The sequence below is a fragment of the Melitaea cinxia genome, chromosome Z, assembly GCF_905220565.1.
Source record: "Melitaea cinxia chromosome Z, ilMelCinx1.1, whole genome shotgun sequence".
Taxonomy (NCBI): Eukaryota; Metazoa; Arthropoda; class Insecta; order Lepidoptera; family Nymphalidae; genus Melitaea; species Melitaea cinxia.
This window is the reverse complement of record NC_059424.1, coordinates 10,259,411-10,386,342: the sequence shown is the minus strand read 5'-3', so window position 1 is coordinate 10,386,342 and position 126,932 is coordinate 10,259,411. Positions and strand designations below refer to the sequence as shown.

At 32.8% G+C, this 126,932-nt stretch overlaps 5 protein-coding genes across 8 annotated transcripts; 2 read left to right on the top strand and 3 right to left on the bottom strand.

Moving 5' to 3' along the window:
- The first annotated feature begins 16,799 nt into the window (after nt 1-16,799).
- LOC123668730 (protein scabrous) lies at nt 16,800-29,857 on the top strand. The gene is made up of 6 exons (XM_045602426.1): nt 16,800-16,966; nt 22,197-22,362; nt 22,779-22,946; nt 27,887-28,348; nt 28,425-28,625; nt 28,988-29,857. The coding sequence occupies exons 1-6, from the start codon at nt 16,800-16,802 to the stop codon at nt 29,708-29,710; spliced, it is 1,887 nt and encodes a 628-aa protein (XP_045458382.1). The 3' UTR covers nt 29,711-29,857.
- Nucleotides 29,858-31,457: 1,600 nt separating this feature from the next.
- On the bottom strand, nt 31,458-38,000 carry LOC123668780 (trypsin epsilon-like). Its single transcript, XM_045602473.1, has 8 exons — nt 37,961-38,000; nt 37,709-37,827; nt 36,272-36,405; nt 34,070-34,231; nt 33,801-33,894; nt 32,645-32,767; nt 32,037-32,233; nt 31,458-31,893 (listed from the first exon to the last, which is right to left on the bottom strand). The coding sequence occupies exons 1-8, from the start codon at nt 37,998-38,000 to the stop codon at nt 31,458-31,460; spliced, it is 1,305 nt and encodes a 434-aa protein (XP_045458429.1).
- Nucleotides 38,001-39,608: 1,608 nt separating this feature from the next.
- Nucleotides 39,609-88,725, bottom strand: LOC123668778. Its single transcript, XM_045602472.1, has 30 exons — nt 88,528-88,725; nt 85,277-85,403; nt 82,789-82,941; nt 79,705-79,898; nt 73,776-73,781; nt 68,080-68,156; nt 67,508-67,619; nt 65,923-65,983; nt 65,725-65,835; nt 65,163-65,478; nt 64,623-64,785; nt 64,260-64,401; nt 64,019-64,132; nt 63,428-63,609; nt 60,737-61,066; nt 57,506-57,576; nt 56,795-56,936; nt 56,209-56,295; nt 49,981-50,065; nt 49,205-49,394; nt 48,789-48,871; nt 47,198-47,377; nt 46,571-46,807; nt 46,206-46,451; nt 45,884-45,987; nt 45,662-45,808; nt 42,933-43,176; nt 41,714-41,821; nt 41,182-41,328; nt 39,609-39,788 (listed from the first exon to the last, which is right to left on the bottom strand). The coding sequence occupies exons 2-30, from the start codon at nt 85,397-85,399 to the stop codon at nt 39,609-39,611; spliced, it is 4,335 nt and encodes a 1,444-aa protein (XP_045458428.1). The 5' UTR covers nt 85,400-85,403; nt 88,528-88,725.
- Nucleotides 88,726-89,845: 1,120 nt separating this feature from the next.
- LOC123668615 (sulfhydryl oxidase 1-like) lies at nt 89,846-96,388 on the top strand. Of its 2 annotated transcripts, XM_045602333.1 has the most exons (3): nt 89,846-91,800; nt 95,168-95,219; nt 96,122-96,388. In XM_045602333.1, the coding sequence occupies exons 1-2, from the start codon at nt 90,122-90,124 to the stop codon at nt 95,208-95,210; spliced, it is 1,722 nt and encodes a 573-aa protein (XP_045458289.1). In that variant the 5' UTR covers nt 89,846-90,121; the 3' UTR covers nt 95,211-95,219; nt 96,122-96,388. The 2 variants fall into 2 exon arrangements, with proteins under 2 accessions (XP_045458289.1, XP_045458290.1); XM_045602334.1 differs by lacking the exon at nt 95,168-95,219.
- A 9,933-nt stretch (nt 96,389-106,321) lies between these two features.
- On the bottom strand, nt 106,322-123,743 carry LOC123668490 (flotillin-1). Of its 3 annotated transcripts, none has more exons than XM_045602224.1 (10): nt 123,692-123,743; nt 119,374-119,540; nt 119,074-119,253; nt 118,554-118,637; nt 117,894-118,112; nt 117,442-117,602; nt 115,928-116,036; nt 114,934-115,059; nt 110,254-110,424; nt 106,322-106,941 (listed from the first exon to the last, which is right to left on the bottom strand). In XM_045602224.1, the coding sequence occupies exons 1-10, from the start codon at nt 123,741-123,743 to the stop codon at nt 106,924-106,926; spliced, it is 1,287 nt and encodes a 428-aa protein (XP_045458180.1). In that variant the 3' UTR covers nt 106,322-106,923. The 3 variants fall into 3 exon arrangements, with proteins under 3 accessions (XP_045458180.1, XP_045458179.1, XP_045458178.1); XM_045602223.1 differs by lacking the exon at nt 106,322-106,941 and adding an exon at nt 107,744-108,010 and having other exon boundaries at nt 110,250-110,424; XM_045602222.1 differs by lacking the exon at nt 106,322-106,941 and adding an exon at nt 107,744-108,020.
- Nucleotides 123,744-126,932: the final 3,189 nt, after the last annotated feature.

Genomic DNA, 126,932 nt, shown 5'->3' with positions numbered 1-126,932 from the left:
ATAGCTCTGTAAAAGCAACCTGTCATCATTTTTGAAGAACAAAACCACCACGCTTCTGCTCCATGTCTCCGGGCTAGTTCCGTTACTGATGACGATTTCGAACAGCTTTTGTAGCGCTACTAGAAGGGTTTTGTCTATAGCTTTAACAAATACCGAAAGATTTGCGATATAGTGTTGGCTCAATTTAGTTCTCTTGTCGTTCACCACAGGAAAGGGAGCTTTTGAGGAGGTATATAACCGTCCATAGTACTTTTCAATTTCTCTGTGATCTTCAGGTTTAGACGAAACTATAATGCCAGACTCCGTCCTCAACTTAGTCAATTGGCTTTGACCAATACTCAGATCCCTTGTGAACGTTTTTGAGCCTTGGTTCCGCTCAAATGTGTTCTTGATGCGTTTCACTTTGTGAGCACACAGATCGCGTCGTCGTCTGCATGAGATCTATTTATTGAGCCGTCTGTATTTTGACATTGAAGCCGGAGATCGGACACAGAGTTCACGCCTTTCCTTCATGAGACCGAGGGTACGTTCAGAGAGAAATTGAGGTTTACCACTGAAGGAGGTCTTTAACTTGGACCATACCTCGTGGACTCGCATTCTTCTAGACCCGCGAAACGATTTCGCAACTGTAGCTGAAAGTCCGCGGAGCCCTGGATTTGGATAGTGTTGGTCAGCGCGTGGACCTCATTAGGTGTGACCGTTCCAGCTTAATATTAATATTACAACACTACACTTAGTGTTAATATTGCACTACTACACTTATTGTGTAATTCAAACATTCTTTGAAAGTATTCGGCATTCAAAATGAAATAGACTAAAATGTATTATGTATTTATCCATTTAATTATTTTTTTCTTAGAGCCTCAAATAAATGACATTCTGCTTGCCTTAAAAATGCGAACAATTAACATTTTTTTTTTGTTTTTAAATGTTTACAGCTGTAAATAAAATTGTAATTTAAGAAAAATCTCATCTCTTGATTAGTTTAAGTTTATAATGTATACTGATGACCAACTTAAATATTTGTGATAAAACCACCGTCCATTCTATAGTTTAAATAAAGTTATTGTGTTAAAATATACTTTGTTTTATTTAAAGCCACGCTTATAAAACCTAAAAAGAGACATTATAAATTGATGTTCGTTTATAAGTCAAACCACTGTTTATACTACTAGTAGTATAAAATTAAAAAGTTTGATATTTTGGGAGTGTCGTCGTAACTCAAAAATACTAATCTGGTTTTAAAAATACTTCAACCAAGAGTGCACGTTATCACATAATGACATAGGCTAAATTTTAATAGAAGAAAACGGAATAGCCGATATTATGTAATCCATGCGAGCGGAGCCGCCAGCGAAAAGCTCTATCCAGTCCTTTATGTTAAACAAGTTATTATTTTTGGCTGAAAAAACAACAAAACCCTATACCAGGAAATGAAAGCGTAAAGCATTAAATACCACAATTTGCATTCAGCTTGTGACCCGCAACTAATATCTTCGATGCTAATTATATTGTATCGACATCAAGTAGGGAGGTGACCGGACAGGAACAGAGCGTTGTCCTTGAGCTTTATCATTTTATAAACTTTTTACCTACTTAAGAAAAAGATAGTCATGTTTGCGAATATCCTTGAGATTTTCTAGAGATTTATGCTATTACCTAATTGGTAAAATAGGAAAAAATATTTTATATAAGTAGTCCACTATACGTAAACAATCATTCTTTCTAAATTTTTTATAAAAATTAAAATCGATTGATAGAAAATAGGTAATATTTGACCAGATTTATTTGAAAATAAAATATAAAAAAATAAAAGACAAAATAATGAATACCTATACAAATAGATTATTACATATAAAATACGTAGGTACGTGGGTAATAGGTACAGATCATTTAACATGTATATTAATTATCCCTGACATTAATTTGTAATACACTTTTTTAACTTTTAATGCTTTTTAATTAAATACAATAGATTATTTTAATAGTATTTACTTTACTGATTTAAATTATTGTCAATTACACTATACTAGATAGCAAAAATGTCATAATTTTGACTTTTAGGGTAAAATTTGTTACTAAACATCGATACATAGTCGATATTCAACAACCAGATTATCGATAAACAGCAGGTGATGAGTCTGGCTGTTTGTTTTTGGCGAATCAGAGGAGGGCAGGTGCGCGCGCGCAGGTGTCGCCGCGATCTCGGCCGATATCGATATACCTACAGGTTGGTGCCGATCAATAAACTGGTTATATCTAGTAGATTTAAAAATCATAATTTCAGATTCTATACAAAGTAATATTAAAACAATATTTAATGATGTTTATTGATTATTTATTTACTATATTCTACAAAAATACTTACCGATCTCTTATTTCGATTCAGATTTAAATAATATACCGCCCAATCAAATTATTTTAATTTACGATTTCCGAACCTACCTACAAATAAAATACTTAATTTACTACGAGTAGGTATTGTAAATATAAAATCCTGTTAAAGGAATAAAATAAAAATGACTCGTGCGCTACTTTGTTACCGTGCACGAGATAGGACGGGACAGATGTGCTCCGACATATGCTCCCGCGCCTCCGGCGGGACTGCTTTATTGATCGTCAATGCATCGGGAAACATCCCTAAGATACTATTTTCGGTAATTATATCCGATACTTGAATAACAGTGTACACGACACACTATTGTTTCTACCTTTTTAATACAAGCGATACTTCACCATTGAAATGTAACTAATTATTCTTCTTTAAATTTCTCATCAAACTATCATAAAAGTAAAAATAAAACTTAAAAATGCATTAAATAAAAATACAGTAGTGAAACCAAAACCTATGCACGGTTTGTGTAAAAAAGGCATGTCAATGTAAATAAAACTTAATTTAAAAATTCTCATTTAGGTCACGTAAAATCTTCTGAATAAGCTTTGATTGCATTGAGCGCGGGGTTGATTGTAAAAAAAAATGTGTTAAATAAAGTGCTTTAAATTATTCTCATTTGGCCAAATATTTAAATAGTTTAATGTGTAAATTTTGTCGTTAATTTTAAATCCTAAGTTAAAGGAAAACAGGAATAAAAATTTGTTATAATTATTTTACTACAAATATGTATAGTAATGAATAGATATATATTAAATACGTATGTATGCAAGATGGTGACTATCGGAATTTAAGACAGTAAGTAAATTATGATGAGATAATTGTAGATAAAAACTTAATATAAAAAAATAATTATGCATTTCACTAACAAATAGTGAAATATATCTATAATAAATATATAATAAAAATTATCGTTTTAAACAATAATATTACGATTGTGACATGCCTACATAATATTCGTAGATTAACTTTTAACGACATTATTGCCGCTCTGAAGAAACCAAAAAACTGTGGCTCAGGTAGGCGCATTGCTTGTGCTCATTTTTTAATAGGAACGTGTCTTGCAGCTGTTCATAATAACAATGTGTTTCGGCCTAAAAGTATCGGCGCACGCGGCACGCACTAATCTTATTGCTTTTCAAATTTTGGACAGCTGCTCCTCTATCGAAAGTCAAATAAATAATTTGAGGCACTTCTGGGCCCTTAAATTGATTTCAATTTTTTTCGTATTGTTGTAGTATTAAGTACACATTGTCTTTAAGTTAATAATTTTTTTCCAAACTATAAATTATGTATTTTATTAAGCAGTACCTACGTTTTATGTTTACTACAGACAATGTCCACGTCTATCGTCGTGTTTTACGCATTTTTATTTTTAAAACTAACTACGTTTTTAGTATCTTTTCTAAAGTTCATTATAATACTCAATTTATTCTAATTATATTTGATATTATAATTAAATATTTTCAGTTTGAAAAATATCACGTAATAATTGTGTTTGCAGGCAAACGAAGAAAAACCGCCTTCAATTATATCGACAAGTAATACAACATAGGTAGATAAAAAATTGTCGAGTAAATACGCATTATCAAAGATTACTCCAAAAGTTGTAATCAGATCTCGATGAAATTTGAATGTGACCACATGATAAACATCGGCTTTTGATTAAATTAAAAACCATTAAAATCAGTACGCGGCTTTTCGAGAGTTTCCCTCGATTTCTCTGGGATTCAGATCCTGGTTTCCTTATCATGGTACCAAACTAGGGATATCCACTTTTCAACGAAACAAGAATTATCAAAATCGGTCCATAAACGATGGAGTTATTCCCGAACATACATAAATATATATATATATATATATATATATATATATATATATATATATATATATATATATACGGTCGAATTGAATAACATCCTCCTTTTTTTGAAGTCGGTTAAAAAATAAAATAAAAATTTTAATAAGTATATTTAAATTACGCGTCACGTTGTTTGTTCACGATGGACTAAACTACTTAACCAATTGTAATCAAATTTGTACACCGTGTGCAGCTTAATCCAACTTGAAAGATAGGCTATATTTTATTTTGATGATGATGAATTCTTATATTTAAGAATAAAATAAGGCTGTACAAAGTTCGCCAGGCCAGCTAGTAATCTATAAAGATTTAATATTAAAAACCAATATATATATAAACAATATATACCTATAATTATAAACAATTCTGCTAGTCGTGTTCGTTTTTGAAATTGAGTCATATTCTGCATCGTTAATCCTCAAGGTTTCCTGAAACCGTTAGATAAATCATAAAAAAACAACTCTTTTTTTTTTTTAAAGAGCGAATTATAAGATTTGTTTGTTGTTTACATCGCGCGAGCTGGCGCGTGCTGTTTGTCGCGTTTACGATTGTTCTTGTTCACATTTATTTAAACTAAAGATTTTAACTACAAATTTTACATTGATATAATTGATATAAAATATTGTTAAAATGGATAATATTATGTACTATTTATAAAAACGTAATTACCTAGTTACACATACGACCAAACCTCCAAAAAATAATGAATACTCACAAATAGTAGCTACCACATGAAAAGATTCACCTGGCGCCTGGCGAGTAGGTGACCCATCTGCTACGTGCGTGGATTTAAGTGCGTGCGTCTGCCATCATGAAGGCTTCGTGTAGTGTATGTGTATTGCGAACTAGCTTGATACCCGAGATTTCATCTGCGTTGCTTATTATCTGTTTATAAACGACATTTTTGCGATTTCACTGCAATTGCTTACTAAATAATTAGTTCATTTCTAGATGATGTATTAAAATTTAAATAAATTAAGTTACTTCCTAGATTTAGCACGATACCGAAACAAACATACGGAAAGACAAACTAACAAAAATTCTAAAAATAACGGTATAGTAGGTTAATATAGTGCTTTTATTATAACCCCTATGATTAGTATTTCCTAAATAGGAATGTACTAGTACCTAAGTATATAGGTTCAGTGTTATTTAATATAAAGAGGTAGCTATCAAAACATATGTCATCATGAAGCTTTATAATTTCATTTAAGTGCCATATGTGACAGCTTAACACAATCGACAACATGTAAGAAATTAAAGGTATACACACAATCCTGTTAATAAGGGCGTTTTGAATTAAGTATTGATAAATATTCCTATGAAACCTATGCATACTTAATCTTCATTTTATATTCTTATTATAGTAGACTCAATGAAAATCTTAAAACTCCCTATTTCAAAAACTCGCTTCGTTTATTATATAAAATAAATATTAGCAATGTAAGCGCAAAAAATGTGTTTATTTACGACATCACATTAAAAACCTTTAAAACTATCAGTGTTTGTCTACTGTATTAGGCGTGTGTTGTACATCGCATCAAAATGCGTTGCGCAATCACTTTATTTACTAAAGAAAATCGCATCAAAATTTAGATCTAAGTATCCAGATAGTAGGAAGCGACTTTGTTTTATACTATGTCATGATGATACAAATAATAACTACAATAGGGTTCTTATGTAATTTTTTTATTTAAATTTATATTGACATCAGCTGTGCCCGCGAATTCGTCTGCGTGGAATTTAACAAAAAAATTATTGTTTAGATCGAGAATCATAAAATAAATAAATTTTTAGAATAAAAGTAGCCTTAGTTACTCCTTATTACATCAGCTATCTGCCAGTGATAGTCCGGTCAAAATCGGTCCAGCTGTTTCAGAGATTAGCCGGTACAAACAGATAGACAGACAGACAAAAATTTAGAAAAATGTCATTTTGATGTATGTACTGTGTATATCCATATACATTTAGTAAAAACCGTTTATTTTAATATTACAAACAGCCACTTCAATTTTATTTATTTGTATAGATTAATTTCCTTAAAAATACAACCAGAACAAACAGGTGCAAAGTCCTTAAGGAAACTTCTATATTAAATATAAAATATAATGTTATTTTATTTATCTGTTGGTTAAATATATCACACGATTATGATAAAGTTTTAATTGTTTTATGTATATATAAAAATAGATATAATATAAGATATAAAATATTGTCGTCGTAAATTCTTCGCCAATACAAAGTTCAGTAGAGCTTTCGTTTAGAGACCAATAGACTTGCTTCGCAGTTCCACACGCCTTGACTTTTGTGACTATGTTTCGTAAGTATTTTTTCATGCTACATTGTCAAATTTTTTTGTTTATGTTAAATAATTTTGCTTTTTTAAATATTCATAAAAAAAGGTAACAGTGAACATATCGACAAAATGAAAAGCAAAAACAACATAGTACTTACTTAAACAAATTAGTACCGAAATTGTATATTAATAACATACGAAGTACAACGTCATACCGATATACCTTCTTATAACTACTATCAAAAAAGCTTAAACTGTTAATCTCTTCCTACTAAATTAGATATTAGCAGATCTAAATAACACAATTATTTTATAAGGGCACCTGTATATCAATAAAGATTGTTAATTAGATGGTTGGTACAGCTGTTTTTGCAACAAAATTATTGAGATGTGTTATTTTGTAGGTATTTTCTTTTTGAAATTCGAAGGATGTTTAAGTTACGAACTAATTCTAATTAACCGCGAAATAACTAACTATATATTACACAGCTTTATTATGTTAGTATATACATAGATGTATTTATTTAGATCGTGCGTTTGAAGTAAATCCTTCTCCGTTAGTATCCTGTGATTGCTCATAAATATCGATTGAGTCAAATATATCTATGAAATACGCATTTAATATGAGAGATAATAGAATTTAATAGAACAGGTCGGTGTGTGTATTTATATCAGCTAACATGTAAATGCTAAAACGTGCGTACCTACTACAGAAAGAAATTTTTCATTTTCCTATTTTTAATAATACTCCGTTATATACCGACCTATGGGAAATAGGTAAACAAATCACCTTAAAAATTTCATCGTCAATACAGTTGCTACGCTATTTAAGTACCTATAGCTAGTGGACTTGTACATTTATGTGTATTATCATAAGAACATACAATGTGTGATTATGTAGGAATGTGTGGAAAATATACTTAGCGAAATGTGTTTACCGTGTATACAGTCTTTTCTGTCTTGCGACCTTTGTGATCACTGCGAAACTCATCTCGTGAGTAGCAGCATTTCGATGCATTGAAATCTGCCCTTACGGAGACTCGAAAATAACTTCGGTCTACATAGGAATATTCTTTGACATAGGGATGTATTAATGTTGTATGTATGATAACGAATCCAAAAAGTTAAAAGAAGTGATGGTGAATTTTAATCAAATAAATCATTCCCGTTTAATCTTATTTTAACTTTTCCATAATCAATAACAAACATAGTATGCTGTTGCAGTATGCACTAACATATTTATCTATAAAGATAAATAATATCAGCAATAGAAAAAGAAATACCAGGTCCGATGGAATACGTTTTTGTAGCGGAGTACTTCTGAAACTTGAATAGAAATCCCTCGAAAGTAATTGCAAAAAAGAAACGAGGAAATATTTGTGAAAAATACTGTTCGTATATTTATTATGTCTTACTACGTATTAGAATTGAATTATGTAAGTTTTATATAGTGTGTTAACAATTTTGATAATATTATATTAACTTACACATTTCCATCTCCTACATGGAGGAAGAGGCTTATGCCCAACAGTGGGATGTTACAGGCTAAATGCTTTTAACACATTTACGTTCACTTTAAGAATTCTTCTCTAATCAGGTTTAAAACATCCTCTTAATATTAATGCGAAAGTTTTAGATTTGTTGTGTATGTATGTTTGTTTATTACTTTTTCACGCAAAAGCTACTGAACTGATTATAATGAAATTTGGTACGTAATAAAACATATGTTAATTTTGTAACGATATTTCCACGGGATCATATATCACGGTAGCAACCCGTGATACGCAGCTAGTTTAAAAAATATTTGGAAGATGATCAAATAATAATAATACTTATTATGTAGCGCTGCTGTAATATAATTATAAATTATGTTTTCAACTTTTCAAAATATAGGCCAATGATTCTTGCAATATTTACAAATAAATAAAAATTGGAGTGTCTGTTTGTAATATTAAACCCACATATTGGCCCAAATATTGGCACCGACTTCTAAATTATAAAATATTTATTTAATCATTTCTGATTAACTAAATCAAAATACGAATTACTTTGTACTAAGTAAATTTATTTTTCACTTTTTAGTTTCCTTTTTGAAGTCGGTTTTTTTTTGTTAAAAATTATACTAAATTCATATGTATAATACTTGGTACATATACCAAAATATCGAATCGGAGTATTATATTGGGGGGAATATGATACAAAAGACAGATATTATTAAGGACTTGGGTGTTTTCTTTGACAGGAAGTTAACCTTCACGGATCACATTGAGTATATCTCCAAAAGCGCTAATCGCATATTAGGTTTTTTGATTCGTAATGTAAGAGTATTTAAAAATAATAGTACAAGAATTATTCTTTACAATAGTTTAGTTCGAAGTTTAACTGAGTACTGTAGTGTGGTTTGGAGGCCTCATTTTGCAGTTCATACTTTGAAATTGGAGCGCATACAAAAGCGATTTGTCTCATACTTGGCATTTTGGAACAAAGTTTCAAGGGAAACGCTGTCCTATAAAAAACGATTATTTATTAAATGATCTCATTGGAAAACCGCAGAATTTTGCTTATTCTTCATTGTTCTCTTTTCATTGTTCTTTTCTTTTCAAAATTTTACAAAATGCCATAAATTGTCCACAGTTGCTTGAGAGGTTCCAATTCCGTGTGCCGAGAACTTATCCTCGTACTCCTATTACTCCGCTGTGTCCGCCCTTTCTCAAACAACTCTGGGTGCCAACTCATTGGTACATACATAGGTTGTCCAGACTCCTCAACGAAACTAAAATCGACGTCTTTTCTGACTCATTTACCAAACTCAGACGGGAATTGTGCGAGACATGGACGAATTGTTGTTAAGATCGCTACTTCTTATGTATAATTGGTGACTGTTGATTTTTATACATTTTAAATATGTTTTTTTTTTTTTTAAATATTGTAATGTAACGCTTCTGTTTGCATGTGGTGTTCACCTTAATAAATTGTAATACTTAGCTCTAAGGTATTTATTAATATTAGGTTTACGTTATTGTGTAATTAGTGTTAACAATTACTGGTGATCCTAAATAAATAAATAAATAACAGTTTTTACAAATTTTGTCTGTCTGTTTGTTCCAGCTAATCTCTGAAAGGACCTATTTTGACAGATAGCTGATATTAGAAGGAATAACTTAGGCTATTTTTATTTAAGAAATTTATTTATTTTATAACTGCGAACTGAACAATAACTTTATTGTTAAACTCCGCGCGGACGAAGTCGCGGGCACAGCTAGTAAATAAATAAAAGAAAAACTTGCCTCATTAACAGAATATACTTTAACTTGTATAGAGCATAGTAACAACGATTGTATATGTGGTAATGTTAAGTTCTCAGCTTCATGTAATCTATACCTACCTACATCTATTAGTCAGTTCAGCCTATTGCAGTCCACTGCTGGACATAGGCCTCCCCAAGTTCGCGCCAGACATCCCGGTTTTCCGCAATCATCATCCAGCCTACACCGGGAATCTTACGTAGATCGTCCTCCGGCCCGTTGGACCGACGATCTACATCTATACATCAATACAAATAAATAAAATGGGAGTGTCTGTGTGTAATATTAAAATATTTTTTACTAAATGCATATGGATGTTTACACGGTACATATACCAAAATAACATTTTTTACAATTTTTGTCTGTCCGTCTATGTGTCTGTTTGTTTCAGCTAATTTCTGAAACGGCTGGACCGATTTTGACAGGACTTTCACTGGTAGATAGCTGATATAATAAGGAGAAACTTAGGCTACTTTTATTTTAGAAATTTCTTTATTTTATAACTCTGCGAACTGAACAATAATTTTTTTTTTTTGTTAAATTCCACATGGACGAAGTCGCGGGCACAGTTAATTAGTAATAATGTTATTCTCATTAAAAGAAAAATAAGAAAAATGTTAGTCATATTGTACTGTGTAGTAGAGAAAATCAGCTTAAGTTATCAACTCGACTTAATGAAACTGCAATATTATAAATAACCCTGAATTTATAATTTTATTAGTTCGTGAGTGGGCCTTTTGTAAAATTATTTTTTCTAGTATACTTAACGCCCCTAATAGGATATGAATCCTGTGGGGTCTAGAAACACAAATGCAAGACCTAGACTACGAAAAAAAAATCTGTACCTATGGCGTATACGAACTTTTACCAAGGTTCGAACCTGGGAGCACTAACGCAACAACCAATTGCTTTGATTATTGTACCACGCCGTCGAAATAGTTATAGACAATTAAATTGATTTAGTACATATTTTTACTTGTGCCTAATTATGAACTGTCTTTCAAGCCATGGAAATAAAATCTTATAATGAAGATTTCCGAATGACTGCATCAGTTTTTTTTTTGAATGCGTTATTGTCACGAGAAGGTTTATTCGAAAGAAAATTTAGGAAAAATCAATATTCACGAAAAAAAAATATGGCGGTACAAAGTTCGCCTGATCTGCTATTTTTAATCGACTTCCAAAAAAGGAAGAGGTTTTCAATTCGATTTTGTTCTTTTACTGAGTGGACTAATTTCAATGATTCTAGTTCTAATCGAAAGCTGAGGCTTGTCATGTGATTTCATTTAAATTTGATCGAGATCTGATGATTACTTTTTAAGTAAACTTGGATAACACGTATTTACTTGACTATTTTTTCGTGTCCAAAAGCAATTATTTTATATCTTTTTTCGGTGATAGTTTTTATAGTGATCTCGTCAACATGCTTCTAAATATATGCAGCAGTGAAATTCTTATATCAATATCCATTGGTTAAGAAGATAGGTAAATAGTTAAATAGCCTTACTATTTTTCATCATATATCACTAATTAGACTGACAATTTTGTTGACTTTGAAACCGAAGTCAGGTGGTCTAAATGTAAGGCGATTCTATTTCAATTATTACGATAAAATTCTTATATTATATTACCTTGCCTTATCTTAGATGTACAAAATTACAAAGCTTCAAAATTTACATTTCAGCTTTTTTTCATCCTTTGGAGCAAAACTTTAATATATAAACATCTTTGTTATTGAAAACGGTTAGGTACTAATAATGATAAAAAATATATTTGCATATTTATAACGCATCTTAAAAATATCCGTCATATTTAAAGTTATAAGCAAGAAACATTATCTACATCTTATAATGTAATCATCAAAATCGAATTGGTACTAGTTCGTATTACTGAGGTAACCTAAAAATAATTGGAGACCTAACGGAAGACTGTATTTCTCACCTACAGTTCTATGTACTATGTAGTCTATGTAGTCTGTTTGAGAGCGAGCTCTGCAGGCAGTCTGGTAGTTTTAGCGCACGAAATTTGAAACATAAATATGATACGTATATATACAAATTTTTTTCGAAAATAACGGTATATTTCAAAAAAGGCACTATTTCAGGACATCCCTTTAAATATAATGAAGTTTCTTTATAAGCTGATGGATTGAAAATTTATAGAACTGTCTTCACTTGATTTTTTTACTTACTTATTTGCGTAGTATGTTTACATAGTCAGCTCTTTGTGTTAAAATATTAAAGACTAATATTCTTCTAGATTAAATTGATAAAGATAAAAGAATATTATGCAGTTTTATCTCTAATTCGCAAATACACAATCCCGCTAAATTTAATTATCATCTCATTGGACTAAATAGAGATAACTGAAATAGCCGAAATGGGAGATCTGGTTGAGAAAGCTGACTTTTTTGTTTTAAAAAGATGGTAACTAGAGCAATTTGCATGCTTTGCTTTGTATCTAGAACGTCTTAGGATTTTAAGGAAATCTAGCAACTTGACATTTCCAGATAATTATTTTGTTCCACCTACACTATACGGTTCTAGTCTTTTGAATCCTCAATAAAAGGAATAATTAACACATAAGAAGGCTTTCAGAATAAATGTAATTATTATTATTATTACAGCCTATACAGTCCACTGCTGGACATAGGCCTCCACAAGTTTACGCCAAAAATAACGTGAACTCATGTGTTTTGCCCATAGTCACCACGCTGGGCAGGCGGGTTGGTGATCGCAGTACTGGCTTTGTCGCACCGAAGACGCTGCTGCCGTCTTCGACCTGTGTATTTCAAAGCCAGCAGTTGGATGGTTATCCCGCCACCGGTCGTCTTTTTAAGTTCCAAGGTGGTAGCGGAACTGTGTTATCCCTTAGTCGCCTCTTACGACACCCACGGGAAGAGAGGGGGTGGCTATAGTACCGTAGCCACACAGTACTAAAAAAATCAATGTAATTAACACGTTTTAAAAGAATGTGTATCGCAGAGTCATAGTATGAGCTGTCTTCATATATGGCTAATGGCTGATAGAAAAATGCTTAAAAGCATGAAGTAGTGTTCACGAACAATCGCGCATAAGTGTTTAATTTCTAATCACCAATTAAACTAGAAAGCACAAAATATTTTGGCAATTGTGACTGGTTTTAATTCGGTTGCTACTTACATAATAACAAGGAATCAAAAAATATTACTAACCTTTATATCATCTAATACTTGAAATTCAAGAGTACTCGTAAATCGTTTGCAACAGATGGGTATTTACATTACAGCATTTGAATTTTAAAATCAAAGTTTATAAACGCATGTTGCTCATAAACATGAATGAAACAATAAAAACGGACACATAAAGTGAAATTTAATACACCATGCCAAACTTCTAGACAAATTTACCAAAGGAAAACAGGAAATGAATTAGAACGAACTATTCTTTTATTTATTATATGAAACCTTGAACACGTATGTCTTTTCGAATATTCACGTAAAGGTCACACAAATATGTACTTACCTATGTTACAACAAATTAAGTGTTTAGTTACAAACGTTTAATGAATAAAATAATACGTAAAACTCTAAAATATAATGCTGAAGACTTGATTTTAGGGACTCACAGACTTACACTTAATTACATGATACAATGCAAAATCGTCAATATTATGACGATGGAGACAAGCCACTATAATAACATAAATCACACAAATAAAACTTGGGTAAGTGTATGCATTTTTTGTTAGACGTAATATGACATCCGCGAACTCTTAGTTGCCCTTGCTTTTTTATACATCCATTTTTTTTACATTACTTTCTTCTGTAACAAATAATATATTATGTATTCTGATTTTTTATTGTATTCACTGATTAATGTATTTATTTTAGCCATTGATTTAAATAAAAAATAAATAAGTTGCGTCTAATTTAGCTATTGAGTGAAATTAAAAAATACTATCAAAAGGTATTGTAATATTGACTTTCTACGTATGATATGTATATCTATATGTACAATATTATGAAGCTGAAAAGTTTGTTTGTTTGTTTAAAAGCACTAAGCTCGGGAACTACTGCTTCGAATTGAAAAATGTTTTGTGTTGGATTGTCCATTTTCCGAGAATGGCTTATAGGCTGCATAATATTTGAGTACCTCTTTTATCTCAAATTAACGCAGGTGAAACCGTAGGGCACAGCTAGTTTTTAGTAAAGTTTACACTATCATTAACCGACTTCCAAAAAAGGAGGAGGTTCTCAATTCGACTGTTTTTTTTTTTTTTTTTTTATGTATGTTACATCAGAACTTTTGACCGGGTAGACCGATTTTGAGAAACTTTGTTTTAATCGAAAGGTGGTGTGTGCTAATTGGTCCCATTTAAATTTATTTGAGATCTAACAACTACTTTTCGAGTTATATGTAATAATGCGTTTTTACTTGACACTTTTTTCGTCGACCTACGTTGTATTGTACCGCATAACTTTCTACTGGATGTACCGATTTTGATAATTCTTTTTTTGTTAGAAAGGAGATATCCCTAGTTTAGTACCATGATAAGGAAACCAGAATTTGATGATGGAATCCCAGAGAAATCGAGGGAAACTCTTGAAAATCCGCAATAACTTTTTACTGGGTGTACCGATTTTGATAATTCTTTTTTTGTTGGAAAGAAGATATCCCTAGTTTAGTATCATGATAAGGAAACCAGGATCGGATGATGGGATCCTAGAGAAATGGAGGGAAACTCTTGAAAATCCGCAATAACTTTTTACTGGGTGTACCGATTTTAATAATTTTTAATTTAATCGAAAGCTGATGTTTGTCATGTGGTCACATATAAATTTTATTGAGATCTGATAACTACTTTTTGAGTAATCTTTGATAACGCGTAGTTACTTGACTATTTTTTCGTCTATCTACGTTGTATTACTCGTCGATGTAATTGAAGTCGGTTTTTTTCGTTTGTCTGCAAACACAATTATTTTTACAAATATACGTGAAAGTTACAATCCAAAATATACCAGATTGCAACCGATAACCACAACATTGTAACAATGTGGCAAAACATTAAAACCCAATAAATACAATGTATGGACTCGTTATACCTACATATGTTACTGTATTATTTAACATAATTTTGTACTTTTAACATTTTATTTTTATGAAATGTGGATGAAATTTTAAAATATAATTTCATTTTTATGAATGTAAATAAAATGTAATTATTAAATTATTCCTTTCCCATATGTACCTTGCTAAATCTTGTTTTTCATAGTACAGTATTTCCAATGACGACGCATTGCCGCAAGTATCATAGCACTGGTTTGTGGGATGTTGGGCTGGCGGTAGCGGGTTCGATCGCCGCACATGACAAACATTTGTATTGGCCATACATATGTTTGCCGTGGTCTGCAACGTTAAGCCGTCGGTCCGGGTTGTTATCATGTACACCTGATAGCGATTGTTATTCATAGTAGGGAATATATCCGCTAACCCTCATTGGAGCAGTTTGATAGATTAAGCTTTGATACATCTGCTACATGGGGAAAGAGGCGTATGCCTATGAGACGTAAATATATATTTGTGTGGAACAAAGTAAATAATAGCCCATTCATATAAATTAGACATTAATGTAGATTCTATAATACACTTTTTCCATATATTACATCAAGCATTTTTTATTGCTACATCATTCAAGTGGAAAATATTAACAACTAGTCAATATACTTTAAAGGCTTCGTATCAAATTGCTTTTTAAAGAATTCAAATAATGTGTCGTTACAGCAAATATAATAAATATATGTATTGATTATATGATATAACGAAATCCAAGCTACGTATATGGAACTACTAGCTGTACCCGCGAATTCGTCCGCGTGGAAATTAACAAAAAAGTTTTAGTTCAGTTTGCAGAGTTATAAAATAAATAAATTTGTAAAATAAAAGTAGCCTAAGCTACTCCTTACTACATCAGCTATCTGACAGTTAAAGTCGCGTCAAAATCGGTCCAGCCATTTTAAAGATTGGCTTTCTGAGCTTTAAATGTTTCGCTGCTAATTACTTCTAATGACGATATCTCAAAAACTATTCATCTTATTGATATAGTGTAAAGGTCAATCTTAATCTGCATTAAATGCCTAAGCTAACAACATATTCATTTGGATAATACTGAACTAAGAAAATAGCTTTGAAAATAACCGTATAAAAATCGGTTAGGCAGTTTTCGAGTTTATCACGTTCAGACAGACAGGAGGACAGAAAGACGCGACCGGGGGACTTTTTTTATAATATGTAAGGATTATTTATTGCTTTTGAGTAATAAACTAGATTCAACCACTTTGGCACTTACTCAACGGCCCAGCAGGTTGTGTCGGGGATTGGAAGACACACACAACAAATAAACAAACGTTCAAACCACAACAAACCAGAATTTCTCACGTGCGAGGAGCGAACTCGTAACCGTTTACGCATCAGCCAATTACTGTGAACACTGCGCCAACGGGTCCTTAACCTTAATTACTAGGGCAAATCAATCAATCAGCATTTTGTCTTAATTTTTATTGTTTATATGTGGTTTGAATTACGGTTTTTAATTATGGTTAATAAAGTTATAATTATAATATATAAGTATATAGTTTTCAGCATGTAAGCTACAAATACTAATTATCCGTTGATTTAATTAAGTCGATGATACTTGTAACCAAATATATGATACCTATCGATAGATTATGTATATTAGCGTAGCCGCTACTATTCGGTACATAGGTTTCGCTTGGAACAAGATCTCTGTGGGTTTTGGAGCTTCGAACAACTGTTGAACGCATCTGCGCCTAACGCACCCTGCATTCTGTATAATAAGAGTGTGGGCTCTCGGCGGGCCATTCTTGTCTCAGGCTCCGGGCGCATCGCACGCTCGCTACACGCCACTCGCCCGCGCACGAGTTACGGTCGAACATAAACCGCGAACATGAAGTGCATCAGCTTTTGTGCTCTTTTATTTTGTTTTTGGACTGTGAATGCCCGCGAAATTGACTACAAACAAGAGTTGCAGGCGTTGAGCGACCAAATCAAATTGCTAAAAACTCTTCATATAGCTGATGTGTCCCGTCTGAAGAAAGAAATCGACGAACTCAAGTAAGTAACTTTAAATCGTTTTAGAAAAACTTTCGTTATTTTTATTTGTTAATGTATGTACTATATGTGTAAAGTTTTCATTTGCGAATGATTTTATAAGCAAATGCGATTGATTGGTTCAAATATCATAATGTTATAACTATTTCTAAAGTACTCTACACAAATAACGAAATTTAGTTTTAACAAAAAAATTAGACTTTTTTAATATAAAGACAGCCAGTAGGACATTTCTATTAAATTATAATATTTAGAAAATTGCATCGGAAATGTGCTTACTTTTTTATATATGTTTAAAGTAAACATTTTGTCTAATTTTGCTTCCGAGCGTACATTAAAATCCGTTCATATTTTACTTATCAACTTATCACTATTTTTAAAAGCTATGCGATTGCTATTTATTGCTTGAATATTTTACCCTTTTATTTACTAACTGGTATAACTTATATATAACTGAAATAATTGTATTTATGAAGACACATGTCACTGTGGGTTTTCTGATCATGCCTAGGCCCACCAATTGTTTAACTCGTTCTAATTTTTCTTTTGAAGTATGTATATCACTAAATAGCCAGTTTAACATGAACCAATCTTCGAGTTATCTCGTAAACGTGTCGTAACATAAAAGTTGAGACAAGTGGTGTTTGAAGACAACGGAGAGTCTCTTACTAAATCAGGTCATCTGCTCTACATAATCTGTGCATGAGGTGCCATATCTTACCATTAAACGTCCATATAAACATTATAAACTACTGTACTGCCTGAAATCTAAATTAGCATTAAAAGGCTCGGATCATTACAAAAATAATGTTTATTTTACTAATTTATTCGTATTACTAACAAATATAGCATTTTAGTTGCATTTTAAATACGATCTTACTATTATATTTTAATATTTCTGTTTATGTGTCTTTTTTCTTAATATGCTTACACATGCGTAATAAAAAATACATAAATTGTGTGAGGTAAATTTTATTATAGTCGTTTTGAAAAAAGAAGTTAGAGGCAATTTATGTTAACGACCAAACATTCGCAGTACACATTCTCGTATAGTTACACAAATTGTTGCGGTAGTTAAAGGAAACGGATCTTTATAGATTTGCGTCTTCATCCGCGAGCTTCGTCTGCAATTGCTCCGGATATTACTATCAAGCTATAGTTATTTCCCCAGATACTAAGTATTATTCCGTAATAATATAGGGATCTGGAACACTGATTTTCGTTCGACAAAAATATGCGATTGTCAAATATTTCGAATAATTTATTCAAAAATGCCGTTAAGTGTTTTAGATGCATGAAGCTTGATAATTTAATCGTAATCTATATTTTTAATTGCTTAAATCTGTATAGCTATTTTTTTTATAATTTAACTAGCTTAATTCTATGCAGCTTTAAAGGGTCTAAATATTTTTTTCTAATGGATTTTTTTTAATAATATGATCATTTTAACAAAACAATTATTAGCTATTAAGTTGAGTCGAGCTTTATAATTAAAGTTTTTTAATACGAACGTTAGTAAAATATACTTATTATGATTACGATTTTGTGTCATGAAGCTAGAAAGCAACTGTATTATTTACTGTTGAATCTTTAATTTTTAGAATGCAAGTTCGTAAATTCGATTTAAACTTAAGCGACAAATCCATTTACTCATCTACGTTTTTAATTGGTCGAAACATAATCGTAAACCATGCGTTATCGGCACTTTGAAAACACCTGCTCCTGGAGACGACCAACTTAAAAACAGGCTTTAGCGGACCGCGCGAGTATTAATCGTCGTGCGACCGCGCGTATGTATTAATACTTGACTGAGATACAGAGTGCTCCGTTCTTAGCGAAACAAATTTCCGAGTTTTAATCCTCCACACAAGATCTTCACTTACGACGCTCCGCGGCTGGCATAACGAGTTTTACTAAACAGAAAACGTGAACCTCCGAGTATACTCAGAGAATGGGTTTGCATACCTGGAATGCAATGATGCCAGCTGTTCACCTACGTTTTGTTGATCGATTTTTAACAATTTATTTTTATAAAGATGCCACAACGATCTTGTGAACCTTATTGCATTAGCACTTTGAATCTAAGATGATTCGGTAGAGTTTAACATACTCTGTGTATTAATTTCTAAACACCTGCTAGGCTTTACCGAGTGCTAGCTGTACAGCACTGGTATTAAAAGATGCCTTGTCGAAATATTCGAATTTTTCAGAAGTACACGTTGAAACTATGATTTGAGAATTGCTACACATATTCAAAATTACGAATAACATTGAATATTCGATTAGTATCTACATTACGAAACAAACTTCCTAACTACACACATAAGAGAAAATATTAAGTAGCAGGTTTTGCTGTCTCATGTCAATCAGTTGAAAATAACCATGATAAATTATAAATTCGTTATTGTATATACTTTTAAAGGCCCGTTTTAATATAATACTGTTTTATATCTTGATGAGGGTGAACATCTGGCTGGTTATAAGTTATTTATATTCCAACCGGAATAATAGGTATACTGCCAGCCCTCATCCGGAAGTCGCAAATGAATGGGGGGACAAAATTTATTTGAAAAAATATATATATTTATTCTATCTGACCTGGGTAACTACGTACCACATTATTTTTTTCATTAATATAATATTTTAATATAATTATTTATATCGAATAAAAAAATAATGAATATTTTTTAAGTAGGATAAAGTTACATATCTATGAAAAATATCTTTAAAATCGATTCAATAGTTGCGGAGACCCGTCAAATATTGTGATACGATATTTTTTCGTTTATACATTTACAAACCTAAATGAATATACAATAATACTAATAAATTTAAATAAAATAATATAATAATACTAGTAAAGAATGCCTCAATGAAAATAAAAAACAAAATGTAATTATAAAATATGTGTTACGAAACATATCAATTGGTTATGAAACTGATATTTCTACATCATTATTATAAAGATTTATAATATTAATTTATTTGTAATTTATAAGAGATATTTAAAGCAACCGGAGCAGATTTGTGTTCCACGTGTTTCTAATGCGTAACTTAAAGGCAGGTGTTACTCTCCTCCAATAACATGCGGACACTTTAATTAATTAGAAATAAAAGTAAAGCAATGGAGTTATAGATTTTTCGATAATGCTATTCAAAAGAAAGTTTGTTTATATATAAATGAACCAACATTTCTGTTCATTGAATAGTATTCGAAATAAAATTTAATTAAAAAAGAAATATTAAATTTAAAAACAGAACTGTCAATGTTTTGAGTTTGAATTGAAATTGTTGAAGCTCATACGAACCTAAAAGCTTAACTAAAAGTAGTTGCATTTTGAGTAAATAAGAAGTGGGTAGAGTAATCATGCAGCTTTATTGCTTTGAATGACAAATTGTCCCAGTGAAAAAGTACCCAGAACATGTCAAATATTAATTTCATACAAAATTTAATAATTCGTTAACAGCTAGCTATACCCGTACGAATAATTCGCATTAAATAAGTATAATAATTTATTTATTTATAATAATTATCACTTTACAAAATTACATTATACGTGATTTGCTTGCTTCGTACATGCTCTTCGGTTTAGGATACTCTTGACCTGGCCTTTTTTCAAGTAGTCCCTTATTTGGTCTCGGAACGTCCGCCTAGGTCTACCCCTTCCAACCCTTCCATCCACACTCTAATACCTTTTTTTCTTCAATCGTTCTTCACTCATTCTTTCGACACGACCAAACCATCTCAGCATACCTTTCTCAATTTTTGTCACTACATCTTCTTTCAGACCACAACGTTTCCTTATCTCGCTATTTCTTATCCTGTTACTCAGTTTAACTTCTATCACACTTCTTAACGCTCTCATCTCAACTGCATTTATTCTGCTTTCATGTTTCTTCTGCCATACCCAAGTTTTACTTCCGTACATGAGCGTCGGAACCAACACACCCTCATGCACAGCCAAACGAGCCTTGTTAGACACCTCCCGAGGAGAGCAAAGCTCCATTCACCCTGTTTCCTGCATTCACTCTTCTTTCAATATCACTCTCACACTTTCCATCTTTTGTAAACTTTGAACCTGATTGATTTGACCTTGATATGTATATGATTTTATAATTAATTTACAAAAAAAAGCAATAAAATTTTTTTTTGTTGTTGTCGCCGGAGAAAGCTATAGAAAATTTTACTCGAAATAGGAGCACGTTCTGTTTTTTTTATGTAATATTATCTTTTACCGATATTAAAGCCGAGGCTATCAGTCATACAGAGCCTCACAGAGAAATTGCAGAAATCCAAAACCCTGTTTAATTATTTTTTCTATTGTAGACATTTAAATGAAAACATTGATGGCTTGACTAATTTTATAGTCCAATTAAGTGACAATATGATAAAATTAATTTCAACTTGAGTATAGAAGAGAACAGCATTAAAAATTATTCAGTTTATAATCATTATTCAGTATCAATAGGATAGATAAAGGGCGCACGAGGGAGACACGGTTCGCGCGCTCGTGCGTACCATCACATCCTGTTTGCACGTACATACTTCCTCACACAACTTTACTCATACAGTTATTAATCGAAAAGTTCCGTTTTTAAGTTGACAGAAATAAGTTACGTTTGCATCAGAAATAACACTTATAATTGTATTTTTATCTAACACTAGCTGTACCCTGCGCGCGTTCCTATGCTTTTTATATATATTTTTTTGGTCGTACCAACTCAGAAAACTTTGTAGGCACAACACTTTCCTGAAGATCATGACATGATATAATGCATAGTTTACGATTCTATAAAGGACATACAGACACACATAGATAATGGTTGAATATTAAAACTGCGACCATATGTATGTATATTGGTAATGTGCAACATTCTGACTTATTATTATAGTAGATATTACAACTGTCTTACTCCTATCATATCATATTATTCTGTTAGAGCGTTAAAAGAAAGAAACTCATCATCTTTAATATACATATGTATAAGCGAAACCGGCAGACGTCTTTCGATAGCAGCGTTACCTAACGAGTCAGGGTCCTATTAACTAATATAAACAATTCAGAAATCTGTAATATTTCATTTTATCATTCCAGTAGCTTTGGAAGACGCACAGTGATATGAACACTATATTTACTATACATGCGTAGGATTATTATTGCCTTCTAGAACATTATCTATTTTATAAAATGTATTTACAACGAATAAAAATAAAAACAACCAGTAATTTTAGGCAGAAACCGGAGACAGCCTGCACGGATAACCATCAACGCAATGAGCAGGCAACCCTGGAATGGGCTAAGAGCTCTATGAAAGAGCTGCGCACAGAAATGAAGGAGTTGAGCCGCAACGTGAACAGCTCTTTGCTCCTCCACCAGCTGCATACTATTCGTAATGAGGTCAGTTGGTTTTTATGCGGTAACTGTAACATCATTTTATACATCATATTCATATCATATAGATAATACAAATAAATTGAACATAAATTAATAATAACTAGACGACATATGAACCACCTGGAAGTGCTCTACTGCTTGGCAAAGGTCTCCTTAGAAGAAGACTTCTAGCAAGTGATGACAAGTATCGGAGCTTAATCTGCCAGTGTTACTATATGTATTCGAGAATGCATATATACCGAGTTTGGGTGGGACTGAATGTTAAAAATATTTATTTATATTTAATTTATTTATCATTCGTTGTCTGCATCACGTTCGTTTATCATACGTGGTTCGTTTTGTCAAACTGCGTATCGCATTATTTGTCTTAATAGTTAAGTAAACAAAAAAACATATTTTCACACATCATATCCTTTTAGTTGAAACGAGCTCTTTTGGAGACTATGGATCTGACTAAGCTCGCTAGGACCCAGGAGGCGAGAGTTGACAACATGGACAGAGAAATCGGTCGCCTCAAGCTAGAAGGTCAACAGATGAGAAGCGTTACTGCACATCTGCGATCTCACTTTGGGAAGCTAGCCAAGGAGGTAAGATAAAAAATCATGTTATTTTTTTAAACGACTGATTACTACTCGAAGGAAAATTTTCAATTAAAAAAAAATAAAAATAAACTTGAATAAATATAAAATGAACAGGAATATATAACCTTTAGTGTACTTATACGTAAAATGCATTTATGCTTGAATATTTCATACTCGTGTTCTTCGTAACGTTGCGGAAGTATCATACGTAATAAATAGGTATTTCATGAAAGGAAATTGAGTTAAATGCTTCCCTTATTCGATTTATGCACGGGAACTACGTTGAATGCAATTTGAAATGTTCTTCAAAAGGACGTACTTTAAGCAAGTTATGTATCGAACTCATAAAGTGTTGTCAATTGCATTTAACATTAATTTTACGTATAAATTATGAACGTATAGGAGATATTAAATTCGTTCTAACCGCAACGAATTTCATCTAATATTATTAAACGAGCAATTCTTGTATATGTTGCAGTCAAAACTCTTAACCAGTCAAAAGCACTATTGACTAGCAAAATCAGTCAGAAGTACTTTTGACCGTTTGCTTTAGTCAATAATACTTTTGACTAAAATAACAGTTAAAAGTACTTTTGCCCAATGGAGCTGGTTAAAAGTACTTTTGACTAAATGATTCCGTCAAAAGTGGTTTTGACTGGTTGTATCAGTCAAAATTCTTAAAAAGTTAAGGTGGTCGATAAAAATAACGACAAACGCACATATAAACTTTTATATTACTCATTATTAGTGGAGAACGTGCTGATATTAGAACAAAAATGAGTGACTACGAAAAGAAAGAAGGCTTTTTGCAATGAATTTTAGCGATGGAAGATATGAAAGATAGTCATTTCAATGTGATGACAAAAGAAAAATTTAAAAAGTTTGGAATGGATGTGGAAGACGCGAAATTTAATGAAAAGGAAACACCATTACAGTACAGTAGACTACAACGCTTTAACACATTGAAGTTTGTGGTATAAAAAAATAGTTACAAACACAGAACCTGTCAAATATTTTTGCCAGCTGAGGAAATCTACGACATTATTGATGCTGCTCATATTTCTATAGGGCATGGTGGTCGCGATAGACTTAAGAATGAAACGGCAAAAAAGTACGCTATGTTACAAAATCATTTGACTAAATCATTTGACTAAATTTATTCACATTTAACGAGTTAATAGTGCTTTTGACGCTTTTTTGCAGTTTAAAATACTTTTGACGGAGAGCGTCAGTCAAAAGTATTTTTAACCGCGAATTTGCAGTCAAAAGTACTAATAACCAATAATTTTCAGTCAAAACCACTTTTGACTAACTTGTCCAGTCAAAAGTACTTTTGACTGATTTCGCTAGTCAATAGTACTTTTGACTGGTTAAGAGTTCTGACTGTAACATATATACATAATTATACAAGAATAAACGGCTTCAATGATTTTCATGAAATTTAGTACGCAGAGGATTTCAGGAGCAACAAATCGATATAGCTCGGATTCATTTTTCGGGCGACTAGCCCGTTGGCGCAGTTTGTAGTAGCCCTGCTTTTTGTTCTATGGGTTGCGGGTTCGATTCCCGTCTGAGTATGGGTGTAATATAATATTTGTATTTATATATGTATTATTTTTATGTATGTTAATAAAAAAAATAGTTATAATAGGCTGGCGGCTGTTACCTGTAACACAAACATTAAGTTTTACTATGGGAACAGACGACCGTGTGTGTATGTTAAGGGAGCGATAGACGTGCGAGTAAGTCCGCGAACTTGTTGTGTTCCATGATTTTTATTTTAATCGAAAAGTAGTGTGTGTCGTGTAGTCAAATTACTCAAAATGAATTATTTCCGAACTTCGCTTTTTTTGGTTTTTAAAATGTAATACGATACAATTCCTAAATAACACAAAGCTTCTTCTGTCGACGACATTGCAATACAGAATAAGTAAGCTTCACGTGTGTCACCGACGTCGAGCAGAGTAAGTTTGCGATCATAAAAACCGCGTTCTTTAAGTTCGTACGTCTATCACCCCCCGGCAATGAAAAATGACTACAATATCGTTAGAATACGAAGATAAATTTCGCAATTGTTAACAAAGTTGTAATAGCTCAGGCGGGAACTCGGCCGGTCGGGATCGACCGAGAAGACCATGGTTCAAATCCCCATGTCTATCGATTATTTTTATTCCTTTTTTTTCTAATTGCACTCATGATTTTTTATTTAAATAACCAGATCATATTTTTATTATTATTATCTAATTCGTATTTAAATATGATTACAAAAAACACGGTTTACTAAAAATACCGAGCTCAGCTCGGTCACATTTCAAAATATTAAATATGGCTTTCGTTTAGTGAATGGTAATGGTAAAGATCAAACGTGACTTCTAATAACAGGTGCTGACCCTCTTCACGCTCGATGAGTATAACCGTCGCTAACCGTTGCGCCTGCGACTTTTTACCGGTCGATATGATTGTGAGGGAATATGATTTAAATAATTAGATAGTAACCCTTTGGTAATTATTTACTAAGGCTCCTTATAAAAAAACCATTACTTCAAACTAACGATCTGTTATCACTTCTTTACTTTATGTTAACCTGAGTAGTACTCTCGCGACTTTGTCTTCGTGGAATTTTAAATGTCCGTATATCCTGTACACAACTGACATAGTGAACTGTATCGTAATATAAAAAACTCTTACTCTACAATAGACTTGGCGGATTGAACGCAAAAGATCTTTGAATATACGGGTTAGACAAATAACGTCTCGAAATATGTATAGCACCCACCTGCCTCAATTGCAACGCAATTTTCATTAATATGTCGCGCAATAACGCTCTGTGAACAAACGACACAATGAGGGAGAGGATGGATCTTGTCATTTGTTTTATAGTTTTAGAAATATTTTATATTTTGTACATTGGTTTCATGAGATATATTTTCAATTATTTACTAATCTTCAATATCTTTGATAGCCGTAGTTATCATAACTTTTTGGTTTTAATTTTACTGATTAAGATGGTCAATATTCATATTGGTTAAATTGTTATTTTAAATTATTTTATATTAAAGGAAGTACCGTGAGAATATACTCGTATAACCCTTATGGGTAGCTTACAATAACCCGCTTACTCATAAAATGATGTTAAGTCGACCAATTTAATAACGGCAAAAAATCTGAAGACCTCACACCGACTCGTACGAAATATTTTCTACGTAAATTGATCCCCGGCAGTGATTAATTAGCGCAACGTTTTGTCCCACGGTGTAAATATGCATTCCATGATTTTATTATAATTTTAAGAAACTGTACTTCACTTCACTGTACTGTAATTATTTCATTAGGTTATTATCGATTAGAAAACTTATAGTTTTATATTTCATTTTATAATTATATCCAAACAAAATGGTCAGCGAATAAAAGTTTAATTTATTTATAAAAATTGCTATTAAATAATCTATATATTAATACGTGAAGCAAAAACTTTGCACCCCTTTTTACGAAAATTGCGCGGACAGTGGAATATGAAATTTCGGACACTTAGTTTAGATAGAGAAGGCTTATAGGCTGCATAATGCTAATGTTTTTTAAATTATGCATAAAAAATACATTAAATCAATAATAAAAACAAATCTATACAAATAAATAAAATTGGATTGTCTGTTTGTAATATCAAAATAACCGCTTTTTACTAAATTCATATGTATGAATGTATACATATACCAAAATAACTTTTTTTATAATTTTTATCTGTCTGTCTGTCAGTCTGTCTGTTTGTTACGGCTAATCTCTGAAATGGCTGGACCGATTTTGACGGGACTTTCACTGGCAGATAGCTGATGTAATATGGAGTAACTTAAGCTAGTACTTTTATTTTAGACTTTTTTAATAACTAACTAACTGATAAATAATTGATTATGGTCGAATTTCGACCATAATCAATTTAAATTAAAATTTTCGTTTTTCGACCACACGGCACCTCGGCACTAGTTAATTATAAATTTATCAAAAAGCTGTTGTCAATACCTATATTTTTAAACTAAATAAAGATTCGTTATTATAAGAATAATAATAATAATAATAATAATCCGGTGTAGGCTGGATGAGGATTGCGGAAGACCGGAATGTGTGGCGCGAACTTGGGGAGGCCTATGTCCAGCAGTGGACTGCGATAGGCTGAAGTGATAAGTGATTATAAGAATGCTTTTAGTAATTTTAATTTAAATCTTTTTAGCATTTAACAAAGTGCAGTTTTGCAAGTCGATAAAACAACGGACCTAGTGTTTGAGATACGGATCTATTACAAACTGGTTCCACTTCCGTGATCTTGTGGAGCATAAATAGAATTGTTGAACCAGAACACTTTTATTTTCGATAATGATGATAATATGAACGGATACGGTCTCGCCAAATACTTTATAATATATTTTTTATTATACTCTGGCAGTTAGTTAAAACCGGTTTGCTATACCAATTCTCTTTTTTTTTACTTTTTAAAGTAAAACATCTGTACGTAAACTTTATTTGGTGTGCTCGTGAATTCGTGACGAGAGCGTTACGAAAAGTATGATCGGGCTAGGTGAATGGAAGTTGAAAGGGAGATATAAGTTAGTGAAAATAACAGATAGATTTAAATTCAGTCGTGTGATATAAAGCACACTCGTTTTTTAAAAATCTATTATTTGTACGATATAAAATTTTTACCAATTATCTACTGTTTTTGTACGTCATTAATACAGACTCACTTAAGGTTTAATTTTACATTATTTCGAATTTTTTATAGGAAATTCATAGTAAGATTACTTAGTTAATAATATAGTTACAATAAAAGATATGCAATAGGTATATATTATACAGATATAGAGGTAATCATCACAATATTGTATATAACTGTAATTTATAAATAGTTTGAAAGAATATTATATGAACAAAAATTACTAAAGGTTTATTTGTTTCAGCTTAAAACTAAACAACTCGAAGAGCTTAACATGGTAAGCTACAACGACGTCCTGGAACCGCACGAAATCAGAGCAGGCGAGCTAAAAACCGAGCACGGTCACAAGTATCGTCATAACAAAATGGTGCACGCTCAAATCTCCCGCCTGGCTCGCAGCCAAGATCAACTCGACGAATATCAACAAAATCTACAGGCTCAAATGCTCGATGTGCAAAAACGACTAGATCGCGTTGAAGAACCCAACTGGGACCTCGTTTCGGCAAGAGTTGACTTCCTCGAACTCGAAACCAAATCTTTAAGGGATGAGTTGAAAAATACATCACAAAAGTTTTCAGATTTCGATAAAATACATGCGTCTATGCTTGAACTGCGTGAAGATGTGGAAAGTATTGAAAACAAAGCTGATAAAACTATTCCCGAATTTAGAAAGGAGATATCTAAGTTGGATGTTAGTTTTGCTCAGGTATTAAAAGTACTATATTTTGTATGGTATTAACTTTTCTCTATACCTATATTTTAATCTATTTTTTTTTATACAGCTCAATGCTCAATCGTCTTATTTAAAAGAAGATCAAGAGAATCTGCGACAGTCAGTGAAGGCTATTGCTGTAAGCGTTAGCAATGCTATTGATCGTGCCGAGATGGATCGCCTTGTTATTAAGAAAATCAATGAATCGATCACTGACTTGGAAATTAGATCTAAACAACATTATTACCGCCTAAACGACCACATACTAAAGGTAATATATAATATATTTTATTAAATCAGCGTCTTCGGTGCGACAAAGCCAGTACTGCGGTCACCAACCCGCCTGCCCAGCGTGGTGACTATGGGCAAAACACATGAGTTCACGTTATTTTTGGCGTCAACTTGTGGAGGCCTATGTCCAGCAGTGGACTGTATAGGCTGTAATGATTAAATCTAAATACATTCAAACTGTTAGAATCAAGTTTCTATCGTATTTTCACTACTTTTTTAGTACATTACCCGTATATATTTATGACGAATTTTCTTTTAATATTAAAATGACTAACATGAATGATGTTTATAACGTTTTGTGATGAAGTTTTTATATATTTAGTTACATTATCGTTGTTACAGAGTGAAGCTAACCATCTGGATAAGTTAACTAACGGAACTGTTGGCATTTCTTTGCCCGATCTTATGGGCGAAGTTAAAGAACTGCAACCAATCGAACGCGAATACGAGGATCTCGTTAGTCAGCTGCCTAAAGATTGTTCCAGTGTATTTGGTCTACCTGAGACTTATCTAATTCACCCCGGTAACCATCCGGTGGAGACTTGGTGCGTAAACGGAAGTACCCTCCTTCAGCGCCGCTATAACGGGACGATTGACTTCAACCGAAAATTCAACGAGTACGTCCATGGCTTCGGCGACCCTGCGTCTGAATACTGGCTGGGATTGGAGTCGATGCATCGACTTACTTCAGATAACTGTTCCTCTATGAGGATTGACATGACTGATATTTACGGCAGCTCGTGGTATGCTGATTACGAATACTTTGTAGTGGGCAGCGCTGACAGTGGCTACATGTTGGACGTCGGTGGATTCAGAGGAAATGCCAGCGATGCCTTCGAATACCAGAACCATATGGAGTTTTCTACTATTGATCGCGACAGGGACATCTCCAATACGCACTGCGCTGGAAATTACGAAGGTGGCTGGTGGTTCTCTCACTGCCAGCACGTTAACATTAACGGAAAGTACACCCTCGGACTCACTTGGTTCGATTCTGCTAGGAACGAGTGGATCGCCGTGGCGACCAGCGAAATGCGCATGTACCGCCGATCCGGTTGCTCTTAAGCTCTATACTGACGATTACAATATGATAATTACTCAAACTTATAGTCGCACTATCCACGTGCTTATTAATTAAAATACGAAATAATTATTATATATCTTAATCATACCAAAGATAATCCTAGTAAAACAATGGTACTTAATATTTAAAGTTTCATGGATGTGAGTAGAATTTCACCGTTTTAAATATATGCTGTCACTTTTCTTCGCCTGCTTATTTCACTTAATCGAATTGTTCTGACGTAACTTTGAGTTTAATTATTTCGCGTTATTGTTAATGAATAAACAAAACTGAATTAGACACTTATGGTACTTGAAACATCGTTTGACCTAATAGACATGTTGTTATTGTAGCACATAATGAAAACGATCATGGTTCGATTGTATGCATTCAGTCTTTTGTGAAATAACGACAACTTGTTTACATTATTTTCACGGGTCATCGCGGTTCGATCAGCGAGACTGCTTTGTTAAGCAAAAGTACTGAACAAACAATTCATTAGCAGATATTTCATTTGTAAATAATTATATTAACGACATGAAACTCGAAAAATATTCAAAGCGGTTATGAATTTTATTTATTTTTGATGTAATTAGAACTTTCTTAGTAGGTTCGCTTTTTAAAAGCACATCATATGCTTGTAAATAATATGTTGCGAATAAGTTGAATTTTAAAATTTACTTATAAGAAAATTCCTTTAAGCTATTATTTAAAATACTATCCGAGCGTAAATCAGTGATTTATAAACTACTTCAACTACAACAGGGGATCGGACAGTAATCAGATTAAAATCTATATTGTACTTAGATAAAATAAATATACTGTTTTACGATTATTTATCGAATAATAATTTAATATAACTCATTTAAATAATTTAAAATAAAGAAATAAAATGTTGTTTTTTTACAATATTTTTAATCTGTACTGAAACACAACTATAGTGCGTGACGTCATTTGTAGGATCAAACATTGACCGCGTTCCACTAAGCATCCGCATCGCCCGCATCATGCCGCCATATTGCGAACACACAGCTGACACCTGACACTTGACAGCGCCCAAATATGTGTTCCACTTATAAAATTCGACCACTATGCCCGCGGCGTTTTTTACGTTAGTGGAACGGCAATTTCAGCGGTCGTGATCGATAGCAATGTGGACCTTAGGTGGAGCGCGCCCTTTATTATTACTACAAATGACGTCACGCGCTCTCAGATGACATAGCCTGGCGTTTTAGCGGGATTTTTAAACAAACGATAATTAATCAAACATAATTTCGAATACCTAAAAAATAAAATTTTATTTTTTATGAAAATAAGTATCCATAAAAATTCATTTAAAACGCTTTCTGAAACTTAGTCCGATCCCTTATTGTAATATAATTAAATATGTAGTTGTTTGCTTAAAGTGTCATATTATTGTATCCTTAATACTTATTGTAATGTGTATATAGTACTACATACATGTTTACACATACATGTTTTTCTACTTGTCAAATTAATGTTATTACATTAATTTGACAAGTAGAAAAACATGTATTAAACTATTTTTATTTAAATATTTTCCCTCGAACTTTTGGACTACATACATTAGCGAAAAAGAAGGTAGATTTAAGTAATTGTAGTTAATATTATAGAGATTATATTGTACCAAGGGATTTAAACCAAATAAAGCATTCAATCTAAGATATTTTTTATTTATTTATAGTATAATAAGCCAATTAACATACGTTAAAACTAAATATAATAATATTAATAATCACTATCCTCATTAACATTTTCATTCCATATACCTGTATCGCTGAGTAATAAAGACTTGTTCATAAACGGACGGCCTCTCAATTTCTGAAATTTAATCTTATTCTCCTCCAATTTATTTTTATAATTTCTACTTTTATTTTGGGCTTTCTGAATAACTTGGTACATTAACTTTTTTTTCAAAAAAAGATTTTCCTCCTTGATAAAGTCTCTAATGTCGTACAAATTTCCTTGTAATTGTGACAGTGTCTGGTCAATTTCCAATGGATGTAAATCTTTATAATTGTTTCCATGATCGTGATGTTTTGGTTTTATAACTCTTGTACTCTCCAGCCATTCCAAAATTGCAAAGGATTTTGTCGCTTCAAAGAGTTCGCTGACGTGATCTTTAGTTAGTTCTCGAAATAACTTTACATTTTGTGCTATCCATCTAAAACATTAATTGGTATTAGTAATTAGTTATTATGGTAGATTTAGCTGAGTTACTTCTTTTAATATAGAATTTGACTCTAGATTGTATTGTGGGTTGTCTATGAAAACTCAAAATTAACCTGAACACTGTTTTGTAATTACATTGTATAATGCTGGATACTCGTGTAGATGAGAGGTAGGTCGTGCAGGTAACCGCAACCGAAACCCCAAGACATCAAGCCAACCAATTTGGCATTGACTGCGAGTGGAGCGCCCGGAACAGCCAAACACGAAGACGATGGGTTTTCTTCTCGAGCTGATCCAGTACACAACATACCTGTGCGCACTTCTGTCCCATGCTAGAAAAGTATTTACTATAGTTTTATTATTTTCTTTTTCAAATGGACGGATGTGTCTTTAACGCTAAAACAACTAAATCGTTGTAAAAACTTAGTTTTTAGATACATATTTAGAGTAAGCCACATAGGCTCCTTTTTATACTGCTTTTTTCGCGACACGTACCTACATTAAAACAAAATGTCGTACAGTTTGAAAAAAAGATTATATTTTTTAAGTGTAAATAGTCATTTCCACTTTTAATTATTATGATAATAAAATTATTACCGTTGCTACAAAAATTCTTGTATACTGTATTATTTTGTTTTATTTTTAAATTAAGCAAAATTTAAATTCTTACTTACAAAATAACACAAACTACACTATCACTACATTTTGTGTACATCTTGAAATAAATTAAACAATTGACGCACATTTTTATATCCATCGCAGTACAAATTTGGCGATGTTATAGTAAACGAGATTGATCTCAACATTGGATCTATCAATTCATCCGGAAACATGGCCGATGAGCGCGGTAGACACAGCTCTTTACCCTTTAGATATAATACCGATACTATTAATTTACTTACGCTTTGTCGTTAAATACGTTATTAAAATTTTCAAAACGAGGACTTAATGCTAAAAACATTCTCTACCAGCCAATCTAAAACATATACTCGTACATACATAATTTATTTAATAATTCGGAAAAGATTCATTTTATCATCATCAATTGAGAAACTCCGAAATTATTAAATTATATTCATTATTATTTCATTACAATAAAGCTACGTTTTCTTCAAATAGAGACAAAACAAGCTACGACTGATCGTAGCCAGTATTGGCTATAAATGTCAACTTGGGTGAAGCCATGATGGACGCTTGGTTTTTTATTTTTAACGAAACATTGACAAAAAAGGAGAAATATATCGTTTTAAATTAAACAGGAACAATATTGTAATATCTATGTATAAAATTTTGTAGTATGCTTTCTGACATTTAGTACACTTGACTAGATGGTATCTGACGTCTTGTCTATACTCTATACAAATAAATAAAATTGGAGTGTCTGTTTGTACTATTAAAATTACCGCTTTTTGCTAAATGCATATGGTTGTATACATGGTACCTACATATACCAAAATAACATTTTTTTCAATGTTTGTCTGTCTGTCTGTCTGTCTGTCTGTCTGTCTCTCTGTCTGTTTGTTCGGGCTAATCTCTGAACGAAAACTAAACGGCTAGAGCGATTTTGACGGGACTTTCACTGGCAGATAGCTGATGTAATAAGGAGTAACTTAGGCTACTTTTATTTTAGATATCTATTTATTTTATAACTCTGCGAACTGAAGAACATTTTTTTTTGTTAAATTCCACGCGGACGAAGTCGCGGGCACAGCTAGTATGTAATATAATTGAAACAGACAGACGTATATTTGACATTTTAAAATGGTTTAGTTTGCACCAGTAAATGGTAACAGTCTCATAATATTTGCGCTATTTTGATAGGTGTTACAAACACACATTCAAATACTTTTATTCATTTATATTACAGTACATAAGAAAAGTATAAGTTTAGTACAGCACCGTTAAATCACACCTGCCCCACCCGGTAACAAAGGCTGTTTTGTTAGAAAGCTGCAAGTTGGGTGTTATTAGCGAAATACTCTTTATAGACGACCTGAAATATTAAAATGATATAATTGAGTACAATTTATATATAAACTACCGCTGCGTATATATATATATATATATATATATACCAGAATGTTTGAAAATTAAAGTAGTAAGTAGCTGTACCTATATTACACAAAAATCAAGTCAAGATACTTAATTTTATAACACGAAAAACTAACTTAAATGTGATATCTTCATAAAACCTAATCATGGCGAGGTCAGCGACGAGGGTAAACGGATTAAAGTCCTGGTGAACCACAACTAGTATGACAGTCAAAAGCGACGTTCCTCTGTCTGAATAGTTTTCTCCAACAACTATTTTCAATTGTTGAACTGGAACGCTAAAATAATATAATTAATTAACAACATAAATATCTAAGTATAAATATAGCAACAATACACATAGCTATACATATAGCTACAATTACATAAGTGCGGATTCACAATACTATAAATCATTCACATTAAAAAAATATTCCATTGAACCTTATAAAATTTAAAAAAAAATTTTATTGTCTGTAAAAACGGGTTACGGACGGAAAAAATTTCATACTTCTATGAATTGAATTGAATAATAAATAATAAATAATTATCACTGAATTATCATTTATTTTGTATAATATAAAAAAGGAGTTAATTGAAAATTAATTTTTTTTTCAATAAATTAACATTTATTTATTCGAACTGCTAGGTCTGACGTCACGCGAGAAGAGAGATAAATAATTTGTCACAAGCCAATTCCGCGTTCTCGCTTGCACGCTCAGGCTCAGACGGAACGTGATACTTTTTCGGGCGTGCAGCCCAATGATATAATAAAACTATCTCAGCTCAATGGTGCAGCCGGTGTCCATCGATTTATAAGACGTTATCACGTCAAAAATGTGTTAGTAAATGCAGAAATTCGAAGTACAACTTTGTTTATTACATAACTATGCTATTACCAAAATTAGAACTTCGATAAATTTGATCATAGTCTCAAGGGAATAAAATTAGTGTCACTGTTAAAATTTTAAACTTACGTATATTTCAACTATATTTGTAATTTAAATTTAATCTTCACTCTTCTCTTGTTATTCTTAGTTCTTCTTTTTGGCTCTTAGTTCGATTGTATTTTTTTTTATTGTAAGTTATCTCAGAACTTTTGACTGGGTAGACCAATGTGGTTCCATTTAAATTGAATTGGTTAAGAACCCAGTTACTTTTCAAGTTATATCGAATAATGCGTATTTACTTGACTATTTATTCGTCTACCTACGTTGTTATTTGTCGATGGAATTGAAGTCGGTTTTTTTTCGTTTGCGAGCAAATACAATTATTTGTGATTATTAAATCATTGCGAATTTATTTTATAACTATAATATCTTCTGAGATATTCATAATAAAATTAGGTATGTCAAGGACAATTTTATTCCAAGCTAACTGACCCCGTAAACGTTGTTTTACCATATATGATATTAACCCCCCTTAATCCCTCCCTTATAACTTAGCTAGATGAAAAATAAATGTCGGCCGATTCTCAGACCTATCCAACATGCACACAAAATTTCAAATAAATCAGTGCAGCTGTTTCGGAGAAGTATTGTAATTAACATTGTGATACGAGAATTTTATATATATAAGATTTTTCCCATTTTTTTTCGTTCAATCACAATAAAATATAACCTATGTCACTCCTATAGTGAATCCTAATAGTGTAGTTTTCTGCTAATGGTCTATCGAATAAGTACAAAATGAATTTTTCAATTCGAACCAGAATTAAGTTCCTGAGATTAGCGCGCTTAAACAAATAAACAAACTCTGTACTTTATAATATTAAAGCTGAAGCTTTAATATTATAAAGTACAGATTAATGATTCTATTTTTGTAACAATGTTATAAAAAACCATTTCATTTGTAGGCAACATATATTAATTTAAACTATCAATAAATCGCTTGAACGTTTTATAGGTAGACAAAACCCGCTCTATATTAATTAATAATATCGAGAAAAACCAATAAAATGGACGGCAAGCTTTTAAGAACAGAAAACCACATGAGTAGATCCATCATAGATTCATGTGTGTGAAAACGGATTAAAAGACTTTTTTTTTTTGTTTACTGCGTTGTGGTTGTAAAAATTTCGTTTTGGCATTCTATGATAAATAGTATCTAATCGAACTTGTTGTGATGCGACTTTTATAAATTTCAATTCTGATTATTTTCATAACGTGAATTACATACTGATTGAAAAAACGAAGTTTTCAATATTAATTACTTTCAAATGTAAGGCTAGAAAAAATAAGTGCTATTTTTTTTATAATGACAGATCATCGACAATTCATTTTTTTTCCTATATTACTCTAGAACTTTTAAATTTAATTATTTAATATTTCAAAACTTACCCGACAATAGGACGCGCCACAGTGATAACTAGATTTTTTGTAATCAAACTGCCAGTTAAATAGTGACAGTTGTGTCGACGAACACTGACAATGTACGGGTGTTCTCTTATATTAACTCGCTTGCCTCGGAATATCTATAAGTATCGTATAAAAGTAAAATCGTTGCTACGTTATCGAAATATTTCATTTCATTTCATACCAACCTCTATATTTATTCGCCTTATATTATATGCCGTAAACAACTCATTTTATTATCAGCTTCATATTTAGAGTATATTTGCAATATGGTAATTTTGTAATTTATTTGATTGTTTGTCTATTTTCTTTATTGCTTACTTGTTTGAATACGCTAACGAAACTTATACATGTACTATCTACTAAAAACACTAAAAATAAAAAATAAAAAACTATTCATGTTTTAACGTGCGAATCGTATTCGTTAAGCTCTATATATATTAAAGTAGAGCTGAAGCGTCGCGTCACTTCATGAATCGATGGTGGATTAAATTCTATTTCTAATTTATAACATTCAAATTTTTGTTGACGCACGACACTCGTATGAGTCAAAATAAAATCGTAAATACGGTAAAAAAGTGTTTGTGCCAACGATAGATAAATATTTTACTTTATAAAGGTATGCAAGTCTTAATATAATTAAAACCAATAAATATACCAATTAATGTTTCGAGATAAAATATAGAAACTCGCAGTAGTTTACACTTGATGACGCTCTACAACGCTTCAATCTAGCGCTTATTTGAATAAAACATTTGAGAAAAGATTACTGATTATAAACAACCAATACCGCTCTATTATCCTGAGTCTGGAAAAGAACTATAAGACTGTCACAAAAAAAAAACAAACAAATGATGATCCATTCCAGTTATAAAACTTTCATTTAGGCAAAAGTACCTTTTCGTTTCGTTCTGGGCCATGCTGCTCCTAGAAACTAATTTACTTATCCTATTAAGCATATTTTATTAAATGAAATGCTACGGTAAATAGAGTTAGTATTTTGTTTCCTGTTTAAAAGAGGTAAGATATCTTCTTTTATTAAACGAATGAAATGAAATAGAAAACAGAAAAATATCAAATTGCATTAGTAAGGATTTGCTTGAAAAGTTAAGAGAAACGCAGTCATAAAATAAATAAATTGGTCAAATAAAAGTAGCGTTAGTTACTGCTTACTACATCAGCTATTTGCTAGTGAAAGTCCCGTTAAAATCGGTCCAGCCATTTCAGATATTAGCCGGAACAAACAGACAGGCAGACAGACAAACCAAAATTGTTAAAAATGTATTTTGGTATATATACCATGTATACATCCATATGCACTTAGTAAAAAGCGGTTATTTTAATATTACAAACAGACACTCCAATTTTACTTATCTGTATAGATTATTTATTTATCAGTCAACTTTCAATAAATTTAATTACTTTTCGATTAAGCAGGGGTAAATCACCTGTCAAAGGGTAACCTGTGACGTCAAATAACGAGTCGCCATACTCATCTTTTGTTAAATTGCTTTCACAAAGGTAACCTGCCACCCGGCACACTGCCACAATAATTTATATTAATAATTTAATATGAAATATTATATTAAATGGTAAAAAATAAAGTGGCTAACGCAAAATAATTCCAATAGTTAACATCGTTGATACGTTACGTGATCTGTGTTGACAAAATACGTATTAAATCTAAATGGCTTTGATCACTGAGCGAAGACATTCCAGATAACTGAACGCAATACATACCTTTTGCTTTGACATTGGATTAATGTTGGTTTATGTCAAACGAAATGATACCTATACCATGACCACTAGTATCAAACACATCACATACACATACACTGAAACCCCAATGACGATGTTGACTATTCAGAGCAGTCCCTACGGGCAATTAATCAGTATTCAAAGTCGAGATAAAATTAAACGACTGTCTTTGAGTTAAGCAAGGACTTTTTTCCTTAATAATTCTAATTTACGGTAGATATATGATACACACTAATAGTTGGAAAATAAATAATTAGGGCTTTAATAAATAAGATCCGCAGTGTCGAATATCTTAATAATATAACTCAATCTATATATTTTAACTAATACGCCTTTAAAAAGTGTCTAGCTACCTATTTAAAAATTTTGCGTTGACTACAACGAACTCTTCGATGGAAAGCGACACAATGAGGGAGCACTCTGCCATGAAGGACGAAAAATGCGAATCTCTATGGTTTAAATCCATCTATGTCGCAATATCTATTATGACCAAATTCAATACTATCTTTATGCGAAAGCCGAATGAATGGCATGCATGGCAACTCTCCGAAAATCAGTGACTTTTTTTCCTAAAACAATGTATTAACTTTTTAATTAAAAGTTTACACTTCGAAAAAATTTTTGTTCGAAACTAAAAATTAGTTTACTAGTTCAACACTAACTTTATGACGTGTAACGCTTACCGTACGCTTAAATGCTAAAAACGTACGGTATTATATTACATACACGGTTTTTGCACGTAATGTTGATGAATAAAGAAGCTTGTATGAATGATGTAACGATAAATAATAAATTGCATTTTAAGTAGATACATTTTATTTGTACTTGTTTGCTCTAACAGTTTCTGTGTAAGTATTTATAAGAGCTTTAAATTTCTTTTTACAAAGTAATATTTAAAAGGTTTGAAATTTTTTTATAACGAAGTGATTTCAAAACAGTAAAAAAATAAAACAATATCAACAAAATTAAAACAGTTAAATTATATTCAATTTTAATATTTATCTGTGAACATATTTAATTATTATGATTACGTTAAAATCATAAGTAGATACAAAATAACACAATAAACTAACACAATACAGTAACATGTTTTCGTACATTACCTAAACGGAAAATAAAAATGTAGGTTACTATTTTTAAACCCTTCATATTTTTTGATAAAATTTGCTGACAGTTAATTCTCCTTTCTACCTAATATTAAAACTTTATTACTTAGTCAAAATTTCTGCTATCCATCTCTGTTTTACATTTCCGCCCAGTAATGGCCTATGGGACTCCGAGCAGACGTAAGTGTACACGTCAATCTAGGTAAACATAAAACTAGAATTTTCTCTACAACCCATAGCCATTATGACAACTGGCTACCCTCCTATAAGCTAGACTGGCCTACGGACTACATGAAGAAGAAGATAATCAAGAGTCGATACCAAATCAAACACCTTGGAAATATACATCATAATAAAAAATATCACAACCAATATTTATTTTTAAAGAGAAAAATCTTAAGCGTACTACTAATTAAAAACTATAAAATAATAATTACATTTATATTAGTGATAAAACGTTAATTTTTTGCTAATGTAGCAGTTTTTCTATCAGTAGTGCTAGGAGTTCCGACGTGGACAACGGCGTGCGTAGGCCAGGCCGAGGTCCGCGCACGCTCCATACGGCCTAGGCATGATGCGCTGCTGTCTGTATCTACGTAGGGACTTGATGGCGTCTTTGCAGAGTGAACTGATACCACCTGTATAACGTGTTTCTTTAAATAGCTTTCCGTGTAAATAAACATTTATAGTGTAATAATTATTACCTTAATTTTTTTCCGATTCAACAGGGCTTAAATAAAAATAGAATAAAGAAATATGCATAATTATTTTAAGAAAAATAAAAATAAAAAGTGTAAATAAATATTATGTAGAAATAGCTATAGTAAATAGCAGTATAATAGCAATAGCAGTAGCTACGAGTATATAATCAGATGAGAATAACAAGTTACTTAATTCAAAATTACGTTCAACAATCTCTTAAATGATTTCTAACTTTTAATCTTCACAAGGACAATTCAAAAATTTCAACGATTTTTTTAAATTCCACTTCAATATTGCGTATTAAAAGTATATAGGTACGAAAGCCGTATAGTACTAATTCTAAAAGAAACCCCTTTTACTAAGAATGCGTTATCCCAAATATCCGTATATCCGTCTGCCCAACTACCACGGAGTTAGGTACATCTACGAAGCCGTTACAAAGAGGCTTTTAGAACATGTTACTGTTTGTTTAATCAACACACCCTAATCAAAACCTGTAGTAGGTTCCACAAAGTAGTTTTTTCTATATTTTTATCTCGATAACACCCAGTGAACTATGGTAAGGAAACCTTGTAAGAGTCATCAGCGTACTATATATTTATATATATTTAAAATATGCTAAATCATAACCACATATTTACTTAAATACAACAAATGAATAATATTTTTATATTATATTAGTTCATCATTTCAGCCTATTACAGTCCACTGCTGGACATAGGCCTCCACAAGTTCGCGCCAAAAATGGAGTGAATTCATGTGTGTCATATTATATTAACTACTAGTATCTTTAAGGCAAATTTTTATTTCTCATAGTTATTGTTGCATAAAATAATGTAATAGACGAGTACGATTGCAATAAATAGTAAGTAAAAGTTGTCTTCCAAAGTCGAACAAAACACGCATTAAGCAAATAAGATCTACTATTACGAAACAGCTCTTATAAATGACAACCATAACAGATCCTAACAAGTAAAAGCAGCATGGAAAGTAAATAGGTCGGACTTTGCTTTTGTCGCGTATTCTAACAACCTACCGTGTTGGCCTTATTGTTGATTGCGATGGGTGAACCCGAAAAAATAATCTCAGTTAAGTATGCCATAACCTTACAAATCACAAACCAAAAATAGTGCAAAATACGATTTATTCGTTGTAAAATAAAATCACATACTCGCTATAAATTTATATTTTGTTAATTACTTTTTGTGAACTTTGTTGCAAAATAATGTGTAAAATGGGGAGAGACCTTAAACAATTGTTGATGCGACGCCCATTAATGACTACATACCCCACTGTATGAACATCTTAGTTATGAAAACAATATCTTACCCTAGAATGTGTGTGCTGTAATAACGGATGACTTTCCGTGGAGGATCCGTCACCCTCTATTGTTCTTGAACAATAACCTTCAGCCATTCGATAGAAGACTAACATGGCAGCCATCAGCATACCGGCGTACACAAAAAATTCTTTCGCCTAGACGAACAGAAATGCAATATTTTAAAATAGTATCTACTTATTAGTTATTATTCCTAAAATAAAATGAATCCAACAAACAAAACACTACATACATATATGTACGATGAATTGTTCAGTAATGTATCTTAAACTAAAATAAAATAATCTTTATAATAAATCTTTTCAGTTTTTCATATTTTTACTACTAATTAGTTTTTAAATATCACTAACTAAAGCAGCCTATTTGAATTTTATTACCGTTCCGAATTTAAATTAAGCTAAACGATTTTATGGAATATTAAAAATGTAGAGTAACTTCAATTAATTGTGGTAGAATTTCGAAATTTCCGATATGTCCATCATTTATAATTGTGCAATAAATATATATTTTACGTTGAATTACCCTAGACTCAAATATTTTTGTTTGCGCCACTAGGATCACTATAAGATTTCCTATTGCCACTGACATGTACCAAGCTGCAATCGTAACTGTCTTCATACTCTTCGGAGCCTGTAACAACTTTATATCAAATTTGTGCTTTTTATTTCTACAATTTGTTACATAGCAGGAAGAATTCTATGATATATTATGATATTGCAATAAATTTCGTATATTATATGCTATACATTTTCAACTATAATTTTTTTTTAAAACCTTTTGGCGGATAGTAGTTTTACAGTACAAAGATTCAATTGAGAAGCAAACAGAGAAGGTATGCGTATCTTTAAGCGGTATTTAGATATATTAAGTATTTATAAATAGAGTAGGTAACATATTTATACATTTATTAGCTATGCTCGCAACTTCGTCCGCGTGGAATTTAAGAAAATAGATATTTTTCAGTTCGCATAGTTATAAAATAAATAAATTTCTAAAATAAAAGTAAGTTACTCCTTATTACATCAGCTATCTGCCAGCGAAAGTCCTGTCAAAATCGGTCAAGCCGTTTCAGAGATTAGCCGAAAAAACAGACAGACAAAAATTGTAAAAAATGTTATTTTGGTATATGTACCGTGTATACATCCATATGCATTTAGTAAAAAGCGGTTATTTTATTATTACAAACAGACACTACAATTTTATTTATTTGTAGATAGTAAAAAAAAATAATATTCTACATTCTGCATTCCAAAAACAAATTACTGTGTTTTATCAAGTCTTTCTAGTTATTTTGTATGATAAATTAAAAACGTTTTTTAATTGTTTGCCTATATGTCTGTACAACTATCTCTGGAACGGCTAAAATAAGATAAAGCAGGACACATGTTAGGTAACATTCCTATAATACGCACGGGATCACGATAACGCCATTAAAAGAATAATGAGTATCCTGTTAGAACTTCCACGGGAACGAAGTTGCGGGTACAGCTAGTATTTAACACAAAAATAATAACTATAATAAATAAAAACTACATGTATTTGTATATTTATAAATGAACTGTAGTCGCTGGATGCAAGCGGCGGTAGACGTAAATGTTTCAGAGCTTGTAATGTTGGTGATAGATAAATTAACTATTTGTACTAGCATTCTAATCACTGCTTGTGTGCAAATTTACTTAAATTTATAGAAGGCTGAGACTTCCTGCTCTTGGAAAATGATATAGTGGATGTCAATGCTTACCTGAGTAAACGAGAATTCTAGGCCCGAGACAGCAAACATGATCTCGGCCATTGAGACCAGGACATACTGTGGTACGATCCAAGCGAGATTCAGCTCGTTAGGTGGGTTAGGAGCGTGTAAAACGGCAGCGTCTAGTCGTCCTAGCCTCTCGCGTACACATAAAACGTAGACACCGCCTGCGCGTACTACACCACGACCGGACCCTGATATATCACCGTTGGCGCTTGACGCACGCCATTCAAACCTACATCCAAACCAATTGTATTGATAGTATCACTTTCATTTTTAAAGTTAATTTCAAGTTTCAGGGATTTATCGTGGGTACACAAAAAAATTTAATAGCCAGATTTCTTCCAGATATATTGTTGTTGACAAATCTTCATACAAAACTCACTTATATAATTTTTATATGTATTACTACGCTCTAGTATTATAAAAATGTAAATTTCCACCAATAGCGAAAAATTATAAATAATATATTATGTGGGAAATTTAACCATTCCCGCTGTGTTCGCCGAACATAGATTCTGATTCTTTAGTATTAGTGGTTGTTTTAATGGTTGCAGCATGATTTTGTAGGTTAACAGTTCACTTCTATCGAACAAAAAAAAATGAAAAAAAACTTACGAAGACAATGGCCTCAAAAGATAAATTCTTTAAAAACTTTTACTATCAACATATTACGTCATTACACAATTTATCATTACATAGTATAAAACAAAGTCGCTTCCCGCTGTCTGCATGCTTAGATTTTTGAAACTACGTCATGGATTTTGATGGGGTTTTCTTTAGTAAATATAGTGATTCCAGAGCAAGGTTTATATGTATAATACATGTATAATATAGCAGAGAACACTGATAGTTTTTGTAACCGTGCGAAACCTTTAAGTATATGGTACTTAGTTTTGAGAGAATTGAGATATTTCCTACACCCAAGAAATAGAACGAATTAATTTGTACACCAAATACATTTAACACAGATTTAAAAGCCATGCACCGAACTACACAGAAACGAGCGATTGGTTCCCGAACAAAATTAACGTTTATGTGGGTCTTACTCGCTAGGTGCTTGCGGGTAAAATGCGTGTAGTGAATAAATTCAAAGGGTCAATAATTATTTGAAGAGTAGCATATATCTCTATTTTGATATATCAATAAATACGATTACACACATATCTAAATAAAATATACTAAATTAAATCAAGTTTCCCATTTTAAAACTGTGCATTATATCACATTAAAGACGTAATAGTACATACTGCTTTACAGCAATTATATTATTCTATCAGAGTGAGAAAATTATAAAAATATCGCTTTAATATAAAGATTCTTAATATTTATTTTTCTTTAATATGTCTTATTGACACAATGTTACAAATATGCAATAGAAAACGAAAACTACACTTTTAAATTGAACGTGCAAATTTACTTTTTATATAAGTATATTTAATTTTTATAATTTCTGTTATGAAGCAAAATATTTTCAATATCGATGTAAATATCTAAGGCGAGTTTGTTTCTAAAGTTTATTCTACTTCTCCAAGTGTTTCCGACGTTTTTAAATTAAGGTATATTGTTTAGGCAACAAATAAGCGCAACTTTTCTTCCTTTTCAGTTGCATATCAAGCAAAAGCTTTACATAATTTGAATATGATAGAGAGCGAAAGAGGTTTACAATTGTACTATGTGTATGTTAACGCTATATATAGTAGACGTAACGTACCCTATTACCTATTTTATAATAAAAACAAATTATTCAAGTAAAAGATTGTAATTATAATTTTAGATAATGCGCTGCTTTATAGATTATTTGTTGTTTTATTCATTGAAAAAATTCTAAGCTTCATAATACTACGATACGGTTCATACGTACGAAGTATATTACGTGAGAAACAAAACTGCCTAAACATTAGCCGTAGCTATAAACTATAAGTCCTTGCCGTACGAAGATTAGAGTTCCAAAAGTTACAAGTTCAGAAGATTAGAAGTAACTCCGGTTACTCGGTCTTTACTTGCCTATTTAATATAATAAAATATATTTAAGTATTTAATACATTGATACACAGATTGTATAATCTCAATTTAGCTTACGATTTACAAAATATTTGAATGAAAGCTGGATGCAATTAATCTTACATTTGACACTGCTGTTTAAACATCGGCCTATCCAAATTAAACAACGCAATTAATTAGTACCAGACAGTGAAGAAAAACACAGTAGAGGAATGCACGGGGCTCTTAATTTGTGTCAAGATTTCTCTTTCATAGGAGAAGACTTCAATACTCATGGCTGGTACAGACTGTTGCATTTCAGTTCAGTATGTAGCGACATCTATCGAGCAGCATATGAACTACGGACCTAGAGAAAACTGACGTATCCTACATCGCGCTATCAAAGTTATCAAAGTGATTGAGTATATATACAAGAACCCGACAACAACCGTTAGGGCCACTAGCCCACCAGACACAACTCCCGTCTGGTTGGAGGATCCTCCCTTTTCAATGGTGAATGAGGGACTTCACACACTGTTTATCACCTACAAGTACAGTTTTATTACAAATAATTTGTTTCACTAAATAATTCAAACCAAAGTAAATAAATTATTTCTTACCAGTTGTCCCAGTTATAGACGTTTAAGAAGTTATTGTTAATTTTTTGTGAAAATAAGTTATTAAATCCGGAAAATAACTGAAAACATTAATAATACGCTAGTATAAAGGACACTAACTCCCCGGGCTGGAGGCACATGTAAGCCGACTCTCCGATGTGATCGACTGGTTTATCGGACACGTAATATATATCACTCAATTTCTTCTCTGTTTCTACATTTATTGACACATTCATGTTGGGCCCTGTTTCACCAATATAAACTACCCTGAAATACAAAATATACTTCATATTGCAATTACAAAACACATTATGTAAGTATATTTCTAAATTATAGTTATACTTTAACTTGGGCTTTCCTGTTAACGACTTTACGAATGTGCTCGGATCCATGAAATAGACTGATATTTCATCATTTGAATTTTGTCCTATAATGACTGGTATAAACTGCAAACATTTGAAAGAGAACATAACCGCTATTGGATTTTTATTTTAGCTAACGTAACCATCGCAAGCTTCATGATCAGTGAAGAATATTATATTAAATTGATACTATTTTTACATTGATTTAATTTAGTTTGATCAATTATAACCTGCGTGGATCGTCACAAAAGGTAAAGATAACAATATCAAAACTTTAAAAAATGTGAATGTTCATCAATTACCATTCCAGCAACAGTTTTTAAGCGAGTTCTGACGTCATGTTGCTTCATGATTCTTCCATAACAATCACGTGGGCAAGACACAACTATATCGTATGTGCAATGGGGTAAAGGTGACATAATTGCCGTACCACGAGCGTCCACTTGCGCTGAACCCATTCCACTTACGGACAAATCCACGGGACACGCTAGTGTGTTCAGCGCTACGAGTCCCGTCTCCTCATGGCCAGGTGGTTGTAAAGTCGAACGCTACATAACCATACACAAAAAATATTACAAACTACAGTTCTAAACTGATTAATTGGCATAATTATTTGAACGTTTAATTTGTTAAGCTATTTTTTTATTTAATACATTACGAATGATACCTCTATACCTATCTGAAGAATACCAGCACACATAAAAGCTAATGCAGCTAAAATTCCACCCGCAAACATTTTCTGTAACGGAGAGAGATCAGGTAACACTGGCCAAGCGCCGCCGGGGCAGACCGGGATCATTAGCAAAACCATTGCGGGATTCATCACTTGAAGCTGATCTGGCATCAATGTAACTCCGAATGCCTCGCTTCGCAATCTAGAGGCTTGGAATGTCCATCGAGAACCCTAATAATTCAAATCTTATAAAAAATATTTACTACTCAAAAGTAGGTACGAAAAACCTACGAAATTTCTTCAATTTTCTTTTGCAACGAATGTATCTTTGCTATTACAAAAGGCGCTAGAGCTGAATCTGTCAGGTAGCTCCACCGCAGGTCAACATACATAGGTACATAAAATATGTCACATCACGATCTTTTTGTTATTAATTTTTTAGAAGAATGCGAATGTTAAAGATTATACGAAATTAAACATTTATTGGTCGAGTTTTAAATGAGCAGCCGTGGGTGTCGTGTTGTCAATGTGTTGTACCAAAATGCACCAAGACTTCTCGACTCACAATGACTGGTGTTATATTATTTTATATTCTACTTTATTTCTACTAATCAAACGTACCTGTTGATCAAAGAGTGACCAAAAAATAGGCACGGGGAGATACAAATATATTATTGAACAAACTATTTTCATATCAGTCACTAATTTCTCTCCATATTTTTCAGTCGAGTAGTCCAACCAGTGACCACGAGGTGGGCCATCGATATTTTTGTTATATCGTATACGTTTTCTAAGCGCATACTGAAAACAAATAGTAGGTAAGTACCCTTGTTTAGTAGGTACTAGACGTCTACCGTGACTTTACTAGCATTGCCTTTAATGCCTACTGTTAGTTTAACGTTGAATTGCAGCAACATGTATGATAAAATTCGCCTTTTAGGTACAGATTTTGTTGATTAGATACATATAAGGTTTACAACACTTACTTTATACAAGGTATACTAAGTAACTAATTTAACTTTTTGTTATCTATCGATAGAACTTTATATACTATGGACGATTAAACAACCTTTAAGATAAATTATAAGGCAGAAATAGATAATTGATACTATTTTCGCATCTCGTTTCTATTGAAATGATGAATGTGCCTGAGGACCTTTTTTTCTGGAGGATCGTAGTTGGGTCATCAATAATACGTACCTACACATGATTTATTATTTTGGCAATATAACATAGACTTTGAAACCTTTACTGCAAAAAAGTCGGCTAAAGAGTTCTTAAGATATGTATTGCTTTGCAATTTTGTGACTTTCGAATGTAATCTAAATTTAAACCAGAGTTGTGTTTAAAAATAATAAGTAACAAATATTAGAAATGAAAAATAAAATTTAGTACGAAAATAGAGGAAGCGCGTTTTATTTGACGTCACCTACATGTGCTACGAAGGAAAAATAATATCCGAGCGCAATTCATGTCTGATATCGTACTTTGTAATTAAGTGAAATATCGACATGATATATCAAATATATGTAATGATTTTGTAATTTTGTATTGTATTCGGATAACAATGTAAAATTTTTAATGAAATGAAAATAATATAAGCATTTTCATTTCGCAATTGAATAGGTATATATTTCGAGTGATAAATAGTGAGGGGAAAACAGAATCATTGACCCGATAAATGCACACATAACATAACACAATTATAAATTGTAGTTATATAATATTAAAAACTGCCTTAAAATAAATAATTTAAATAACATATTTCATTAACGGAAAGAAAACTATTTTAGTTAAAACCAGAAGCTAAAATTTTCACACCATGCCAAGGCTAACATTAAGGAAAATGACTAAAATGCTAAAACCCGTACTGACTCCGATTATCGATATTAGATTAGCCTATATCGATTATCGATATTAGATTAGCCTATATATATAATATTATTGATGATCGAATAGATCAAGGCGAAGCAATCAGACAAAATAAAACACGACACACATTTAAGTCCAGATATGTGATAGAAAAATATGTGACTTTTTATACAAATTTCTTCGGGATATCGTTTATTCTAAACTCCAACTCCGGACCTGCATCGACCGGTGCTCGCTAAGTCTACGATAATACATTCAGTGTTTATATTGTACAACGAGAAAGCATTCAAGCGTTTATTTATGAAAGGTGATTAAAGAACTAAAATAGAAGTAGCCTTACCCATGCACATAAAACAAACTTCAATGTTATATTATCCCGTGGTTGCTTCATTCTGTACCATGGTTTACCCAGAACGAATATAACTGAAAATATGAGGTTTTTTTTAATGAATCGAAGAAAAATAAGTTGCTGGATTGAAAATAGAAATTAGGTATAATGTAAAAATAATTAAAATTAATCAACGTAAAATTTGATATCTTTGGTACAGTAATGAATATACGTTTTTTTTTTAAACAACAGCTTTTAAGCCCTCTCGAGAAACAATGCCAACGTCTTTATCACATTAAGTACCATTGTAAAGCGCCTCATCGGCATTGTACAATTCCACAATTTTATCCTCATTATACAGACTTCCTTGAGGTATATCAGAAAAAAAAAATATGAAGGATAGATTGATAAAACCAAAGGAAACTCACTAATGGAAGTAATTACAAGGACAGCAGGAAACCCAAAACCAAGTGCGTAGCAAGCGTCGTCGCCAAAGCACATAACACTTCTACGGAGAGCTGGTGTCACCACCATCCCCATAAAACCACCGAAGTTCGCAGTACAATAAAATGTTGAAAAGAATTTTTGTAATTGCTGATTCTCGTTTGGTAAACGGAACTATTAACAAAAAATATTAAATGAGATAATATAAGAAAATTAAAAATATTAAATGAGACACTATAAGAAAATTAATCAATGGATCGTAAATACGCAGGATTAATTTATTCGATAACAGTTTTGATGTAGTAGTGCGAAAATTTGCAGTGAGATTCGAAATATTTGTTCCTGGTCTGGGTCTAAGTCATTGTAAATCTTACCAGGCCTCGTAGAGCACGTAAATCTGTCGGTCCTGGTTAGGTTTAGGAATAATTATCACCAAACCAATAATAGCGGAGTGTAATGAACTAAACTCTAAAATTTCTCCTATATGGAGACCAGCCCTTCAATCAGCAATGGACGTTGAAAGAATATTTCAGTTCAGTTCTTTTCAGATTGGTGCAATGGAAACATCGTATTAGTTCCAAATTTAACAATTTCACATAATACAAATTTAATAAAACCTAAAGTATGCACAGATACACAGAAAGTAATCATAATTCAATTACAGACTTAAATATGCCAACATTATATAGGTATAGAAAACCAAAATGGTTTTTCAGCAGTGAAAAGATTACACACAAGTCATATTTTTTAATTCAACTACCTGATCACCACCAAAAGCAGCTACACAGGGCTTGATACCGCCAGTTCCTGTGGCTATTAGAGCCAAACCCAGCATTGACGTCGAACTACAAAATTAACGAAATAAACTAAGTAGTAAAATTAACTTAATTAAATGAATTACAAAATTTGTATTTTCATTTCATAAACGAAAGATCACAAGGTTTTTATTAAAATCCCCATCAGATAGTAAATTCCAATTATATTAGATAAAGGATTGATGCATTATAATATGATCGTTTTTCAAATGACAAAATATATGAAATACGCCACTTATTCCGAACTCTATTTTATCTTTACAAATTTAGCGCATTTTATTTAGCGCAAAAAAAAAAAAGTCTCGAAACATTTTTTGATTTCGTGGCAAGTACACTGACGAAAAAATAAACCACTGCCAATCCGTTTTTTATTTTCTGCTGCAATTTTCTAATCTATATATTATAACGTGATGCAAAAACTTTTCAATTCTTTACCAAAAATTGCGCGGACGGAGGAGTATGAAATTTTGCACACTTATAGTTTATATGGAAAAGAATGCTAACACATAAAAAGCACACAACCATATATTTGATACACACACGCATATATACTCTTTTGTTTATTATTATAGAAGTACTAGCTGACTCGGCAAACGTTGTCTTGCTGCTAAACGCTATTTAAAAATAGGGGTTGGTGGTAGAAGGGTGAACATTTAGGGTTGTATGTATTTTTCAACGCCAAATAATAAAAAATATATAATTTATCTAAAAATTAAAAAAAAATATTTAGGGGTGGACTACCCTTAACATTTAGGGGGATGAAAAATAGACGTTTTTCGATTCTTAGACCTACACAATATGCAAACTAAATTTCATGAGAATCGGTCAAGCCGTTTCGGAGGAGTTTAACTACAAACACCGCGACACGAGAATTTTATATATTAGATAGTCTTTGACAATCTTATCGCCATTGGGAATCCATAACACCGTCTTCCAGGCGGAATGCATGGGAATCATAATGGCAGCAACAGCGATCAAATCTAGAGAGGTACAGGGTTTCCCAATGCGTATACTTTCCGATAGCAGATCGGTCCTGCAAGCCCTACAGAACGACATTATGACATAAGGGCTAATATACGAGTGCCATTGAGCTCTGACGAAGGTAAGGGAAACAAACACCACTACCCTTCAATTGATAAAGGGACACAGTGGATCGCGAGGAAACGACGCGGCAGATCGACTGGCGAAGAATGGATCGTTGATGAGGGTCCACGGACCCGAACCCATTCTACCTCTGCCTTTCGGATGGCTGCGCAGCCAGCTGCGACACAACACTAGGGTACCAAGAATATTGGACAAACCGAACTACCTGCAGGCATACCAAGGAAGCTCTTCCGACGATCAACCCAGGATTGTCTCGCAAACTTCGCGGTTATGAAAAAGAGCCCAGCTCCGACTACTGGTCGGGGCTCTTACCGGACATGCCTTGCTTAACAAGCACTTACACAATCTAGGTGTCACAGACAGCCTCCTATGCAGAGCGTGCATGGGGGCAGAAGAAACAGCCTCACATATCCTGCTGGAATGCGGTGGTGTGGCGAACTACAAGGCACTACACCTTGAGACACCGAGGTTGCTCCAGGAAGTCGTCGGTAACGTGAAGGGTCTGTTAGGCTTCCTCAAGGAGCTAGGCTGGCACGAATAGTGCCCCCCAGCCAATCACGCAAAAAAGGCGCTCCAAGACGTCGAGTTGCGGAAAAGAGCCCGTGAACAACAACAACAACAATAGTCTTTGACAACAGAACCTTAATAATGTTCAAACGTATAATTTAAATAAATTATAGTCGAATTTCGACCACTGGACGACCACTGGTTTGGGTGAAAATTCAATTTTAAGTACTCTAGAGGATCCGCTTCTCGTCCTAAAGGGAGTCCGAGAACGTTATCGATGTGGTGTTAAAGACATCAGCCATACTATAAAAGAGGATCACCGAAAGGGGCTACGCATACATAGATCTCCATAGTGTGAAGGCAGAGGACCAGTCCTCGCTGGTCCAATGTTCCGGGTGTTTGTCATACGGACACACTATAAAGTTCTGCAAACAGGCCGGTGACGCGTGCAGCTATTGCAGCCACATACACCTGAAGCGGCAATGTCCCAAAAGGGACGAGGAGGCCGCCTGCTGCAACTGCGGGAGAGTAGGCATCGAATACGATAAATATAACTTTTTGATGACGGCTGTGCTGTGAAAAAGAGATGGGATGAGACATCGAGGTCCTCGGTGGCGTAGAGTGTAAACAAACCAGAAACCTCCAATTCCCTGGCTTACTTATATTACGCGCGCTTATATTAACTGGGCTGCGGACGTCTTTGCTTCCGAGAAAATGTTTGATCTTACTCGGGAGCAAAGATTTTGCAGAAGCAGAGGGTAGTGCACCTCTGCTCGGTTCGAGGTAGAAAGAGAAAAAAAAAAGAAGGTGGGTTCATCTTCGAGGGTACCGCATTAAGCTGTAGTTTTGCTGTTCTATACAAATTGTAATACAGAAAATATGTAGGTTAAGATAGCTGTAAAGTATGTTGCAGATATATATTTTTTTAAAATTAATTATTTAATTAGACTTAAAATTAGAATTATTTTTTTGATTGGTTTTATTGAATTGCTTATATTAAATATTAAATTTAATGTTATCTGCATACAAAAAACTGTAGATAGATGTAGAATTTATGAGCAACGCAACTAACGCATTGGGTTCACTGGAATGTTAGTTTTAAGTTTTTTTTTTATGCATAAATAATAGTAAATATATACTTTCGTAGTATAAATACATTTGTAAATCAGGATGGTGAGAACGGCTCTACTTTATTAAGTAACGGTTTCTTTGTTAAATTAAAAATTGGAAAAACTGTAAGTTGGTTTAATTCTAATGTTTAGAAAATAAGTACAGTATTAAGTTCGCATAGATTACAGCTACGAGTACATAGTTACACCAAAATTTAAAGCAAATAAATCTTTATATTAAATACGAAACGTAAAACTATAGTTCGGCATTTAATTTGTATTATATACATAGTTGTAAGTTTTCTTTGTTAGTATTGTTGTTTTAATTTAAGTATTAAAGTAGTCATAAGTGTTAGTTGTAGGCGTACATAGTTACACGGTAAATTTAAAAATAAAAACTATATAACAATTACAACCATAATACAAGTCAATCATTTAAGTTTAATTGTATATATATATATATAATTAGATTATAGTAGTTAGTTTTTTTGTTCGTATTATTGTTTCATTTAAGTATAACAACAGTATTCAATGCTAGTTCTAGGTTTAAAGTAGCTCTAAGTTTTGTAAGCATTCTGTAAATTAAATGAGAAATAACGATCAAAAAATTTACATTCACTAAGAAAACAACAAATAAAATTTAACATTAGGATTTTATTAGATACATTACTAACTTAGGTAATGTAAGGTACATCAAATGAAAATATATTTTAGGTTGCCATAAAAATATGATATTGGCTATAATAATAATAATACTAAGACCCAGAAGTCTGGACGCGCTATTCATAAGAGTAGCGACGTACCAGCCTGGAAGAGGAGAATAAACGCCGTATCAGCCTGAACAGGCTCCTCATTGGTAGGCTGCTAGCCTTCAGGTCGGGCAACACAAAGCCAAGGATTATGCGCTCCATTAGAATGGCCTTCAACGGGCTTAGTGTCAGCCTCGGCCAGTCCGACATAATGATAGTATGAAGTATAGTAAGTATGTAGTTCATAGTTGAATGCTCCCGACAAAATCGCCTATTCGTGTGTGATCAGAAAAAGTTTGTTTCACTACTGGCTGAAAGGGCTGTCGGCCTGCCATGCAACCATCGCTGGACAATGCCAAGAGGCTGTAGATCAGCAGACACTCCCAAACCTTTTCATTACCGAGATCACTTACTTAACTCCTAAATCCATCAACACCGCTGATCCTACCACAAGGCGTCTAATCTCTATCTACAAGACACTGACGTCCGTTTTGAGCTGTGAGATCACGACATATTCCAGTTCATATTTTCCAGATAATCGAGCAACGCTCGATATCGCGGAGGCGGTCGCGGTAAGAAGGAGTTCCTTTTCATTGACTCTGTGGCGGGCCAGCTTGTCAGACGCAACCGTCAGAAGTTTTCGGTCGCCTGGATTGACTGATCCCGGTTAGCCTCGCTCACCATCTGAGGCAAATAGGAATCCGGGACGGTTCGCTCGTAGACAGGATGCAGAAAGCGATGTTGCTCGACTCGACTAGGATTGCCCGCTGATTTCTCAGCCTACAGCCCTAACCCTTGGCCGTTTGATCTCCCTGCTGAGGCGTAATCCTCCACCCTCTTATATTTATATATGTAAGTATATGTAAATTTATTATATTAAATATATGTAATTATTACTATTATCTATATAAGCATCTGGGGGCACGGTAGTGCCCCCGCCAAGACGAAACAAAAAAAAAAAAAAAACGAAAAGCACTACCTATCTTTTCTCGAAGTGCTTCGTCGTTTTTTTGAACCCTCATAACTTGGGTTTGGATTATACTAGATAAACAAAATTCTGGGGATATGATGTCAATAGTGAACTTATTAAACATATAAAGTTTCAATTGCATAGCTCTTATACTTTAGATTTTATTGATATCTAAAAAACCCCGATTTCGTCACTCACTGATGATCATCAAAATTCATAGAGTACTTCCTGAAGTCCCAGAAAGCTGAAACTTGGTATGTAAGCTAGTATTAGTACACAAACAACAAAAAAATTCTAAAACTTGGAACTTTTACCCCCCAACCCCTTAAACTAGGAGATGGAAGTTTGTATGAGACTTCCGCAAATTTTGATGCTAGAGGTCTGAAAATTGATATAGGGACTCCTTGTTATTAATAATAATAATAAAATACATAAAAAAATAAAAATCGGTTATTAGTTTATGTCGAAAATTTACATTTTGTAATTTTGGTATTTAAGTTTTGGCGGAGATCACCGTTTGCATATCAGTTCAACATAAAATCAAAAACAGCGTGCTTAAACCGAATATGGTGAAGATTGGATGATATTTATGGTATAAAATGTGTCGGAGGTAAAATGCAACTATAATATTGTCATAAGCAACTTACAAAAAGAAGTGAAATCCCACCAAAAACATTTTCATGTAAAATGTTGCCAAGACGAGATCATATGGCTCGCACTGTCAAAAAGTTATCAGATCTCTTGTAGAGCCAAGCTTCTAACTCTACACGCCCTAACTCTACAAGCCCTAACTTCACAAACTCTACACCTTAGTCAAAATATGTGGCTTGGCCGTTTCGTTACTACCGGCTGCCGATGTTGTAGATGACGACTTTCCTGTCTCATTTATATAAATATATTTTCTCTTTTTATTTTTATTTGTATTATATGTATATCAATTATTCTTCTTCTTTTTTTTTTTTTTTTAATAGAACTATTGTATGACAGAAAAGTAAAAAACAGTGAAAAAATTTTTCACCTTACACCCACGTGACGGTAGCGAAACGGCCAAGCCACATATTTTGACTAAGGTGTAGAGTTTGTGAAGTTAGGGCTTGTAGAGTTAGGGCGTGTAGAGTTAGAAGCTTGGCTCTACAAGAGATCTGATAACTTTTTGACAGTGCGAGCCATATGATCTCGTCTTGGCAACATTTTACATGAAAATGTTTTTGGTGGGATTTATTATACTTATTATATGTAATGTCAAATAATAATAATAAAAGCCGTCTGGTTCCTGGCAGATTAGAATAGGGCTACTCCTTCCTCTAAAATAAAAAAAATTTAAGTAGGCGTATTTACATACGTTTTCTCTCCTGTAGGTACTGTTTAACTACTTAGCCTAGAAACTTTACAGACCCAACTTTCTAAGTATTTTTTTTAATTTGTGTTAAAAAATCTCGAAATAAAATCGTTCAAACAAACAATCAAACAAAAATCAATCCTTTATCTTTTATTAGATTAAATGATATAAAGATTTAACATTACATTTAAACTAATTATTTTGGACAATTTACAGAGTAGGTACCATACCGGGGCCAAGTCATGACACTTAGAAACGTCAATGTCAAGAAAATTAGCTTTAGAGCGGGACGAAGCCATCCCATACTGGTGTCTCGTAAAAATACCCACTGACTTTTAGGCCCAGACCCGGTCCGGAGCTGTGTAAATCATGTTTATTTATCTAAATATACTCACGTTGGCGGAAGCTGCAACGGAGGAATAGCAGAACAACAAAGAAAAATTGTGCCAATAAAATAGATAATTGAAAAATATAAAATTACCCTGCAAAAAAGATATATGAAATTATTTAATTAAAAACTCAAGGGAAACCGAAATCCCATTTCTCGGACATCCCATCAAGCCGTTAAATCAGAACGCTACTTAACGTAAACATATTAGTATAAATGTCATAATAACCATAGCAATAATATGTTACCAAAAGACATAGGAATCTAAATACTAGGTATACTCTGGTTCTAAAAATAAAATAAAAATATCCTTTGGCACTCTAATTAAATTAGGGTAGGGGTTAAAAACCTAATCTTTCGAACACTAAAATAATTCATAAAACCGTACCGGTACTCAGTAGGTAATGAACTTAGCGTGTTTAAACAAAAAAAAAAATCACAGCATCATAAATAAATTCTATAGATAAATTCTTAGATATATATATAACTCTGAAAGCTAAGAGTGACATATCAAGTAGGTTAATAAATACTAAATGTAATCGACAAAGAAATAAATAAAAAATAAATAAAAATAGACTTTTAATAAAATTTACCGATATCTTCCAATAAAGTTATCAGCTAAAATTGCTCCTATTAAAGGCATAGTATAACACATCATAATAAAAATATGATAGACAACAGTAGCTGCGTTTTCGTGGAGGCATAACATGTTTCGCAAATACAATGATAAAATTGCTGTAAGATAAAATTAGAACAATTATTTGAATTCGACTTTTTTATAGTTAATGCTTTTCAAGCGTATTTCAATACAATACTTGAGATAATAAATAAATAACAATTAACACTCAAAAACCGCCAATGCGATCTCTTTTTCAATGTGCTCTGCCGAGGGTGCCATCCTTAGCAAAAACATAGCTCAGTCAACGACAAACATGACCACTATGACCAATAAATTGTTGAGTCGCTTCAATAAATCGTATGAATGTAAATTTTACATTGGTTTGTTTTGTAACACTTCTCTACTAACATACTGACAGACAACCCTAAGTATATATCCTTATCAAGTGAGAACAACCTATGTAAATTTATAATTTATAATAATATGTACCACAAATTTTTAATTGTATGAACAATGTTGTAAATAAAACTCAGAAATATATATATATATATATATATATATATATATATATATTTCTGTTATAGTTATATATATATATATGGTCATCGAAAAAATATTGACATATATATACTTTTTTAAAATAAAATATTTTATTAAACATTATATATATATATTATATACTCACTTCTTAAGCCACAAAAGGAAAAACGCTCACAGAACTCTGTTGCGATGATACAAAATATGGAGGTTGGACGACTGTGCATTGTCTATCCTAAACTGTTTCAATTTTGTCTATTTGGCAAAGAAAAATTCGTAAGAAATAAAAAACGTCAATATTGCTTGCTTAAAACTTATTTGTTAAGATTCAACTGTTCGTTATGATTTTAGTATTTTCTAAGGTGTGTAAACAAGGTCATTTTAATTCTGTCAAAAATTATTTTCCGTATAATAAAATTGACTGTCAAGAGCAAACAATATAGGCATTATTTAAAAAGTTTTTAAATAGTTATCTCAGATTAATAAACAAAAGGCAGATGGAGCGCGCCGAACATGCAAGTGAAGCCACCAAAGCGAATACAAAATCAAAAGCGAATACAAAGTCGCAGCAGTGCTTTTGTTTATTAATCTGAGATAGTTATCCTTTAATTCAAGGAATAACTATAGGCTATTTTTTTCCGATACACTTTTGCCTCCTGATAAGTAATTGATGTCAGAAAGAGAAAGAAAGAGAGACAACGACTATTTCTCATCGTCTTTTTAAAAATTTTCTAAATAGGCATTACAAAATTTTATTTTAATTTGTGTGTACATTCTCATCATCATCATTCCAGCCTATTGCAGTCCACGGCTGGACATAGGCCTCCACAAGTTCGCGCCAAAAATGCGTGAACTCATGTTGCCCATAGTGACCACGCTGGGCAGGCGGGTTGATGACCGCAGGGCTGGCTTTGTCGCACCTAAGACGCTGCTCCCCGTCTTCGGCCTGTGTGTTTCAAAGCCAGCGGTTAGATGGTTATCCCGCCATCGGTCGGCTTTTTAAGTTCCAAGGTGGTTGTGGAACTATCTATATTATAGTCTCGCCATTCTAACAAGTATAATCATATAATGGTATTGAAACTAAACTGTTTATTTCTTTTTTTTCTTACACTACTAATAAAGTAAAAATGTTATCACATTTTCAGTTATATTTTCAAAATAATTATGAAAGGAAATAAGTTAAATAATTTTCTCTATATCAATTTTAAATTTAAACGCTTTAATAATATTGTAATTTGTATTACATTTTCTACGACTATAAAAACTAGATGCTATAGCCTAAATTCTTCAATTTCAATTTTGTGAAGTGGAATAGTTACTTAAATAAAACACTTCTTATTACATGATGACATTTATTAACCAGAAAAACATTTGCAGTAACGTATACATTAAGACACCGAATTTGTCACTACCTTTCTTAGAACAGTTACTTTGAAACCATCATATTTTTAATATGTTATTATCGACACTAACATGGAATTTTGAAAAGAAATGAGATGGCTCCAGGAGTGAGTACTCATAGAACTAATAAGATACATTAACAATAATTATAAGTACATCAGTATAGTCGCCGTCTTATACCGATGCTACATGACTTAATATGTACGAGTATAATTACTACAAGTATCGGCACAGACATTGAGCGCTCGGCGACGTAGTAGGGATCGCTTTGCCCATGGGCAGATTTTGCAAATAGAAAATAGTTGCGTTTAGTAATATAATAGAAAAGGAAATAAAATTTAAAATTATTTAATAATTCTTAAGTAAATTTTATATATAATTTTATATCCTCATAATATATAAAATGTTAAAGGTCAGCGCTTAATATTCAAGCCGATAAACTAGACCAACTGCGATGTCCGTAGCATTGTGTATTTAATACTCAACAAGTATTTTGGTGGATATCCATAACTCATTTATCTCGAGACGATTTCAAATATTCAGCTCATCTTATGACAATGACAAGTTAATCCCCTATATACAAAAAGTGATGAGTTTCTCGTTCGAATATCGAGCAAAGCGAACGGTTTTTTGAAGACAGGACTTGAATTTTATTGGGTTTTATTGAGCGTCATATAACACTGAGCTTCAAATCAAACCCGAGTAAACTAAGTACGGTAACTACAGACTATTGGAATCCAAAAGTGCAAATACAATATGCTTCAGAAATCACAAAAAATTAATCGGTATAGTAATAGCATTATTATGATTAAGTGATATTAAATATCTACTAATTTCACACTTTCCGAACATTCCTTACCCATCACATCAGTTACACTGAAGGAAATATATTTAAAGTAAAATAGGTTTCTAAAAACTTTTTATATTTTGCACATATTTCTTAACCCAAAAAAGTTTTCGAATTATACCTCATTTTAACTCTAATAAATTTCAGCCTTTTCTTTTCAACGATATAGTTACCTCGTATTAAAATACAATATTTTATAATTGACAATAAAACATAATAAATTCAAATAAGAAAATAACTTAGATATACTATACAACATAATTTAATCATTACAACAGTCATCAAAGGAACTAAAATAGTATGTATAACTGAATATTTTAAGTGTTCTTACTCTATTTCTCTATCACCGAACAAAACCTAACTCCCTTCAAACCAGTAGAACATTCAGACTGACGTAACAACGAGAGTTTGATTGTATTTAACACCTATAACACCAAGATTCACATTGAATTATTAATGAATTAAACATTGATACATATACTCTTATTGACTAAAATGTCGTCCAATAATATCAAGAACTTTAAAAAGCCGAAAGCTTATCCTCTAACTTGGGACAGTTTTTCATCCGATATTTTACTACCGAAAGTTGCAATTTAAATTATACGGGATATATAAATAAAATAAGATTAAATTATATTTTGATTTCTAACAGTTACTTATGAACGAAGAATGTTACCTAATTGATAAGTATGATTATTGACATTTTTACTAAACATGTATGTGATTACATTTATATATATATTTTTTGTATATTTTTAAATATTGTAAGACGGCTTTACGTAACAACAACATCAATTCTAGTAGTCGCTACATTTGCGACGTTTTTAAATTTCATCACAGTCTGACACACGAAAGTACATCATAAGAGAGTAAGATTATTATCTTACTTTGAAATTTTTATGTATTAGAAATATTGATATAATAATAATATTTTTATACCTTTATCATAAGTTAGGACTCATACATAATATATTTCATTTTTAATCACATCTTTTCTACTATGAAAATTTTTTCATGCAGACTTTAGTAATTCAAAGCTGGTATAAATGTTTCTCTTAAGTTTTAATTTCGTGTGTCAAATTGTAGTAGTTTTATATTTATTCTCTTCTTTTAGCTTAGTCTGTCCAGAACTCTTCAGATTCAGGATCGTTTTCATCTTGATTATTTTGATCATCACTCTCTGCGCCGGATTTTTCCCCTTCCTCATTTTCGTCATCATTCTCATCATCGGTATACTGATCTTCAGACACGTCCCTGTCTTCATCCTCACTCTCTTCCTCGCTTTCTTCGTCATCGCTGTCTAGATCATTGCTGTTAACGTCATCGCTGTCGACGTCATCACTGTCAACGTCGTCACTGTCATCATCGTTTTCGCTGCTATCGTCACCATCGTTGTTGTCGCCAAAAGTAGCGTTTCTAAGTGCATTCAGTACTTGGTTCGAATGATAATAATCATAAATCCTGAAATTAAACGTTTAGTCAATTTTAAGTGCCATTTTTAGTATAAATATATTATATTTTACTAACGTTTTACATAGCTGTATTTAAAAGCTCGAAATAAAAAAATTTAGAGCACCCTTCAATAATTTCTCAATATTACAGGAGAGCACTTTGAAGTTAATTTTGTGTACAAAATTATCATTTATTGGGCTATCTGCAAATAGTTTTAGACATATGCTAAACTGTTATGAGGTATATGCTAATTGCTATTGACAAATAAATGTATATGTCATTTTATCCAAAATTCTCCAGTTTTTGAGAAATGTTAGTTTCAACACTTTACTACGTTAATCAATTAGTGTAAACAATCGAAACAGGCAGTTTCGATTATTTAGATTCGATTTGGGAACAATTTCATCAGTTTATCGAATGTTAGGTGACTCTTTTGATTACTCTTTATAAGACGTTGTAACATCAAAAAAATAGTTTGTATACCAATTATTTTTTGAATTTGTTTGAATCATGATTAAATGTTTGTAATCTTAGAATTATAAAAAAAAAAAATAGATTTAAATTTTATGAATATATAACAATTTCTTCCATTTCCTATTTATTGTCTATACTAGTTATTATTTTAATGTTTTTAACGTTAAATCAAAGTTTACATTCTATTTATTTCGATGGAGTTTGCAAAGCTGCTACAACTAAATTGAAACAACATTATACAACTGTTACACAGGGTTTATTATATTATATTTCTCTAAAATATACACATACTGGTGCAAAATAAATTTAACTTTAAAAACATTTTCTTACACTATTAAAACTACTAAATTTAAAACACATGAATATTTTCCATTTATAATTTGCTCACTTGAAAAATTGCATGCATAACTGTCACATAGATAAACCAATACAATATATCCATACAGACACACATCTAAATTTTATATCGTAATTATCAGATCTAGAAGTTACGGAAGATTTTAGTGGACATCTTACCTTATTTTATATTTCCAAAATTACCTGAACTGTATAAAAAAAACAATTCAGGTAACTTTGGAAATATCTTTCGAACGTTGGAGCTCATCTCAGTATCTGTAATTCAAAAACAACAAATATAAAAAATAAAACAAAGCGACTCAAAGAAGCAGTTGAAATATAATGCCACGTTTGAAATAAAATACAGAATAGTTTAAATAATTAAGAGCTAAGAAAGCATGAAATGTATACTGGAAACGAAAACAAAACTTGAATATATGTTTTATTCATTAAAAAAAAACATGCTAAATCTATAACATTTAAATTCGGAAGCCACTTTTGTCATTTTATTAAAACAAATGTAAATTCCTTGAGGGTCTTCCCACCGTGCCTCGGAGAGCACGTTAAGCCTTGGGTTCCGGTTGTTATCATGTAAACCTGATAGCGATCGTTACTCATAATAAGGAATATATCCGCCCCATTAGAGCAGCGTGGTGGATTATGCTCTGATCCTTCTACATGAGGAAAGAGACCTATGCCCAGCAGTTGGATATTACAGGCTGAATCTTGTTTGTTTATACTTTTATTTCTCGGGATTTTTTTAAACACATTTGTGAGCTGTAAATATTTTTTGGTTTCAAAACGGTCTTGACCAAAAGTGATTTCTAAATATGCGACATTGAATATGCGAGATAGTAGCAAAAAAAGCAAGGCAAAATAATATATTGAATTCCATCGATTACAGTGAATGTCTATAATAATAATATAGAATTATACCTCCTAAATTGTATTTCGTTAACGAAAAGCGGCACGAGCTCTGTGACTATTATTATATGATTTTACTTCAAATATATTAGCGGTCGTGAATTCAGTACACAAATTTATAGTAGGACATTTCAATAGTATTATAGTCACCAAGGTCATTTACTTACCTAAAGCTGAGGCTTTTATAGTTATCATACCGATGCATTTTTTGTTAAAAATTATGTTTACAAAATACTAATAGAAGAAAAATCCGTATTCGCGATCAACCGAAAGAAACCCAATATGAAATATTTCGTTCTAGTAATGAAAACAAAAAAATATCTGCCTCAGTCAAGCTCGTAAGATTTGCGTGTGCAAAAGAAACAGATTTTTCGTGATTCGTATACAGTGCGACGTCAATTTGCAAGCTCACTTAACACAAGTGCGTCATATGTATGTACGTAATACGTAAATTAATGTGTTACATATACGCACAAACGCATCATGTATATCCTGTTGTTCGTGCCAGCTTTAGTTAGTGCCTGAGCATTGACATTACTATTTGATACTCAAAACACCTTGGTGCCTAAAAAATTTCAGTATATAAGTCAGCTCTGTGTTGTGTCTAGCTTGTGAATGTGGATATTTTCAACATACTCGTCATGTGTGGGCACTTCAAAGTTAGGGTGGAGGGAGGCGAAGAAGTTGGTGATGAGCGCGTTGTCAAAGTTCAACTGCAAGTAGGCGACGTTCGGGGATGTGACGTAGTTGTAGCGGTTGATGCCGTAGCGTGGCGGGTGCGGGTCGAAGCTGTGAGTCGGTGTTATGTAGGGAACTTCCTGTTCAATCATAATTTTCATCAAACATGGTTATATCCGAGTTAAATAAGGTTTTTTAAATCACCAAGTTGGTAGGGCTTAACAGAAAATATCCTGCTTAAAAAAAAATTTAAAAAAAAAATCTGGAGCAGCCCGACTGGGGAAATACCTCCTCCACCTTACAGAAGATCAGAGCTAAATAATATTGCTATCAAGCAGTGTTGGGTTCCTGTGGTGAGGAAGGTGGCCAGAACTCCTGGGAAGTGTCGGGGTTATGGTCGACAACGCCTTCCACCAAGCTTCTGGTGTTGCAGGCGTCTTTAGGCTACGGTAATCGCTAACCATCAGGTAAGCCGTACACTTTTTTGACGACCTAGTATTATTAAAAATAAATAAATGTCTAAAACGTTTTAAAACTTTAATAACTCACCCTATCAATGAGTAGATCAGCCATGTTTTTTATGGCGCTGAGATGACGTTGCACTTCTATCGGCATGCCGCGGAACAGAGAATTCCGTACTTGTTCCATGTTTTTAACCTCTTTCTATGATTAATAATTACAAACGTTAATACTCAATACCAGTTCTTCAATATTATAGCATTAAATTAATGTTTTTGACTTGGATTTTTATTTTTATTTTTATAATATAAATATTTAATAATATTAATACCTTGAAATCGATATCATTGTCGTATTTATCGACGAGTTCCTTTCCATTTCTGAGAAGCCACTCACGTACTGGCTGTTCGTTCCACCAGGAACCAGCGAATGCCACATACAGGTTTGTCAAATTTTTGAGATTTTTGCATGTTCTGAAATTTAAACGTTTGGGTAAAAGAGTTACTAATAAACATGTATAAGAACGACTGATAAACATTAAAAAAACTGACCCATCAATCTAAAAATATTTAAGTCCTTTACGTTATACACAGCTTTTGCTGTATTATAGTATCAAAATTTTAAACTCTTACACTATTAAGTACATTACGGTAACTATTTAGTACAGTACGGTAAAAATAAGTACACAACTTACGAGGAGCTGGCAAAAGTATCAAAAAGTTCGTGTTTCCTAAGATACTCATCGGAAAACTGTTTAGACGCATCGAGAAGCTCGGTCATGGTCCAGGGGAACGCTATCATTGCTTTCTTTAACAGATCATCGGCGTGCTTTAAATTCTCCTTTGAGGTCAGATTACCTGAACAAAAGACATTATTATTTACTGTAATTTATCTTGTTATATTTACTATTTATTGTATTATAAAGTGTGTATGGTATTTGTTGTGTATGTATTCATACTCATTTTGTGTCATTATTGGAAAATATACATTATGTTTATCTTACAGATAGAACATAATCACATAATAAGACTATATAACGTATGTCAAATCCGCTAGTTACATTAAAAATAACTATAATCAGCTACAGCACAGACCATAGCTTGGTCAAATAATTACAATGTTATCAACTAATTATTTATGTACTACAAAATATATTTAATTATTTTACACAAGGACAATACCAGAACAAAATCTTTGCGAATAACTTCTTATATTTTCATAAAACAATACGTACCATTTTTCTTGCTCGCAACATGGAAATGAGCCAAAGCATACGAATATTTTATATTAAACAGGAAACCTGCCTCCCTTTCTTTATCTAGGTAGTCGATGGCTTCAATAAGCCACTGGTGTTCCCTGGCTCTAAGAGCCACTGTGTCTATTATGAACACAACCGCTAGTGGGTCAGTTGGATCAAGATTGAGAAGCAATTTGGCTATTTCTAGAGCAGTGCGATGGCAGGCTCTATTAGTCAGAAGATGTAAGTACTTCAAAAGAGCTATGTGGAATGGTCGATTCTCCATGAACTTGTATTCGAGGCGAGTGCGTATCTAAAATTAAAATTAGCAATGTATAATATATAATATAAATACAAATGCCAACATTAGCAACAAACTATACTAATATTTTTTTTCTTTCGAATAAATTTTTAGTTTTTAGACATAAGAAAATTAAACGGACTTTTCGTGGAATTTGGACAGTTTGTCAGTTATATACTTAGCAGAAATATTTGTTATAATTAAATATTTGTTTACTATACTGAAAATATATTAAAACAAAAAAACTTCAATACTTACATTTGTAATGTTGAACGACGGGTGAGCAACGAACTGCATGTATGCAATAATGTATTCCAAAACAGTGTTAGCGCCTGTGTTGTCACCCTCACGGAACAATATATCTACATCCTAAAAAAAATCGTATGATTACTTTTTTTGTAACTAAGAGGAGATTATTATAACTACATGAAGTTTTATTGTAAAATTTCATCTTACTTCCAGAAGTGCCTCGACGTGCATATTCTTTAACGATACCTCAAACTCAGACAGCGTACCCCTGTTAAAAATAGAAATGATAAATACACTACAACGTAAAAACTCTATTAATTTTATATAACATTGTAAATAAACCGCTACCGCTACTTTTTATCTACTGAATACTACATCACTGAATCGTAGCCTGTATTTAATTAACACATACCATTTTTGGTGACTAAAATAATGTACAAACTAAAAAGAAGAAAACAAAAAAGTTTTTAATGGTGATATTTAAAATTTAAAAAATGTAGCTCTAGCAGTAGAAAAAATGCTAGCAGCCACACAAAAGAAAGTGAGAGTGACTTTTTAAAAAGCACATATTATTTTATTTTGGTATATATCAGTAGTAAGTATATTAATTTTGTCAACCACATAAATAGATTATGTAGTTTGTGTTGTACTTAGTCTATTTATAGTCATTATGTACCTACTCACTTAGAGGCATATTTTAATAAATTTTGCAATATGATAAACTTGTGTTAGCTTTCAATTTAATGGGCGATATATCACAGAAACTCAAAAAGAAGATAATCAGAAAAGTGTTATAGATAATCCGTTGTAACCATTTTTCTTATTTAGATGCAAAATACCGTTTTGCAAAATACTGTGATATTGTTTAAATTATATTGTTTGATGTAGAATTTTAAACTATTTTAAGTACGCAAAGAAAATGACACGCTTATATAAATAAAACCTAATATGGAGCAAAATAGTAATAGCCTTGCAAATGCTTTAAGTATTTCTTTACTGAAAAGTATAATCTTTACTTAACATCATTTGGATGATACTTTAGAAAATAAATGCATACAAATGGCGACATTTTAAATGAATGTTTTTTTTTTATTATTATTAAGTTTTACAATATTTTACAACAGCCTTATGTTCCCCTATCTCCTAATGTTGTTAAACCGTAGGAGAGTGTCACATAACTACATGAAAATCTTCAAAAAAGACTTTTTGCACCGTTTTGTTTGTCATTTCGTATAAATAATTACATATTAAAGATTTAAACCTTTCTTTCTTGTTTGATTAATGAAACCATAACAAAGTAGGCTGCGCTGATTCAAGCAGAGTGAGACACATAAGAAATTAAAAAAAAAAAAACATTTATTTCTAGATTTTAAACAACTAAAGCCATATTTTAGTGTATTATTGTGATATGGGATAATATATAAAATATCTAGCTTGTTTTAGTATCCAATTGCAGAGCATAGCAACTATATTTATCAGTAAAATTACGACGCAACTAAATGCACTTAAGCAAAAATATTTAGTGTATTAACAGTCTGATTTGCTAACTTTCATCAACCCATATATGTAAGTACCTAAACATTTTGTGTATCTCTATTATTAAATTATATACATAGCGATATTTTTAAAGAAATAAGCGCAAGAAGAAAGGCAAAAGGTCTACCTTATCGTCCTACCTTCCTACCTTTGTTTGCCTGCAATAGCAAAAGAGTTGAAACATTTGCCCGGAGCAATAAACTTTATTTCTTTGAAATAAGAAATTTTTGGATTATCATCAAAATAATTTACATACCTTTGTATCAGGTTCATTAAGAAGTCTCTGTGTATGCGCTGGTATCCACGGCTATGATCGAATGTGAAAAACGTTAGATCATTTTCACGGCGATTCACTGACATAAAGAGACCTGGCGAAAAAACAATATTTTTAATGAATCCAAGTAAACCAATCTATTTAGTCAAATATTTTAAGTACAAAGTAGTTTGTATAGTAACTTCGGTTTATCATTACATTTAAAAGAAAATTAATTTAATTGTTTATTACAATGCAGAAAATGATGAACAAAGTCCATTGTAATTCCTTTAATTTACATTGTTAATAATATTTTTTTTTTGTCTATTAATATAAAATTATTATAGTTAAAAACCAACTAACTATATGGTAGTATTATTGCCAAAAATATAGATTTTTTTCTTTATATCTACACTGAATTTGCCAAATTACTTTTCTCTGACATCATCATAAAATCTACTAATGTTGAGTCTTGTGATATCGTTAGTGATGAACATGATAGCATTTTTAATCATTTTTATCAAGTTTTTTTTTTTTTTTGTTATATCTAAGAAAATCACAATTTCATAACTTACCACCCTTTTTGAAGTTATAGTCCTTCCGAATTAATGTATTTCTCTGTATGCGCTTCAAATTGGGCTCCCTTCCGCGACTGTAAGACAACAAATACATTAAATAAAAATGATAAACATCACTATCCATATTACATCAGCGATCTGCCAGTCCCGTCAAAATCGGTCCAGCCGGTTCAGAGATTAGCCGGAAGAAACAGACAGAGAGACAAAATTATAAAAAATGTTATTTTGGTATATGTACCGTACATACATACATCTGAAATAAGTAAAAAGCGGTTATTTTAATATTACAAACGGATACTCTAATTTCATTTATTTGTATAGAAACCAAACATTTTAAACATATTCATTTATTTCATTAACTAATTTTTTTAATAAGATTATTTATTTATATACATAAATGCATTTATGAATTTTGAAATATAAGAAACGATTTAAAAATAAAAATAGTATTTAGATACAGATTTTGTTAAAACTTCATTACTAAACTTTTAACTATTATTAAAAAAACAAATGATCTGTGGTGGTGGGATGATGTGTGGTGGTGATATTAGTTAAGTATTAGTTAGTACTTTTTTTTTTATGTCACTAGGTCGGCAAACAAGCGTACGGCTCACCTGATGGTAAGCGATTACCGTAGCTTATAGACGCCTGCAACACCAGAAGCATCGCAAGCGCGTTGCCGACCCAATCCCCAATCCCCCCAGGAGGAGCTCTCTGGTCACCTTACTCACCAACAGGAACACAATACTGCTTGAAAACAGTATTATTTAGCTGTGATCTTCTGTAAGGTCGAGGTACTACCCCAGTCGGGCTGCTCCATATTTTGAGCAGGAAATTCCTGCTGTGCCCTACCTCAATTAGTACTATCATTGATGACCTCGTTCAGTACCTACTTAGCTTTAGCTTTTAAATTGGGTTCTTTTCCAGATTTCCTAAAATATAGTAAAGTTTTACCACTTTTTAAAAAGGGACATCAAAGTGATCCCAGTAATTATAGACCATTCAATCCTACCGTGCTTAACTAAAACCTTTGAAAAACTTTTGAAAAAATTATACTAAATTAACTTATATATGATGCTTGGGAGAGGTCACAAAATGCTATTGGTATATTTTGTGGCTTATCAAAGGCATTTGATTGCGTGGACCACGGGATTTTATTAAATAAACTTGAGTATTACGGTGTTAATGGTAAAGCTCTTAATCTCATTGCTTCATTTTTATCTAATAGAATTCAACACGTATCAATAAACGAAACGAAGTCTTCTGGATTTGTGCTAAAAACGGTAAGGTACGTAGAGATATTGTAAGTCTTTCCATTGAACGAACTATAGAGATAGCCTGTATTGAGCTAGCGGCAATGTATAATAGTCAGTATCTATAGACCACCCAGTGCATGTTGCGAACAATTTGAAGCAGTATTAGAAGAATTATTGACAAAGCTAACTGTTAAACGTAACAAAGATATTATAGTGTGTGGTGACTTTAATATCAATTTATTGGATGATACTTTACTCAGTAAAACATTTTTATCGTTGTTCAATTAACTCAGTAAAACATTTTTATCGTTGTTCAAATGTTGTGATCTTACTAACCTCTTCCTGGAACCTACTCGTATAACTAACTCTACAGCCACATGCATTGATAACATCTTTACAGATGGGACTCCGTCCTTTTCAGCTATAATAAATTACATTCATTGTGAGATTCACGTTGACATTGTGTTTTAGTTCGTCGCGTTAAGAAAGAATTAATATTCTCTTATTCTATGCTCTTTAACTTGATTGCATTTACATATATATTTATTACTTATTTTTTTTAACGCGCGACATGATCACTGTGGCCAATTAATCAGCTTCAATTATAATACGGAAAAGCAGGTTGTTAAGAGGAAAGTGGTTGTTCCAGTGAATGTTAAATGTATGGAGAGATTTAGAAACACCATATAAAATCAAATAGATAATCCCATCAATAGGTGGTGTTAATGATAAATTTGGAGTTTTATGCGGTCATATAAACAGTGTGTTCAAGACTGTATTTATAACAAAAAAAAGTAATCTCTCCTAAGTATTGTAAGTCATTCAATGACTGGGCGACTCTGGGAATCTATAAAAGTAGGCAAAAATTATATGATCTCTTACACGACAAAACGTATAATACAAACATTGTTTTTTGTAAATTTATCAGAAAATATTCAAAAATTTTTAAACTTGTTTGTGCCGCGGCTAAGTCAATATTCATTAGAAATAAAATTAAGTCTTATTTCGCAAAATTTCCAGTGTCGCTTTACCAGCCTTCCTATCTTCTGTCCATAGTTCAGCAAATCTCGTAAGTAAATTTTAAGGTCATCGCCTTCAAACTTTGAGATTGCTGGTTTGAAAGAAGCTAGAAACGCTTTCTTAATTGCATGCCCAGGTCAAAATTTTCCAGTTTCTCTAAATTTTCAGAGGAGCTGCGTCATAAACTGCAAATTGACTTGTAACAATCTTTTAAACTGTAGTACAGGTTCGGCGCGTGCTAGGCTTTTGGCCGTGGGTACGCATGAGGCCGACTTCTGGCTTCACACGTACCCTTCGTCAAATACAGGAACATTTCTTGAGCCTGACACGCTCCGAATCGCAACCTGTCTACGGCTTGGGTTTCCGGTCTGCGCTCCTCATAAATGTCCCTGTAGCAGTGATGTCGACAAGCTAGGACATCACGGTCTATCATGCCTAAAAAGTGCAGGCCGCTTCTCGAGACATGCCGCACTTAACGATATCATATGCCGGTCCCTTGCCACCGTCAAAGTGCCAAGTCTACTTGAGCCGACTGGTATTGCAAGAGACGATGGCAAGAGACCGGACGGTATGAGTTTGATTCCATGGAAGATGGACCGGGTGCTGGTATGGGATGCAACCTGTTCAGACACGCTGGCCCCTTCACATCTACATGGAACCGACAACAGAGCTGGTGCGGCTTGTGAAGCGGCTGAAAAAACAAAAGCACACAAATACAGGGATCTAGGCTCCGAATATGATTTTGTCCCATTCGGTGTCGAGACCCTTGGTCCATGGGGTCCTAGCGCTATAAGATTTTTTAAGGAAATAGCAAAAAGGTTATTCGACGTCACAGGAGACCGAAGAGCTGGCAGCTACTTCGGACAAAGAATTAGTCTAGCTATTCAAATGGGGAACGCTGCCAGTATCTTCGGAACCTTGCCTAAAGGGACTCCTTTTAATAATATTTTTTAGTTATTATATTATGTATATATATATATATATATATATATATATATATATATATATATATATATATATACTTAAGGTTTTTTAGCTTAATGTAATAATATCTTATTATTATTATTATTATTATTATAGTATATGTATTACATTTATGTAATAAAGTATTTAAAGTATGTTGCTGGATTAAACCTCCATATTCTTATTTAGATAAGCAACACAAACACGACCCAAATGCATTATATTTTCGGAGAATTATCGCATTTATCATATTTAGATTAAAGGACGTAATAGCGTAAAAGTTTTAGAACAAAAAAGAACAATATTTAGTTTACTTTTTTATTTATTCCTTTCTTGATTACTATACCAAAAGATTTAGAAAAAATCACAAGGTTAGAATTCTGTTTTTAATAAATTTAAGACAGTCATATTGCTTAGTTTGACGTATGTTACATTTTAATATTATTGTCTTACTATGACAAATAGTATTTATTATTACAAATTAAGTCTAGTAAAAACAAAATTAAAATGAGTTGGAATATTATAAATGCCGAACTGGAAACTGGAAAATCAAAAGAACGTAATGGTATCAGTGAAATAATCATTGACAATCACTCTATTAAAGCGGTTAATCAGGTGGCAACCGCTTTGGAAAAACACTTTGCTGACATTCCACTTTCGACAACTAAGGCGCTTACATCATCGCCCGAAGTCGCTGAATCGTTGTTTAAATAAAATGTAAATGCGTGCAAAGGTGATTTTATCTTTAAGCCCATGGATGCTAATGAAATTATTAAGACATTTAAAACTTTTGAAATTAAAAACACCACTGACCTCTGGTGAGTTTCCTGATCTTATGAAGCATAGTAAAGTTATACCTTTGTTTAAGTCCAGTAGTCATACAGATCCAACAAATTACAGGCCCATTTCTATTCTACTTACCTGTAGTAAAATATTTGAAAAAGTGATTCTCTCTCAGCTTTTAAACCATTTCACAAGAAATAATCTTTTACATAACTAGTTCGGTTTCACTAAAGGACGCTCAACAACTGATGCCGGTGTTGAGGTTTTTACTTCGATAGTCAATGCTTGGGAGAAGTCGCGTGATGCTTTAGGTGTATTTTGTAATTTATCTAAGGCATTTAACTGTGTTCATCATAACACATCAATCAGGAAACTCAGTCACTATGGCATTAAAAATACCGCACTAAAACTTCTGAGTTCTTATCTTAGTGATAGAACTCAGAGGGTTGAAGTAAATGGTACTAAGTCGTCTGGGTCTCATATACAGATGGGGGGTCCCACAAAGCTCAATTGTTGGTCCATTCTTGTTTCTAATATACATAAACGATCTACCGTATTTAGTAGAGAAGAAGCATGAGATTGTATTATTTGCTGATGATACTTCATTAATAGGACCTGGGTGACCGAGCTTAGCTCGGTATTCTTAGTAAATCGTGTTTTTTGAAAATCATATTTAAATACGAATTACATATTGATAAAATATGAATAATATTTTTCGATTTTATTTTTTTTAGAAAAAAAAGAAAAAAAACGATAATCGATCTGGAATACGTGAGGATTCGAACCATGATCTTTTCGGCCGAGCGCGATCGGCCGATTTCCCCTGAGCTATTACAACTTTATTGACAGATGTGAAATTTACCTTCTTATTCTAACGATATTGTAGCCATTTTTTCATTGCCTAAAAACAGGGATAAAAAGACATTTTCTAAAAATGAATCCTAGCTAGATTTATTTATCTCCCCCGTAATCCCCTGTATACTAAATTTCATGAAAATCGTTGGAGCCGTTTCCGAGATTCAGATTATATATATATATACAAGAATTGCTCGTTTAATTACTTCATTAATATTTAAATTACGTAGACAAGAAACCAACTATGACGATGTAAACAATGCTCTCTCTGAATTGGTGCACTGGTTTAGTGTGAATAGCTTACTTCTTAATAGTAAAAAAACTAATTGTATTAAATTTTCTGCTCCAAATGTAAAACTAATTGATATGCATCCAAAACTCAATGATGATAAATTGAACTTAGTTAACTCAACCGTTTTTCTAGGAATCACCTAGGATGAATATCTTAATGATGAAAAGGCATGGCATTGAATAAAGCTCGACCAGGCTATGTCTTTGATCTCAATCTGTAAATAGATATAGTTAAAATATTGTAAGCAGGTGACATGTAGTGGTTTCGTCACACACGATTGGCTGTCTCGTGTTAGTCCTGGTCATTTCATGGTCATACTGTTACTTTTTGTCTTGTATATGACTATAAATTTTTAAAAGACTACCAAGAGTTTTTTTCCTCCGGCTTTTTTTCTCTCGGCCTACACTAGGGACATTAGTTTATCTTCAAAGCCGATGGCATAATAGGAAGGTAATGTCTACCGAGACATTAGAAATTTAAAGTAGCTTAATATTTTGATTATTTTGACTAAGTTAAGTTTGCACATAACACTGGGTATATTATCTATATTCCGTTTTTTGGAAAAGTCTTATTTGGTAAACAAACCCCAGTCAATCGTAATTCACGTTTTTTCCGCATTTATCACTCACTTTCACAGCACATTAGCCCACGGACATTTGTAAAACTCCATTTACTATTTATCATTTTAAACACATGAAAACTACTAAAATATGAATCCCGAGAGTATAGATAACTAATATTTTTGAATATGACATTAAAGTATCTTTTTTTAAAAGGCAAATAGGGATGTGGTCATAATATTTTTAGAGGTTAATTATAAGTGAATGAACAGCATGAGCGATAAAAATAGGCCATGTTCTTTACCTATATTTTAAATTTTCACGAAATATAATTTTTTAGATAATGTTACCGTAATGCGATTTGTTATTAATTTGTTTTTTGTTATTAATTTTCTTTTTCTTTTTTTTGTATGTTGAGCGCAAAAAAAATGCTTACAAAATGTTGCAAATGTCAATCATTTATGGTAAAGTGTTCATTGTAAACGTTTTATTATGAATATTTCTGAGTATCAATTTCACCCCGAACATTTTTAACGCTATCCCATATAATATTAAAGTATCCCACATAGCCATGGCAAAAAAGTTTACTGTAGTTCACAGGAAAAAAATTTGAGACTTTAGGATGAGACTTAGGATTACCCAATGAGAGCTTCGTAGAGAACAATGTTTTTAGTCATTTTTTATAGATGTTAGAGAGTGTGTCACCAGCGCAAGGTTTTTTATTCATAGTAAATACAAAAAACGTGACAATAATATTAATTGGGTCGACTTTTTTTTCTAGACACCGGCGGCCCTATCTAATATACAAAATTCTCGTGTCGCGGTGTTTGTAGTTAAACTCCTCCGAAACAGCTTGACCGATTCTCATGAAATTTTGTGTGCATATTGGGTAGGTCTGAGAATCGAAGAAAATCTATTTTTCATCCCCCTAAATGTAGTCTACCCCTAATTTTTTTTTTAATTTTTTTTAGATAAATTATATATTATTTTTATTTTATTATGATTTGGCGTTAAAAATACTAACAACCCTAAATTTTCACCCTTCTACCACCAGCCCCTATTTTTTACTTTTAAATAACGTTTAGCGGCAAGAAAACGTTTGCCGAGTCAGCCAGTATTGTTATAAATTTTATTTTTGACGTCTTTTTTCCTTACCATTTCACATAAACGAAATATAAATTTGTTGCCTTTTATGCTCGATGCTCGATTATTATTATTATTATTATTTTCCTGAATGTCACTCCGCCCGCCCAATATATAATAGATACATAATAGATACATATATTATAATAACTACTTATATAAATATTATTATTATTATTATTATTATTATTATTATTATTTTCGTAATTCTGTACCTCTACTAATTCTTAGGAAAAATATTCAATATATTATTAGGTTTTGATATAATTTTAGCAATATGTTAACGTTAAATATTTGAACATAAAATGAATTTTACATTCGTCTATGGCTTATTAATATTGTTCATTCATTTGCTCTTTGTGTCACTTCACTATTCTTACAATATTACTCTATTATTTGTAGTCAGAAGTACGCCATATTTGTTTACTATTTAAGACTATTCCAAAAAAAAAAAAAAAAAAAATATATTATAAGTTTGTAATGAACCCAATGTTAAGATACTTTTTTATTTTATTTTACTGTTTGTTTTTTTTTTTTTTTTTTTGCTACCTTAACTTTCTTTTATTACTGTCGATTTTTTTAATTACTTTGTAATATTATTTTTGTAAATGACATTATTTTGACTTTCGCTAAGTGTGTATCACCTTATGACGAAATAAATGTTTTCATTTCAGAAACAGCTCTATTGATTTTTGTAGTGCGCAGGTCTACGGAGCGACAAATCGATCTAGCTAAAAATATCTGGTAGGCAACACTCTCATATCAGGGAAAATTTGTTATCATCTGTGTAATTTAACCAAGCGTCATATATTGATGTAACATAAATATTAACTCCTTACAATAGTTTTTGAATAAGTTCCTTTTTTTACCCGCAAATTTGTCAAGTACAACTGCCATTACAACAAAACAAATAATATATGTGATAATTGTGTTTGCTCGCAAACGAAAAAAAACCGACTTCAATTACATCGAAGAGTAAGACAACGTAGATCAACGAAAAAATAGTCGAGTAACTACGGTTTATCAAAGATTACTCAAAAAGTAGTTATCAGATCTCGATAAAATTTATATGTGACCACATGATAAACATAAGCTTTCGATTAAATTAAAAATTATCAAAATCGATACACCCAGTAAAAAGGTACTGCGGATTTTCGAGAGTTTCCCTCGATTTCTCTGGGATCCCATCATCAGATCCTGGTTTCCTTATCATGGTACCAAACTAGGGATATCCCTTTTTCAACAAAAAAAGAGTTATCAAAATCGGTACATCCAGTAGAAAGTTATGCGGTATAATACAGCGTAGGTCGACGAAAAAAGTCAAATAAAAACGCATTATTAGATATAACTCGAAAAGTAGTTGTTAGGTCTCAAATAAATTTAAATGGGACCAATTGACACACACCACCTTTCGATTAAAAAAAAATTTGTCGAAATCGGTCCACCCGGTCAAAAGTTCTGATGTAACATACATTAAAAAAAACAGTCGAATTGAGAACCTCCTCCTTTTTTGGAAGTTGGTTAAAAATGGTACCTTTTTGAACTTTTCATGTAACCGGGAACAGTGAAAATTAATATTAAAATAACAATTAATTAAATTAGAAAAATGGTGATTAATATCGCGTATTTCTTCCACGTGCTCTTATTAAAGTTTCTACCCGTCTAGGCATACTGAGAATGATGTTAGCGATGGTCTCCTGGGATAGTCTTCGCCATTCCTCAACTACGGTGATTCGCAGTTCACCCACGTTGGCAGGAGCTGGAATTCTGGACTTAACTTTTTTTTCAGCAAGTCCCAAACGTTCTCTATTGGGTATCTGGTGATCTCGCCGGCCATTCCATAACAGTGATATTCATATCATTAAGATAAGCTTGAGTTACCCGAGCGGTATGCGGCCGAGCATTATCCTGCATAAAAACAAAATCGTCACCGATATATGGGGCAAACGATACGACATTTTCTTCTAAAACTTCTCTGATATCGCGGTCTGCAGTCAGACTCCCTCTGTCAATCACTACCAAGTCTGTGCGAGCTCCCAAATAAATGCCCTACCAAACCATTATTGATCCACCACCGTATGCAACTGTAGTTTCAAAATTTGTTTGAATGTATCGTTCTCCTTTGCGTCTGTATGTTCTTTGCCTGCCGTCAATTTGATTTAAGAGAATTCTGCACTCATCACTAAACAATACCTTACTCATACATAAAAAAATACAGTCGAATTGAGAACCTCCTCCTTTTTTGGAAGTCGGTTAAAAAATATCAAAAACATGTATTAGGTCGGACAAAGTTTCTTCGTATTTTATATAGAAATCTAAGGTAATTTCTTAAAAAAAATCTTTTATAGAGTTCAAGTGGCACCCATACATCGAACTGTTTTCGTATTACCAGCCTTTTTCAAATCGGTTAAAATTGTCTTATGTTAAATTCTCAGATCTTCAGCTCTGTCGTAACTACTCAAATGTCGAACTAACTGCATTTTTTCAAAAATGTTGTCACGTTTATCCGTAGCTGGTCGACCAGAGCGAAATGAATCATCTTTGACATCAAAATTTGCTAACTGGAAACGCTTATACACTTATCACTCAGTTTAGTTCTTTGTTTAATGGCTTTTAGTTGTGACTGTCAGTTTGACAAATATCATTTCGCCAATGTCACGTGGGTGGAGAACACACTCGAAGGAGATTTTTCGGTTGATTTGAGAATACAAGTTGAAAAATTTATTAAAATATTTCTTAACATTTACTTTAGCCAACTAACCTTGCGCTTGCTAGCCCTGTGGCACGAAAGCCTGTGGCGGCCGGGTTGCGCTGGGCTACCTAGAGCTTGCTCGATTGCTTGGTGCGATCCGGCAATGGAGGTCGGGCTTACCTGGCCTCCCAGAGGTGGGACACTTGTGGACCCTGTTTCCCCATTTTGCAGACAGTAGGCTGGTCCGGTGAGCGTCCCTTAAATGGGGTGGCTGGCTGGGAAGTCGGGGGACCTTCGGCCAGCTTAAGACCCCCACAGAGCGGGGTGGTCTTGTGGGAGCCATCCCTCTTAGGCCGGGGCCCGGATGTTTTGTTCGGGCATAGCGCCGGGACAAGGTGATAAATGCTAGCGCGATCCTATCTTGCACCACTTAGGCAGACGACTCCTCACGCGTGGTGGGTTTTAGCCAGTAAAAGTCCATAATGAATTTTCCCCACGTAAAAAAATGGTGGACCTGATTTTCCCATGCTCGGCAGCCAGAGGTGTTGGTCAGCCATGGCCTCCTTCTACAAGGAAGTCATGTCTCTAAAGGAGGCCGAGGAGCGGCAGCCTACATCCATGCGGACCCACTCCGCAGGAGACGACCAGGGAGAAGGATACGCCGATATACGCTCTCTCATACTCCGCATAGAATGAGGGCAGGGCGCTATCTCTCTCACTTGCCACCGGGATAATAAAGCGCTCACGGTGCCCGTAAACGCTCTTTAGGCGTAGGCGGCCCACGAAGGTAGCCCGCGAAGGCGGGTCAAACGTCGGGGCGTCACGGTTGCATACGTCAGCGGTCCCGTGGCGCCTTACTATGACGATCAGGGCACTGCTGGCTTTTAGTGGTTCTGTCCGCGCTGGGAGCCCGATACTCGATCTATATTAATATATAGCTAATAATTTTTAATATTATCGCTTGCCAGCTTTACATCATCTGCAACCCGACCCAAGCTAAATAATAATAATAATATACTAACCGAGAAGTAAGTTGCAATTGTGAGCAGTCCATTCAGACCGACCAAAGTCAGTTAAAATACACAGGTCTATTGCGTCTGCCTAAATACCTAGGCTTTCTTGCAAATATTCTTCAAAATAATTACTACGTTAGCGCCACAATTCCACTGCGACATATATTTCTTTTACACGATAATAATAAATTGCAGTGATAACGAAGGCGAACGAATTATAATTTTCGGATTAGTTTTCGAAAACTGAAATATTTGAACGACATACGTAACAAATACATACTACCCACAAAATATAATTGTTGTGTGGCTACGGCAGTAAAGAATATAGCCACCTCCTCTCTTCCCGGGGGTATGACATAACACAATTCCACTACCACCTTGGAACTTAAAAGCCGACCGATGGCGGAATTACCATCCAACTGCTGGTTTTGAAATACACAGGTCGAAGACGGGCAGCAGCGTCTTCGGTGCGACAAAGCCAGCCCTGCGGTCACCAACCCGCCTGCCCAGCGTGGTGACTATGGGCAAAACACATGAGTTCACGCCATTTTTGGCGTGAACTTGTGGAGGCATCTGTGACAGGCTGAAGTGAAGATGATGATGATGGCAAAATATAAATTTTGATTCAGGTCACTTTTAATCTCACATTGCGATAAACCAGGCACAAAGCTATACGGTTTTTTTTTTTAATTATTTTGTGATGTCAATAATAATCTTAATCCATATTCCTGCTTATTCAATCAGGGATAGTTCATCCTATAACGGTTTGTATTACGCAAACACGCACATGCTTTAACGCCAGCAATTGCATTTCGATACCCACTCGGGCGCGGAGGGTGTGTCCTTGTAGACCCAGTGCTGTTTCGAGAAGTACGTGAATCTTTACATCAGGTTTTTATCTTAAGGCTTCTAAGAGCAGTCGTTACTCGTGGTAGGGAAATCATGCAAAGACCGGCAGTAAAGTAGCAAAAGGAGCGATGGTGGTTCGGAGCAGTGGACGTTAACAGACTAGTTCAGTTCAGTATATATAAGAATAATGACTTACCGGCGTGTATTCTCCTCGTCAGTATCGCGTCCGAAAATGCGGTTAAGTTCATAAACGACATTCAAGTGTTTATATTTAGTCGAGAAAATTGTTTGATGTTCGTCTGGCTTCGGTTCCGGAACACTGACGACTGCTGCCGAAGGTTCGCCCAACAAGGCGTTTACTTCAAGAAGGGACTTGTCTATTTCGTCCAACTAAAACAAATGTTTCATTTTTAATCTCATAAGCCGGGTTGTCATAGCGAATTGATAATTTTTAATATATGTACATCTGTAGGAATGCTTAAGTGCAGCGGTGAAGCAACAAATGTCTATACAAAGGTCGCGACACGAAACCCCATTCATATATTTACATAGTCTGGTTATAAATACGGTTATAATTAAAAATAAACAAAATAATTCATTTGATTATGGAATCTGTCATTTTTTATAGGATTGTTCATTGTGTTCATTACATGGTAAAATATTTTGTGATATTAAAATGGAGTGAGAAATAGGGTGGTGATAAAGAGAACCAAATCGCTGTGCTTGCATTACACAAAGTAGGTATGGAGCCAAATACAAATTTTTAAAACTCTCCATACGCTTGGTATTAGCCAAATATTTGAGTACCGGGTTATTGATATGTACAATGAAACCTCCTCTGTTTGTGGCAGGAAAAGAACTGGCCTTCCACGTAGTGTTCGTGCGAAAAAGGCAATCAAAGCAGTAAGGAAAAAAGTTCGAAGAAATGCTGTCCGAAAACAAAACATTTTATCTCAGGAGATAAAGATAGCACCTACAACAAAGTCGCGTATTTTAAAAGACGACTTAGAACTTGCAGTTTATAATAAGAAGCGCAGTGGTCATTTCTTAACTGATAATTTAAAAAAAGAATAGGGCGGTAAAATCAAAACAACTACTTAAACGGTACGCAAAGGATGGTCACAGAAAAATTTTGTTTACGAATGAGAACTTTATTTACAATTAAGCAATATTTTAACAAACAGCATGACCATTAGCTTTCCAATTAGTCAACAGAGAACAACGTAGGCATTATCCCACTGCAGTGATGTTTTGGTGCGATGTTAGATATGAAGGAGTGACTGAACCAAATTTTTGTAAAAAATGGAAATTACCGACTCCCTACAGCTCCTCGGTGTAGAGCTATCGTCCAACCTGAACTTTGGGCAACACATCGAGTCCAAAGCAAAAACTGCAGCAAAAAACTAGGTACTCTCTCTAAGGTCAGGCGATACTTCACTCCAGAACAGCTGCTTCAACTATATCAAGCACAAGTTCGGTCTTGTATGGAGTATTGCTGCCATCTTTGGGATGGATCCGCCAAATACCAACTGGCAACTTTGGACTCGGTGGAAAAACGAGCTAAGAGACTCATAGGTGACCCTACTCTGACAGACACCAAATTGCAGAGTCTCGATCATCGGCGTAGGGTAGCTCGTCTGTCGGTGTTCTACAGAATATATTTCGGTGAGTGTGCGAAAGAATTGCACTATCTAATTCCCCCACCAACCTTCCGCCATCGGGACACTAGGCGCGGTCGATCGTTCCATCCTTATGTCATCGATATGCCACCTACACGCACAAAACGCTTTGGCACTACTTTCCTGATGCGCACAGCTAAGGAATGGAACTCGTTGCCCGCGTCTGTGTTTCCCGAACGATACAATCTGGGTGCCTTCAAGGCCAGAGTGAATAGGCTGTTATTAGGCAGGCATGCTCCACCTTCGACCGCATCGTCACTTAACATCAGGTGAGATTGTGGTCAAATGCCTGCCTATTTGACATAAAAAAAAGGTAACAAAATATCGGCACAAGTGTATCACAAGATACCATTCTTGAGAATAACTTCTCGTTAAGACACTTAACAACACCATGTTCAATAACCAAGAATGGTCCTTTCTTGGTTAGGTTATGTTAGGTTAGGTTAGAAACCAACGTTTCGGACTTCATCAGAGCGAAACACTAACTGACTAGTCCCGATTTTAATCCGCTGGATTAGGATTTATGGTCAGTTTTAGAGAGTATGGCTTGCTCTAAATGTCATGATAATTTGGAGTCCCTAAAACCATCCGAAAGATTGGTAGTGAAGAATTTTCCCTTAGAAAGAGTGCGTGCTTCTATTGATAAGTGGCCGTTAAAAGAACTGTATTGCAGCCAATGGAGACCACTACGAATAAGCTTTTTATATTTTTAATGGTTTTATATTAATGTATTAAACAAACACACTGTAATAGTAATAAATGTTGCGTGCAATAGAAAACATGTTTTGTTTTTCTTTGTAACAATATTTAGGGCAAGACTTTGTATTTGTATATACCATACACTTGTTGCTCATTTTCTGTCTTGACCTTTAATTCGGACTGTTAAGTTTGAAGCGTTAATCCACTACACATAACAAAGCGACAGCCGTTCTTTTGTTAACTAAAAAGCTAACTTGTAAATAACTAATCTAATTTAAAAAACTCTTATGCATAGAAATTCTGATTATTGAGAAAAGTAAAGGCTTCGACGCTTAATGTATATTGATAATGGAACAGCAGGAAATACTTGCTCAAAATCTGAAGCAGTCCGACTGGGGAAGTACATCAATTTTACAGAATAAAACAGCCAAATAATACTACTTTCAAGTAATATAATACCTGTGGTGAGTCAGGCAGCCAAAACTCATAAGGACTCTCCTCATGAGTTTGGGAGGTAGATTAGGCATAGCTCTTACAATGCTTCCGATGTTGCAAACGTCTATAAACTACGGTGACTGCTTACCATCGGGTGTAAGTAAAAAGGGCTAGTGTCATTACAAAAATTAATTATAATAAACAAATAACTACTTTGACTAGCCCGTTGGCGCAGTATGCAGTGAATCTGCTTTCGGTTCCAGGGGTTGGCGGTTCGATTCCCGTCGCGAGTCTAGGTGTAATATATATGTATTATTTATAAGTCATTATCTAAAAACAAAAAAAGTAGCTATATCAGTCGGTTGTTAGCTTTAAGTTACTTACTTTTGGAACCGACGATCGTGTGTGAATATTAAAGATATTATAACATTATTATTAAATTGAATAAATATATATTTTGAACATACATCGTTCCTAGCTTCATTCTTCGATTTCGATTTTTTCTTCTTTTGTTGTTTCTTAGCGTTTTTCGGTTTCACTTCTTTTTCTTCCGGTTCAGAATTTTCGGATGTTGAACGATCTGACTCATTTTCAGCCTCAGAACTCGAACTTACGACCAGCTGCCAACAAATAGAATTTTTAACTTATTTTGATATATACTTATAAGAATATTTTTTTAGCTTTTTGTTTATTTTAAACTAGCAACCCGCCCCGACTTCACACGGATGCAAAAACTATCAGTGTTCCTATACAATATCAGTTTATGTACTATAGAAAAACGTGTCAAAATCCGTTGCGTAGTTTTAAATTTCTTAGCATACAGACAGCGGGAAGCGACTTTGTTTTATACTATGTAATGATTTACTGGTACAAACTAAACCATTTTAAAATGTCAGTATATGCGTCTGTCTGTTTGTGCTAGTGTTATGAAATGGAGTGGGTATCTGGCGCAGTAGGTAGAAAGGCAGGTTGCTATGGATACGGAAAGCTTGATGTCTGTCTTCATCGCATTTACCATGCTACTAACAGTATTCCATTTGCATCGCCAGTATTGTAAGAGCTAAATGGAATATTGTAATCAGTTAGAAAAAATTAACACCTGAGAAACCTAATTAAAGTTTTAAATCGATTGAAGTTACGATCCTGGTACACAGCCCACTTTTAAAGAATTTCCGTCACCAGAGCAGACAGATATTGCATCTCCGACATATATGTATATTAATATCACATTAAGAAATATTTTACAATATTGACAGTACAAACATAACATTCGCATAAATGCGATTCATATTAAAATAAGTGTGGTAATTATATATCACTTGCCCGCGACTTCGCTTGCGTAGAAATTGATAATATTTACATACAGGGATTAAAGTAGTGTATAACCATTATATTTCAACAATTCATGATATTGTTTTTTATACCACATTTATGATTCGCCTTTCGTGCGTTAAAACTACTAGACTGCTCGCAAAGCTCGCTCTCAATCCCGCTCCATGGAATAGTCGTGCGAAAAACAGTCTTCCCTTAGGTTTCTCAAGCCATTTTCAGGCAACTTCATTAAAACGATCTAATCTCCTATTTTACTAAACACAATTTCCGTAAACGCTAGGATACTTATTTATGTTATATGCAAACCAAACTTGATTTCGCGCAGAGAGGATATTCCATGTCCTCCCCATAGCCCAGTCCTTACTCCAGCTGATTTCTTTCTATGGTTATGGCCCCAGCGCTGTGTGAAGGACTAGGTTTGAAGAGTGTCAACTATATTATCATATAAGTATTTGTTTTATACTACTATATTATTTAAAAAAAATCTAAATATTAAATAAACATTCATTAAAATAATAATAATAATCAGTTATTCACACTCACACACATACATCGATATACAGACAACTTACAGACAAGACAAAAAATAAAAATCACAACATAACAACTCCATTAAAATATAACTATATAGATAGTATTACAAATATATGTAGATAGTATTGCAAATAATTACATTGGAAATAATGAAGATAATATACAACGAAAATAAAACAGAATAAATTTAAAAGTAATAATAATAGGTAAGTACCCACATAAAAAACAATAATAATAATTAAAAAAATACAATGCGTGGTTTATTTTTTATGATAATTTCCAAAGTGCAAAAATTATGGCCTACGTGTATATAAGCGATACGACGCGTTGGCGCAACGGTCGCAGCACTGGTTTGTGGCTGTTTCGATCCCCGCACATGAAAAACATTTGTATTGGCCATACAGATGTTTGTCGTTGTCTGGGCGTTTGTGCAGTCCTTGAGCGAACGAGCGTTACTCATAATAAGGAATATATCCGCCGCATTGGAGCAGCGTAGTGGATTAAGCTCTGATCCTTCTCCTACATGGGGAAAGAGGCCTATGCCCAGCAGTGGGATATTACAGGTTGAAACATAGCGTATGTATGAGCAGAACACATTTAAACTTATTATATACAATCAAGTTATATTATTACAAATTACTTCACTAGACAAAATATATAAACAAACATATTTAAAAAATCTCGTACAGTGAATACATTTTAGTGCAATAAAGTATATATATATACATATATATATATTTATCTCGATTATTAAAATAATATTCGCATAAATGTATATATAATCAATTGCTGTTCGTTTGTCTCGCTAAAACTCAAGAATGGCTGGACCAATTTGACTTTTTTTGATGTTAAATATTTGTTGAAGTTCGGAGAAGGATTAAACGGCAAGAAACATTGGTGATACGAAATTCGCCAGGTTATTTACTATGCAAATATAAAAAACAAGTTATACAATAAATTTGTTGTATAGTAATAAATAAATACTAAGAATTCGCATCAGCATTGTTTGCAAGGAAAACAATATTTTAATGTTTGTAAAATAACAAGATATAATATTAAATTTCCTGATTATGTATAGTTTTTACTTACCCCTTCGTAAGTACTCTTCTGGTTGTTCTTTGCATAAAGAGGTTCATACTCTTCATCTGAACTCTCGTTTGGTGGGGGGAGCCTTGTACCTCCCTGCAGCTTCCTTAGATTCCGTTGAGACATGTTTCTAAAACAATTATGATTTACTGATTAAAAATAAGTACCTTATCTATTTATTCTTATTGTACAATTATTTATAAGCAGCAATTTTGAATTGTAGAGCAGCAAACTCATAAGCCAATTTTATTCAATTACTAACAACAAAATTTTTTGATTGTCTTTATAATGTTGACTTAGGTGACACAGCACCCAGGAACTGTTTTTTGAGTCTGGCTGTTTTTTGAGGCCTGTACTCTTTAAAAGGGTAAAGCTTTAGATTAGGTAAAACCGAATTTCGGGACCGTGGGGGGATGGGGGGGGAGAGGGTGGGGAACGCTACCCCTGGTACCACTGTCACACCTCGGAACCCCATGGTTATGGAGATATCCATGGTTAAAGTTTTGAGGTTAGAAGAAGAATTTCGAAAGTTAGAGGAACGCTTGGCTCCGGCGCTACGGGAAGTGCAGCCCTTCCGCCCTTGCGTGCGAAAGCACGGCGGGCGAGGGCTGCCCTCCCTTCGCGCCTCCGCGGCACAAAAAAAACACTCTAGGGGTAGGACAGACCAAGACCACGTGGACAGTGGGGTGCTCCGATTCGGTTTTGGGTATTTTTCGAATTTCTAAACCTATATTCTAGCACGCAATGTTACTAATTTTATTAGAATATTATGTCTGACGCGTTATTTTGTTTAAAAGTGTCGATTTGTCACACAATGCAAACAGTACGAGCTCAAAGGTATTATAATAGCTTTAAATTCTTCTTCTAACCTCAAAACTTTAACCATGGATATCTCCATAACCATGGGGTTTTGAGGTATGACAGTGTTACCTTGTATAGATTCCCCTACACCCTCCACCCTCCACACCCAAAAACCCCATAATTCGTTTTTTTTTGTACGGAGCATGAGTGAGCGTGCTTTCGCACGCAAGGGCTGCACTTCCCGTAGCGCCGGAGCCAAGCGTTCCTCTAACTTTCGAAATTCTTCTTCTAACCTCAAAACTTTAACCATGGATATCTCCATAACCATGGGGTTCCGAGGTGTGACAGTGGTACCAGGGGTAGCGTTTCCCACCCTCTCCCCCCCCATCCCCCCACGGTCCCGAAATTCGGTTTTACCTAATCTAGATCTTAGCCCACATTTCGACAATTGCTCAAACTTCATACATAATAAATTATTGGCGACCAGTATTTTACTATTTTAGAAAGGCACATATAGTTGGGTACAAATAATTATAATATTAAACTTTTTAATATCGCAAAAAATACATCTATATTATATACAAAGATCTATATTTTATACAATGTATTACAGATCTATATAGATTATATTAAAGATCTTTATACCACCTGACTCACTCTCAATCCCCCCCCCCTTATAACTTACGGGTATGAAAAATAGATTTTGGCCGATTCTCAGACCTACCCCATATGCACACAAAATTTACACAAAATCGGTCTGGCCGTTTCAGAAGAATATTGTAACTAACATTGTGTCACAAGACTTTTATATCAAATGTGCATGCCGATTAAACTTAAAAATGAGTCCCGGCACGATAGGGATGAAGGGACTTATATAGTGAGATAGCCCTTTATCCCCCCTCGAACAAGAAATTTCCAGTTTTAACCTAAAGGGCGTGTTTTAAAAGATATAAGGGCTTTTCCAACCCTTCAACTTGGAAATTAAGTGTAGTGGCACCATCTGTTGTCGAGTATTTGAACTTCATTCAGAACAACTATTATTTGGGTTGCATTTCGAAGGGCGCTGTGAGCAATTGCAGCATGTGTAGTAATGGCATGAAATTTAAAATTCCAATTTCAATAAAGTCTTAAATTACATTTGTTACTATAATAAAGTTATTAAATTTTATGTATTTAAACAGCAGTAGCTAACTTATATTTTGGAGTTAAAACGACATAATTTTAGTTATTCAAATTAGTTCTGAAAACATTTTAAAATTTAAATTTTTAAATTTCGCACCTTTACTACGTATCCTACAGCTGCAGAAAATGTTGTTACAGCGGACGATAATGTCGAGAACATTCTAGGTGTGAGAAAGAAAATATTCTCTGAATATATAAGAGCCCGGTGTCACCCGCCAGAGTTAGCTCAATTTGAACAGCGAAACAAGTGTTTCCAAAACGAAAAGGGAAGAGTGTGTGTCTTTATTTTGAAGTACCACGTGTGACTATTTTTAATAGTGTGTTTATTTAACTTTCTATTTTGAAGCAAAGAAGAAAAAAGTTGTCTGTGAGTCTTTAATGTGAAATATCAATTGTGAGTATTTTTGATAGTGTGTTTAATTAATTCTAATAGTTTTTTTAATTATAATTTCCTTAACCTTCAAGCGGTCGTGCGATATTTTGTTTACGGCCAAAAGTATATAGAAGGCATTGATTCAACATCGTACAATATTTTTTTTTACTTTTTACGTAATCTCATATTAACTCCCGAGCGAAGCTGGGTATCATAGCTAGTATAAGATAAATCCTAATTATCAAGGTATGTTGAGTAGCTTAAAATGATAATATAATGAGAGAACGTTTTAAATTTTCCTAGATGCTAATACTAAAAACTATTTGTAATGGAATTATTGCCATGTTTTTGTTGGTCATTATGATATCACGATGTTCCGAGAGTATTGCTAGCCACATTGTCACCGGTATGGTACATGTCTTGTCTTATTGAAATATTTTTATCTCTAGGATATGTAAATGGTACCATTTTACATATCCTAGAGATAAAAATATTTCAATAAGACAAGCTAATATACTAATGAAACTATATTTTTTCGTAAGATTGACAATTTTCGAAACAGCAATAAAAGCACAAATCTATTATGTTCTCCTATTGAGACTAGATTTTTATCTTATACGTGTATGTGAAGTAAAGGTAGCGTTGTATAAGTTACCAATTACTGTCTCATTGACTCTCACAAAGATTTTCAACTACAAAAGGTTTCACAGCATATTTTTGTTCTTATTAATTAAGCTTATCGCAAAAACATGGGGGATTATCAAATTCCAAACGAAAATTACTGACACTACGTTTTTAGAGAAATCAAGGGCGGTATTTGAATAGATTGTTAATTTAAGCAACCAAACGGCGTAAAAATAGTTAAAAACGATTCAAAATATGTCATTAAATTACTTACAGAGACAATTCACCGCCCTCAACGATTACCAGCTTCGGCCAGAATTGAAACTTTAATGATTTAAAATGTAATTATTCCACGCGCATATGATTTATTGATTTGGTAAACGCAAATAGTATGATGTATTGATTTTAGTGTTGAATGTTGCTATGATAATTCCTTTTAATATTTATTCTACTCTATGGATAATGTCTTTGGTGAACTATTATAGATTATCGACTATAAATAAACACTGAGTATATCACCTGGGTGACTGAGTATTTTTAGTAGATCGTGTTTTTTGCAAATCATATTTAAATATAAACTACATATTGATAAAATATGAATAATATTTTCCGATTTTACGGAAATAATAATATAAAATATGAACTGGTTATTTAAATAAAAAAATCATAATTGCCATTAAAAAAAAGGACAAAAAACAATCGATTTGGAGACATGGAGATTTGAACCGTGGTCTTCTCGGTTGATCCCGACCGGCCAATTTCCTAAGTTATTAAAACTTTATTGACAATTGCGAAATTTACCGTCGTATTCTAACGATATTTTTCATTGTCTAAAAACTAGGATAAAACGACATTTTCTAAAAGTGAATCCTAGCTAGATTTATTGATCTCTCCCGAAAGCCCCTGTATACTAAATTTTATGAAAATCGTTGGAGCCGTTTCCGAGATTCAGATTATATATATACAAGAATTGCTCGTTTAATAGTATTAATAGATATATGCGGTTTTTAAATAGTAATGCAAATTATTCGATATCAAGTCTCTGTGTTAATGGATTGATTTTAATTATATTTTTCACATGAAAGCTAAGGATAAAAAAAAAAAACTAAATGGATACTATGCTACATTTTATGCTAAGGCTTAAATAATCATCATATTGCGGCATGGTATACCAACTTTTGCTAATGTTTACAGCGGATATGGTTTTAACTTCTATTGAATTTATAAATATTAGGCAGTTTTTTTTGAAATCCATGAGACATTAAAATATAAAAAATGTGTAGTTTAAAAATCCCACATATCTTTACCTACTGACCGTAAAAATATAAGTTGATCCAAGTGCTTCGGCGATAAACGGCTCTTCAATTGGTTTGCAATGAGACCAGGATGAGAAAATAATTTTCGCTGGGTACAGAAGTTGCTACAATTGATAGAAACTTCCTCGCTACACTCCATAAATGAGGATATTCATATTTGATTAATTCCCAAAACAAGTGAAAAACGTCGAAGTCATCGAGTGAGAATCAATTTTAATCGACTCGAGACAGGTTAAACTCGATTCTAAAAAGATCGATTGGCCTAAAGTCACAATCGACTCGAGTGTCCAACGAGTGTCGACTTTCCTATCCTATCCCTCCCTACCTATTCTGAATTTCCACTTCTTTGTAAGTAATGGCAAGTTATAAGGTGTTTTCGTGCTCTTAAAGTCTTAAATAGGAATTCGCGAAAATCACACTTAAGTGACCTATACTATGACGCTTTCAATTTTCTTAAATAAAAAAGTGAAAACAAATTAAGTCAGTTCGAAATTAACAATAGTACTCTTTCTATAATATTTTTTAGTGTTTGTATTTTAACGTTGAATAAAAATGAACTGCTGGATTTTTATTGTGTTAACTTTCTATTTTTCCGCTATTCTAATTAGTTCTGCAGTTGTACCCAATAACGATGATATTGACAAACAAGGATTGTATAGTAACTCAGACCGTGTAGTTATATTGACAAATAAAAATTTCGACAAAAAAATATATGGGCAAAGAAATGCTTTTTTAGTTCAGTTTTACAACAGTTATTGCGGTCACTGTAGAGCATTTGCGCCAAAGTTTAAAAGCTTAGCAGCTGAATTGGAACCATGGAAAAGTATAATAAAACTTGCTGTTCTGGATTGTTCTGTAGAAGAAAATAATGAAATATGTCGTCAATTTGAAGTTATGGCTTACCCTACCTTACGATATTTACACGAAAACTATGTGAAAAGCAATGCAAATGTTGGTGATAAATTACAAGCAATAGACAGTGTAGAAATATTAAAAACTCAATTAATTCACAAAATTCAAAATGAACAATCAATGGGACGACTGGCATTTGCTCCATCTCTTAAAATTGCATCATATAAAGATGTTAACTCAGTTATAAGCCCACTATCCAAAAGTGTGTTTTATACTTTTTTAATATTTGAAAATGCAAACTCAACTATTGGATCTGAATTGGCATTTGATATCAACGATTATGAACATATTATACTGAAGCGAGTTTATGATACAAGTGAATTAAGTGACATTGCAGGAGTAACACATTTTCCAGGTCTTGTTGCTGTTGGACCCAACTTGGAGACTACACTATTAACACCAAAAGTTCCAACCAAACAAAATTTACTTAAAGCCTTAAATTCGTTTTTGAGATCTAAAAATTATGAATTACCCTTACGGAATACTGGAATTGTAGACAATATGAATAATTTGAATAATGTAAAACCTCAATCCTTTTATTCAGATGCTGTTTACTACAGTGATCTAGAAAAAACTTTAAAAACAAGCTTACACACTGAAATCACAAGACATAAAACTTTAAGTGATGAAGCACTTTTGGCACTATTGGAATATTTAGATGTACTTATTCTAGCATTTCCTTCCAGAGAAAACCTCAAAGACTATCTCAAAGATTTACGTCAGAGCCTTGGTAGTCGAAACCAATGGAGTGGAAGTGAGGTGTATGATTTAGTTAAAGGACTTGAGACAAACCATTCACCTGTATTTACATCAAACATTGATTACATAAGATGTAAAGGTAGTGAGCCAAAGTACCGAGGATATACTTGTGGTCTATGGACCTTATTTCATACTTTAACTGTAAATGCAGCGCAGCTACCAGGCAATGTAGGCCCAAAGGTGCTGAAAGCCATGCATGGTTACATAAAACATTTCTTTGGTTGTACTAATTGTTCGGAACACTTCCAAGAAATGGCTGCAAGAAATAGAATTTTCGATGTTAAAGAAAATGATAAAGCTATACTTTGGTTGTGGATTTCACATAACGAAGTTAACTTAAGACTAGCCGGTGATGTAACTGAGGATCCAGAGCATCCTAAAATTCAGTTTCCCAGTGTTACCCAGTGTCCTGAATGCAGACTTGCTCGAGGTGCTTGGAATTTACCTGCAGTGTATGATTATCTTCAGAAAATATATGGGAACATTATAACTCAAGATACAAGATCAGCTGCGGCTCCAAGTCCAATCTCCAACCTAGACATTGGATTGATAAGCCTCTTGTACATATTTTCTTTTATTATGCTTGTTTTAGCTATAAAATATTTTTTCACTAGACATTTATTTAGGAAACGCAGATATAAACATGCATGGGGAAAAGTATAACAAAGAGTCTTCCTTTGACCTAATCTTTTTGGGATAAGAATGTCAGTCAGCTAATTTAAAACTTTAAGAACCTTGCCTTGATGTGGTTACAGTTAATTTAGTACCATATTTAAAAAAAAAATCTTGATTCTAATTTTTTCTACCTTTATGTTTTCTATTGAACTCATGATATATATTATTATAATTAAAAAAACCTAATTGTAATCACATTGGTGCTGCCTTTTGATGTTGTGTGTTCTTAATTCTAATTTCAATATGCACAATTCCTTTGACCTTTATTTTTTTTTTTTTTTTTTTGCCTATAACTTAATATTATAACAAAAAGTTAAATAAGTGTTGGGCTAGAAATATGCTATAAAACAATTTTACCAACTGAAAAAATTTGTTTCTACATTTTGAAAATAAAAGTTTTGTTTTTGTTTTTACATGTTTAAAATATAAACTAGTGATAGATAAATAGTAGGTTAATGATTTTTGTTAGTGTATATTTTTATATAAAATGTTCTAATTGTATTATTATTCTAATACATTATAGTATATTAGAGGAATTGAACCTATTTAGGGTAGTCTAGAAAAAATATTATTACTATAACAATACGCTATCAAACTATGTGTTCAGAGTTTTACATATAATTAAATTTATGCCTTAATGGGTGTAGAGTGTTTTATCCAGTCATTGACAGAACTCCATCTGTTGACTGCATTTTGATAAAAAGTATTGATCCTAAATAATGGTTTACTTGTTACATTATATATTTAACATTTTCCCTGTCCATTAATATATTAATTATCATTGTGTTCCAGATTTTTAACTTTCATAAGTCTTATCTACCTGATTATTTAATATTGCAGTGATTTGCATGTAATTTTGCAAGTCGATTGTCATGATTGCTATCGCTTATTCCATTAAACTTTATTTCACTCATAAGTAAAATCATCCTTGTTAAACAGAATGTAAACTTGGTTATGACAAGTATATACAATATTTAATGGCAGTAATTCAGCACTCGTTTTAACCTAATCTGAAATGGATTTGATCTAACGTCAGTGCTCCAGAAATTGATGATGTTTGAAATAAATGTTTTCTTAAAGCTTTTAAATAAATTAACATGGTATTTAGAAAGTTAATCACGACGGCGGTAAACTTGCGTGTTAAAAATTATTGTATCACTTTGATTCGCGTATGTACCATGCTGCGTGAAATAAATCCTAGGTATATCAAGTAAAAAAAATTTAATACCATTTTTCATACCTATGGCGTCTCTAATTTCATGTTTACGTTTATTTCTAATGCTAATTCTGATACTCTATATAATCGTAATGGCTTGCGTCATTAATCCATGGGATAGATATGAGACTCAGGCAAAATCGTTTTAATAAACCTATTTTATCGAACATTTTTGCAAGTTATATATAGGCATGTATTTGTTTTGAGATTTGTGACTGACAGCAACAACTTGACCTTGCTTTGGTAATTGTATAAATTGACTTGGTATTATTGCTCACTCAATTTGCACATTAAAGTTATCAGTCTAACCCTGTCTGTTTACAAGAATAACCAATAATAAAGATGGTAATAAGTAATGGATACATTATAATTTTAAATGAAATATTCCAAAATATTTAATCAGACAATATAGCTATTGAATTATTGTCAAAATATACATTAATATTTATTAATTTATAGTAATATATGATACTCGAAACGGCCGATACATAATGCTGGAGATGTTGGTTTTATTATGGTACCGTATTCCATGCAAATAACAAAGTAACTATACCTATATCATTGACAGTAAATTTAGCTAATAATGTCAAACCACTAAAAAAAAATCAAAAACTATCAATGGTTTTATTATGATGATTTAGTTTGATAAATTGTTTTATTATCAAACTAATACATTTAGTTCAACGATTTCAGTCTAAATTCGTTAAAATATCAAGGTTTGAAAAATGTCTTACCATGTAGTATATTACACTTAAATTATCAGACTATTGTTCTCATACATAACTTTTGTATAATTAAAAAACTGCCCGTACTTTTGGTGTAACTGTAGACATGATGAAAATCTATCATATTTTATACAAAACATGCAAAAGACGAACCCAATCGACGACATGCAATATACGAAATATAAAAACATTTTATCACTATAACGAACAGTAGACACTGGTTACAAAATATTAATGAATAAATTTCTTGTGACCATTGAAGGGTGGATGTAGTAGTTATTAAAAAATTAATCTATTAACACCGATTAAAAGCAAGGACAAAACATTTAATTTAAACATTAGTCACTTAATATTTTATTAAGTGTAAAGTTATTTTATTAAACTTATTAAAGTAATATTGTATTTAATATAATAAATATCTTTAAACATACCTACTCAATACATAAATCTAAATTAATAATAAATAGTAATATGTGCTTAAATTGCGAACCCTATTTAAAAAATATTGTCAGTGTTATATTGTGATAAAAAATCATTTGAAATCCTAAGATAATAATTTTTAAGATAAAATCCATTTGTTGATAACATTATTATAAATTTCACTTATTGACATATCGAAATAGTATGCATGAATAGACTTCTCTTATTAACTTAGCAATGTGATAATTATACAAACCTTTAATCATACTCAATTAAGAAAAGTATTTTTTACTAACAAATACATATGAATTTATTGGTAAATAAGTGTAGATGCATAACATTCACTTTTAATTATATCAATTTATATAATCATACCTATCTCTAAAAAATTAAACTTTATCTCTATAAAATATTTTCATAACTACAGCAAAATTTTCATGTAAAATATTTTGTCAGATAGGTAATGAAAAGCAAGTATTTTTATTTTTAATTATATACGTTTTATTATATAATATTAAATAATGAAATATTTCATAAAAATAAATAATTTGTTATTTGATATAAATGATTTAATGAAAACTTCAAAATAACATTTTAATATAAATAAAACCTATCAAAATTAAGAAAAAATAAATTTTTCTACTATTTATTTTAATTATTACTCTAAGTAAATTAATCGACATACATATCACAATTTTAGTTAGCCCGTAAAACGTGCTGAGTATAATGATTTTTTTTTTTATTATTATTAAATAAACAATTACCGTACATGGTTACCATAGTATAAATAGATAATTAGTCAATTGTTTCTATAAATTATTAAGGTTATGAATTACGTGTGTTTATTTTAATTAAAAATTAATGTAATAAAATTGTCTTGTATTCGAGCAGTTTGATTCATCGCATCTGGAGAGAATTGCAACTTATTAACTAGGCAAAAAAGGTCAGTTACGATAATGTTTAAGCTTGATTCGGTGGCGGGCGTTGCATTACTGTACGATCAAATAATGATTGCCTAATAAATTCGGTTAACGTATAGGTAGTTGCAATTTAAAAGGCGTTAAGACATAATTTTTTTTTGTGCTTCATGTAAAAACATATTTTTTAAAGCATGACCATTTTCATTCGAAAAAATCCGTTTGTTTTGTCTTGCTTGTCCACTTCATGCTTATCATATTTTTATTTATCTTCTCATAGGCTAAAAGTAAATATCATTTTTAATTAATTTAGTTTTACCTCGCGCTTAGAGAATTTTAGTTATCTTATAATCTCCCGCAATGTAACAAATAGTTTTTAACAGACTTCAAAAAAGGAGGAGGTTACTCAATTTACCGTTTATTTATATACATATATATTTATGTATGTTCGGGGATAACTTCGTTGTTTATGACCCGATTTCGATAATTCTTTTTTTTTGTTGGAAAGGAGATATTCCAGGTGTGGTACCAGGATAAGGAAACCAGGATCTGATAATAGAATCCCAGAGAAATCGAGGGAAACCTCGAAAATCGTAGGGACGACTAGTGCGTTTGTTAATTTTGTTCGTCTACTTACGTTGTATTACTTGTCGATGTAATTACAGTCGGTTTTTTTCGTTTCGCGAGCAAACACAATTAATAATCAATGTTTCTCCTATTAGTTTAGTGCAATTTCTTGTTTATAAACGACTTATTCAGGTTTACGTTATACTCTTTTGACCGAATTGATATAATTTATCTACTTTGTAAGATACTATTATGTAAATCATACACTCTAACAATATTAATATAAATAAACATAACGTAGGTGGGAAAAAGTATCTTTTAATTTAATAAATTCTAATTGATTTTTTCTTTCAATTTTCAGGTACATGACCACCTGACTATTTTAACTTCTAAGATGCTGATCAACCCCTATAGAAAAGGGGGAGAAGCCATATTATGTAATATTTAACAAATATCCGTATTTATAAAAGCGAATCTCATAATATGGTACAAATACGTAGACTATAACTGATATCTATCTATTGTAAGGCATTCGACGTTACATTTAATGACCGTCGTAGTGACAATGTTTAGCCGACTTTATTATCTGCTTCTAAGTGTTATTTTAATAAAAGTGTACTACTTTTAAGGACTTTTTACTTTGAACCCTTACGAATTAGATCTTTATTTTAAGTAATGAGGCTACTGTTAGGAAAAGGCGTTTTTGTATTGTTAAGAACATCAACTAAGTTATTTTGATAGTCTGATTGTATATCTAAGGGCCTGTTTTACCAGTCGTGGTTAAAGTTTATCCTGCAAATTAGTTACGATTACACTTCAACAGCAGAAAATAGAATAGGGCACTAAAATCTGTTTAACCTCAATTAATAAACTAACATAAGTTTCAGGTTCACATTTTCGAATAGAAATATCTCAATAGTAAAATGAAATTCGATGGTGAAAATGAATAATAATCAAAGCACTGTCGTCATCCGTTAAATAGTGTTATCGACAACTGGTAACACCTTACTTATTATATTGAACATTGTACGGGGGAACACCTGATGTCCAATTTTTTTTTTAATCTCGCGAACCATTCACTATTCACAACATTCATTATTGAGGTTCAAAACAGGTCAGGCTTCTTAAAATCTGGACCAGCATTTTTAGGGAAGTACCTCAACTTTAAGAATGTCACAGCTAAATAACACCGCTCAAGTAGCATTGTGTCCCTTCGATTAAGGCGGCCAACTTCCTGAGTCGGGGAAGGGTCGGTACTGCGCCTGCGTTGCTTCTGGTGTTACAGGTGTCTGTCTGTAAGCTACGGTAATCGTTTACCATCAGTAGACCCAATTGTTTATTAATTTAGTAGGCAATCTTTTTATCAATCACTAGTGGACCTGGCAGACGCTGTCCTGCCCGGAAAACAGCTACCAAATTTGATTGGTCCCATTGAGATAAAAGCTACTATATTTCTCAAGATGGACCAAATTACAGATAACAACAGCTTACAAAAATTTATAAAAATTGGTGCAGTAGTTTCGGGGTTTATCGCCCACATACATCGTGACACGAAATGTTTATATATACATATAGCGGGGGCTGCTTTAGTCAATGAATCATCGTCAACCACGACCACTCTGTCAAGAGTGAACGACTAAGGAGTAACGACACGAACGTTTTATAAATTGATTTATGAAAATCTTAACAATATTGCATCATTATATCGTTCAAATAGGCATATTCGTATATCGACGGTTAACAAGCAATATCTCATATCCCACATACATGCAACTTTACAGTAGAGATAAAAAAGTGTTTAAATTTTTTCAGACGACTAAGTGTTTTGATGTTAATTTTTTCTAACTTAATAAAAATTTATTAGTACTTTAATGTTTAAAACTTATTGATATATACTTTACTTTTTGTAAAATTGTGGCTTATGATATATTACTTCATATTATGAAGTTAGGCTATCACTTGTTTGTGGGATGTGTGTTATTGTTTTTAATTTCTTTGTAAAATTAAAATAATAACTAAGCAAAGAACAGTTTTAATTTCAAATTTTATTACTATAATAATATTTTAGTACTGAAAAAATAACTAATCAGAATAGTTGATCATAATAATTGTGTTTGCTCGCAAACGAAAAAAAAACCGACTTCAATTACATCGACGAGTAATACAGCGTAGATCGACGAAAAAATAGTCAAGTAACTACGCGTTATCAAAGATTACTCAAAAAGTAGTTATCAGATCTCGATAAAATTTCAATGTGACCACATGATAAACATCAGCTTTCGATAAAATAAAAATTTACCAAAATCGGTACACCTAGTAAAAAGTTATTGCGGATTTTCGAGAGTTTTGCTCGATTTCTCTGGGATCCCATCATCAGATCCTAGTTTCCTTATCATGGTACCAAACTAAGGATTCCCCTTTCCAACAAAAAAAGAATTATCAAAATCGGTACATCCAGTAGAGAGTTATTGCGGATTTTCAAGAGTTTCCCTCGATTTCTCTTGTATTCCATCATCAGGTCCTAGTTTCCTTATCATGGTACTAAACTAAGGATATCCCCTATCCAACAAAAAAGAATTATCAAAATCGGTACATCCAGTAGAAAGTTATGCGGTATAATACAACGTAAATCGAAGAAAAAAGCTTCAAGTAAAAACGCATTGTTAGATATAACTCGAAAAGGTTATTGTTAGATCTCAAATAAATTTAAATTGGACCAAATGACACACACCACCTTTCGATTAAAAGAAAATTTGTCGAAATCGCTCCACCTAGTCAAAAGTTCTGAAGTAACATACATAAAAAAAGAAAAAAATACAGTCGAATTGCGAACCTCCTCCTTTTTTGGAAGTCGGTTAAAAATCATGCACATCTCTTGGCAGAGTGAACTTCAATTCTTGAAGATGCTTCCACTTGCTGACAGGTATCTTCAACTTGTTTGAATACATTTCAGGCTAATCCTGCAGAGGGAGTTCTTTTGGCCGTCGAGGAAGATCGATAAAATCGTCTTCATAATTTATTTTAACTAAAAAATTTTCCATTTGAATTATATTTTAAGATTTTTATATTGGTAACACATGAATCGCCCTTCTTACGGCCTGGCCGTATTTTCATACTAAAGCTGATCAACCGCCATAAAACACCAAAACAAGTGAGGGGTATAGATGCAAAAGCGCTTCTATCCCATTTTTGGTTCATAACATTTTTTTATCAATTAGCAACCGACTTCCGATTCTCTATGATTACACTTTAAAAATAATACACAAAACAACCTCTATCCCATATTAAATGTCTTGGCAGTTTTAGGATTAGATGCAAAACCGCCTCTGAATAAAAGTTAAGAAACAAAAGCGCCACTATCGCGGCCTGACCAATCACAACACAGTATTTTGTATGCGCGTGTAATGGCGTCCGGCTATTATTTCGGCTTACTGTGTGGTTTTGTTTTTATGTTTTTAAATTTAAATTCGTGTTAAAATGGAAATCAATATTGCTCCAGTGCTAGGAAATAAGGCAAGGAAGAAGGTCCGTAATGAAGATCAGTGGAAGCGCTACGTAAAAAAACGTGAGAGGTAAGTTATGTTCCTCATACAAACTGGTCGGTTTCATGCAATACACCCGCGGAACAAATTCAAACCGTGTTATTGAAATCCCCTCAGACTTCCCATTTTTTAATAAAAGGTAATCTTTTCTTTGTCGTTTTTTATGCTTTTAAAAGGTTGTGAGTCTTTTTAGGGTTCCTTACCTAAAGATTAAAAACGGAAAATTATTACTGATCCTTCACTGTCTGTCTGTGTCTGTCCTTCCGTTTTTGTCTGTCCGTGTCTGTCTGTCCGTCTGTCTGTCCGTCTGTCTGTCCGTCTGTCTGTCCGTCTGTCTGTCCGTCTGTCTGTCCGTCTGTCAGTCCGTCTGTCAGGCGGTATCTCATGAGTCGTGAAAGCTAGACAATTGAAATTTTCACAGAAAATGTGTATTAGTTGCCCCCATAATAACACATAGGAAAAAAAATTAAGTTAATTTCAGTGCAACACAATGCTAATATTATATGAACTTATGCTCAAAATGAAACCAAATTATATTTTACAACTAGAAATCATAAGCAACGGTGTTCATTTTATAACCTGGTACCTACTTATTTAATCTTCTTCATTATTTAGGAAAAATTAATAGAAAAATATGAACTATTATACTATTGTTTCAGGTACTCTGCTAAAAAACCTCCAAATATAAAGGATATTAAAAGTTGCAAGCATAAGACACGTGGAAAACTAAAATGTGATACTTTAAATCCCCAAGATATTAGAAAATTCCATGAAGCATTCTATGCCAAACCAGATAAGACCTTCCAAGACAACTTTCTGTTGAAATACATGAAAGTTCATACACCAAAGCGTCGAAGGCGTATTGTAGGAAACCGAGCAGAATCTAAATCTTACACAAAGTTTTATATACGTACATACGTCAAACCTTACAAGTTAATAAGAGTATGTCAACAAGCATTTTCAAAAATTTTGAATGTTGGCATACACAGACTTCGTAACATATCAAAAAAATTCTTACTATTAGGGAATATCCCAGAAGAAAATAGAGGTGGTGATAGGATATCAAGAAAGAATTACGCAAAAAAGCAGAATGTTATGAAATTTATTGAATCCTTCAAGTGCATTGAAGGGCATTATTGCAGATCTGCAACTTCAGAACGGAAATACGTATCATCTGATTTAAACATCCGCAAAATGTGGAAAATGTATCAAAATCAACAAGAAGATGAAAGTCTTAAAGTCCGCCACTGTTACTTTAGAAACATTTTTAACACTAACTATAATATTGGTTTTAAAACTCCTAGGGTCGACGTTTGCTCTAAATGTATGGAACTTTCAGAAAAACTTAAAAGAGCACAAAACGACGAAAAAATCACGTTGATGGCTGCATTGCGGATTCATAAATTAAAAGCAAAATGTTTTTTTACGTTTTTGCGGGAATATGATCAACAAACGCTTTCGATATCTTTTGACTGCCAAAAAAATCAGGTTTTACCTAAAGTTCCCGATCAAGCTGCTTATTATTCCAGGCAGCTTTACATCTACAATTTCACAATTGTAATTGGTAATGCTACGAACACATTTCCAAAAGAAAACGTGCGTATACATACCTGGACTGAAAATGTCCATGCAAAGTCCTCGAATGAGGTTGCCTCTGCTGTTTTTAATTTTCTTTCAGAAACAGACTTCACTGGCATAAAGAAGTTGCGAATGTTGGCCGATGGATGCGGCTCTCAAAATAAAAACAGTACTATGATTGCTATGGTTGGTTACTGGTTAACAAATTGTGCTCCAAGCAATGTGAAAATTGTGGAACTCATATTCCCTGTACCTGGACATTCATTTATGCCGGCTGACAGAGTTTTCGGATTTATCGAAAAAGATGTTAAAAATAAAGAAGTTATTTTATATCCTTCTGAATACATAGATATTTACGAACGTTATGGCACTGTTCGTAAATTAGGTGTGGATTATTCGGTTAAAGATTGGAAGTCTTATTCGAAAGACATAATGAAACCCCCAGGCCAATATCACTTTAAATTTGCAGAGTGTAAGAGATACTACGTAACTAGAGTGAAAAATAAGCTAGGACGATTTCTTCTCAGAGGAGAAGTTAATTATAAAAGTGACTTAGGAGTTGCTAAAAGTGTACTTAAGCCAAGTGTATCCTCAACATCAGAATTTGGTATCAGAGATGTACCCCCATTTCAAAACAAAGTTTCTGCTCTAAAACTTGATGATGTCAAGAAATTATTATCCAATCATTTTGGTGAAGATTGGATTTCAGCATTAGGAACTAATGAGCTTCTATTTTACAAAAATGTTTTGGAAGGCACAAATATCGGCGAACCAGATGATGAAGAACATTGTGAATACCTTCCAGAAGTTGGAATGTCTGTGTAATTTTTATTGAATTTACTTTTTTCTTTTTTTTTCTTTAATAAAAACCTAATAATTTAGTAAAGTATTTATTTTTTAATTTATCCGATAAATTATAACAAGTTAAAAAAAATGGACTTTAAGGGCTTTCCTTTGTATAAGTTGTATTTCTTATTTAATTTAAAATATAATTTTTTTTTTGACTTTGACAGTGCAATCGATTGCATAATATCATCCACGCGACTATTTAAGATGCATAACCGTTTCTATCCCGTAGTGGCAAATGCAAAATCGCCTCTATCCATTAGTTAGATGCAGAAGCGCCTCTAGGCAGATTTAAAATATTATTAATAATTTTGAGAAAGTTTGTTGAACAAAGTTATTTTTAAGATAAAAATTAAGTTAATTTGTAGTGAAATTAAATTTAATTAAAGAATTGTAACTTGGTCTTACGTAGTCTTTTCAGATTTTTGCATTTTGTGAAAAAAGTATGAAAGTGGATAGAAGCGCTTTTGCATCTATACCCCTCAAGTAGGAAAATTGACAGTGACAATCAGTGGCTTGCGAGGTATTGCTGTCAAGTTGCAAAGTAACGTTTCAAATTCGGGCTGCCAATGTGGTATACGAGGTTTTACCAGTTGTGGCTTACGATTTATTTGTTTCGAAGTTTTGAATTTTGTGGATTAGTGTTTTGCTTTTTTTTATGGCAGCACCTATCGCTTACCGGTGGATTACGATGGTTTGCTGGTTAAAAATAAAACCGTTTGGCATTAAAAACTTTTTTTTTTAAAAGTGTGGATTATGAGTTATTGCTTGTTAACCGTCGATATATTAAAAGGGCGCGTTCTACCTAAGGCCCACAACGCTATCGACCATGATCGTTGAAATTGCCTTTCTACTAACGTAAAAAACGCCGCAGACGTTGTGGGCAAATTTTATAAGTGGAGTAGAAGGCATATTTGGGCGCTGTCAAGTGTCAGGTGTCAGCTGTGTGCTCGCAATATGGCGGTATGGTGAAAACACGCAGCTGTGGGGATTGTGAGTAATTTGCATGGATTGGAGAAAGTTAATTCAACATGAATTCCCGGGAATTTATTGTTGCGTTTTTGCAGAATCCAATGAGATAACATTCACAATTTGATATTGACAGTTGTTTTATTAAAATTCCCGCCACGTTTTGATGACAGCCAACTTTAACCCAACCTATATTTTGGAGGCGATGTGGTCGCGAACAGTGAAGTCATCATGACGTCGAGTGATCGCTCGCGACGACCACGGGCCCTAGGTGGAACGATAGAATGGGCGCCGCGGCCGTTGCGGATGCTTAGTGGAACACGGCCTAATACTGAAGTCTGCTTTTCCTAGTGTCTGTGTGTTAGTTCTTAATGACTAACATAATAATTTTTTATTTACTTATTTATATTCGAATTCCAGAAAAAAACATGACATACATAACAACTAGAGTAGTATTTTATACTACAAGAGTAACAAACACCCGTCTGTATGAGGAATTGAAGATAGCCTCATAATATTCCGATTTCATGTTTATCTATGTATAATTGAGTTGAGACATGACGAATAAACAGGTTAAAAGCACATAATGGCCGGATCTGATAGAGTATCGGTATTAGGAGCAAAAAATAAAACAACATTTAGTTTTAAATTTTTACTGAATAAATATGAATAAAAACCACGTCAATACACATACATTAATAAAAAGGTGATCCACACACAGTTTACTTAGACGTGCCACTCTTAGTGCACATTAGGTAGCAGATTACATCATGACTATTACATTTTTTCAAAATGGCTAACTTATTACGTCTTCACACTAAAAATTTTAATTATTTATGGTATTATTTTTCACCACGTTGCGTTGCTTGTATGCAGCTTCGTTTGTACTTTTGTTGTGGTTTGTTTAACTTTTTTTTTTAGGTGTACTTATTTTTTTATTGTATTAGGGTTTTTTTTTCATCAATCAAATTGCTAAATATTTTTAAAAGAAGCAATTATAAAACGACTTTACTTTTTATAAATTTTTTGCACAATACATTATATATGCCAATGTGAATTCAAATACTTATTTTAGTTAGTAAGGAAGCAGTGAAAAATAATATCTTACATCTACGTTTTACATACATCAGCATAAAGATATTTCTTAGCCAATTTTGTACTAAAACTAATATATTTGTGCTACAAAAGATTAATATTATAAAGAAATACACAGCACCCCAACATTTTAAACATATTATCAAAATTAATGTTTTTTTTTATCATACAATAATAATATCTCTTATCTAAAATATAATTAACAACAAAATTGGTGCTTAAAACTAGTAATCAATTATTGCTTCGCAGCTATGGCACATAAGCCAACAAAATGGTTGAAGGTAAATAATGTTATCAGACTCACGCAGATACGTCAAACATAACTGATTATGCGAAATTTATTTCATTGTTGTATAAATGCACGGGGACTTATCAAATTTCACTTACATAGCCGGTTCTATTAAACTGTATTATCTGTTTTTTTTTTTGCCTACGAGTTACAAAATTAAATATATTTCAGCATAAATTAACTTCATTGTTGATTAGATAAATTGTTGAGAATGACTACAATTTGATAATTTCCACTTTTAACATTTCGTACGTTAATAACGTAAAACGAATTCTTCGACTGTCTGTTTTTAGATATATTGTACATACAATTTAACAAAAAAAAAAAAAAATATATATATATATATCTTTTACACATTAAGAAACAAATTATACGATAATAAGGAATGCAATCATAATCTCACGAGATTACGTTCATATTTTGCGAGATTGAATCTCATACAATTTTTATATAATACGAAAATTTCGCGAGGCGTTGATGTCAGCATTTAGTTAATTTCATTGATCAGATCAGCTATTAGAACAACTGAAGTCCGCGTCAGAGTCATTAAATAGAGCCATGTAAATGAGAATCTATTTCTATAACTATAGTTTAGCTTCTGTAAAGTTAAAGCTTTTTGTGTAGACGATTTTTAAATATAATGAATGTACCTTTCTCTTTTTATTAAATTTGTAATCAAAATTTTTACGAACGAAAGTATTCATTTTTAAAATTGACAAAGATCTCGTTAGATTGCATTTTCCTAATACTTAGTAATGACCAATCTGCGTATCGACGTAAGCATAAAATAAAAAAGGAATGTGCATTGTCCAACATAGTAATTATGTGATTTGAGTTAACAAAATACCTTGGTACCATGTATACACACTAGTTACTAAATATAAATATAAAAGTTACATTACATAAAAATTGGCGTTATTTTTTTGTTCCAACGACTTTATCATAAGAAAGTACGACTACATTCAAAGCACTTACAAATTTAAGAAGGAATAGAAACAGAGAACTGTTCCCATAGTGTCTGTTCAAAAATACTATTCAAACGAATTGATTGAAAGAAAATAACAAAATAACCATTTTTAAATAAAAAATGTTTTACTTGTTTTTTACTATTAATATAATTATGTTGTTTATATAAAATAAAAAAAAAAATTGGTAGAAATGTGATACACCATAAAATACACCATCATCACATCGACATAGAGGTTTATTACTAATTTTCAGATCTTTGTACTCTATGCATCACACTGTTACAAAAATTCCACTACACTTGAAACACTTATTTTTTACGAGTGACCTTTGCCATCGATGGAAATAGAAAAATATAATACACAGCGACAAGTGATATTACGATCAGCCGTGATTTTTTCGGTAATTTAGACATTTCTAATCGCATTCGTGTTCTGTTTAAATAAAAATTAATCGTTAAATGTGTTGCTGAGGGCAAAACTCGAGAACGGCTGTGCCGATTGAGCAACTTTTTAAAGTTGTCTAATACTTTGAAGAAAGTACTATTAAATTAAAAAATTAGAAAGTTAGACCAACAAAATGAAAAAATAATCTACGATGCCGATGTTTGTTTGGTAAGTTTGGCAAACAAAAAAACAAAATTATTTACGTAAATGGAATACTGTTGTAAGTAGCATTTTTATTGCTTAGATATTTTACAAAAAAAAAAAAAATGTTATTCAGAAGTCTTGAGGTGAACAGTTACGTTAGCAAAACTATCAATTTTTGATAGTAGAATTAAAACACTCATAAATATAATATTATATAAATAAATAAAAAAGGATAAAACTTCCACACGAGTGCACTAAATTGAATAATTCTTTTTACTTAACTTTCAGGATAAGGTTGGTAAGTTTAAAAGTAAGTTTTTTTGCAGTAAAATTTAAAAAAATAAATCGATATATTAAAAAAAAGCGACTCAGTTTGCCCGGTCGTCTCGTTCGATATAAAAGAAAACATTCACATTATCGAAAGTGGAAAATACTAAATTCGTTATATCTCTAACATAATAATGCTTTATCATATAACAAAAAAACTAAAGCAGTTTAAATTTCTAGAACAAAAGAACATTCGATCGTTTTTATAATTTCACAGTTAATGATTCGGGTTTTTTATGCTTTGCATAAAATTCGAGTTGAAAAGTACAATTATTATTTTAATAGTATATTTTTATATTAACGACGAAACAAAATCCTTCAGTTTTATATTGCTTATTTTATAACTAAAATTATGGAAATTATTTTATAATATTTTTTAAAATAGGTTAGCTTGGCTTAATAAATACGGTAACACTGTATCTATAATACAAAAATACACCATTAAATTGACTAGTTGAAATCGAATCGTTTACAACGGCGACATTTGGGTAGCAACACTCGCACTAAAGATCCACTAATTCTAAACAATATAAAGACACCAATTTCACCTACTAAAACTTTAATATTTAGAATTTCCAAACTGCACTTTTATGAACACCAAATATTTTCATTTACCCTTACGAATGATTAGCTAAATAAAAAAATATATGTATCAATTTCATAAGTATAATAGTTATTCGTAAACTATTGAAATAGTATCAAGCGATTGGTCGTAGTTTACCGCTCCGATTTATCATACTCTACGCCGGTATCTATTATTATCGTATCGTCAATACAAAAATGAAGGAGGGATCGTTACTAGTGCCGTGACATTTGTCTCGCCTAGGATATTCGTGTGCCAATATGTTACGAGTGACAAACGTACGAATATTGTAAATATTTGGCAGATATATCTGAATAGTAAATATGTTTTTTAATATCGGGTTAGAAAACACGCTTTACCTCTACGTAGATTGCGGCTCTAAACGGCGCGAAGACCCTGCGAAGGAGTAAGAATTAAATTAAAGAGAGTAAGAGCAATAAAAAACAAATACTAATAAAATAAATCATTAGAATTTTTAAGAAATACTAATTAAATATTTATCAAACAGAACCGCTATTGGCTGAAACATAAACAATTTAACAATTGCACATAATTATTAAATCAAAGGATTAGGGGCCATCCATAAATTACGCCACCCGAATTTTACGATTTTTTACCCCTACCCCGATCTTATCACAGATGGTCATACTTATGAGTCCTAGCGTGACGTTATGTAGTTTACATTTTTCACATCAGTGTCGAGATTATTTTTATTTCTATTTCATATTATGTTTTAATACTCACGATAAGATATATCTTAATATATATAAATCTCGTGTCACAATGTTTGTCCTCAATGGACTCCTAAACCACTTAACCGATTATAATAAAATTTGCACACCATGTGCAGTTCGATCCAACTTGAAAGATAGGCTATATTTTATTTTGATATATTAATTATTATATTTAAGAAAAAAATAAAGAAGGCGGTACAAAGTTCGCCAGGTCAGCTAGTAATATTTATAGGTATGTTGTAATGTGATGTGACAACATTTTGGTCTACTACTACTACCCGTTATCATACTCACACTTCCCTTACGTCCTCGTGGGACCCTTAACGTGTGACGTAATTTATAGACGGCTTGTCTAAAAGTTAGTACATTAAGCATTATAAAACTTTAACATTTCAAGTAACTCTTTATTAACCTGTTACCTTAGTCATAACTACAACAATTTTTACAGTAAATTTACATTTCCCCTTAACCTGCGCTAACTACTTACATTATAACACATAGCGTTTTTTTAACAGTCCTGATTAAAGTTGATTTTCATTAACTGGTACTCAAATACATCCTTTGGTGACAAGAAGTTCGTTGATAATCTTGATAATAATGTTATCCAAATTAGTTTGGTCTCTCTTTAACCTGTAAATCAATCAATACTTGCCTCGGTGATAAGATGATTCTTGATTATCGTAACTTCCGCGCAGAGTCCCCGCGGACTGTAGGCGTTGGGATCATTGTAGCTTCCACCGTCTAGATCATGCACCAGTTAAAACAAGCGTTAGTAGCTAATGAGTTGTGAACATTTAATGGGTACTATCGGCCTAACTATCAGAATTTTTCGCTAAAATTAGTAGTTTCAGTAAAGCCGGTGATGAGCTTAGTTAAGCTATGCTATTACATATTATTGTTAATTCAAATTTAAATTGATTTTTTATTTGAATTTTGTACAACGTTACATGGATTATTCTTTTGTTTTTTCTTTATTTTTATTAAGCCAATGTATCCACGGGCTTGTAGTTGCCCATACCTTTATGATAGTGGCACTTCACACCAGCAGTCCTAAAACCGCCTAGAAAAGTTGGACATGGAACAACTATATGTTTTGTTTTCTGCTATAAGTTTTATTTACAGATATAAAAATGTACGAATATTATTCTTTTGCTACCAAACTTGATAACTAAGCCGATGAAATATTAGTTCGTGCATTGTAAGATACAGATGTAAGTTAAAGATTAATGTGTTGCTGTAATGAATGGTCGTTGAGATAAGACTTGCGAATAAATGGTAATAACAATCGCTACTTTGCTACCAACAATCTAAGTAAACAACTAGTAAATATTTAGTTTTAGCGAAAAAATAATACAATAGACGCCTACTTCTTCTTACGCAACTAATGAAGTGCTGTACGCTGTTCACATTCGCTTCTTTCTTTTCAATTCTTTTAATTTAAAATTTTCTCAATAGTACATGATAATATGTTTACATCCAATTCATAAATTCAACCGACCTCTTATAAGTAAGTGCACGAAAAATACCAGGAACAATTCCTAGGTTTACACCTCATCATTAATGATATTATTCACAATTTTAATTATTCTACTCAGATTAACATTTCGTTAAATCGCTAATTTAATCCCTCGTAGAGATATAAATAGAACCATAGACCGACACTTAAACATTATTTTTTTTATATTTAATTTCCATCAATATTAAATATTTTAAATTTAAAGTTCGAATAAAATTTACAGTCCAGACTGAATAACCTAGATGGATGGCGAATATACGATATAAATGTAATGAAATGATATAAATAAAATAATATAATAAAAAAAAGATCTCCATTCAATAGTAATTGACTGAATCGTTTAAGTTATTATAGTTTGATTGAAAGTCATTAATCTAAATGAATAAACGGATGAATAGATAACAAGTTAAGGTAGGAAATTAGCGATATTTTAGAATCAACTTTGGACAATCAACTTGCAATTTCACATTCAAAGATTCGCAGCACAACAAAAATATTATGCGTATATATGCATGTCTCTCAGTGTTTTAATAAAATTTAATGGCTTATGCAATTCAATTGGTAAAAATAAATATGCTAAGTTATCTACACAGTGATTGTCTTACTAGAATTACTTATCTATGAGGTAATATTTATTTAAATGCAAAGAACAGAATGTTTTTACTACACGAGGTCGTAGATAACATCTGTTAGTCTGTTAGTCTGTAAGTTACGATAACTTTTGACATTATTGCCTTGACGTATTATTTAAAGTATACAAATTTAGGTGAGCGTTTCTTTCCACAACATTGTTATTTCTATTTAAATTAATCGTTACAGCGAGTGGGGTTATTTATAAATTAAAAGAAACCTCTCGACTTTCATACTCTACAAAGTTAATCAAATTTAATACCAAATAGTACTGAAGTATTTAACAAAAAAGTAAGCGATTGATTGCACTGCGTCTAATACACTAATGATGGTGATTCTGTAGCATGAGAAATGTACACAAAACTATAAATTAATAATTGGATTCGTGCTGTAAAAGTGAAGGACGGGCGTATTAGAATCACTATGACTAAGTTTAGCTTATAATTAATAGTGATTAAAGACACACGTAATTATTTTCAGAACAGACAATGACTAGAAGTAACATTCAACATAATAAATATACATATACTTATAAGGAGTTACCGAAACCATAAAAAACGAAGGCTTTTGAAATCATACTTATTTAAAAGTTAAATAATTTTCAGTGTATTTTAAATCATTGTAATAATAATAAATGACTGAAAGTAATGAAAATAGGCTAACAAAAAAATATGTAAAATAGAGACCACAGGACGATACATTATTAACATTATATGTGATGATAGTAAAGCGTAGCAAGTTGTGTGCGTAGCAAATGATTCACAAACACAATTTAAGCCATATTCAATCACTCTCTGTTCCGAGTACCTAGCGTACCGCATTACTGACCTTGGCCTTCGAGATATCGACTCCGGTGACGCCTTTGACGAGCTCGGGGATACATTGCACGATGCTCAGGACCTCTCCAGTTAGTTTAGCAGCGCCCACGTCGCCGCCGCCGCATGACACCATCGTGACCTTCCGTGCCTGCGACAGTGGCGCCGCCACCTCGGCAGCGACCTGCGACAAAAGAATTTAAAAACATTATCACACATATTAATTATCATATTATTTTGGTATTATTATCCAACTTCGGAAAATAAAATAAACATAATTTAAAATATGAAATGTACCCATTTTTAAATCAATGGATATGAAAAAAAAAAAAAATAAGTGTCCCTTTTAAAACATCTAATGTCACAGAATATTACGACTGTCCCTACGTATAATATCGAAATTGAAAAAAGGCACTTTACATTTTTTACGCTGAATGATTTGTTAAGTATCGATAATGAGTATAAACTCATGAAAAAAGTGATTTTATTTGTATTTTATAGCATTTTCTCTTTTTTTCTTTGAAAACATACACAAAAAGTAGTTTTTTCATGCAATAAAAAAATAGAAAATTTTCCGTTTCGATACTGTACGCAGGGACAGTCGATTTAGTCAAATCAGATCATCTGCAAACGCATGAAGGAAAATGATGAATCTTGCTCTGGAACACACAAGTTACAAGAATATTCTATATAATAGAGCTTGCCAAAATTTATTTTATAGGCCTTATCAACAATTGATGCCTATGATGATCAATTTTCTATTACATTTTCTTTATTTATATACACGCTGGCTAACGGTTAACGAAAAGTTATTTGAAAATATGATAAGATGTAATCTCAAACTACACTTCGCTTATGAAATAATTGTGTTCGTTCGCAAACGAAAAAAATAACTATTTCAATTACATCGACCAGTGATAAAACGTAGGACGAAAAAATTGTTAAGTAAATATGCATTTTTAGCGAGCGATAACTCAAAAAGTACGCAGAAGACATCGATCTAATTTATATGGGTGGTCCCATGGCAAGCATAAAAAATAAGAATTATCAAAATCGGATTACCCAGTTAGTTATGAGGTATATAATACAACGTAGATCGACGAAAAAATAGTCATAAATAGGCATTATTACAGGTAACTCGTCTTCGTCTACGTTCGAACTTATTCAACTATCGTTTGTTACTGGTGGATGTAATTGAAGGTTTTAATTTCGTTCACAAGCCAACACAAATTACACATTCTATTCTAAATTATGCATCCAAATTAAAGCAAAATATTAACTTCATAAAATAGCCTTGCTGATGAATTATTTTTCATTCGTAAGGCATCTTATGCCTGGCTAACGATAATGAAATAAAATTGCCTATTTCATTTACTGCAGTTATTATATATTATATTCTAATATATTCATTAAAATCAAATGATGTTAAGAACAAGTTTGTTCAAAACGAAATACTTATGATGAGTAATGTAATTATTTGGATAAGGATTTATATAAAATAGTTTATAATGAGTTAACCTTAAAAGATAGCCATATGCTGTTGTTTTTTAGAACTTTTAATAGCGATCAACTCCGTCATAAACAATTTTTGGGTAGCTTTAATCGTTTACGCAGCGCACGCAACCGACGTTCTCAAAAAAGTATATTTTTCCCGTTTTCGTAACACTTCTTATTAATGCCCAGCTTCTATTCCTTCCTCGGAAGTGGGCTACCAACCACAAAAAGAATTTTCAATTTGAAGCAGTAATTCCTGAGATTAGCTCGTTTTATTAAACAAACAAACTTTTCAGTTTTATAACATTAGTACAGATAAATAACAAAAATAATTTACATAAATTACAGTAAATCCCGTGTTATTAAATAACACATTGTTCCGGAAATAAATAAGTATTTCATATAAAATTTTCTACCAATCATTTTTTGTTAGCATATTGAAACGGCATGGCATTTTTACGCTTACATGAGCATAACTCATTAGTATATCAAAACTAAATTGATTGAAAATATATAAATAAAATATTTTACGGCTGTAAACTTAATTTTTATAATAATTCTGTATGTAATACACCATGTAATATGATAAAGCTTTAATGTTCATTTGTTTTTTAATGAACTACTAATAAGTAACACAAAGCATTTATTCAATAAGTTCGATTTATATTTAACGTCGTTCTGAAATATATTATTATTATTAAGAAATACAAATAAAATAATTAACGAGATCGCAATTAATTCTCGTTTCTGTAAGCTTACGATTGGTAGGAGTTTTAATTTAAACCGGCCTTGTCGCATACGTACAAATAAAGTACCTACCTCATGATAAAAAGAACTGTCTTATAAGGAAACTATGCATTTACGAACGAATATCAACAATTTTAATTTACTTAACATTATGCTTCAGTTATTTTATGAAAAAATGGCAAGGTTGAATTTATATCTTGGATATTAAATTGCGATAATCATTTTCGTTCGGTATTATTTAGAAGTATGACTGAATGAAAATGCACATTTTTATATGACTCCATAAAAAAAAAAAAAAAAAAAAAACTACGAAACCCAACGAATGCATTTTCATGAAACTCAGTTCATATTAAATTGTAACAATTTTGACGCTTAATTTGATTCGTGAAGCAGTTTCCTTGATAAAATAAATAATATTTTGTATCGAATTAATTATTCGCATTGATAAGTATGTAAACAATTATATAACTGAAATTTATATAAAATTTATTTATAAACGAGGAAATTTAAACAAAACTAAGCGGACAACAATTTAAGGTTGATTTTAGACCGTTTGTTAGAGCTGATGTTAGAGCATCTGCTGCAATAAAGTCGGACATGACAGTCAAAACGTGAAAAAGTATGAACTTTTACGATGACGAGCTACTCACTGAGCTTAAGATCAGACTCCGGTTAGTATTAAAATACATTAGAGAAACTTTCGAAATTCATTCGAAAAACAGACATAAGTTACTATCGCGCCAAATTTGACGTTATAGTATGAATATCGAAGTATGTGTAGGTACTGATATCATTATTTGGAAATTCTGCAAACTAATCTCAAAATAAGCCTTTTATTGACAAAGCCAGCCCTGCGGTCACCAACCCGCCTGACCAGCGTCGTGACTATGGGCAACACACCTGAGTTCGCACCATTTTTGGCGCGAACTTGTGGAGGCCTATCTCCAGCAGTGGACTGCGATAGACTGAATTGATGAGTTTATATGTATATAAGAATAATAGATTATTATTATTTATTAGAGATTTAGAATTTTATATATAAGAATTCTTGTATCACAATGTTAGTTACAATACTCCTCCGAAACGACTTGACAAATTTTTATGAAATTTTGTGTGCATATCGGGTAGGTTTGAGGATTGGCCAACATCTATTTCATACACCTTAGTTGCAGAGGGGGGGGGGGATTAAGGGGGTTAATACCATATATGGCAAAACAACGTTTGCGGGGTCAGCTAGTAGACTATAATTTTTCCCTTTCCTTTCTTAAGTGTTTGAGCACCTTCTTTACTACCAACCACAGCTTTTTCCCCTTTAACTCAATAACCATAAATTAGATCAAATTACATAAAATATATATATGTCAGAAATAGCAGTAAATATAAATGCACTGCGGTGTGAAATTTACAACTTTAGTAAAGAAATTTAAAACTTTTAAAAACAATTTTATATTTATTAAGTTGCAAGCTGTAAACGAATAGACAGGACATTTGATTTTTAATAATCAAACCTGCCCATTAACATCTGCAAAGAGGAGGGCCACAAATGTATCACTGTCTAATGAGACAAATAGAAGTCAGTAGAGTTTTTAAACTCCAGTTCTCTCTCTCTATCCATATGCTGTATGCAGCTGCACTGACTTTAGTGTGAGTTTTGAAATACTCCAGTCGCATTTACATATTATACATATTAAATGTAAAGGTTGCTTGGTAAGAGAGAACACAATCGACTAATTACCAATAACTTCCGTTCCTAACAGCTGGTTTATTTATATGCAGATCTACACTGATTGTGACAACCACGATTAGTATACTAAGAACTAAACACACAAAAATAATATCCGACATCAAAGTCAAAGATTTTCACCATTTTAATCAATAAAGCTTTTCTTAACTATCGTCGTATCAAAAATAAAAAATAAGAAATAGGGTATTTGAATTGACGACGCGTTAGCCCAGCGCTAACTGTATTGGCTTGTGGAAGTTGTGTTGGCTCTTACGGGATTGACCCTTGCACATTGCATACATTTGTATTGACCATACAGAAGTTTTCTGTGGTCTGGGTGGTTGTGTTTGTGCATTGTGTATGATCCCCGACCCCACACACAGGAGTAAATCCTAGTGGGGCCGTTGATTTTAAGGAGTTGATTTATTGATTCACGATTCAGGCTGTAACACTCATAGCTGAGCATAGTCCTCTTTCTCACCATGCTGCTCTATTGGGGTTTGACGAATATATTACCTACTATGAGTTACAATCGCTATCAGGTGTATATGATAACAATCGTGTCCGGCAGCTCAAGGTGCTCTCCGATGCACGGTTTGGAAACCGAAAATAACAGACAACCAGACCGGAAATAAATATTTTTGTAAATACAAATATTCAATCCGAGCGGATATCGCACAGCCGAGATAGTGTCAATGTATATTTATTTTTTATTTATTTCAAACATACCTTAGGTAATGTCTCCAACATCATGTCCACCATAGCTGCTGAACCATACTCCTTCCAAGCATCCGCCTTCTTGGCCATTTGCTCTGCATCGGCTGCAGCCTTTGCTTTGATTGCATATGCTTCAGCCTAAAACAATACAAATATATATAAATTATGCGTCACGTTGTTTGTCCGCGATGGACTCCTAAACTACTTAACCGATTTTAATCAAATTTGCACACCGTGTGCAGTTTGATCGAACTTGAAAGGTAGGCTATATTTTATTTTGATATATGTAATTATTATTATTAAAAATAAAATAAGGCGATACGAAGTTCGCCGGGTCAGCTATTAATATTGTAAAAATAAATAATAAATACACTATTTCAGCATAGACAAGCACCGTCACATAGCAAACGACCGTCTTCGATTTATCATCATAAATTTAAAAAAAAAAGGAAGAGCAACTATCAAAAACAAAAAAAAAAAAACAAAATTCACCAATCTAAAAGCATATGAGAGTTTCGTAACAAAAATTATGATAATGCACTTATAGTAATTGAAATGTCGTTATTCTGTATTGTTTTTTATTATTTAAGATAATCTTCTTATTTTTACATTTTCTCCTTACATCTACTCAATAATTTATAGTGAACCAGAATGGTACCAGTTTTTACTGCTTTACAGTGGATGTGTGCTGAGTTTTAGTTAGTAAACTCCTTTCAGGAAATTATGTAAATAACGTACCAGTCTCATTGTGAATAGTAAAAACCGAAATTGTTTGACTCCAGGATCAACAGGAATCAATTGAAAAATTCTTAACATCCTTTAGCTTTTTCAATATACTCTACTTAATAAGAAAGAGACACAATATCTGACTATGATTCAGAAACAATAGAATTTTATAAATTATTTTACGTGAGAAGTATGTTTAACGAGAAAGGATTATAGGCTATAAAGGAGCACCCTACGCCATAAAGTTGTTAAGATTGTAAAATAATGAAATATTACTTACCTCCCCACGAACTTTAACAGCTTCAGCCTCGGCCTCTGCTTCTAAAACAGTCTTGAGACGGTGCGCTTCAGCCAATTTTTCCAGTTTAAACTTTTCTGCCTCCGCCGGTCTGGAAATAAAACAACGGTAAATTATGATGACATAAAGTTAAATTGTTGTGTGGCTACGGCAGTAAAGAATATAGCCACCCCCTCTCTTCCCGTAGGTGTCGTAAGAGGCGACTAAGGGACAACACAGTTTCACTACCCCCTTGGAACTTAAAAAGCTGATCGATGGCGGGATAACCACTCAAGTGCTGATTTTGTAATACACAGGTCAAAGATGGGCAGCAGCGTCTTCGGTACGACGAAGCCAGCCCTGCGGTAACCAACCCGCCTGCCCAGCGTGGTGACTATGGGCAAAACACATGAGTGAACTTGTAGAGGCAGTGGTGTATGGTACATGTACAGAAAAATTAATTTAACCACCGTCATACATCATGTGGGCGAACAGTGGGATAGTCGAGAAAAGAAACTGCGTCGTAAATCTTCATTTTAATGATTTTCATAAATTTCAAGAAATTCATAAATTCAAAGAATTCCGAAAGCAAATTATTTTTATTTTATTGGGAGATGAACATGGCACCTAGAACCATGTCACGTATTTTAAAAGATGAGTTAGGACTTGCAGCCTATAAGAGACGCACTGGTAGTTTATTAACTGGTAATGTAAAAAAGAAAAGGCTGGTATAATAATCTGGTATAATAATAACAACTACTTAAGCGGTACGCAAAGATTTGTCACAGAATTTTTTTTAAGGGTGAGAATTTTTTTACAATTGAGTAATATTTTAACAAACGAAAGAACCGTATTTATGCTCAAAGCTCTAAGGAAGCTTTCCAGTTAGTCAACAGAGTAAAACGTGGGCTTTATCAGACATTAGTAATGGTTTGGATGGGTGTTAGCTGTGAAGGAGTAACTAAGCCATATTTTTGTATCAAAACATCAGCACAAATGTATCAAGATACAATTAGATATCATTTTTGAGAAGGTAGTTAAGCCCCTTAACAATATGTCATAACATGTCCATGTTCAATAACCAAGAATAGTCCTTTCAGCAAGACTCGGCGCTGGGTCACAAAGCTCGATCCACCCAATCTGGTTAGAAAACAACGTTCCGGACTTCATCAGAGCGAAAGACTAACTGTCATCTAGTCAGTCAGAGAGTATGGCTTGCTATAAATGCCATGATAATTTGGAGTCCCTAAACCATCCATACGATTGGCAATGAAGAATTTTACTATGGAAAGAGTGCATGCTTCTATTGATAACTAGCCTCAACGTTTAAAGGACTATATTGCAGCCAACGGAGACCACTTTGAATAAGCTTTACATATTTTTATTTAGTTTTGTATTAATGTATTAAACTAACACACTGTAATAGAAATAAATGCTATGTGAATTAAAAAAAAATTTTTTTTTTTCTTTGTAGCATGGTAAGACAATGAATATAAAGTTTCAATATAAGTTATTACCTGCGTATGGTCGCCTCCAATTCTTTCTCTCGTCTCTGCACCTCCCATTTCTGCACGTTAATTTCCTGTGAACGCTCGACAACGGCAATTTGCATTTGTTCCTCTTTTATGCGCTGTTTGGTCTTTGCTGCTTGTAACTCGTACGCCATCTCTGCTTCAGCCTGAATAAAATGATTAAGATTACTGTATTTTACTGTATTATTCTATTAATACACCAGGATATAAAAGGCTAAAAAAATTCAGAAATTGTTTCTTGCAGATAAGAGATAATATGACTAGCTTTCTTTCCATTTTCCTTCATGCCAACATCATGACTTTTCATGACAACTTCATGATGCTGACATTCATATGCAACAGTAATTACTAAATATCATTATTTTCACAAACTTGTTTGTTAGGTACAACTAACTATATAGGTACAACTATAAATACATATACTGAATTCTGCTCACCTTCTTAGTTTGCACCTCAACATCATATGTTGCTTTTTTAAGTTCGAAATCCCTTTGAGCTTTAGCTATCTCGGTGTCGTTGAGGAACTTTGCTGCCATACGTTGTTCCTCGGCCATGGCTTCTTTAATGCGCGCCTCGGCGTGTGCCTCTGCCTCTCCTATACGAGCATCTCGCTTAACTTCAGCCGTACGAGCCATACCCAATGCTTTCAAATAGCCCTGTTAACAAAAATTTGCAGTTAATCGAAAATAGATAGATAGATAATATCCAAAGGACATGTAAATTTTAAATCAACTATGTTTACAGGTTTTAAAATTAACTTGTAAAGAGACTTACACAATGAGTGTAACAATTAAGTAAACAGATTAATCTGCATTAATACATTTACAGGCTATTATAATCTGATATTAAAAAAAGACATATACTTTTTAAGAAAATAATCTATATAAATAAAAACGAATGTTGCTAAGCGAAACAACTCAAGAATGACTCAACCAATTCGATTCTAATTTATTTTTCTATATGTTCCTTAAGGAGCCCACGAAATTCAAAACAAAAAAAAATTACAATTAGAATTTGACAGAACGAAGTCTGTCCTGGCAGCTAGTAATTAATTCTTTCAATAATTGGAATATATGGCCTTTTGTACATTCACATACCTCTTCGTCTCTTATATCCTTTAGAGTGTATGACACGACGGTGATGCCCATGTTTATCAAATCACTGGAAGCCACTTCAAATACCTTGTAGGACAAAATATAATAATTAATTACATTTGTATGTATTCTTATTTCTGTTGCGTGGCTACGGCAGTAAAGAATATAGCCACCCCATCTCTTCCCGTGGGTGTCGTAAGAGGCGACTAAGGGATAACGCAGTTCCACTACTACCTTGGAACTTATAAAGCCAACCGATGGCGGGATAGCCATCTAACTGCTGGCTTTGAAATACACAGGTCGAAGACGGGCAGCAGCGTCTACGGTGCGACAAAGCCAGCCCTGCGGTCACCAAACCGTCTGCCCAGTGTGGTGACTACGGGCAATACACATGAGTTCACGCCATTTTTGGCGCAAACTTGTGGAGGCCTATGTCCAGCAGTGGACTGTGATAGACTGAAATGATGATGATGACGATGATGATGAAATACTTATTTAAGCCTTAACACATGTTGTATATTACCTTCTTTGAGAAAATTTTTCTATCCTTATAAATCTCTTCCACAGTCATAGAACCCATTATAGCACGCTGATGCCCTTCCAAGGTAACAAGAGCAATGTGCTGGATTTCTTGTTCAGATTTACCCAGGAATTGTTCACATGCCGATAACAACATTTCAGCATTCTGACCTTGAATTTTCACCTATAAATAATTTACAAAAGAAAGTTTAAATAAGGGCATACAAAATGAGCATCATAGGATATATTCTATTAGTATATATTTTATTGAGACATGTTCTACGACAAGAATAAAAAGGAGTACCTGTGCAATACCGGTGACGGAAATAGGCACTCCTTGGCTGGTATAAACTGTTGGCGACTCAACTTGCAAGGTCATAGTGTTAAGTGATATTCGTTGAACGCGTTGTACCGCAGGCCATACAAATGCCCGCCCTCCAGGTACGAGTAATGGTTTTGAATGGCAACATCCTGTGAAACAAATTTTAAAATAATGACGTAAAAAAAAATTTGAAATAACAAAAAAAAAATGTTATTTACTACGCGTAGCGTTATACACTTCTTTATAAGTTTATTACAAAAGTAATGTAAATATGTACCAATTTTCAAGAGAAAAACAGACTTCATAAAGTTTAGGTCAGACTATTGCACGCTTCCAAGCTTACTCTTAAACATCAATATTTTTATAACAATGCATTAATATGCTATAAAATACACACTTTTATGCAAAATACAAATCAAACTACAAATAAATAGTAAGTCTTTTTTTTAATACTATTTATTATAGTAGAAAGTAAAAAGAATGGATTTTTTGCGTAATTAAACCCTATGCATAAGTAAAATTTTGTAACTGATACCGTTTACATTACACATTTACACAAAATGTACTAAAAGCCTTGGAACTTTAACGCCGTCATCCACCGAGGTACCGCGCCGGAGGCGTGGTCCTGGAGTGTGGTGGTACTGTTCTTTAAGAGGAGCAATCAGTCTCTGTAAACAAGAATTACAGACCGATCTAACTTCTGAGCCACGTCTGTAAGCTGTTTTCGAGGGTCGCTACGAATCGTCTTGCCAGAAGACTCGACGAATTCCAACCACCGGAGCAGGCTGGGTTCCGAAATGACTACAGCACCGTAGACCACATCCATACTGTTCGGCAGATTATACAAAAGACAGAAGAATATAATCAGCCCCTGTGTATGGCATTTGTGGACTACGAGAAAGCCTTTGACTCTGTCGAAACCTGGGCTGTCTTGGATTCTCTGCAGAGATGTCATATCTACTGGCAACATATCGAGGTACTGAAATTTATGTATGACGCGGCAACGATGACCGTTCATACCCAAGCGACATAGCCCATAGAATTAGCAAGTTGACGTGGCAGTGGGCTGGTCAGATGACGCAGGACCGATGGCCGTTGGAGCAGACGTGTCCTGGAGTGGAGACCGCGTCTTGGCAAACGCAGTGTGGGACGTCCTCCAGCCCGCTGGACCGACGATCTACGTATGATTGCCGGTGTAGGCTGGATAAGGATCCCAAAATATTTGCTGGATATCCTACTGGGCGCGTCCCTAGGTGGCGGATAGGGGAACGCCACTCGCTTGCGAGTGATAGGGGTCTTGGGTCCTGGACCAAACCCAGCAGATCAAAACCAGCAGAGGGACAAAGCGGCTGGGCTCGCTCACCCGCCCTGTAGCGCAAAAGCGCGGTGTGCCGGCCTGGTTGTACTGGCTCCTTGGAGCTTTGCTCGGTTTTTGGTGCAGTTCGGCAGAACTGTGGGGTAGTTGTTGAGTCGTGATGTGCTCCTTGGAACTTTGCTCAGTTACTCGGTGCGATTCGGCGTTGTAAGGTGGGCTTTTACCTGGCCTAGAGGGACAGGGCGGGTGGGTTTGCTCGTCCGCCCTCTCGGAGCGGTCGAGGTCACGGGTACAGCTAGTTATATAATATGTGTACAAAATGGACGTATTTTAGCGCTTATGTTCTCAGGTATTCTTCAAAATGATGTTTTGATCCTCAATCCTTTCCTGATAAGCATACTATTTATCGCAAAAGAAAAAAAAATTACTATCGAACACGATATGTCCGCGATTATTACGTTCAAATAAACATACTTTTTCGCTCAATCACGTTGATAAGAGAAGAAATAGCCTTCGATTAAAATAAACGCAAAAAAATGGTTACAAATTGTTTACAATATTTTGATACATAATGAGCATTCGACATAAATAAAAGCAAATAGACGAAATGTATATGAGCAAAACTTCCGAAAAACTATACCAAAGATAATTAATTATTTTATTGTTGTTGTTAAAAAAAGATATAAGAAAGATCAGCTAGTTTTTAAAAGAGCCGCCGAAATACGATAGCTACGCCTTCGCATTGCTATGACGTCAACATCGTCAAGTACCCCGAGGCACACAAAGGAACAATAATTAAGGACAGACATTATTACGTGTGACATCATCACAAATTCAAATTGTTTTGTCAATGAGCAGGAGCAATTTTGTACATTATAAAACATGAAAAAAAAATCTGTAAGACTGTTAAAACTCAAATAATATTGCGTTATTGTACACGTGGATATCGCAATTTTTCTCATTTATTATTATTTTTACTATATTTTGCCAATGGCTATCATAATATATTTTAACTGTAGTTTAACAATGAAAAACAATTAAAATTTTGGCAAAACGTTAAAAAATTTGAGCCTTATGTAAGTAATGAATAGAAATTCTATATTATTATCATTTTTAAAATTAAAGTCGTCATATATACAATTTAAATAATTAATTAATTTACAAAAACAAAAGCAATAACCAATTTTTTTTTGTTAAAGCAAGCAATTATCTATTAAATGATATATATAATTTATGTTGAGTAATTGCGAGGTTCTTCCTAAAAAGGGAGGCAAAGACCTTAGCTTATTAATATATAGGTATGATACTTAGAAATAATAAATATGAAAATTCAATTAGGATTTAATATATATAATTAATATATAACTATAAATTTGTCTGTTTTTTAAAAGACTTTTTTAGAACCATTCTGGTGTTGTGGTGTACCTACAAACCAAAGGTTGAGGGCTTGATTCCCGCTACAGGCAGACATGTGTATTTGTACAAATATTTGTTTCTGGCCTGAGTGTAAGTTTTTTTATTCTCCCCACTAGTCCTCGTAGAGCATGTAGAGTTGTTGATCTCAGTTGTTATCATAAGCACCTGACAGCAAGTGTCAATCACAAAACGCTTAAACAGAATCACTAACTTCCTGATAATATCTTAAATTCAAATTTTGTTACATAATGCATTGTACAAAATACACTTCATACTCTTTTAAATGGTTCTCTGTTTCTTGTTTAAATCGATCCTCTCTCTCATTATAAAGTTTAATATCTTGCAACTTAGAATATCTTATATAAAATTTTCCTTCACTTGTATTTAAGTAACAATATTTTTCAGACACTTGTGATTATTGAACAAAGTTAGTAGTTATAGTTATTAAGTAAGATAGATGATGCTTCATTCATTATTGCAACATATATAACTGATTTATAAGAATAATATAAGAATTAACAAAAAAAAGTACTAATGAAAGTTTCTTCATTTCCACTAGATTTTTATATACATCTTCACCTGGATGGATAGTATAACTTTGGCTTTGTAGATTTTCCTGTTACTTCTGGTGAAAGAAGTTTTAAAGTCGGGCAAGGAGTTATAAAAAAAAATTGAATCTTTTTTCTTTTAGTTTGGAAAAAGCAGTGCCAGCAGGTTATAGGTTTCAGTGTCATGTAAGAGTTTAATAGTTACATTTGTATATATCTATGGATACATGATTTGATTTGAACTTTTAAAAAAGCAGAAATGCATTATAATCAATGTTTACTAAAATATAAATACATATCCTTATCAAATATGTATTATTACTATTGTTTTTCCTTTTAAATACTACAAAGAAATAAAGAAACATGCTGTAATATTTTAATTTATAAATAAATAGTAAGGTCAATTGCATCGTAGTATTAATAGAGTATTAAAAAGAAGTGCATACATACAAAGCACACATTTCAGAAGTGAAACTTCTTTGGGAAATTAATTTTTAAGTCTCGTTTATATTTATACATATCTAAAGCTTTAGATTTCCGTTCCAGCAACATCGACAAAAACGCTGTCGTTTCATCAACACATTGCCGTTTCATCGGTAAAAATTTTACCTTCATGCGCCTAAAGAAGTTTCACTTCAAAAAACTTAAAACTTCCAACTTCGCAATTCGTACATTCTTAAAACTGTATACACAATTTAACGCTGATGACTCATGGCTAATAGTAAATGTATCTATGGAAAAACTGTCTTACTCATTTGTACTTAAATAATATGTGTATATATGTTTTGTTTATTAAGGTATTACCAGAGCACACCGATTTTATCTATGTATATACACATCTAATATACATTACACTAGTACCTCTGTGGCTTCGACAAATGCTAATAAACACAAATTAATATTCGCTTAGCTTTTCAGACAGTGTAACGCCAGAGCACAAATATTTACAAGACATAAGTGATTAAAATATATTTAAATCATATTTGAATTAAGTGTATAAGCGTAGGCGGGAGCAACATACCTGATACTACGAGTGCCTCATTTGGACCACATGTAACAAATCCCCAAGTCATTATATTATTGTTTATTAAGCTAACTAACAAAGAAACTTAATAAATTAAATTAATAAAACTACAAAACACTAGAAATCAAAACATAAATCGGCTTCTCAATAATTGTTGGCAGGGGATATACAGATAATAACAAATTTTGATTGCAACTATGATATAGATAATTATTGAATTTCGAGCCAATTATAGTTGTCGTAAGTTTTATCTGTTAAATATTAAAAAATGCGGTAAATATGAATCAATTTGAAATGTTATCCCTAAATAACCATTTTAACTAGTAAATAAGTTATAAACTAAATTATATTTTAAAACATTATTTTAATAAGAAAATACTGCCATAAATGTTTTTTATTATACTTCTTTTATTGTAACACGAAATTATAATAAAAAATCTAAAAAATAAAACTTTAATAAAAAATTAATAGAATCATCGACATTTTGTTTAAAATTTCAAAGTGTTACTATATAATGCATGGGTACTATTATGGTATTGTAAATGTTTATATTATAAATAAATAGAATTTTTAGTTGTTAAATAAATTGTAAATTTGATTTTAATGATTATTCACTGACTCTATCAACCCTTTCTTTGTTCTCTAATTTAAAACTGACGGTGATAACGCCTAGCCGTAATTTATAGTTTAAAAGCCTGTTACACCAGTTTTGGATAATGCTATTGGATGGATGATGGTATTCGACAGTTAAAAGTTTTAGAATAATGATTCTATTTTACCATCGAATTGTATTATATTTCTCTTCGTATATATTATTCTTAAAGTTATAGTTTATTAAAAGAGGAGAAACATGTTCCAATAATCTATTCTACCTCTTACTGTCAAAGTGTCACGACGATCGAAGAGTCACTCTTCGATCAAGAGTGTGCTTTGCAACAAAGACAGAATAGCATCTTTTTTAACGTCTCTTTTTCTATCACACGTAACGCAATTATGTTTTAAAATATAACCAATTATAATGAAACGTCATTCAATATAACCAATTACAATAAACCGCCACTCAATATAACCAATTATACGTGACCACACCTATCGATAGCAGTAACGAAATGTTATGACATTATCGTACTAATCGTGAGAGATTGAAATTGGACTTAGTTTCATGACCTATATATAAAACCGTAATTTGTATCGTCATCCAATAAAATTATTTACCTTTTCATCAGCCTCCTCCCTGGGTAAAGTCTACCTTAAAGTCCTACTTTTCAATAACCTCTACGTTGAAACAATTTTAATTAATATATTTGTCGGTGTCATTGAGTTTATAAAAAAATTCAAACCGGCAAAATTTGATGGTATACTTTTATCCAAAGCTATGCAACTAACAACATTCACACACAGATTTTTTGGGGCATAATAAAATACTATTTTATTCATATCGTAAATATTAGATTCATTCGTAAAGTCAAAAAACTAAATCAATTTAAAAAGAAATTGTTTCATAAAAATTATTTTTTATTTTTATTTTAAATTTATTGACTGTTATTATATGACAGACTTGAAATTTTTAACAAATTAATTATGTAAAAAACATTTTATACCATAGTTATTAATTTTTATTATACATTAGAAAATGATCAAGATGGTCTTTTGGTTGTCACACTATACTAACTAGCACAAAGATCGCGCGGCTCGTACGACTCGTGCGATGCGACCAAATTTACCTAAACTTGCAGAGCGACAATTGTGAAATGGCTCTTAAATAGCCATTCTCCCGGACCACCCAAATTTAATTCACAATATTTTAATTATTTAAGTAAATTCGAAAAATCGATTTTTGAAAACTTTTTACATGACAACAGTTAAGTGCTTCCACCATGTTTCCACCATGGGATCGTCATCTGTCTTTCGATTTAGATATATAATGTGGAAACCTACAAAAGCTCAAAAGACAAAAACAATATATTCAAATAGCAAATTCTATAACTATTTCATATAATACAGTATGTACTATATGAATAAAATATTATATATTGTTAAGGACACACAAAGAAACTAGCGCCATCTAGCGGCAACCATTGAAACCACGCAAAGACAGAGACCGCATGAAACTCTCTACTCAATACTAGATGGCGTTAGAGGAACAACTGTGGAACTATATAGAAGTATAGTCTCGAAAACCGGGTACATGCGCGAACTTTCCAGAATGGTCTGGGCCTCGTCTCGGCCGATATAAATAGCCGCAGCGAGGCGAGCGAGCACAGTTCAGTTTGAGCGATCTTCGAGGCGACTTCAAGAGTGAAAACTAGTGATCAAGAGTGGTACTAGCGAAACCTACGACATTGGCTACGACATAGGACATTGTTAGTGCTTAGTGTTTGAACCTAGTGCTTTGTGTTGGACCTAGTGTTAGTGAATAAAGTCTTGAAAAGAGTCATCGGGTTTTTCTCTCCAAATCCTTCGAACCCTACACGTAACAATATGTTGCAGTCAAAACTCTTAACCAGTCAAAAGCACTATTGACTAACAAAATCAGTCAGAAGTACTTTTGACCGTTTGCTTTAGTCAATAATACTTTTGACAAAAATAACAGTTAAAAGTACTTTTGCCCAATGGAGCTGGTTAAAAGTACTTTTGACTAAATGATTCCGTCAAAAGTGGTTTTGACTGGTTGTATCAGTCAAAACTCTTAAAAAGTTAAGGTGGTCGATAAAAATAACGACAAACGGTAATATAAACTTTTATATTACTCATTATTAGTGGAGAACGTGCTGATATTAGAACAAAAATGAGTGACTACGAAAAGAAAGAAGGCTTTTTGCAAAGAATTTTAGCGATGGAAGATATGAAAGATAGTCATTTCAATGTGATGACAAAAGAAAAATTTGAAAAGTTTGCAATGGACGTGGAAGACGCGAAATTTAATGAAAAGGAAACACCATTACAGTACAGTAGACTACAACGCTTTAACACATTGAAGTTTGTGGTATAAAAAAATTAGTTACAAACACATAACCTGTCAAATATTTTTGCCGGCTGAGGAAATCTACGACATTATTGATGCTGCTCGTGTTTCTATAGGGCAAGGTGGTCGCGATAGACTTAAGAATGAAACGGCAAAAAAGTACGCTAATGTTACAAAAGAAATGAGTAATATATATTTATCAATGTGCGAAGTATGCCAAAGGAAGAAAAGCAAGAAAAGGATGGGTCAGGTTTAGAAACCGATCCTGCACAC

Excerpts from the sequence above, each read along its gene's own strand:
- LOC123668730 (XM_045602426.1), top strand. The coding sequence starts at position 16,800 with ATGAAGTGCATCAGCTTTTGTGCTCTTTTATTTTGTTTTTGGACTGTG. Across the intron at positions 16,967-22,196 it reads AAAGAAATCGACGAACTCAA|GCAGAAACCGGAGACAGCCT; the intron begins GTAAGTAACTTT and ends CAGTAATTTTAG. Across the intron at positions 22,947-27,886 it reads TTGGGAAGCTAGCCAAGGAG|CTTAAAACTAAACAACTCGA; the intron begins GTAAGATAAAAA and ends TATTTGTTTCAG.
- LOC123668780 (XM_045602473.1), bottom strand. The coding sequence starts at position 38,000 with ATGTCTTCGCTCAGTGATCAAAGCCATTTAGATTTAATAC. Across the intron at positions 36,406-37,708 it reads TACCCCTGCTTAATCGAAAA|ATATTCCGAGGCAAGCGAGT; the intron begins GTAATTAAATTT and ends CGATACTTATAG. Across the intron at positions 34,232-36,271 it reads GTGGCGCGTCCTATTGTCGG|CGTTCCAGTTCAACAATTGA; the intron begins GTAAGTTTTGAA and ends ATATTATTTTAG.
- LOC123668778 (XM_045602472.1), bottom strand. The coding sequence starts at position 85,399 with ATGTCTCAACGGAATCTAAGGAAGCTGCAGGGAGGTACAAGGCTCCCC. Across the intron at positions 65,836-65,922 it reads ACGTCGAGGCACTTCTGGAA|GATGTAGATATATTGTTCCG; the intron begins GTAAGATGAAAT and ends GATTTTTTTTAG. Across the intron at positions 41,822-42,932 it reads TAGAATTCTCGTTTACTCAG|GCTCCGAAGAGTATGAAGAC; the intron begins GTAAGCATTGAC and ends AAGTTGTTACAG.
- LOC123668615 (XM_045602333.1), top strand. The coding sequence starts at position 90,122 with ATGAACTGCTGGATTTTTATTGTGTTAACTTTCTATTTTTCCGCTATT. Across the intron at positions 91,801-95,167 it reads ATTGGATTGATAAGCCTCTT|TTTGATTCATCGCATCTGGA; the intron begins GTACATATTTTC and ends GTATTCGAGCAG.
- LOC123668490 (XM_045602222.1), bottom strand. The coding sequence starts at position 123,743 with ATGACTTGGGGATTTGTTACATGTGGTCCAAATGAGGCACTCGTAGTA. Across the intron at positions 116,037-117,441 it reads TTGGAGGCGACCATACGCAG|ACCGGCGGAGGCAGAAAAGT; the intron begins GTAATAACTTAT and ends TTTTATTTCCAG. Across the intron at positions 115,060-115,927 it reads CTGTTAAAGTTCGTGGGGAG|GCTGAAGCATATGCAATCAA; the intron begins GTAAGTAATATT and ends GTATTGTTTTAG.